The sequence below is a fragment of the Vidua macroura genome, chromosome 9, assembly GCF_024509145.1.
Source record: "Vidua macroura isolate BioBank_ID:100142 chromosome 9, ASM2450914v1, whole genome shotgun sequence".
NCBI classification, from domain to species: domain Eukaryota; kingdom Metazoa; phylum Chordata; class Aves; order Passeriformes; family Viduidae; genus Vidua; species Vidua macroura.
Genome location: NC_071579.1, coordinates 29,303,227 through 29,446,920, shown reverse-complemented (window position 1 = coordinate 29,446,920; position 143,694 = coordinate 29,303,227). Strand labels below are relative to the sequence as shown.

The following is a 143,694-nucleotide window of genomic DNA, read 5'->3' as shown; positions in this document are numbered from 1 at the left end:
TTCTGATGTGGCCCACACTAAAATCAGGTTGAGGACATGCTAAAACCCTCATGTCAAGCTGTAAGTCATTCCATTCCAAGAGCGATGGCTGATACTTCCAAAGGAAATTCAGTGCTGAAATAAAAATACACTTCTTTTCTTCTGACATTTCATTGTTCCTTTGTACAGCCTCTCCTGAGGTTTTTAAACAGGATTGTTCTTTGAAACAGGATTCCAGAAACAGCACAGAATTCAGACATCTGGAGCTGTAGAGCCATCCTCAGTCTCAAGGCCATCATAAGAGGAGTCAAGAGAGAACTACATAAGTCCAGACAGAACTAATCCAACAGCAGCCTGAGGTCTGGAAGTTGGCCTGACTTTTCTGTTCTTACCTTACTCTGATGGTAAGGCAGAAATTTCAGTTCCTGCCCTGAAACTTTACTGGGCTGTCAACAGTGAAAGTTACTGAATTCTTGGACGTAGCTTTGTATTAGCATCAATTCCTGGGGTGGTTATTTACTGTGGAGGTTCTTTGGTATCAAAGTGTCTTGGACTCACAGCCATGAGTTACTGGAGCTTAAGAAAGGCAAGTCACCCGTGGATGTAGTGCAAGGTAAATCACCCGTGGATGTAGTGAAGCTGAAGTCACCCATGGATGTAGTGCAGAGTCTCCAGGTTGTGATGGCACAGGAAAAGCAGTGTGGAGAAAAAAGGAGCACTTCTGCAAAGTGGGATACACAACTCGGGCCTGTAAACACCATTTATTATTGTTTCTTTATCTCTCACTAGGAGACAAAGCTTGTGTTCCTCAGCAGCAGTTTTACCACGACAAATAGCAATCTGATTCCATGGTGTGACAGCTTATTCCTAGCACTAGGAGTGGGTGCACCGAGGCAGGACAGATGGAGGCTGTGCCACAATCAACATTCAGTGGGGTGTCTGTCCTCACCCACTCATCTGCCTGCTCATTCCTCTCCGACTGCTCTGGGACTGCTCTGACCCCACCTGTGAGCTGTTTCTTTCCTGCTGCCTCCTTCCTTGTTTTCCAAGAGCTTTCTTGCTGCCCACATGTGTCCCCTCCTCCTCTTGGACGCTGTATTTTGTACAGAAGCAACAGATTGCTGTGGTGTTGTCCTTCTGATCTAATGAGAGAAACTCCTACAACAATGATGTGCATGTGCCTCTTTCCTCATTATTTAGCAGGGGACTTGGATATACACATCTCCCCCAGGATCCTGCTTTTTCTGTGGGTCCTATCCTTACTGCCCCTGCTCTCTCAGCTTAACAAGCTTTTCTCTCCAGCCCTACACCTCCATCATTTCTGCTGCTTCTCCCCGTGCAGCCCTGAGAGCCTCCACACTTCCCCTGCCCTCTCTGCCTCCTGTGGCTGCTGTTCTCCAAGGGGAAACCTTTTACACGCAGCGAGGGCAGCAACGATCTCAGTGTCACTCCACAGATGCTTACTAAGTTCTTAATCATCCTGTGTTTGTCCAGGCTGGAGTACAGCACAGGGTTTCTCATTTCAGACACAAAAGCCTGGCTTTCAGTCAGGCAGGATGGACTCCAGGGTCACTGCTGAAGCACCACTAGCACTGGTCTATTTTCTGTTATCCCAGCTCTGATGAGCTCTCTGTGGTTGAGCTTTATTTTACAGGGATATCAGGTTTCTTTCTCATTTTTGCTCATTATCATTTTATTTCTGAATCATGGATTCCAGGATGGATTTTAAAATTGGCAATGATCATTCTACTGATTATGTTCTAAGATCTCAAAAACCTATAATCACACACAAATACATGTAGCCTTTAAAATCATCTGGGGAAGAGAAGGAATGGTTATACTCATGTTACTACAGGCAGTGAGGCTCTTACAAACCTGTGTGTTGGTAGTAAGAGAACCTAGATCCAAAATGTACTCCCCAAATAGTTTTCTAAATCCCCTGGAGCAGCAGCTAGCAAATCCACGTTTCTGTGCTCTGGTTAATCTCAGAAGAAAACAGCACTGCTTAGCACAAAGCCAAACTCTCACTGACTGAGGGAAGTATAAAAGTGCATTTTGTTAGTGATTAGAGTTGTACCTGTCGAAGGGAACTTACTGCAAAGGACAATTCTTTGCCTCTCATTCCCTTCAAAAACATAACAAACCTCAGGATTGTGAGGTTATTTAATTAATTCCTCTTAGAAAATTTTCTTTTACGTGCCTCACCTTCTTTCTAAGCACTTTATTGGATTGCTTGTATTTCTCTGCAGATTCCACTTGCCTCCCCAAGCCTCCTGGCTGCCCCTGCCCTGGTGGGCTCCTCCTGCCACTGGTACTGACTGGCACAAAGTGCTCCAGCTCCCAGGGCTGCAGTTTGAACCCCATAAAGCAGCTCCTTCCCTTCTGGAGCCTTGAAGGACTGTGGAGGTCATTTAGAGACCAACCAGCAGCTGCTGCTGATATGGGGGAGGAGGTTGTCCAGGCTGAGGATCGTGGCTTTAAGGGAGCACCACACATGGGATTCTTATCTGAGGATAAAGTGTCTTTCCATCACTGCCAAATCTCTCCGAGGCTGTGGACACAGATTCTGACACAGAATTCCGTGAATTCTGTGACATGCTACACAAGCCTGTGCATGTACACACCTGTATTCTGTTCAAACTCCAAAATTCCTTTTGTTTTTTTTTTTCTGGTGTTAAAGTGTCTCTTTGGTCAGAGCAAAGCCAGGACTGTGAACACCCCTTCTGAACATCCTCCCTGGGAGCCCAACCATGCCCTGAAACTGCTCCTGTGCTCTCCATTAACGTGGGAAGAAAAAAGAGCAAAGCTCCTGCAGCTCAGTTAGGTCAAATACAAGGTTTCATTTGCCCGTTTGCCTCATTTTGCTGTCATCCTGAAGGGAAAAATAGGGGGTGGGAAGGCACCAGGAGAGAAAAGCATCATAAATCATTCACTGGATTAGCAGGAGGCTGGGTCGGCAAGCCTTGCTCATTTAGCTACCTTAAATTTCATCCAACCTGCTTATCCCCCAGCTGCAGGAATAACAGACCACTTGAAAGGTAATATTTTTGCTATTAGTGAAGAAAAGAAAAAATGTGATCTTTGCTGTAGCATGGGAATAATTTTTCCAGAGCTACACAGAATGAGCCTGAGTGAATACTGCTATTTTTGGCAATAGCCCTCCTGTTTAGCTCACATCAATAATTTTAATGCTTTATTTGTGGTTTGGGCTATAAGAAATGGTGAAAGCCTGCAGAGAAAAAAAAGAAAAGTGTCAAAATTAACTAAATAATATTGAGTTCATGACATTCATAAAAATACATTAATGTTTTCAGAATTCTTAGAGTCTATACATGCTCATAAAGCTGAGCTATGAAAGCATTTTATTTTACGTATGCAAACATCACCAAATTACTCTTTATGAGGTTTTAATTGGACCTCTAAGGTTTCAGTGGTTACAATGACAGACTGTCAAACATTCTTAGATCCCTGTGTCTTGCAACATCAGGAACACAGAGAATCTCACGTTTTGTCCCAGTAGCATTTTTCACAGTATTTTTCACTTGTCATATCGCAGCAGCACTGAGTCAGAGGCTCTGGTGTTTGAGGTGCTGCCTAAACAAAAAACGAAACCAGACTTTCAAGGTCTCAAAGCTCTTTACATTTGATGGGGAGATATTTCACTCCAACAATTACAGCTGATGTTGCATCATCTTCCTTGCACTCCCACAGCAGTTCTGACCCCTCTGTAGGTGGCCAGAGACCCCAGTGCTCCCTCTGAACATCACTTTTCCTCCTACGTGCCCCTGTTTGCTTCTTTTGTTCCAGAATCTGCTTTGGGAGAGAGAGCAGCACTACTGGACTGTGTGTGGGGAAAGATGGGCCATAGGTGGGAACATGTTCAGCCAAGAAATCTGCTGTCTCCCAGAGCTTGTTGCAGACTGGTCACAGGGTTCAAAACACTTTATTTCAGAAGAAAAAGCTTGATTCCTAGCTGGCCCCTGAAAAGTGTTCCCTTCCTCTTTTACAGAACTTACCCAAGTCCTGATAATTTGTAAAAAATAGACACAAAAATTATGTAGTTAATTTACCCTTACAAAAACCACTTTAAAACATGAACCCACCCAAATATTCACAGTATCTTAAATGCAAGAGGAATCACACCCTAGTTAGTCATATTGCTCAGGCTGCTGTAGTTGGGCATGTGCTTCCTTACTTAAGTGGATTAATCAAGGAAAGGCATTAGCTGGGACAAATTTTGTCTCCAACAAACTCAAGAACTGAAGGTACTACTGGCATTCATGAAAAAATAAAGATTTTCTCATGTTTTTACAGGCAAACAGCTACACAGAAACATCCATTCAGGCTCAGCAGATCTAGTTTAGGACTGTTGCTAAGTGAGTAACTTGGGCTAGAGAAGGAATAATCGTTTTTACTACTGCATAGCAACTCTGTTTTTTTCTAAAAATTACATGTTTAAGTTCTGCAAATTCTGCAGCCAACATTAAATTCCAAATGATCACATTAACAGAAGAAAAAGTAAAAGTGCAATAAGGGAAACTGTAGTGCCTTTCCCCAGTCAACAAAAGCCCCTTAATGATCTCAGGCTGAGACTTACACACAGAGAATTAAGTGACCAGCAATTTTTTTTTTTTTTTTTTCCATTTGAAGCTAACAGGGTAGCAAGGCCATCTGCATGGTGTTTACACCATGTACTGGCTGCAATTAGAAGCTGTGAATTTGGTCATTAGTTGACTGGTTTAAACACAACTGTGTTGGCTGAAATGCCAGGTTCAAGAGCAGCTGTTGTGGTGTGTGTTATTGTAGTTAAGACCATTCCTGAAAGATGGAGATAGAGGTTCCAGGCCCTCTGGAGAAAAGGGACTAGAACTCAGCTTTCCTGTGGCCTGGGTAACAGTTCCCTTCATTAGACTTGAGATTTTAAATTCTATTTATTTTAAATCTAATTATGAATATATGATAAGATAGCAATGGATTCACAACAAAGAAAATATTATGGTTAGCAGATAAATTAAAGATAAAACTAACTGGGAACAGTGATAACGGCCTTTTCTAGCAAAATTACAAAAAATAAGCTATCACCATAAGATATGAATGCACTGCTACCTTGATTTGAGTGTACAGAAGACAGGACTTTTCACAATGTCCCTAAGCTGATGGGTTACCTTTCACTGTACTCCAACACACTCAAATTCTGTCGTCCATCCTCAGCCCAAGAACCTCCTCCCCTTTCATACATCTTTTAAAAACCAAAATTAGTGTTTCAAAGTAGCTTTGCTGCACAACCTCCTACCTCAAGCCACTGCCTGAGGCACAGCTGCTGTGAATCATTATGTAGAAAAATATCCCCCTGAATAAGGCAGAGAAAGTGCATTAGAAAGAATATCAGGATCTCCAGAGCTGGCACAGAGAATCCCTGCAGTACAAGTTGATGAGAATGAGCAGATTTCCAACAGCATAAAGCTTGAATAACAGTGGTTGAAAGGAACTAAATAGGAATCAGCCCCACACTGATTAGGGGCTGCAAGGGAACATGTGGCCTCAATCAGGACAATGCTGGGTTTGAGAACAAAAGCTGCTTCTCCCTTTCCTGGGGACACTTCTTGAATTACATATTCCTTTACACAGGAGACGTGCTGGGCCATGATACACAGATAACCACCAGCCCAGGCACAAGGCTTCCCTCTGCTCTGCACCACTGTAATTATCTTAAGCAGGGTTTACAAATAAAAGCACTGCTCCCCAGCCCCTCATTTCAGTATATTCCACCTGTCACGATATATACCAGGAGCCACAAACCAAACAGGGCCTCTGACTTCACCTCAAACAACACATGGCCCAGGGTTTCCAAGTTATTATTTGATAATACTGGAAGGTATTGCAGTGTGTGGTCCATCAAAGGCATCTGAGCTGCTCACTCACCCCACAGCGAAGGAAGGTTTCCCATGCTAGAATCTTTTAGCTAGCCTGTAATTTGAAAAGGATGATTTTTAGAGCTGGTTACAATTTAAACCTTCCAACGCTGAGCAGGTTTTGGACTATAATGCCAACATTCATGAGGGAGGGAAATATGAGAAAAAATCCATTAAAATTTAGAAAATTTTAGACAACTATTTGTTTTATTTCACATTCAGAGAGCTCTGGCATCCTTGTACACATGGCACTACACAAAGTAAATGCATCATAAGGAGCTCTAGTTCATGGAATCCCAGAATGGTTTGGGTTGGAAGGGACCTTAAAGATCATCTCATTCCACCCTCTGCCATGTGCAGGGACACCTTCCACTAGACCAGGTTGCTCAGAGCTCCATCCAACCTTCTGGCTCAGAAGAGGAGCTCAGCTCAGTTTTTATAGAGTTGAATTCATTGTGATGTCTCCTCACACGTCAGAAAAGTACATTTCAGCCTAATGTGCAAAAACTTAATGCAAATGTCCTTCCCCTCTTCCAGCTTTAATAGCTTTTGAACCAACTAGAAGATTTCAAAGACATTTAACGGCGCAGAAGAGATTTATAAGATATGAAACTTCTATGAACTGCGTGAAAATAGGTATGTGTGCAGGCAAGAAAAAGGTGATTAGTGCTTCCAGCAAGGGAAAGGTTGCAAAAGGGGCTTGTCCTTAATGAGACATCATCGGCTATTTTCCATGCTGGAAATGAGAAATGCGATGCTTTTCCCAGTGGTGAGATATTTAATTACAGTTTTGACCTTATATTCACTAAAAAACTCAACCCAGAATACCAGAGTCAATGTATTTTACTTCTCCTTCTTTGGGTTAAACTCCTTGTTTGTAAAACAGGGTAACAAGAGAATTTTCTGGTTAAAATAGTTAAAATGTGATGGTCCATCTGGAGGTGAAAGAAATGGGCAAAGAGAAAACAAGAGCAGCATTTTAATTAAAAGAAAAAAAAAATTAAAAGGAGCACCTGCTAACTTTGATCAGATTTCCTCCACTCCCCCTGGCCTGCAAATGTAAACAGATGGGGTGCCTCAGGTAAAACATATCTGGCAGCATGGAAAGAGCTCTTCCCACTGGTAATGAGGAGATGGATCATATTATCTCACTAAAGTAAATATTATTTTAAGCCAAAAATCTCAGTTATATTTCATGGGGTTTTTTTCCTTCCATTTCTGTACAGATCTCACTGGGTTCAAGGTGAAATCATCTGGCATGTTAATAGGCTTGATCTGTAGAAAATTACGGACTAAAAAAAGCCCACCCAAACCAACAGCGAGCCTCTGTCACACATCTCATCTGGGTCACTGCTGCAGGCTCAGACTCGTGGTTTGTGCTGGGTACAGAGCTCCTGGGGCAAGTAATTCCTTGCAGAGAGTCGTAAAGACAAGGCATGTCCAGGAGGCCGAGTGGGGAGTTCACCTTGCAGCCTGTGCAGGAGCCCAGGGCTGCACAAAGCCGTCATTCAGAGCACAGGAGGGCTGTCACTGACACAAACACTTTCCAAAACATTCTTCACTGCAGTTTTGGTGGAAGGTGTGACACAGCTTCAAATATTTGTTTCTTTGTTTCCAGGGGAACAACAGCACAGTGGTTTAATAATAAAACAACATTGATCCTCGGAGTTTGAGACAGTTCCTTGATTTTTGTTTTGAGTTAAAGATTTACCTTTCTATGGGTTTCCATTTTCCCCAACAACCAATGAGTTAAACTGGTTTATTTTTTATTTATTAAACTGTGGTTTAATGCCCTTTCAGTACTTTGGGGGGAAATCCAAAACATGAAAGACAAGTCTTGAGAAATTTGTATTGTCCTGCTGCATAAGCCAAGCTTTCCGCTAAACACATTCAAGGAAGTTCACATTTTGTAGACTTGGAATATTTCATATCAGATATTTAATATTCACAATCTTCAATTACCCCCTCTGAATTATGGAGTCTTGACAAAACATCATGGAAGGAGCAGAGTCCAGAAGTTGAGGTATAAAATGTCGCCAGCACTTGAACTTTAATCCCAGTTGTGAAAAGAAGAGAAGAAGTTCAAAGGTGGTTATTCACAGCTTTGTTTTAAATTTGTATTTTAATATAAAATAATTTTCATACTGTAAAATTACTTTTATAATATAAAATTTTTAGTATAAAATAGGACTATAGTAGTCCTTCTCTCCAGTCCACAGGAAGAGGAAGGCTCTTCCAGAAAGTGTCAGAGCAGCAGTTTACTTGAAAAGCTTCTGCAAAAGGCAACTCAAAGGCATCTGCTCATTAGGAACCCAGAGAACCCAAGACAGTGCTCATGTTGGGCACCAACATCCATGTTTAAAGTTGGGCTATGGATACATTCCCCATGGATTGTGTGTAAATTTACTGTACCTAAAAGTGGTAGGTTTGTTGTGTAAAAAACTAGGATTGTGACAAATAAATGGTTTTGAGACTGAAATAATTATTTCCTAAAGTGACAGCATAGTGTGCTCAGACATTATTCTCAAGCTTGATGAACACATATAATTATGTGCAATTCTCACTAAAATATTGGATGCTTTCGGAAAATCAGCTGCATCAAAATACACACAAGAGTTGTTCTTGCCCCTCAGAGGGATATGGATGTTTAGGTACATTTCCTTCTCCTAAGCATGAGTACCACTACTATTATTCAAAAACCATGGAAATGGTGCCCTAGGAAGCTGCTCTGCCCAAAGTGCCTCTTGGATGATAAACTATGGAAGAGTTTGAGGAGAATCTCAGCACCAGTAAATACTAGCCGTGCCGCTGGAAAATAAATAGAGGCTGACAAATTATTGCTGAGGTAATCCCCGTGAGAGTGTCTAGACTAAGGGAGTCAAACCTCCAGTCCGTAGGCTGGAGCTGGCTCCCTGGAGCCTTTCCACCAGCCTGCAGCTCCTTGTGCAACACCCACTGCAATTCAGCCCACAGGCACCTGCTTGGCGGCGCCCGAGAAGGCCACGGAGAGCAGACAGGGAGCCGGGGAATGAATCCTGCTCCCCACCACAGCTGTCTTGTCTTTCACTTCTGCTCCTCCAGCCCCAGCCCAGGAATGCCCCAAACATCTCTTCATCTCTTCAGCTCTGCACCGGGCACAGCATCTCCGGGTCTGCAGAGCAATGGATCCGCTCAGCCTCACTTTGTCACAGGTCTGAAAGGGGTTACTTTTCCACAAGCAGTGCCTCCCTTTTGTCTCCTGCTGAGGGAAAAGAGAGGCAAGATGCGAAGGAAAGATTTTTTTTTTCAAGTGGAGATGAAGCAAAGGGCACTGGAACAAACCCAAGCAGGAGCCAAAAATTACTAACATGGAGGAAAAAGCCCGAATCAGGAATTGAAGGAAAAGCTGGGATAGACATTCCTTGAGGAAGCAACCCCTGAGTAGTGAGAAGAGACACAGAAATGTTTCATTAAGGCATTTTCTCCTTTAGGTTTAAAAAAAAAACATCTTTTTTCAAACTTCAAATGAAATCTGTAACATTCAGAAATAAATAAATCTCTCAGCAGTGTGAGAGGAGTGCAAAATGTGTGTCTTCACTCATCACCCACAGAGCTGAACTGAAATAGTCATTTGGCCCTTGCCAAGGTGTGCAGCCGCTTCAGTAGTGCTGTAAATCAAAAGGTCCCCACAGTCTCCACACAAGCGAGTCTGAAGGTCACTAAGCATGATGCAACAAACAGGCATGAAATATCTCTCACTAGACCTGGTGCTTTATCATCAAGACTGGGGAAAAAAAGAAAAAATCTATGATGCACCTGTACTCCTTCACATCTGTCAGGATGGGGTGAGAAAAGGCAAGGAGAAAACAACAGATTGGTTTATTGTAGTCAGGTAGACAGTGCAGCACAGCCATTCTGCTTAACATAACAAAAACAGCTTCCCCAAGCAGGGTGGGAATGACAGCTTCCCTGAGATTTGGCAGATCAAACAGATGTGGGCAGTTTTGACATTTCACTAACATTTAGATCTCTCATCAGGCAGGTGACTTCATTCTCTCTGCCAAATAAACAATCCAAGCGCTTGCTCACCATAAGGAGACTCTCGTAGTTATCTCCAAGTCATCACATCACCAACATCAAAGAGTAAGAACAGCCCCTTTCCAGTAAGGAAAACACCCCAGTACCTGTAGGAATTCAAGGCCTGAGCCACCTCTGTTTTGTGAGAGGTGGCACAAGATGAAAATCACCACAAGATGAAAATCACGTGGCTTCATGGGGCCTCCATGGGCAGCTGTGCACACCCCACCGTGGCATGAACAGTCCTGCTGTTCTCCAGGCAGTTTGATTAAATTACAGCTACTTTGAGAGACTTAAATGAATTATCATGATGAGAAGAGCAACCAAAACTATCACACACAAGAAACCATTGGTTGTCCTTCAGAGGGAAGAGGCTCTGCAGCAACGTTGAGTCTTGGGAGAAAAGCACTCAATTACTTGAAGAGAGAATCCAAATTAATCCTCTTTCCTTGGGGAACTCCCGCCTTGCTCTCAGCCCGCCTGTTGGATCAGTTTCTATTTCATCTCTTTCACTGGACTTTTGGCTGAAGCCCACCTATGTGTTATTTTCCCAGCAGTGCAAAAGCAGCTGCTTTCCCAAGGCCTGAGAAGACACATCTGACACGTCATGCTCAGGGCAGAGCAGGCAGGGAAGCCTCCTGGCTCTGGGACACTGCAACCCATCCACACAAACAGACCCAATCTGCTGCATCCCTGCCAGCCAGCCAGAGCTTCCATTTTTTAACTTGCTTCCACCATCTCTATGTTAAACAATGACTAAGACCAAAGAGAAAAACAAAGCACAGAGAAAGAAAGCAAAAAAACAAAACAAAAAAAACCCTCCATCTAAAAAACATGCCAGAAGTATTAGTCAATGAGTCTGATTATTGGAAGGCAGTCTAAAGTCCTGATTAACTAGGGAAAAAAACCCATGAAAACAAAAACTCCTAACAATAATAACTACTCTCCATACTTTATTGAGGGCAGAAATCTGTGCAGAGGGAACCATCCTCCCAGGTGGTGTCTCCCCATTACATCCACCAAGAGCATCTCCCCTGGCCCCAGCAAGGGCCAACACAGCCCTGGGGCACAGCCAGAAGATCTGTGAGACAAGCCAAAGTAAATGTGCTTTTCCATTTTTTAAATAGATGCCGCTCAAAAAGGAAATTCAGACCTTTTGAGCCATTCTGAGATTTGTCTCCTGTTTACCTACATCAAAAGTAGCTCCAAAAATGTCTCAAATTCTCCCAATTCCAAGGAGACGGCATGAGGCTCCATGGTTTTGCTTTGAGATCTCTAGAGGAAAGGCAATGTTCAAGTGCCAAATACTACAGGTTTCCAGTGGTCTCCAATATCCTGAAAATATGTTATTTTTAGTATGTGGCTGGCAGAGAAAGGAAGTGTTAAATCTTGGACCAGTATCAAATCTGACTGAAAATTAGCAGCTAGGAACATCCTCTTTGATTATTTATTCCACTTTCCATATCCGAATAGCCCCAGAGGGACAGTAACAATGACAATCACTAGGAAAACACCTGCTGATGGCAGGTTAGTACAGAGCATTTGCCTGGCTCTCCCCATGAAAACATCCTGGAGTTTGTTTCCTCATTTTTGACGAGCAGATTCCTGCTCCAGGTTGGATGGTCTGTCAGGAAAGGGCTCTCATGCTTTGCTGCAATTCCTCCATTGCAGCACTTGTAAAAGAGCAGGAGACAAGAAGAAAACCACAGTCAATCCACTTCCAGGTACCTTTATCACTTTTTCAGAGGTCCTTATGGCACTGAGCCAAGCCACTTGTAACAATCACAGCCCAAGAAGTGCATTACAATTGGTTAGGGCTCGTAGAGGCTCCAAGGCCTTTCCTCTCACTATCTGCTAGCAGCTTTCTAAATTAAGAAACATGTCCTGCTGCAGCTTTAACAGCATTTTGATCTCGATTACATTTGGCATGGTGCTGGGCCAGCCTTCTTTAAATCACTGGGATTTCTAGGGGCACCAGTCAGTGTAAAATTGGAATTCATGGCACTCACCTGCAGGGTGGACAGCCTCAGAGAGGGATGGTGGAGCAGGACATGGCTCCAGCATCGTGTTTCTCATTTATTCAACACTTAAATCAAAACTGAGATGTCACCACTGTGCTTGCAGCGCTCCAGGTTTGCCCACGCTGTCAGAGAGGGGCTGAGTCAATGGCTGGGAGTCCTTGGGAATCATCCTCAACAGGCAGGGAATCTCCTGCACCACAGGTCAGTCTCACTCACCCATTTCATACTCACTGTATCCAAACCTCCGGTGCCCACAGTGCCACGTGGATCTGCCTCTGTCACACTCTCTGCAGCTAAAGGCAGTGGGTCTGTGAGACATCCACACAGGGAGCTGCAGATAGGAGGGATCCACGGTGGCATAGCACAGGCATTCCCAAGGTGCAGAACACACTTTGACATCCATTAAAAAAGCTGTTTTCTTAGCAGTAATCAGTGCAAGCCTGTTGGGAACCTTCTCCCTGAGCCAGCCAGGCTAATCACCACTGTCAACCCACTCCTAGCAGCAAAGGCTGGGGTCTTGACTCCAATTTTGGCTGCCTTGCTGCAGCAGAGATGAAGACTTAGCTCCAACACACATGGAATGGCCTCTACTGAAGTACTAAGCAGCTTTCAAACCCTGCTCCTCATCCCCCAGCTCCCATGACCCCAGAAACACCTAAAAGGTGCCAGGGCAGGGCATTTTGAAGTGCGGGACAGCACAGGCACCAGAGGCAGGGCACAAACAGCTCTGAAATGCAAGGGGAAGCCTGCAGTGCTGCCAGCTAATAAAGTCAATACAAATGACACCAGCCCCTTCAGGTCAGAAGGAATGACAAGAGGGACATGCCACAGAAGGATGCCTGGAGAATTCACAGATGGACAGGCAATCTCAATTAAACTGTCCTCCCCTCCCATTCTCCTCTGAATTACTGCTTAAAAACCCCTTAATTATCTAAACTCAATTAGTCTTAGAATATTTGAAGCTTCCTGTTCAGACTAATTTCTCTCTCTTTCCTCATTTGCAGTGCTTGACTTGCATTAAAGAACACTTAGTGCCTGTGGTAAGGAGAACTTTACAAAGGCGGGTCAGGACTTTGGGGTATTGACAATCTCCCCTCTATTCTTCCTGTGCCTGAGAAGATCATGCACTTAGTCCTCCAGATGAATTGTCAGCAGCTCTGACATGCTTTTTCATGCCTTTTTTTCTTATACCTTAAGCCAAACATTTCCATTGCTAGTAGCAACTGTCATTCACTGCAGCTATTTTCACTCCTAAAGATTTCCGTGTGTATCTTCCACAGTTATTTTCAAAGCAGTAATTTTCTATTATTTCTATTATTATTCCTGGGAAACAGAAAAACCACGGTGTTAATTCCAAGAGAAAAAGAACATGAGTGGCAAAGCAGGTAGTAAGAGAAGACAATAGAAGGAACCAGTTAAAAGATTCCCTTTTGTTTCAGTGATGCAGCTTCTGCACATAGCCTAAACCTGCACATTTTCATTCAAAGGGCAGCCATAAAATCACTGAATTTGGAGTTTCCTACTCTTTTAGCCTCTGCAATGGTGGGTACTAATGTAAAGATTTAATTTTTTATTAGACCCCTGTGAGAAACTTCAATCTTAAGGTTTTGTGCCCTTCCTGAAGTCTGAATATCCCATTCTCCCTCCAAAACCTATATGAATATAGGTTCATTCCCCATTTCAGGTGGGGAAGCCCATGGGACCCCAGCTAACACAGATGTTGGTAAACTCACACCTCCAGGATTGCCTAAAAATTTTTAAATGGACCTTTGAGTTTTACTGCCTTGATTAAATCAGATTTTTAGATGCACCTCCACAAAACATGTACCTTGAATTGAAAATTTGCTACTTCCACTTAGCTCAAATCTATGTAAAAAAAAAAGCTTAAATTAACCTTACAATGGTCACAGGTTACACTAAATGAAAATATCTGTACTTAAAGCAGGTCCCTGATGCCTCATGCAGGCAAACCCTCACAGATAGGAAGCACAGACATGAAGGGCATTGCTCAAGATTAAGTAAGAAATCTCAGGGCAAGCCAGAACTGAAGCCACTCTGAGTCCTGACTCAGCTCTTTAACCACAGAGCTGTGTCCATGAGGCACTTGCTGTCTGTGCTTGGGATGCTGTGTGGGATCAGATGGAAACTGCTCCACTGCAGCTTCACTGGGGAGCCAGACACCTCTGCCTAAGGGGCAGGAGCAGGATCACACCTTTCCTGCTTCAGAGGGAACTTCTCCCTCCAGAATTGTTCTGGCCCAGAACTGGCTGGAAAAACAAGAATTAAATTTTGCAACCGTTTCTGAGATTCTGCATTTAGTTTTATTCTTGCAATAGAAAAGTAGACCTTTTTTTAATCAAAGCACAGACACAAACCTTTTTCCCTCCTGTCCCTTAGAAGGGCTCTTAGTGAGAATATGATCCATCCCCTGTACTCTCAGATCTTCACATCCTGCAGTCTCTTCCCTCCACAAGTTTTACCTCTGAGTGAAGAAGGTTTCCAACAGACCAGTTCCTTTGAAACTATTACATTTCTACCTAAAGTTCTGGTATTAGCAAGTCATTTTTTTCCCAGAGATTAGCATTTTCTTAAAACATAAAATGCAGGAGGAAGAAGCCATAGACCATGTTAGTCCTGGGTCTCAAGATACAGATTATAATACAAAGAATCATTTTGTGCAGTCTATAGCTGAAAATGTCCTCCAGGCTTGGTATTGTGGAATGGTCCATTTGTGTTGCCAAGCCATGCTTTGGGTTTGGGTTTTTGTTGGGTTTGGTTTGGATTTTTGTTTCTCTTTATAGATGTTGATACACAGGAAAATGATTAAGCGTTAAATTTGTTTTTTGGCTTCAACCTCAACTATACTCTTCATGTGAACTCCAGTTTCAGGTGAGGATCAATTTGTTGTTGTGCCTCTTTTACCTTTTACAGGGAATCCATGTACAGAGTGTGGAAGGATGTTCCCACCTTCCAGCCACCCAGCTGGGCTGCAGCAGCTACTGCTGAAAATTCCAGGTTGTCATTTCAGCAGAGAAATTTCTGTAGTGTCAAATCCATATCAACTTCGAGTCTGGCCCTACAGGTATGAAAACCACTTCAGATAAAATGCTGTCATTTATGCAAATTATCTAAACCTGTGAATAGTGAATATTTCAGCACCCAGCAGGGATAAGAAAATTTTGACTTTGACATGAGTAAGAGCCTCCTTCTTTCACCAATAAAACATTGTGGGGAAAAACTAAAGTAAAGCTAAAACTACATAAACCAAGTTATTGTAACAGCTTCTAAAGACAGATGAGAGTCATTACATTATTTATGCACATGAGGGTACTGGGATAGACAGGATTAGATGATTTACCCAAGATCAAGCAGTGAGTCACTGACACAGTTTTCTGCTGTCCAGTGAAAACACAGATGTACAGTAAGCTGAAAAGAATTCATTTATTCCCCATATCAAAAGGATAAAGGATAGAGCTTTCCCTCTAGCCCAGCTCATGGTTCCAATAAGTGCTGATAGAACTGAATTTGGCAAGCAGGAAATTCACTGCACTAGTCACACATGCAAAGCATGTGCTGAAAACAAAAACCTTAAATTACTCAATTATCAACAGTTTTCACTTGCCCAAGCCACAGACCTATCAAAGTTGTTTCTTGCTGCTTTCTTGAGGAATTAGAAGGATACAACCCATCCAGTGTCCAAGGCATGGCATAATCCACTAGGACATTGTGCAATGCCAGAGTCTTGCCTCATGTCTGAGTTCAAGTTGCCTAAACTGCATTACTGGGTTTCAGTCAACACCAGCTTGGATGGTGGGGTTTTTGATTTGTCCATGGCTCAGATTTTAGCAGCCTGATAGGATCAAACCTGGAAGAAGGAACAATTCAGCTGAGGGCTTGTCAGCCCTCAGAATGCCCTGAAGTGGGCCGTATCCTGCCATAAATATTTGCATAAAAATCCTGCTGACCTCAGTGGTGGTTCTGGGTACAAAATGATGGCAGGATGTGGTCACATTGATCCTTCTAATAATAGGTTTTCCATTGAGATCAATGGACATTGGGCCCCATTTCATTGCCAAAGCTTGGTTCAGAGCTCTGAAGAGAGACATTGTTTTCCTGCAGCAGGGAGCACACACTTGCCAAACTTACTTCTGGCAAAGGCAGAGATTTATTTTTAATGCTAAACAACACCAAAACCATCTGACACTAATTAAGAGAGTCTTCCTTCTGAAAGATCTCAAAGAAAAATAATTTTCCAATGTGGCTGTTGGAAAGACACACAGAAAACATTAAAACATAAATATATCTCCATCTAAAGTCAGATATAAAGCAAGTGAAAAACACTTTACCTGAATGCAATTGTAAGATGATTTTATCATACATGGAAGTGGCAGGTGCTCAGCTCTTCAGGAAAGTCAATTTAATATAGGTGTTGAAGACCCAGACCCCCAAATAAGTTCCTCACAGGCACATTCCTGAGTCTGTGGGCAGCACCCCAAACTCCACTTTTCCTGAGCCCATCCCTCCCTTGGTGTTCATCACAGCTTTGATGCCTATATGTAGAAATCCTTATCTTCAGGATCCTAAAGGATGACTAAATGTTTTCCAGTGTTTTACTCATTATCTGAGTTCAACTTTAACTGATTTTAATCTTGTGGTTCTGCTATAAAGATAAGCTGTAGCCTGCCAAGGAAATAAACATTTCACAGGTTAACAGCACAACTCTTCTAAAGAGGAAGCAGGTTTGTTTTCTGCCTTATTTTCTGGAAAGTGTTAAAACAATAATATGTATAAGAAGCAGTGGAGAACAAGTTGTAAAGGAGCTAATTTCCTGCTTGCAGCAGCTCTGATAAATTTCAATCCTGGATGACAGGGGCTGTGGAGAGTGAGGGGAGGGCTGGCTCTTCCTGGAAAGCCAGACAGGATAGGATTGATTTGAGACATCTTCATTGCCAGAACAGCTGGTATTGGCTAATCATCAGAAAACAGACACTTCGACCTACAAAGAGCTGGGACCAAGGGAGATGTCTGGACCAAAACTTCGCGTTCCAAATGTGAAACTGAACAAAACAGCAACAGAAATAATAATAATTAAAAAAAAAATTAAAAAAAAAAAAAAAAAAAAAAAAAAAAAAAGAAAAAAAAAGCGCCCCTCCTCACACACAAGCCTTCCTGGAGCCAAATGCCAAAGGAAGTGCCAGTGCCCTGACTAACAAAAGAATCCTGAAGTGCTGCAGGCTGCGGTGCCAGCAGCACCCAGTTGCAGTGGGAGGCTGCCCGACACGGCTGCCGGATGCTCCGTGCCTGCCGGATGGAGCAGACAGCTCAGCATGAATCATGGGGCAAAGGATTCCTTCAGTCCGGGAGGAATCGGGACAATACACAGCCTGCCTGCTGTTTGCTGCCTTTTTTTTTTTTTTTTTTTTTTTACTACTCCTGACTTTGAGGGACCAGCCGTTTCCTTCCTGCTGTGGGCGTGCAGGCGGCACATGACAGCTCATCGATGGATCCGTGCGTGTGAGTGAGCGCAGGAACCGCAGGGACAGGAGCCAGCCCGGCCCCCCCGGGACTGAACTGTCCCAGTTAAGCCCCGGAACCCCCGCTCTGACCTGAGCACATCTCCCATCACCGTCCTCCCCGGGCAGCCCTTCATCCCGGTCATGTGCTTCGGACACACACACGGGATTACGAGTCAGCCCGACAGCAGAATTTAGACTGCTGGAAATCCTTCCTGGAAGGAGGAATGTCTCCATCTCCCTGGCCACAAGGCTGGAAGCAGGACAGAGGGAAACAAAGCTTTCTTACACCCCACCAAAAATCTCCCGGAGTTCCTTAGGGTTACAGGCAAAGCTGGTTTTGGTTTACTGACTCCTCTTGCTCCAGAACGGGGAGGGGAAATGCTGCTCCAGGGCCACCAGGTATCTTCACTCTCATCTCTGTGTGTCTGGGAACTATTTGAACCAAGCTCTCCTGAGTCTGATGGACCACTTGAAATTATCCTCACTGGCCATCAGATTTCTGATCTCTCTACATACCCAGGTCTGTTCTTAACCTTATGGATACATGGAATCAGGCTGTCTTCTCTGGATCCTTTTGAAGGTCATTCCACCAACATCATTCTTCTCTCAGTTTCCAATAGCACTTAGCAAAGTTTCAAATCAATACCAAATTTTTTCTCTCCACGGCTTGTCAGCCAACTTCAGCATTACTAATTAAGCTCTCCTCCCTTGGCTTAGATGATTCTTTCCCCTAATGATTCCTCTTCTCCCACTCCCACCACGCCTGCACATGTTCTGATGAGGATCATCCACCAGCTTTCTGTTCCCCATATTTTATGGGCTCCTCAGTTTCCTACTCTACACAGAAAGCACAAGAAGCAAAGAAGAAATCTCATCCACAGTCACAAAATCTACAGTGTCTCTATCCAGAGAGAAATCCTTCTTCACTCCAGCCCTTCCACCCAAATTTGGGTTCCACCAAACACTTGCAAATGGCACCAGGTTGGAGTTTGGCTTTAAAACAAGGGGAAGAAATGTGACGTTTAAAGAAGAGTGTATCAGCAGCTTGAAAACAACTGCCAACATGCCCAGTGGGTATTATTGGCCATGTTCTTAACTGATTCTTAACATTTTTATCAGCTGAGAAATTTTCAGAGGTACTGAGTATCTGAAGAGGGGCTGCAGAGGCAGCCACTGACCCTCTCTACCCTCACTCTCACCTCTCCCAGTAACAGAAGAGCTTCCAGCTCCCACTGCTCTTTGTACTTGTGTTTGCCATCTCAGCCAAGCCCAGCAACAGCAGCGAGCTCAGATATTTACTATGGGAAGGGGTGAAAGGAACAAGTTCTGGTTATGGTCTCCCACATGTGGTGAGGCTCCTGCTTGGCTAGCAAAGTGTGAACACTGATAAACCTCCTGGCTGTGCCTTTTAGCCATGCCCTGCCATGGCTCCTGAATCAGCAGCGTGGGTGAGCTGTGGGTAGGGGAAGGTTCATGATTAACTGCTCACTGCTAACAGAAGAATGGTTTGCAAATGAGTTGCTTTAATCCCCAAGGAGTGTCTCCAGTGCCTACAATTTGTATGGTCCCATTGTACTCTTGTAACAGGTGTTTCACTTCCATGAAGCAGTTCTGGGTTTGCTGGCAGTGCAATAAGCTGCATCTCAGTGGAGTGATAATCTGTAATCTTTCCTACACATATTATTTTCCCTTTTGCTCAAATCATACAAAGATACTGATTGATTAAGAATCCATCAATAATTTATCAATTAGAACTGGAAAGTTAAATGCAATAGACTAAACAAATTGAAGAAAAAAGTAAATTCTTCACATCTGCATTTCCACCATGTCTGAAAATTCAGATTTTGACCTGCCATGGGAGATAAGTCTGTATATAACAAAATCATGTAAACCATTCACATCCCCTTTCTGTGGTTTCAAGAGGATAATACTCATATCCTCACAAGAATCACTTAACTTTATCTCCACATCCTAAAGTGATTCAGTCTTTGAAAAAAAGAGTTGTGATCTGAGTTCTTCTTACATATCCAAATTTCATACAAGACCCTGGAATAAAATATTGGCATCTACAACAAAACCACGGCATGGTAATTCTATAAATGATTCCTTGAACTTCTAAGACCCAGTTGCCTTCAGTGGACCACCACTTCAAACCTGAACTTTGCTGACTGGCTTAGCAATTTGTTCCTGCTATCATGTGACAAGTTTTTGAAGCTCACATGTGTAATGGGGCATTTGCTGCCAGTATCAAAAGAAGGGAAAAAAAAATTAAGAAATGTAGTAGAACATGAGGTTCCAATTGTCTGATAAGCAGAAACATCTGTTGGAGTCATGAGCAGTTGATTAGTGGAGTTCATTCCCAGGGTAAGGCTCGAGTAGATCAGCTCTTCTATCTAAGTATAGGATTGTAGTCACTGGAAGCATTACAAAGAGGTACAAAGAACAGGCAAAAGACACAGAAATAATTTCTTAAGGTACCAGGATCTTTGAAAACCAACACAGCTTATAACACAGAGGTCTTGGGCACTGCTTCACATGATACCAGCATGTAAAATTAACAGCTGTATTTAAACTTCCCCACAACAGCTAAACATCTGCCAGTTTTTCAGCTATAAACCTACACTGGGTTTAAAGCTGATAACTAGAGTCTGTAAAAATTCTGCTGGAAGATAAAGCACAAGGTACAAGCCATCAGTCTGAACATGTTTTGTACTTGAAAAATAATCAGACCAGTACAGGTCAAAACAATGACAAAACCACGAGTTGTTTTTTAAGATGCTGCTTGGATTTCAACCTAAAGCTTTTCCACCTCATTACACTAAGGCAAGGATTAACACCTGGGAACATTTGCACAGAAAGCAGAGGCTGATCAGCATTGCTAATTCAGCCTGTAAAGCTGCAGTGATACTGGATGGATAGAGATGTATAAACTTCTCTCATTAAGGTCACTGTTGCCGATCTGTGCTCACAACACCACAAGCCTTGGCACCCAGGAATACAAGAAACCACCAGGAAGAGGATGTCCTTAAGGCTAAGCCTCTCCTTCATTAACTTGAATATCTAATTGTAGGTTTACTGGGAATCTCAGCCCTAGCTCTTGTTCAATTCCTGGTGTCAGTGGCCTGACCTGACCTCCCAGTTTCCTGGTGCTCCATCTGCATCCACCTGTCACCCCATGCCTATTCCCCATCCAGGAATGGGGTACTGTTACATTAAAAATAACAACTAAAACTTGGTAGACAGCAATTTCACTTCCCCTCCTGACTTTACTGACTATTTTGTCTTTACCAAACCTATAAAATAACAAATACAAAATACCTTGTGAGATTGGTGGGGACTGTGTTCAGTTTGATTCAACTTACTGTACAACCTTATCACAATTTTGGGAGATTTTTATTATTCAGAAATAAAAGGTGTCCCCCTTTTATCATGAAGGACAAACTTCCAAACTTCCAAGATGCTATAGTTACCTAAGGAAATGACATTTTCTGAGGGGTATCAGGGGGTTGATTTCAGGCTGTTTTCAGTCTATCTAAAGCAGAAGTACCTCTTCACACTTCTAAAGTAAAAATTGTATTTGACTGTAAAAATTGTTATCAGATGTTCCTAAAAGAACTTGTTTCCATCTGAATAGATGCAATATTTACAAGTATTTTTCTGCCTTTTAGAATGTATTGCACTCCCACCCCTGAAATCCCTTCCATGCTTTCCAGTTCCCTGTAAGAACCTTTCTCTCATTAAGACCTTGCTGTGTGCCTATTTTTTCTTACCTAAGCTTACAGGCAGGAGGGGAATTCACCTGCCAGCACCTTTCTTGAGGTGCCAGTGAAACCAGAGATGTTCACTGGCTCTGACAACAGATCCAACCATCCTTCCCTAGTTGAACATGTCATCAGCTTCTGAACCCACATGTTACAGTGTGTGAGTCCAAGCACAACCTCCTTTGGCTTTTCTAAGCACACATGTGGATCCTCTTTCCAGTGTTCCTTCCTGAGAATAAGAGTGAAATTGTTTCATCCAGGGGCCTTTTGTTGACCTTCATGACTGGCCCTTTGGCTAAACCTGACTTCTGTGGAAAAGATACATTCAGTTCTTCTCCCCTCCCACACAGCCTGAGACTTTCTATGTGTGGTTTCTCCCTTTGTTTCTTCCACAAATCTTTTTTGCCATTCCTCACTGTACACGCGGACTACCTTTTACAAATTACCTGAACTCACTGGATGTAAACCAGATGGAACATAAACTTCAGACACCTACACAGGCACAGCTATATGCCTAATAAGCTAATTATTGACTTAATAAATTCAGGCCCTTAGCAAGGGTTATTGTTTCAGGCCACAAGCTGCTTTACCGTGAACACTTAACTTCTCTAATATAAATAGTTTACACCCAGCTATCTTGGCATATGAGCAGATAAAGCTGAAGTCCATCCACAAAAGACCAACAGACCTGCCCGGGGTCACTCTTATCAGGCCTAGAGGCTTTCACTCCCTTGTTAACTTTACTAGATAAATGCCACCTTTTGTCCAAAACTGCAAGCACTTTCATGGATTGCCATCAAGATTTAATGACAGACTTTGTTGCTGTGAAGACATCTCATGACACAAAAATTCCATTGCATCAGCTTGCTAATATCATAAAATTAACTTCAATTTATATCAAAGACCTAAATTCCCAAAATTATTGGTTCTGCTGCACCTCTAGCTCTATGATGAGGATAAGTTCTTAGTAAGAAACAAGGGCTGAGGGGAAAGATCTTTGGTGAGCCACAATGTTTCTGGAAGACTTGGGGATGCTGCTTTCTCTCCATGTATTGTTTGATTTACAAACAATACAAACCTCGAAATGATCTGCTGATCGTGAGTGAGCTGGGGGGCAGCTCTGAGCACCTCAGCATCAGAGGTGCACTTAATCAGAGCAGAAAGACAGGGAAGATGAAGACACAGGTCTGTCCCTTCACACTGTACACACTCATGGCTTGTGCCATTAATTGTACTGCTCCAGGAAACACACACAGCCTTGGCTGAGCAGAGGTTTGGGGCTTTATCCCATTTTTTGGCTTAGGAAGGATAAATACCACCAACACTCGACAGCCAGGATCTGTCTTATCTCTGCCTTCTCTTCTTGAGAACAGATGAAACAGCCCCTGTGCAGGAGCTTTGGGCTAGACAGAGCAAAGGAGGGGCACTGGAAAAGGCTGTGGAGCCGAGGAGGGACTGCTTGGTTTCGTGTCTGTCTCCGTTATGAGTAAGAGGGCCTCAAGAGCCGGGGTGTGGCAGCCCTTTGGCACGGGCAGAGCGGGCACAGGAGCTGACAGGGGTTTCCACCAGGACAGGCTGCAGTGTGAGCCAGGGCAGGAGATTCCTGTGCCACTGGGAGCCGGGCTCCAGCCTCTGCCAGGGCCGGGTGACTCATGGCGGGGGGAAGGCAAGACTTGGCAACCTGGGCTGTCTCACACAGCAGCAGGTTTTGTTCTCCAAGGGATAACCCAGCGACTGTGTGGCACAAGGCCAAGCTCCTGAGCAAAGGGCTGCAGCTCTTGTCCCTCTCTGGCCATTCCTAACAGCAAAGGACCACATCAATTCATGCAGCACACAGGGCTTGACACATCCTCACCCTCCCTGCTCCACAGACGATGGGGGGAGGCTGCACAGGAGTGGTGCTGATGGGACCAGGACTGTCCTGCTCCTTTCCCCTGCAGCAGTCAGACCTGGCAGGCCCCAGGAGCTGGGAATATCCTCCTGGGACAGGACGCCACTCCCATGCAGCACAGCGAAACCAGGGCTGTGATTCACAGGGGGAACCACTTCCCTTGGGACAGAGGTAATGGCTCCCATTTCCTGCTCTTTACCTACACAATTTTTAAGGTTCCCATCCTCACCACAAGCATCACACAGCTTGCACAACAGCAGCTGGGCTGCTGTATTTTATAGCCCAGCACTTCAAGGTGTTTCTGGTCACTACCTTTAAAGCTGGGATGCACTCACGTGTGAGGAGAGCCCTGGGAAATACCACCTTCCTTTTGGTAAACTCCTTCAGGATCACCATACATTGCTCTTGGGGCTCATGAAAAAAAAAAAAAAAACTCAGGCCCTGTGAGTTTTATTAAGCCCCCATTTTACAAGTGGACAATACACCCATGGTCTGGCTCCTGTGATGTACTGAGCACTGGGACCTGTGGCTGGCACTGTGCTCTCTGCAAAGGGGTTGAGTGGTTACTCAACCCCTGTGTTCAAAGGATAACATGACATTTCACTCCAGTGGGACTGACTGTGAGATTAGAGTCAGGCAGGTGGAAGGGCTCAGTGCTGAAGTCTTTTCTGGAAAGAAATCATCTCAAAAAAGGTTTGAAGTATGACACCCCAAAAGGAGGTACAGTTAGGAGATACATTCACCATTTTTACAAAGCACCAGATCACAAGATAACTCATGTTTAAAGGAACCCCAGAAAGACATGTAGTTCAACCTCCTGCTCAAAGCAGAGTCAGCTATGAGGGCATACCTGGTCACTCTGGTCCATTTGCCATTAGGATGCCTGTTGCAAATATTGATGAGTTTGGGTTTTGCATTAAAACAGAAGAATTTGCACTTAGTGAAAAAGAAATTATAACAGCCTTTGAAATATCAATTAATATGGTCCACAGGAGTGAATTAAGAGCAAAAGACTCCCCAGTACTAATTCCTCTGATTTCCAATCTGCTCTGCTAAAGCAGTGAATAAACTGAGCCCTAGTGGTTGACTCTCTAAATTCTGTAAGTTTGCTCTCCACAAGTGGCAATGCCATTGCCAGCCCTGAGCACATGGGTTTGTACAGTTTACACAGAAACACCCTTACCAGCAAAGTGTATTTGCTTCCTGGCCAAACACACGAACAGTAAAATGTTGGCTCTTTATAAGCTGCCTCCAGAGTCGATCCCTGGAAGCAATAAGCTATTGATTAAAGATTCCTTAGATTCTTAGTGACGTTTCTGATAATGGTCCCATTTATAAACACAGATTACAGTTCCTACACAGGGGTTGAACAGCACTGGCTTGTTCAACAGTGTGCTTTACCCTGGGTTATCAGAACAGTAGCTGAATTCCTCCTATGCAAAAGGGCAAATTCAGATACCTCTAGTCACCTTTTTCCACCACCAGTTTCACTTAATTAACTGAAGATTGATGATCACACAATGAACAAAGGGTTGAGCCTGGACAGAGGGCCAACACGAGGGTAACCATTATACCATGGGACTTCAGACCACCTCTGCAGTGGAAAGGGCCCCAAGTTTTCTAAATTTCACCTTCAAATCACAACTTTTCCCTGTTTTATCAGTATGGTTGAAACAGTGAAACCTTCTGAGGTAGGTACTTTTATATTTTCTGAATTCTACAGTTTAACTTAATTCATGTACTGGAAGGTGACTGTCTTTGATTTCACTATAACTGCATTCAGACAAAGAACTGCAAATGGAATAATCTAGAAAAAATACCAACATCACTAAAGGTGCTCTGCCTTAACGACAGAGTATGAAGACAGGCAACATTTTTCACTTTAAAAGCTACATGAGGGCACTTTCTGAATTCAGAATACATAGTGTGCTTCTGGCAGTCCTCCCACTGTCATTTCATGTGTTTGTCTTCCCAAAACCACACATCTTCCAAAACTCTGGGTCACAAAACATGACACAACCAATAGCCAAACAGAAATGCCAAGGGGAAGAACTTCTTTATTGAGTGGTATTTCCTAAATTCCAACACAACCTTTTCTGGCTAACCACTACCTTGTTTGGCAGAAGCAGGAGCATCCCTTTGCCATGGTTTTCTTAAACTTTTCTTTGCAATGTTTAGTTGTCTTAAGTCTACAGCTGTAAATGGTTCTCCTAAATTATCAAATTCCATAGGTGTGTGTCACCTCCTGCCTCGTGGTACCAGAGTGTCTATCACCCTCTTCCTTATTGCCTGATCAACGATCCCCTCTAATCACCCTCTTCCTTATTGTCTAAATATTTCCTTTACTACCATCACATGGGAATAACTTGTTTTAACGTTTTACATGACAGAAATTTCAGAAACCAGCACTATAAAACAATGTCAGAATCCTAGACCAGATCTCAGCTAACAATGTGCATTAAATGAGTGTATGGCAATCTCCTTTTTCTTTTCTTTTTTAATCTATACCATCAGTATTCTTAACCCCACCTACTAAATCCACAGCACACACCTAGCAGTGATATAAAAGGAGCTAGAAAACTTGTTACAAACTCAGAAAAACAGATTGAGACGGTGCTTCAGATTCATAAAGAGCAGCATTTCATCCCTTCAACTGCAGAATCCAGTTTTATAATAATTGTTTGTGCTGCTGACTTCCTTCACCACCTGTGACCCTGCTTGTCGTGGCCTCATTGCCTGCTGGAAACTTGGCAAAAGACAAGAGAAGAGATATTAGGGAACCAGTGCTACATCCTGAGAGAGGCCATAAAGTCCAAAGGTTGAGCAGGATTGCCAGGAGCAGCCTGATAAAGGAAGGAAGCATGTGGCTCTGGGCAGACAAACTGCTGCACCTGAGCACAACATGCTCAGAGCTGGAGCTGCATCCCAGTGTCTCCCACACTCCACAGAGCACACACTATCCAGGGACTCTTCCCAAACAGCCCCTTTTTGAAATGAGCATGTAACTGTTCAGTGCCAGAATTTCACAGATCTTAAATTTCAAAAAACACTCCTCTTTGTTATTTCAAATTAAGATAGGATGATTTGTTGATTTAATAAAAAAGTCTCCTACAATACCCCTTCTGAATTAGCATATTCAAGCCTTTCCAAAATCCAGCTCCAGTAAAAAACTTGTCCTTAAAAATCTATCAGACTGTAACTAAGCTTGTCACTTGGCACGTGAAATAAATAAGCCAATAATCAGATCCTTCAGAAAATTTCAATTAAACCTCTAAAACTGTCTCATAAAATACCCAGCATTTGAAGAGTTTTTATTCAGAAGGAGAGCACAGCACCTAAAGGTTTCACATTAGGAAGAGCATGGGGCATTAATAACTGTTTTCCCCCTCTTTCCTACTCACCACCCGCTCAGTTACACGAGCACAGTGTTTAGTGATGCCACTCTGTGAATCTGAGCAGAAAACCCTTTCCTGGCTTTCAGCACGGATGGAACCAAGAGCCCAGCACGGCCCCACAAAGGACTGAGCGAGCACAAGCAAAGAGCGGGACTGGCAGCCAGGGCAGGGAGGAAAAAGGACACGGATTGCTTTGGGCTCATATTGCTGCTGAGCACTTTCTATTATAGAACCATAACCTAATCTGCTTTCAAGACTCTGACTCTGAGCTGCTTCCCACCATGAGTCTCCTTCCCTGCGCGGATCCTACAGGGATCTACCCCGCTCCCAAACCGCGCGGCGCGTCGGACGCCGCGCTCTGTTATATTTTCATTAATCACTCAACAAGAGGAAGAAGCCCAGCAGTGCCCCTGAACACAACATCTGCCTGTAAGGACGGCTCTCCCTGTGAGCACTGACTCGGCAGTGCTGTCCTCCCTGGGGAGCTCCGCTGTGGGAAGCAGGAGCAAGGAACTGCCTTTTTAGGAGTGTGGCTGAGCGGGCTGGGAAGAGCTGGGGCAGGATCAGGGCTCTGGCAGCAGTTCCCTGGCCTTATAAGGACAAAGCCAGGTATTTTCCCAGGCAGCACATCCAGGTGAGGCCCGGCAGAGCTTCCCGGGATCTCCAGCTGCCCAGAGAGACCCTTGGCCCCTGCCACACCTGCACGGTGCAGACACACAGCCCCGCTGTCCCCAGCCTCAGAGCATTTCAAATAGGCCTTATTAGGAAACAGGGAAGCTTAATTAACTAATTGAAAGATCGTTGTGAGATCTGCAAAGCCAGATGGTTTGTGGGTGAACCGTTCTTGATATTAATGTGACATTTTAAGGCATTCACAGCAACATTTAGGAGCGCAAGTCTCTAATGTCAGGCGTCTTTTTAGCTACCTACGTAAGAGGGAAGGTTTCCAGAGGTGAGGAGCAACTGGATTCTCCAAGGGCTTTGACACCCAAAGCCTCAGACACTCAGCAATTGGTTTAAGCAATCTTTAGGAACACACATAATTAAGACTCCTCCCCAGCTGCCTAAAAATTAAGGCCACTTGACAGAAAAGCCAAAAGGTTTTAGTTTCATTCAGTTTAAGTGAGATTCCTTGTTATTATCTGTTTTGTTTTTCCAGGGAGTGAAACAAACTAAAGCACTTCAGGACAAATCCATCTATACAGGAGATACATTTGAACAGCACTGAGCATGAACTCGCCCATATTGTTGCTCTTTTTGCTTTCCTGACTCTGATTTTTATAAGTAAAAAGAAGAGGCTGAGACTAAAACAGAAAAAAAGTAACCCCTTTCCCTCAGCAATATCCATTTTAAAATTTGATTTTTGAATCTTTATTAAAAAAATGGCCACAAAAATGGAGTATCATTGAGTATTTTTCTTTGGGGAAATAAAAAAAAAGTAATTTTCCTTTAGGTATAGTTAAAAAAATAATAAAATAATAATTTGCAGTGTAAAGCTAAAATGGGACACTACCCACCCAAGATTAATCCAGCTTCTCAGTTGTGATTAAGAAATGGCACATTGAAATTCAAAGAATTACCAACATATTTTGCCATCTTAAGTTTTTTGAGGCTAAACTTTGATAACTGCCTGCCTGGAGATGCTGAAAAGTGTGGGTTTAGCTGAAAGCAGCTACTTTAAACTTAAACATTTGAGAATGGTTTGACAGTTTTCATCTGTACAGTGTTTCAAATCCACAGAGAAGTGACTGCTCTGCATCCCAAACTACTGCGCCATTTGCACCTTCAGGCAACAACCACAGCAGGAAGACCAAAACTTGTATTCCTCTTGCCACATCCCACTTGCAACACACTGCCAAGAAAACATGGGGGAAGCACTAATTTCCCCTGGGTAATCACAGGGCCTCCATTTCTAGGATTCCTTGCGAGAGGCCCATCAGCACAAACGAGGTCACGGACAACAAGAAAAATTACACAAATTAAATACATTAAATATGTGACAAACTTAGTCTGAGCTCAGACTTGTGTGGGACTTTCTCCAGTTGTTGACTGGGCTGGGATTACATTTCCATAGCTCCAAAGAAGCACCAGGGCAAGGCCATTTTCATAAAAGGAATAAAGGTTTTGACACCAGGTTTCATATTGTAAATTTCTCCTTTAAAATAACCTGCTTGCCCAAGCAGTTCAGCTGCCAGAAGGGGAGAGAGGCTGGGGAACTTTATTCCCTTTTAAAAGCAATGAGTGGGCTGTGCTGCTCAGGTACACCAGGCATCGCTCCAGAACCAGGGAGCCTTGGCTCATTAGGAGCAATTAAAAAAAGAATTCTGAGGGGACTTTAAAAACAACAACTTCCCAAAACAAAACATGCATATGTACCGCATGCATTTGTTTATGCAGCTGTAATGAGTGATGAAATCCATTTATGAGCTGAAGTCACAAGATTCTAAGCAGGTCTTTGTTTAATCTCAGTAAGTCATGACATTTCCCTACTACTTATAATAATGTGATTTGGATCAACATTTTCAAACTTATGCACCTGTGTTTTAACACTGCTCACCATCACCAACTGCACTTCTCTGCTTCTCTGCAGACAGAACAGGCTGCTCTGGAGGCTCCACTCTGATGAAGGACCCCAAAAACAGATACAGAAACCTGGGTTTAGTTGAATACACGCCTGAAGTTCTTGAATTCAGCACATCTTCTGCAGTTCTTACTCTGGGCAACCTACAAAGAGCGTAAATAAAATCAATGAGACCATTAGTGGGATGAATACTTAGAGCATCAGCCCTTCTATAACCACAAAGTCTGCCCAGATGGATGCCCTTAAAAGACTTTCAGAAGGTTTGCTCCAGACAATGGCTCTAGTTCCAGCATGTTGCTGTGACTTGGGAGAATAAAATTAAGATAAATGCAGCTGCTTCTGCTTACATTAATGCAGCATTAGTGCCCTCAGTAACAAAGGTAGGACAGAGCATGCAGGAAAATAAAAGATTCAGCACAAATAACTATTTAGTTACATGTTTGGTGTATTTATAAACAGTGCTAGGCTTTAGATGTATTATTATATAGCTTTAACATCAGTAATCCTGAATATAAATCAAGACCATGTTTTTAGCTTTGATATTAAGGAGAAGAAAATGGGCAAGACCAAAGACATTCGGCGCTGCTGTTTTTGTCATTATGCTGCTATTAGCTTTGCAAACAGCTCTGATGTTTTGTGAGGATCAGATCAAAACTAAATGAATACAGCTCCACTGGTAACACAAACAGAGTGGTTTTGTATCAGTTCTTTCAAGAAGGGAAAAAAGGTTAGACTCCTGGGCTGAACAAAAAGTCAGTGTAGCCAATGGACCAGGACAGGCCATCCCAGACAGACGAAAGTTCTCTGGGCCTGTGGGGTGTGAGGGAAATTGTTGCCCCAGGACCTTTGTCCGTTCTGTCTCTCCTTTGGCCCGTTCACCTCCTGCTCTGCAGAGTCCCAGGGGAGCCAGGTGGATTTTCCAGTGTGTCAGCAAACCAAGATGGCAGGAGGATGTAAGGACAATGCAAGGATCTTTCACCTGGAATCTTTTGTTCCAAGCAGCCTCTTTTTTATGTGCAAAAGCATAAAGTACGAGACAATTTGTCCAGCAGCTTGGACCCAAATTCAGGAAGGCTCTAACAAGGCCAAAGTTAAATATGCATAAACCAGCAAAGTCTGTGCATCACCCAACTGGCCCCAACAAAGTGTGTTCCCATTCCTTGCATTTTTTACCATTATTTTTGTTGACATAGGAAAATATTATGCACTATTGCCTCAGAAATTTATTTATGCTAGCTATATTAATGGGAAAATAAACTATCTAGGCTATAGGCTATCTTCCTGCCTAATTCTAAGTCTATAAGGATTATATTTTATATTTCCCTTTTTCCAAAGCCCTCGGTTATTTTCCTTTTGCTTTTGGGATCTACTGTATCAGAATGTCCAAAAGAAAAAGACTGAAGTCAGTGTTAAAACTGAAAAACACATATCAATAAAACCCATTATTTAATATGTGAGTCCACATTAACTAAACCCAGCTGAAAAGTTCTGAGAAGTTAAATTAAGATAAATAACTGTGAGAGTTAAGTAAACAGTTCCCTTACTGGATTTGTAACAACTGACTAAAACTTTTCTTCCTCTTTCCACATTAAAGGAGAGCCCTAAAACCACATTTTGCATATTTTATTAGTTCAAACCTTTTCTAACCTGGTTCCCAGGTCAGACCAAGTCTAAAAAAACTTTAAAAAGTGAATCTTTGTTCTAAAATAACAGAATCCAGTGGAGTGTGAACAACAGGACTATCAATAAATGTCTACTCTTATTCCCAGATCCAGAGTGGAATTTAAACAATTTTTAGCCCCTAAGATTCACAATTTATTGAAGTGAACTGGCACAACAGTTTTAGCAATCAATGTTACCCATCTGATGCCTCTGAGTGCTTTCACCAGAGAGAGGAACTGCACGTTTGGAGAAAGAAAACATTTCTGTGATTGTTTAAAAAAATCACAGTTGAAAGTTTCTTGAAAGGTCAGAAAGTGAGTTCTCCTGGTAGACACAGATTAGCAGCAGAGGGTAGGCAAGGTGCTCAGGGTGTATGGGAAGGGTAATCCATCAGAGTGATAGCACCACTATGTATATGGCACAATTATATCTTATCTCCCCAGCCCTGCAACCAAAATAAACCCCATAGAAGCCTTGGAGTCTGCTTCTGTTGTCTTTAAGTACACACCCCTTAGGGTGGCGACCCAGGACACACCACACGCCTTTTTACCTCATGTAAGACAAAAGCAAAACAAATATAATCAGTATTTTTCCTCTTAGGACTCTCACTGAGCCTCTTTGATGTGTTTTCCCTAATCGTTTTCTCTTTTTAATCATCACACTCAGGGGTTTCTGTGAGCTTATTATGGTTTGGGTTTTATGTAACCTCTTCCCAAGCTCCCAACACAGCAACTGCTGTAACAGTACACAGCAACTCTACACCAAGGAATACCTTGGCCAAATGAAACCAAAAGGGAAATTTAGATGAGTACATTCTGCTTAGGTTGGAATTTTGGCTCAGACACAAGATTTCACACTCCTGGTCTCGCAAAAAGAAGCTCTAATGGAGATACTGAAAATGAAAGTATCTCTTCTACTTCAAAGCTGAAAATTCGGCTGCTTCTACAAAGTGTTTTTCTGCTCTGGGAAATTTTACTTCTCTACACCCATTCATGAAGGGGAAATCCTTGGTCCTGCGAGTTACCTGTGGGTTTACCATTCGCTTGACTAGACCTGAGACTTTGCCAGTATGATTTACTGGCATAAAACCAGTTAAATTTAAATTTCCAATTTCCACGTGGCTGCTTGCCAATATTTCTTTGTCATAGGAGCAATTATTTACATTTTATCTTGATTCTCTTTAGCAACATTCCTATTTACATAGAGAATCCTTCAGTGGATTACTACATTCTTTTCAGTTTTACCTAAGAAGTCCATTGGTGTCCTATAGTTCAAAAATTTTCCTGATCCACTATTAATAAAATTACTCAATTTATAACAGGCACCACATAAAACTTACATAAATGGAACACCTATGAAATGTCCAGCAAACAGCTGCCCCCCCCAATCCAAGCTGCCAGTAGATCAGTGAGGTTCTAGAGTTAATTTCCATTTATCAGCTAAGAATTACTGCTATCACTGATACTCATTTCTGTTGTTCCACGTCAGGACGCTGCCCGTGGAGGAAGCAGGAGCTGGGACAAGAACTGAAAACATTTCCTTCATGTGGGAAGGTGCCCTGCTAAGAAACTGCTTATTGAACCTGACAGCAGGCGTATAAGCAACATTAGAGGGAGTGCTCACACGTGTACTCCCAATAAAGGGGAGGACAAGGCGGTGAAAGTCAGAGCTATTACAAGACAAATACAAATTGTTTTTGATCTCCAGGATACTAAAATATTTTTTGAGAGCTCCCAGTGTTTGGGAGAGGAGGGAGGGAAAGAAAGGGAGCAGTAAGCTCTGCTGAGACCTTTCTTATGGTTTCTGTCACCTTTTGTGGGAAAATCATTCTAGAGAAAAGCAAGAGAGGATTTTGAAACTAACAGAAAAGGACCTGCTAAAAGGTACTTTGCTCTGTAAAACTTCCCATGGGGCCTGAAAAAGTACCCTGAGCACGCCCTTTATCACACAGCTTTGCATATGAAATGCTGTTTGTTTCAGAGGCAGTTGCATATTTTTACCTGGGGGGTTATTCCTGTCAGTTGTCCCCTGATTACCGATCTGTGAGAAGCAAGTGAAGGAGTCAGAGCTACCACAAAGCTAGAAATACAACTATTGAAGTTCATGGGATTTTCAACATTCCCCCTCCTTACCCCAAAACTTTTACCCTTTTGAGTGAACACTGTCATGTATATTTTTTGCTTGGCTGCCTGGTGGGCCACCCGAAAATCATCAGCACTCCGAGAAGAAAGCAGCTATGGTTTGTTCCCAATTTCCTTGTCAGAAGTCCTGCCGTGCATTACCATTTCCCAGAAAGGTGCATTGTTCTATCAGCACCCCTATCAAACTCAGGAGCAGAGCCGCGCTGCCGGGACGTGCAGCAGCTCAGACAGGCCGGGCTGTTGCAATCCTGTCGCAATCCTGCGCAGAAAGCAGAACATTAACACTGGCATGCTGCTCCCACGCCCTCCCCTCTCCAGGCTTCCCATCAACTCCGTGACACCCTGCAAGGCACAGGATTTATTTACACAACACCGCTCCTGAGACGGGCATGTGTTCGGCTGCGATGTTGACGAGGCTTAGGAAGCCGGAGTAAACGTGTACTAAGCACCAAGTGAGGATGAAAGAAACGCTTTGAGACTCGCTTGGTCGCGTTTCCAGCCGCAGCACAATTCCCTTTTAGCCAGGACAAACCAGGGAAGCTCCTGGCTTTCACCGGGAGCAGCGGCTGCCACGCACACGGCGGTTCCGCGAGGACTTTAATCCGCGGAACGCGGTGACACCCTGAAAAGAAGCAAACTCCTCTCCGGCCAGCCATTCCGGTTTTTGCCGGGCTGGACGGAGCGGGACGCGTTTCCCAAGGCCGTGCCAGCCCAGGGAGGGGACAGCGTGGGAGCCGGAAGGAGGCAGGACGGGCTCTGTGTCAGCCGGCGTCATCCCCGGCGCTGCTGGTTCCCACCTGCGCTCCAGCGCTCCTCGCTTTCCCTTAAAAAGCATTGCACCGTGGGGAACAGTGCACAACGTCACACAGGTGGAGAAACAGGCAGGGAAGCCCAGGGGCTGATTTAGGGGTGGAAGTGACCAAAGGTGGCCTCAGCTTCACCTCCCCGCTCCTGCGTCTGCAGCACCCATCCTCTTCCCTGAGTGGGGTACAGAGCAGAATTCTCGTGTTTCACGTGGCCATCTTCTTGCCAAAGGACTGAGAAACTGGGCTGATTCTTTAGGAAACCACCAGCGGGAAGGTGGAGAGGTGCTGGTGGCTGTGCCTCAGCATCCCCCCCTCTGGGAAGCTGCCGTGTGATAATTCCTCCTACACGAACAACTCCAAATCACTGTCAGAGTCCCTCGAAGCAGAGACTCTGAATGTAAAGAAAACAAAACAACCCCCACAAAAAGCAAGCCCTTAGCAACTGGGAGATATTTGGTCAAAAAGGTCAAAGAATGACCAGGGAGTTAAACTGGCATAAATCTAAGCGCCAGTGTATGCTCCACACAGTCCTGGGTCAGATTCAAAATGCATTACAAGGCTCATGAACCAATAAAAATGCCATTGATTGATATCCTAAAAGCAAATGGGGGCAGTAACGAATATTTTATACCAACAAGTTAATACTAGATCTTCTTCCAGATGAAAATCCATTGCTTCTCCTTACTTCATTTTAAAAAATAAAAATAGTACATACCACTTGTCCAGCATTTATTCCCTTCAGATCTGCCTGCTTTACTAGGACTTCAGTCTCATTATGCCTATTTTACAAGGAGGGAAATCAAGCAACAAAGATGCTAAAGGTGATTAAGGGTACAAAAGCAGGGAAGAATACAATTCCCATTTGAGTTTACTCTCTTTTCCTGTTTTTCCTTGTCAGGTATGCAGAAAATAAGATTACTTTTCATTAAACTCACAAGGTTATTAAAGAGGTGAACAGGTTTTCTTTGGCCAAACTTTTAAAGTTTTCTTAGTTGTCTTGAAGGGAAATATATTCCACACCAGTACTGCTTAAGGGTTAGGTGAAAACTCTGCTGACCAATAACATAAATGTGAAATATTCCCCTGTTCTTATTAATATTTATGTAATAATCCAGGGCTGAAATTGGCTATCATTGAACTGACCTCAGATCTCTGACATAAATGCCTATTTGAAGCACCTGGCAATAGGCTGGGAGCATCCACACCCAGAAGTGCCTTGTCTGGGCTTGCAGTTCTGCCAGCCACACACCTTTTCCTACACTGGCTTCAGGAACTGGGAAACATCAGCACAAAACGTGCTTATGTAGAGCAAGGCTACGTTGTACCATTAACTCTTACAACACACGTGCTTCACCTCCTTCACATGATTTACCTGAGCCCACAGCCCTCTCCTCACTCAACTGAAACCTCTGGAAATCTGTGCTGCAGCTGGTACCCAGCTCTCCAAACACCACACAGCACTTCTGGAATGGCTTTCTGGTTGTTTCCTATTAAAAAAAAAAAAAAAAAAAAAAAAGGAAAATTTTAACCAATCTGAATTTCAATTTGCCATCACAGCCTTTAGGCCTTTGCTTTAGCATTGTCCTTTTATTCTGAAAATTTTCCTTGATCTTATGAACTTGTTTTTAACATATTCAAATGTTATGGCTTTTCATATGTTTCATATGTTCTCAACACACTATAAACAGTCCTGTGAGCTGAGCAACCCATCTGCCAAAGGCACTGCCAGCTGCTCATGGACTTGTTCTAGCACACATGGGAACAGTGCTCCTGAGCCCATTGTAAAAGCACAAGAGCTCAGGTAGTGACCCTTATGATTCTGGGCTAAATTTCCCATCTCTTCTTCCTTCTGAAACAAGGGAACATAGAGAGTGCCAGCACTACTGCTGCAGTGTTGGCAGCTGCATATAACTTTTACCACAGAACAGCAATTTTGAGAGGTTGAGCATCCTGGTTCTTCTCCTGTGGAAGTGCTGAGGGTCTGCTGTGGGTGAGGCCGGGTCATTCCCAGCCGTGAGGGGACAGGGCTGCCCAGACAGGGAGGAGCAGCTGTGTCACTGTGTGACAGCTCAGCTGGGATCAGAGATCAGGTTGTTGTTTATTAATCAGGTGGGACGGAGGAAGAGAAGCAGTTCAGCAGCACCTTCTCCAAAACAGAAGCCTTGAACTCTGCTTGTGCTTCCAGGCACTGTCCTTCCCAGGCCATGCCCTTTCCTCCCTACATTGCCTTCCTTGGCTCTTTGGCAACCCTAACTGCTCCCACACCATGACTCCAACACAATGACTGTCATCCACAGTGAATGTTTCCATTTGAATTACGTGAGCAGGCCCTCTGTAAACTTCCCCACAGGCTCCACCACACTAATCCCTGGGAAGGAGCAACCTGCAGGACCTACTTTCACTGCTGAATGCTTTCTCTGTTTGTTGCTGCTCCTGTCAGAGCCATTACCCGAATTCAGACAGGTGTCCTTACATCTGTCACCCAGCAGCCACTGCTGACATTCAGGACAGGAACTCGCTGTCTGTGTCCAAGCCCGAGCCCACGGCACAGAGCAGGAAAGCTCTGACTGCTCCCTGGAAATCCCTGAGCTCTGGGCTGCTTTTCACTGGGCAGCTCTGGTCTCATGCAGACTCGCTTCCTCCCCTTCTCCTGTTGCAAGTACTGCTTTATCCCACGTTGCCAGGAGCCTACTGTGCCAACAGCTGCTAAAACAGAGCAAGGTGTCAACTTTGGCAGGATGCCAGATTGTTTATTAATTAAAAATTTAAGCAGTCTGTATCTGTCCTGAGCCCCTAATCAAAACTGAACTATTTTACCCAGGGATCTGAATGGTTAAATCCAGTTATTCTGAGGCTTTCAGTCACAACTGGCAACTACAAATAAATCCATTTTGTTGACACTACTGTCTGTTTATTGAAATACCCAAAGACCACAAAGCTAGCTTCAGTTCTCCACAGCGAAACCCCACCTCAGTAATATGGGAACATATGCACACTTCGAGCAGGATCTTTCCCCCTGAACACAGTAAATATCTTTTCAAAGGCGTTCACCTGCCTCCCCAGCACTCAGCATCAATATGCTTCTATTTGTATGGTAAGTTTTTCCTGCTGCCAGCTCCCAATGCCAAGCAGAGCCGTCTGCTTCCCATATGCCACCCATCCTCCAGTGCCTCCTGTCCTGCTTACCTTCCCCCTCTGGGCTCCCACTGTGGATCAACTGCTACTCTGCCAGCCTTCTTGGTGTGTAGAGGATTTTTCCAACTGCAAGCTCCCCAGGATGGGAACTCTGCCCAACTCTCTATTTCCCGAGCACCAGCTAAGCTGTGGTGTAGAAATAATGAGCACAGAGACATTATTGGTGTGACATTTAGATTTGTAACACCCCAAACATCCTTCTAGAGGAAGGTGTCCCTGCCCAGGGCAAGGGGGTTGGGACAAGATGATCTTTAAGTTCCCTTCCAACCCCAGCCATTGCAGGATTCTGAAAAGCATGGGAAGCAAGGCCCCAGGGTTCCTTTCAGACTCATCTCTAGACAATGTGGTTAACTTCTACTTGCTCAGGGTTTTGAGCAAAAATTAAAAAATACATACCAGTGTTTGGGTAAAAAACATAAAGTTAATTACTTATTTGAAAATATATTTCTGAGCACTTGCAGTGAGCACTGAAATCCTCTATAGCACAATAGTGAGAAATTTAGTATAACTAGAGTGAAGAGGTCACCCCATCCACTTTAGAGACAATCATATCACATCTTTCATTCAGATGTTGCTGCACATCAACATCCAGGGTTTGAATTGCTCAGGCAGCATTCCTAGGAAAATGGAAGATGTTTTTAGTGGTTCCTCCCTCACTTCTGCAGCCTTTCTGTGTGTTTACAGCACTGCTGTCCTGCCCCAGAGGTAACCCAACAGGTCTTGCAAAGCCTCCTAACTTCGCCCCACCTCCATCATTCACAATCTTGTCTCTGTAACCTACTCATTTTCCCCCATTCCACAAACTATTAGTTTCAAAGAAATTCAGAGATTAATTAAAATGATTGGTGGGATGAGTAGGTGAGGGGGACAGGCTAAAGGGCTTGACAAGAAGAAAGATGAAAAGGACTAAGTGCGTATGGCTTGGTTATGCGATGACTAATGGAGGGTGGAGGAGATGGACACGATATTCATTTACAAGTGCCTGTGGTTCTGAAGAGCATTTTTCATGTGCAAAATGAAGACTCACTCAAGACTGGCTGTTTTTTTTTTTTTTACAGTTTTGGTTCCAGAGTCCTCCACATCAAGCTGCGAGCCCCACTCTTCCCCCAGCCTATCCATTCCCACCTTTCCCCTGTGTCCCCAAGTGTATTGATTTGTTTTTATTTCAGCCACAGTTCCTGGATCTCCACCTGGCCACAGGAGTCCTGCTGGGAGCAAAGAGCAGGAGGAGAGGCCACGGAAGCCGGGGGTGGATGAGGTGGCAGCTCTGCCACGCCTGTGCTGTGCTGCAGACTTGGACCCACTTGAACCCAGGACGCAAACACGCCCTGAGGAACCGGCAAGGGACGGGGACCAGCAGAACCTGGGAATGATTTTACTTCCACTTGGCCTAAGGAAGCTCTGTTCCTTTTACCCTCTCACTCCCACCTTCTTTCAGTGTGCCTTGATGGAGTAAATAAGAGAAAAATACTTGTGCTTTCTGACTCTTCTGACTCTTGTCTCCCCCAGTAGGAGAAAACTGGTCTATAGTAATTCCTTAAGGAAGTGGAAAGCAGTGTGTGAAAATACAGGAATTCCCAGTTTTATTCACTTTAAGATGTGAAGAAGGATTAAGTCCTGTTTTTTTTTAAAAAAAAGACAAAAAATCTACATAATAATTTTTCTATACAATAAAGATGTTATGGAAACTTCTCTGAAGAGAAGAAAAAGCAAAATAGTCTGACATGTCTAAAGAAAATTATATATTGAAATATTTAATATACATGTAATAAAACTATATGGAAAAAAGTTTTTTTTTTTTCTCTGTGAGCACTCTTTCCAATGTAAAAAAAAAATCAGAAACTGACATTTATCCTTTTTTCTTTCCTTTTTTTTTTTTTCCCCAAATGATTTTGAAATAAGTCAAAAGCATTTGAGATGCAGGAGTGAAACAAAACAGCGAACCCATTTATTCCTGGACACCAAATATAATTTAGATGGATGTGGTGTGTGTAACAAATTTTAATTTGTCCCTGAAAAGCCATTTAATTATTCAGATTATCTGATTGCCTCACTCAAGCTTCTATTGATTGATTAGAGAAGTTTATAAATCAAAATGTGCATTACTGTTGCTCAACGCATCGGCCTCTCAGAAATACAGGGCAGGGATTGACAATTCCTAGCCACAAGTTTGTTTATTGAGCCATGTAAATGGCTCTGGTTTGTACCTGGGTCAGGAAGTGTTCCTTCATCCTACTAAAGGAATATTTTCTTAAGGATGTCAGGAAAGGAGGAATAAAAGCCCGGAATTAAAAGGTGTTTAATAAATCAGGGCATAGCCACCAGCTCCTTGGCTAATGGCCACGAAGGATCACTATCCATGGGTCCCACTTCTGGATCTGGGTCTGCTCCACTCTGAAGGTCTCAGTGCTGAACTTGGGACTGAAATCTCAGCCAAGCCCTCCCTAAGGTCCCCAGTTAGGCAGGAAATCCCCTGGGAGCAGCCAAGAGCTCTTTGATTTCAGCGCTCTCCTGCTCCCCACAACCTTCACAAGCACCTTGGCTCTCGGTTGCAGGCTGGGCCGAATAACCCTCAGTGAGCAGCAATTACCGTAATGGGTGTCCCCCAGAGCCACGGGGCACCAGCTCCTACACGTCCCCAGCGAACTGGAATGTCTGCTCCTGAAACCCCGCCTCTGCAAGAGGAAGGAAGTACAGAGCTGAAATGGGTGGAGGGAAAAAAAAAATTAAATTAAATTAATCCCTCCAGCCCGATCCAGCCCTCACTGAAGTGAATCAAAACCTTGCATTGATATCAGTGGGCTCCAAATGCAGTTTTTCAGGTTATACAAATCTGTAATAAATAGAGTGGTTTAAGCCACGCTGAGCATGTTCCTCATAGTCTGAATTTTGCTTTCTAGGACAGAAGAAACATGCAGAAGATAACCCCAAAAGATAAAACAGAACAACACAACCAATTAAATACATAAAGCTAATCAGAATAAATTTTATTATTGGTATTTGTCAATACAGCAAATTAATTGCATGGATTCCTATGTACCAGATACCCCACCCCCCTTTTTAGCTTCATTTGGAAATATTTAAAATCTTTTATTTCAAAATAAAAATCTCCACACAATAAACGACTTCGAATTCAAGTCTTACATTTCTTCAGATTTTCTTCCTTGCCCTTTATAAACATGAAATCTGCGGGGTGACACAGAGGAGATCATTTATGGGCTATCTCCGGGGGCTGTAACACTTCAAGGACGGCCACATCAGGTCCGACGAGATACCCATCTCTGACAGGGGCCAGGAGTGGGTCCCTAGGGAGGCACACGAAGCCAGGGATGCCCCCCAGGCACAAGTCATTTGCAGCTCTAGGATTTCCAGAGCCAGTGTAGATGCTCCGTGATTCACAGACCTTAAGTGATTTCTCTTCTGTGAATTCATCCAATCACGTTAAAATCCCTCCTCGCCAGGGAGTTCCAGCGCTGAACCACAGTTCTTTGGTTTATTCCGAACCTGCCAGTTTCACTTGATGCCCCTTGGCTCTGGGGCCAGAAGAGTCAGCCGCTGGTCTCTATTCATCTTGTATGTAAACATTAAATGAATTAATTTGAGTGCTCACTGCATTAATGGATTCCCGAGATTTTCTTATGCATGTGCAGTAACTTAGTGCTGTTTGGCTGAACAGTTTATGCAACTGAAGTTTGAGTTACCTATAGCCCAGAGAGATGCTGCCTCTGTGAAGGCTGTGCAGACACCAGCAGCACACAGTGAGCCCCCACATCCAGTCCAAAACTTTTTATTTTATGCCACAGACTGTTAACACACTGCGTGTATTATTTCCATCATTCCAGTTAACACCAGTGCTCACCATGTGGCCAAAGTCAGGTGGGAACACTAGGGAAAAACACAGAAGGAAAAATCCCCAACGGCTTCCAAGAGGGGATCTGGACCTTCACTTTTCTTTCATAGCTGCTGATGTTTCTGTTTGCTTCACTGCTCCTTCCTATACGGTAACTGGTAATTATGTTATTATATCCAGGAAAAAAATAGAACTGGGGAATTTGAAATTGTGTTTTCAAAACTGGACCTAAGTTTGTTAGCTTCACGTGTCGTGAGAAGGGGTTAAGGCTGACAGACCCAAGTTCTGCACTGACAAAAAGCTGAACAGCAGCAGGCAACAGCTTCGTGTTGGAAGCACGAGGAGCACTTGTTGCACTGCTGGCAATCAAACACACCAGAACAGCCCTGCGGTCCCTGTGCCACCCCGTATTGTCACCGTCTGTCCTCAAATACCTGCTGCACTTTACTCCAGAGGTAGCTGCCTGGCAGCAATCCCAAATCCCCGCCACCCCGAGAGAAGGGTGTGTGCGGGGCAAGGTAAGGAAAGCGAATCCCTGTTATCAGCGCTCTGCCCCGGAACGCCGCTCCACAGAGCAGCTCCAGCGAGGCAGACAGCTCCCATCTGTTGCTCCGAGGGGAACATGCCAGCAGGGACTTTTCTCCTCCACCGCGATCCTTCGGCTCCAGCCCTTATTCTCCCTCCCGACTAACCTGCAATTCCACAGCAACACTGGGACACTGTCTAAAATTAGGCCGTCGCTGTCCCCTCCCCTTGGCGGACGAGTTCAGAGAAACCCATCCGCAACCCGGCTTTTTCCTGTCGGCTTTTATTTCCCCTCCGTATTCTCCCGGTTATTCCCGAGGCCGGGAATTGACGTCCCGGCTCTCTGCAGAGGCAGAGCCGTGCCGGGGGGCGGAGGTGCGCGGGCGTACGCGAACGGCCGAGCCGAAACCCGCGGCTCCCGCGGGGCTGGGCGGGCGAGCGGGGACTCCACCGGCCCCGCGGGGGCTCAGCCCGGGGCGGGGAAGCGCGGGGAGCCCCCGGTGCCGCCCCCGGCGCAGCCTGGAAGCGGCGGGGGCGGCGGGACGGGGAAACCACGTGGGGCTCCCCGGGAGCGCCACCTGAAGGGCCGAACCACCGCCGGGGGAGGGAAACGCGGCCCGAAACCCGGCGGAGGCAGCGGCCGCCAAGCAAACAAACAAACACACAAACAAACAAACAAACAAGCGGGGGCACAGCGCACCCGGAGCGGGGCCGCGGCCGGGCGCGGTTGCCCGCGGTCGGGGGGCTCGGTGCCCGCTGAGGGGGCGGCCGGGCGGGCCAGCCCGCGCGCGGGCCGCGGTAACCGGATCGTTCAAAAACAAAGACGTCAGCCCACAGTGCCCCGCGCGCGCCCCCCCGGCATTACGTCATCCCACAGTGCCCCGCGCGCTCAAGAAGCTTCTGAACGGGGGGGGTGGCCATGGCGACCCGGGCCGGGCCCGCGCGCCGGGCCCTGGCCCCGCCCCCCCCGGGGACGGGGCGGCGGCAGCCAATGGGGAGCGCGCGGGGGTGACATCATGCGCTATTTTTAGCGGGCTCGCGGCCGCTGATAAGTGAAGGGCTGCACGGCGGGAGCGGGCGCAGAGCGCGGGGCGGGCGGGAGCGAGTGAGCGCGACCGAGCGCGGCCGCCGGGACGGTGGAGCGGGAGTAGCGCGGAGCCGGGCAGGGAAAGTACTTGTGGCGGCGGAGCGGCGTCCCGGCACGAGGAGGAGGAGGAGGGCGGCGAGGCGCCCCGCCAGGCCGGGCGGGTTCTCAGCGCGGCGGCGGCAGCGGCGATCCAGTAAGGCTCCGCGTTTCTCCTTCCTCGGCTCCGCGTTCCCCTTCCCCGGGAGGGTCGGGGTGCCCGCGGGGAGCTGAGCGGCGGCCGGGCAGCTTCCCTTCCCCGGACTGTGTTCTATGAGTGCAAAGATGGAGCCTACTTTCTACGAGGATGCGCTGAGCGCCGGCTTCGCGCCGCCGGAGAGCGGCGGGTACGGATACAATAACGCCAAGGTGCTGAAGCAGAACATGACGCTGAACCTGTCCGACCCCTCCAGCAACCTGAAGCCGCACCTGAGGAACAAGAACGCCGACATCCTCACCTCGCCCGACGTGGGGCTCCTCAAACTGGCCTCGCCCGAGCTGGAGCGGCTCATCATCCAGTCCAGCAACGGGCTGATCACCACCACGCCGACCCCGACGCAGTTCCTGTGCCCCAAGAATGTCACCGACGAGCAGGAGGGGTTCGCCGAGGGCTTCGTGAGAGCTTTGGCGGAGCTGCACAACCAGAACACGCTGCCCAGCGTCACCTCGGCCGCCCAGCCTGTCACCAGCGGGATGGCACCTGTGTCCTCCATGGCCGGCAGCACCAGCTTCAACACCAGTTTGCACAGCGAGCCCCCGGTGTACGCCAACCTCAGCAACTTCAACCCCAACGCGCTCAGCTCCGCGCCCAGCTACAACGCCAACAGCATGGGATACGCGCCCCAGCATCACATAAACCCCCAGATGCCCGTGCAGCATCCCCGGCTCCAGGCTCTGAAAGAGGAGCCGCAGACTGTACCTGAAATGCCGGGGGAAACTCCTCCCCTGTCCCCCATTGACATGGAGTCACAGGAGAGAATCAAAGCCGAGAGAAAGCGCATGAGGAACAGAATCGCGGCGTCCAAATGCCGGAAAAGGAAGTTGGAAAGGATTGCCCGGTTGGAAGAAAAAGTGAAAACTTTGAAAGCCCAGAACTCAGAGCTGGCATCCACTGCCAACATGCTCAGAGAACAGGTTGCACAGCTTAAGCAGAAGGTCATGAACCACGTCAACAGCGGGTGCCAGCTCATGCTCACACAGCAGTTGCAGACGTTTTGAAGAGACTCTTCAGCGAGAACTGTGTGTTGTGGTACAAGTAAAACAGGAAAAATCCAAAGTGGCAGAGGCGTAAAGCTAATGGCAAAAAGCTGAGAGGCTGAGTCCTGCCTGTGCTCCGCAAAGCGCATGTGTGGAAAGACTGGCAAAGCCTTGGGCTGGAGCCGGGAGTGCAGCGGCCAGCGCTGCTCCGGGAAGTGCTGTTCCTGCTCGGATGAGATGTCAGATCTTCGTTTAACATTGACCAAGACCTGCATGGACCTAACATTCGATGATCATTCAGTATTAAAGGTTAAACTGCAATAGAAACTGTAGATTGCTTTATGTAGTATTCCTTAAGAGAAAAAAAAAAAAAAGTGGGAGGGAGGTTTGTGGGAGGCTGATAAACAAACAAAAAAAAAGAACTGTTCTGCCTGCCTTCAAGTAAATTGTGTATGTACATATCTTTTTTTATTTTATTTTATGAAAGTTGATTAATGTCAATAAACTACTTCATGACTTTGTAAGTTATTTTTATGTTGTTTATTTGGGCACTGCCCAGTATTGTTTGTAAATAAGAGGCTTTTTTTTAGCACTCTGAGTTTACCATTTGTAATAAAGTATAATTTTTTAATGTTTCTGTTTCTGGAAAAAATTCTAGAAGTTCTATTATATTTAAGAAAAATAAAATAATTAAAATGTATTTTCCCCTCACACTTTTTTTTTTTTTTGGCTAGTACCTTAGCTGGGAAAATGCCCTTTGGGCTGTACTCTGTAGGGTAGGGATTATGCTGAACTTACTCTGTAACTCCAGACATGTCCTGGAGAAGGTGTGAGGAGGGGAGGGAGAAGCCAGATTGTCCTCACTAAACTCCTACCACTTTTGGGGTTCCCCTGAAGTTGGATTCCCCAGCTGCAGCCTGCCTGCCTCCTTCTTGGGGCCCAGTTTAGACATCTGACTTCAGGCAGGGTTGTGGAGGGGTGGAAAGGCAGGGAACGAAATTGTTCCATAACTGGAGCAACTGGCTACTTGATCTGACATGTTTTTTATTAAATTAATGCCCTCAAGAAGATAAGGCAGGTGGTTGTATTAAGAGAATTACGCTGTAGGCTTCAAAAATAAAAATATTCACCTTTATCCCTGTGTTTTCTCAGGTAGGAGGTGATTCTTGTCTGTTAATATTTATGACAATGCTGCTGTCAACAGTAAAATAAGTTTGTAACAATTCCCCTTTCTCTAAATCCTTTCCCTTTTGGGTATTACTCTGGGTTCTAACCTTGGCAATAGAAAAGCTGGGAAAACTGAATCTAGTGGGAAATGAAGATAGCAACTTGTTGAAAAACAGCAACTCCTGTTGCTTGTTTCTAGCAATTTGCTGAAAACAGCAACTTCTCAGGCACTTCTCAGGTATTTTTTACAAAACAATCCTGATTTTTAGTACAATGACAGTATACAGGTATCTCTCAGAAACGTGCTACTTTACTTGAGGGGGGTGGGAAACAGCTTTATTACCAGGATTTTAAACATTTATTACCAGGATTTTAAACACTGCACCCAATTAATTTTGTTTAATAACCCTATTTGAAGGAGACCAGATGTTTTCCTGTTTGCTGTTTGGAGCCAAACAGCTAAGAAAAAATAGATGATATCAAAAGACTGCCAGAAAATATTAGAAAATCATTATTCTCAAGTAGGCAGGTTTTTTTAAAAAAAGTCTTTTTTTCCTTAAATTGGAATATGCTTAATTTTAATTGAAGTGACAGCATTGGTTAAGGTCACTTCAGAAAATTACTAGATAGTTAGATATATATTTATATACACATTTTTACTGTTATCAAAATAATACTCTGAAACTTGCAACTACTGTGGGTCAGTTCCTTATAGGAAGCAGAGAAGTATCTTCCTCTAACTTCTTCCCCCATCCTGTCACACATTTTATCACACAAGGGGTTGTTTTAATGTTTTAAAGGTGCTCATTTGGTAGTGTCCTTCCACATCCCAAGCACATGTCAAGGTAGGCACCGTTTGGAGGGTGTTTGCTGCTGTCAGAGGAATAGAACTGTAACAACACCAACCAAACAAAGGGTTACTAGGAGGATTCCCAAGTTTGCCAAGAGTACATTTTGCTGATGTCAGCAACCCGGAAGGTAAGTTGATTTTGACCATATGTAGGAATAGACAGCAGAGGGATAATACACAGCACTGCTGGGTGTGGTTTTACAGGGATTTAGCAAGTGCCAACTAGCAAAATAAGCAGGGCAAGGAGATTAATTACCTGCAAAGGTGCATGTTTAACTCTCAGCAGCGCTGGGTTATGGAAGAGACGTTACTAGCAAGCATTTTGCTTAATCACCTAATTACGTAAAAAATAAATACATTACATAAAATACTATGTTAATTAAACCCAGCTGAGTGACAGTCTGCTCCACCCTAGCCTCATGTGCACACACAGACATTCAGAAGTGCAGTTGTGAACTCTCTCAGGGTGACATTCTGTGGCATGGGTGAGAGCTCCTGAGCGATGGCACTGCTGGCTCAGGGGGCACCACGGGTTGGGCTGTTCCTGCCACACCAATATTTCACTGGTGTCCACTCACAGAATCTGCCAGGCAAGGTGGGTGTAGTGCCAGGGAGCTTCACAGGGAGATGAGGAGCACTTCAAGATGAACCTTTTCATTGGTCCCTCATCACATTTGAGGATTAGGCCTAAAAGAGGGCAAAGTAAGTTTCTATTCTTTCCTCCTCCATCTGTTTTGTAAACAGTGCGGTGGGCCGGGAGCCTGTTGCTATCTGGTCCACCTCAGCCTAGATTAAAATTCAGCACTCTCAGTTTATTTCTTAATAGATCACTGTGTGATCAATACACACATGGGTAATGAAAAACCTGTGAGAACTGTGTGCTCTTATATGTGGTGAAATGCAAGGTTTTAACACTTACTTAACTGCCAAGACTAAAATTGCCTAATGCACTATGGGCCTTACTGCTACAAGGAATAGTCAGTCCTCTCTGAGATTCAGAGAGAAACTTTTTGTTGCCCCAGCTGTATTCACAAGGGAATATTTTGCAAATAACAGCATTGTGAACATGTATTTTGTTTGGCTGTGAGTGTTGTCAACGGATTCAGGAAGTGAAGTCAGAAAAAGGCAGGGTTTCAAACAGGGCAGGCTACACAGAAATGCCTGGGCAAAGAGCCTCTAATCAGAACAACATGTTTGGGACACAGGAATATTAATTAGAATGTAGGTCTCTATTGAAACCAATAGAAGTCTCACACTTCTATCCCATGAACAGAAGTGAGCTATATAGAGGGGTTTGACCATCATTACTCACTGAATAATTTTAAATCCAAAGTACTTTTCATGATAGGACAACCAGTAACAATTTGACTTATTCTCCAGTTGGACAGAGTTAGAGTTACCAGCCACTTTCAGCCTCAGAACACAGTGGAAGTTTGTACAGACCCCTGTGTATCTGTAGGTCTAAAAAATACCAGCCTCAAACAGAGGACTTTAAATACCAGCCTAAGGCAGCACATACCCATTTAACAATGAAGTCTAAGGACCAGAGATTCCTCAGCTATCTCTATTTTACAGGGAGCTGTCTGGAAATCCAGATAATATCCCTCCAATCTATATGAAAAATGGCTGACAGTTCTGTCCCATGCAGAAGTCTAAGAAATCCATTACAATAATTACTTTCTGAAAAGCAGCTCAGGCTGGAACAAGCTCAGGCACTGCTGGAGAGCACCATGGCATGGGCTGTGCCGTGTCCAGAAGAAGCACAAGGCAGAACTGAAAAAAGTCCACTTATCTTTAAAATCAAGCCTAGCACTTTCTCTGTTCTCTACCTCTTATTCCCAAGACTCCTGTATAACAACATGGACTTACCCACATCAAGAACTAAAACCAGTTCAGGCAAAGTTAGCTGTGTAGAAAATAAAAGTTGCAAACACCATGAGTGAACACAAAATATTGCTAACAGGCAGATGGACAGCAAGGAAATATTTGAAATTACCATATACACAAACCCATTATGAAACAGAAGATACCTTAGGAACATCTGGCACCAGCTGAGGGACAGCGAAAGGAAGGAGGTGTTAGTCTTACAAGTAAAGAAAGGGAAACTTCAAAATGCAGATGGTTTTGCTTTTTGGGAAGGTAATTCTTCCAGAGAAGTGCTTGTTCCTTGGAATTACATGCACTGCCAACACCAGAGCCTGCACCCAAGGGCTGGTGGCCATCCTAATTCTCCACAGATCCATTACTGTTGACATGAACAGGATAATGTATCCTCTGAGCAGAAAATGTGCTCCTTACAAAGGAAACTTGTAGAAAGTCATCATATAATTTACCGTGAAAGCCTCTGACTACTGAAACACTTTTAGAGGGGTTTTGCACAGCAGGGCCCTCTTTTCCAGTTCTGCACATCATTCTTTGCAGTACTTTTTTGTTAAGAAACAATGCAACTACAAAAATCAAATTAGATTTTCATCATGGTCCCTTCTGTCCTTAAATATCCGAAACACTAGAAGCACAGTTACAATGGGGAAGAATGGCTTTTAAAAAACTTAATTAAATATTGAAAACACTGCTAATTTTCTTAGTTATAGCGTAACAACATGCATCAGGGGAAAACAAAAAAAAACCTAATTCAGAAAAATGAGCAAGTAATCTGTTTTTGAAATCTCATACAGAATTTGATCGGTCATGACTGACCTGATGAATCCAAATCTCTATAAAATACCTAGAAACTGTGAACAGAAGCAGAGGAAAACTTAGTATTTGTTTCCCTCAGTCTCACAATTATTTTCTGGTTTTGAGTCTTATATTGTCCAAGCAATCTCTAAGTTGAACCCTTAAACAAAAGAATGAGCAACTTGCTGAAAATTCCTCTGAACTGTGAATTTCATTCCTTATTCTCTTTTTTATTAAAACCAATTCCTGTGAGACCTGGCAGCATAATAACACCAAAGATGTGGGAAACAGGATAGAATTCCAGCAGATGGAGCTCAAAAGCAAATAGTCCTGGAACCAGCTGCACAGATGCCTGGAATAGGAGCCTCTGCTTAGGTGGTGTAGTAGCCAAAAAAGACTTCAGATAAAACCTGTTACCATACAAGTGCGCTAAAAACAGAATAATTTTAACAGCTTTCCTGAATTCTTAAAATAACCACTGCAATGAAGAGGGAGATCCTGCATTATTTTAGTCATAGAATAACCACAGTTACATCAGAGGACAGTAAGAGTTCAAACTGAGTGTCCATGGCTGGTTTTGTGAATTCTCCCCAGTGATGGCTTAGCTGGCATGGCTTTTAGATGGCTGCTGTTAGCACACCTTTCTGCCTCAGATAACAAGTCATGAAAACACACACCACACAGGGACCATCCAATAACCTTGCTATCCAAACTCACAAAGCCTCTCTCTCACACAGCACTGTACTGAAAAGAGAAAACTGAACAAGTTTTGAATCTCCACTGAATGGATCACTGGTAAGTTTGAAAGCACAGCCAAGCACTACCAAAACTGGGGCCTACCTATTTCAAGTGATGTGATTCTCAAAGCTGATGGGCTTTGTGTGATGGCAAATCAAACCACCTTGGCCACTGTGAAAAGTTCATTTTAATTTGTGTCCAAAAGCAGTTTTAGAACTTTCAACAGCAGCAAAACTTGTAAGCTGCTGCACACACCTTGCAAGCTCTAGAGGTTGTTTTATTTCCACCTGGAGAAATCAGACTCAAAAATCCATAACACTTTAGAGATACCGCTCAGGATTTGTTCAGTTTCACTTCTGACACCTAACAAAGCTGGGGTAGGAGGCACCACTGGTTCTCCTTATAGTTGACAGAAAAGCACTGGCCCCTTCAGAGAGTGATCTGGATAAATTAAATTGCTGCTTGAATTGCCTGTGCCTCAGCAACAAGGTTTTTTTTAACTTAGGAGCCTCCAGTCAGATAGGATGAAACCAGGGAGCAACAATTACCTGATTAGAATCAGGAGACATTCACTACACAGAACATTTTGCAAACATCCACCACGTGTTAGTGATGAACAAATTTCCATATGCAAAGCTGTACTCTGCTGCAGCCTATACATAATGTACACCTTTTTTTTTCCCTATCCAAATATTATCCCCAAATATTAACTGTGCAAAACTCCTTGCAAGAAGTAATTAAAAACAAGACTTCCAATGAACCCTCCAGTGGTGTCTCAGGGCCCCAGTCAAGATATGATCTTTATCTTGTTAATAATCACCAAGTGTCTGACCTAAATACCTGAAGGGGGAAAAAAGAACCTGAATTCTTCAGGCAAAATCCATCCCCAATTTTCTTGTTTGGCTCTGCTCTCAATCATACAGATTGTCTGTTCTCCCTGCTTCCTGACTGAACAAGATAAAGTATTTATAAGTACATATATTTTAATTACTTAAGCAAGTGCTTTAATATGCAAAACTACAAAAAACTATGTAAAAATATACATTAAGTGCAGCTGACTCCAGAACTGATTTGCAGTTAGTCTCCAAAAAGGTTACTGACCAAAACCAACCCCTGGAAAGTCAACATCAAATTTCCTTCTTTAAATGATGAATTGTAAGCAGAATTTAATGTTTTTTAAGTGATGAATTGTAAGCAGAATTTAATGTTCTGTGTCCAGGTTGCTCCTCTTTGAAGCAGAGATTTCAAACCAGTATCTTTCTGGTACAGCACAATTTCCAGTTCTCAGGAGTGTGACCTATGGAAAAGCAGGCAGCTTTTCTCTAGGCAGCTGTATCTGTGCTTTTAATACATCAGCATGGTTAAAGACTTCTGGATTTTATTTCCCACTTTTGCACTCCAAAAACCACTTCAGCTCAGTATATTTAGGGAAGTGCCCCTCACTACACTTCAAACTACTGACAGTTTAGGCTCTGTGTAATTTTGAAGAAGTATGAATAAAATTGACCAGTTTGGCTGTTTCTCAAAATACTGTCAGTTATCAACAAAGTAGCACAGGTCCTGAAGATGCTAAATATCCCAGTTTTGAAAATCAGGGGCCAGTGATGGAGGGAAGGGAAGGAAGGGAAGGGAAGGGAAGGGAAGGGAAGGGAAGGGAAGGGAAGGGAAGGGAAGGGAAGGGAAGGGAAGGGAAGGGAAGGGAAGGGAAGGGAAGGGAAGGGAAGGGAAGGGAAGGGAAGGGAAGGGAAGGGAAGGGAAGGGAAGGGAAGGGAAGGGAAGGGAAGGGAAGGGAAGGGAAGGGAAGGGAAGGGAAGGGAAGGGAAGGGAAGGGAAGGGAAGGGAAGGGAAGGGAAGGGAAGGGAAGGGAAGGGAAGGGAAGGGAGGAAAAAACACTCTGTACCAGGAGCTGTTTTTTTTCTTATCTTAGACTAAATTTTCATTTCGTAAGAAAGTCACACTGATCTATCTCTTTCAAATGGATGTTTTCAAACTGGTCCAAGTGTGCACATCTGTCTTTTTGTGCAACTTGGGGCCTCACTGAAAGACTTCTGGTAGCTTTAGCTGGTGTTTGATGAAGGCACCAAGGAAGCTGTTCATGTTTCTGTGCCAGTTTGTGACTGGCAAACACCAACAGAGGCACCTCCTGCACGCAGGGAGCTCAGCTTTGATGTGTATAAGCATTTTTTCTACCTCGGTGTCAGCCTAAGCAACCACCTTTTTCCTTCTCCTTTTCTTTTCCACTCTCTCTTTTGTGCTGGTAGTGCTTTTGGGAATATTTTACCCTGCATTGCTCCTTTTATTCTGTTACCCACAGAGCTCTAAAAACACCTGAAATGACAGGGAGCAACTGGGGAGGTGGAGCACAAATGCAGGTACAGGCAGTGAGGATGTGGCATCTCCTGAAAGAAATGCTCACAGCAATATCCAGATTGCCACAGATGGAGCCAGAACTCCTAAATTCATTCTGCTCAATGGAACTTACAGTACAAAAATGGCCAGACAGATTTTGCACCAGTTTTGCTAACTTAATTTAAGTTCACACTTTTGGTTAAACAAGCTCAGCTTCCCATATGGACAAACCTATAAAATATGGTTTGACTTTCCCAGGGAACATTTTTCATGCAGCCATTAACTTGAACGAGAACTGTGAGACATTACTGTACCTGCTTATGAAACTGTTTTTGTTAGATGACTAACTTTATGCATATATGCTTAAAATTATTTAAGAGGGCAGTGAGGTTATTATTCCAAGTCTTATAAATGGAATTTCTTGCACATGTTCCTGATATTGGCTTCCATGCCTGTTTTGAATTTACTTACAAAGTACACTACCACACCCAAAATTAATTTCAAGCTATTTCCTTGGCCCCCTCCGTTTGCTGCATTATCATCCTCACATGCAGAAACTGCTCCTGTATTTTTCACTGCACAGGAAATGCCAGGCTGGCAGCATGAGAAAGGCTTGGATTTTAACTAAATGTTAATGGTTGTTGCTGTGGTTTGAATGTGGCAACAATGAAAAGCTCTCACATTTGGGATCTGCAACTCCTATTTGCTACTGGCAACGCCAGTTACGGTTCTAATCAAACTCTAAAGGTAACAATGACAAAATAGGGACAAAAGCAACAAAGTAACGAGCTCACGGAAGGAAAGATCTTCTGAAATTACTCTTTTTTTTCTGTTACCAACAGCCCAATTCTCAAACCAGTTGCAAATGAGGAACACCAGCACCTCGGTGCCACCTGATTTTCTGTAGCCTTTCTAATGGTGCTGGAATTTACTTCTAGGTGTTTTGACACTTGCACAACCCAATCTAAGAGAGAAAAGCTCCCATTATCCCCTTTTTAACACACTGCCCATCAATCCAGGACGGCCCTGCCAACCATCTCACCCCTTCCTGCCTCTCCAGGAGAGTCTCACTCCTCTGCTGGCAGTGGTGATCTACGGCAATTAAGAAGAAATAAAACTGCTTGTCTTTACAACTGTACAGAAACAGGAACAAGCAAGACCTCGCCATTAACACACAATAATAAACCCAGATTCCTCCGTGTTTCTGGGGTTCAGCTGATACCACACCAGCCAAGAGCACAATCAGTAATGAATTTGAGTTCTAATTCCAGCTACAGCTGTACATCAGGAGCTCCTTTATGGTTACACACAGAGTTTCAGAGTTTTCCATAACTGCTGATTGAGATCTGCAGTGTAGAAATACTGAGCTTAATTCTCCTTTTTCTAGGCAGGCCAGGTCTTGGCTTAAAAAACAAAGCTGAAAAACCCCAAACCAAACAAGTTGGTCTTGGTCTAAATCCTCCTTCTGCTTGGATCTTCAAAATGATACTGACTTCACAGAAATCTACTCTCTGAGTTAAATCACTCCACGAGCCTATGAGTTCAAAAAGAAAAGTTTTATAAGAACAGGTTCAAAACAAACAGACTCTCCATGTAGTAAAAATGACCACTTTTACCTTACAACTAAAAATTATCATTAAACGATGATGCTCCAAAAATTTATGAAAGGCTCTTCAAATTCATGAGAAGAGTCAGAATAAAAGCAGAGCTTTCCATTACTGAGAATTTTTAATGACTTTCTGTTTCTTTTGGGCATGTCCATCAGTATTTCATAGTCCAAAGCCTGTCCCATATGAACAACAATATATTAAAATGTGTTTTGATTTATTTATCAAACTAGGTTAAACTATGATTAAACATTGCTGGTTCTAGTTCTAAAACTGGAGTATTAAGATTCACCACATTACAAAAAAAACTAAGATTCTTCAAGTCCATTTGCCTAATATATGCTTGCCATGCCTGACATTACAAGCCTCATCCTAATCTGGAATTTAGCCATTATTTGATACTTTATGTTCTAAGATTCCTTCCCTAAGTCCGAAGCTTTAATTTAAGCCAGCTGTTCCACAATAACTCAGCATGTGTGGGATTTTCCCACTAGATGAAAATGATAAGCAGGAATTTTTTTTTTTTTTTATTTTTAAAGATATATTACACCCATTGAGAGATGGCTCCTTTAAATAAAGGCTAAGAAATTGTCACTGTTGGTTCAGCCATGTAATGTGTGCAACACAGCTGGGTTTGTTGCTGGTATTGCATTGGCCATGTCATGGGTTAATGTACAAAGTTATGTTGGCTTTTTTAGCTTTCTGTTTTTATTGACCTGTGCACTTTGTTTCATGCTGGTAATTAATATATGAATATTAACATAACAATATAATATTCTAAATAGACATTTTTATTCAAATTACAGCATTCACTGAAGATTATTTGTGCTCATAAGGGAGGGTGTTGAAGTGCACATGTGTACTACAGAATGCCACTGGTGTATTATTAAAATACAGACAGTTTTAGCATTGAAATATATTGTTTTTCAATACCACTTTTATCACAAGAAAATGGCAAATGACCTTTAGAAAAAAAAAAAGGCACTGTCATACCAGAGTAAATGGCAGGTAAAGGGTTAAAATCAACAGGATTTGAGAGCAACAGAACGTTTTCCTGCAAACTCCTTCTATGGTGTGATCCAGGGGAAGGTCCAACTCAAGTGCTGGATGTTCATACAGGATTTCCTATGACTAATGCTGTCAGCATTCAAGACTTTTGATTTAAAATGTGGGTGTTATACACAGATAGGAAATTTACCATTTACAATTTTGTATTCAAAAGTGAATGGAAATTACTGTGATTTTCAGATTCATTTTCTGTATGTGGAATGATAGCATAAAATAAGGAAGTCACTGAGTGGCATATGCTGGGATTGCCTGCCAAGCTTTTACACAAGTCTTTTATATTTGGATGGGATTCACAGGTAGTTTGTACAGGAAGGCCTTTTCCTTCCTTATTTTTCAAAAGCTTTTCTGGATGGAAATTATGCCAGTGAGTGAAAGAGGGGAAGGGGGAACAAACCACCACCTTGGTTTTGGTGTCAATTCACGCAAAACTGAAAGTCACATCTAGATGACACTGATGTATCCTGTTGTAAAATAAACTGACAAAACCAAGCCTAGGGAGCACAAAGGATGTTTTTGATTTGAAAGCTTCAGAAACAAAGTAATAGAAAGTAAACCAAAATGAAAAATGCAAACTTGAGATGTAATCTGTTACAATTAAATTAAATTTGCTAATATTTCTAGCAAATCTGCTATGGCCATGTACAGTCTCCAGCAGGTTTGCTCTGAATTCTATTGAAAGCTCTGCCTATTTCAGATAATGTTTAAATAGAGATATTTTATGGAATTAAACATGAAGTCACTAAAAGCACTTGAGCTGTCATTACAATATCCCTTCTATTCACTTCTTAATGTCACGTTTATCCCATTTTCATGATGCAATATTAACTTTTAATTGAAACTGAGATTTCCCTGTGTCTTGTGACACAAAGGAAAAAGAAGGTTGATTCCAGCTATTAAAAATCACTATTCTTTCCTTAATCTGAGTCTTCTAAAATCCCTAGTGAGCATATTACTGTTCTATTATTGAGCCAAGGATTTTGCTTCGCTGGGAACCATATGATATATAAATACATTTACAGGTAAATTACAGTGGGTCTAGATGCCTGTTCAGCATCTACCACATCACCTGACAGGAGTCCCACAAGTCTCAGAGAACTCAATTTAAACCTCAGAGTCTTGTAAACCCAGAATTGCTATTTAGGCAAGGACAGGGGAAAAAAAACCCACAAACCAGCCAAAAAAAAAAAAAAAAAAAAAAAAAAGCACAAACCAAAAAAGCTTTAAAAACTTTCTCAAACAGGGAATGCTTCAACTGCTCAGTAAAGGAAACTGAATTTACAAATGAGTGTGTTGAGGTTAGAGGAACAGTGTGGAAGGGACTCAAAAAGCCATAAGGTAGCAATTCAAAGGATGAAAAGGAAAGTAGTGCAGGAACTATGGAAGACATCAAAAGCTTTAGGAAGGATGCCTGAAGAGATGCAGCTCTTGCAAAGACTGCTGGTGGAGGTGTGCAGTTCTCTCCAGCTGGACATCAGAACCAAACATTCAAGTTATGGAAGCTATTATTTATTAAATCAAAAGGATGCTGAAATAATGAGTCAAACTTGTGCTTTGTCCACAGAGCAGCTGTGGCACAGGTACCAATCCTGTGAGAAAAGGCATTCTTAGGGAATAGAAAATCCATTCTGCTGTGTTTGCATTACTCCTGTGACCAAATCTATTTTTTTTTTTTTTTTTTCCCAAAAGCCTCCTTATGCAGCAAATAATTCTCTGCTCCCAGTGCAGACTAGAGGAGTAAGGAATAAAAGACTTAGTTCCAGGCATGGGAATAGAGAAGTCTGAAATGAAAGCTCCAGTTCAGATGGGACTGCACATGATCTGCACAGCGATGGAAACTGAGGGGGCAGCCAGGTCATGGCTTTCCCCTGCTGCATGAATCACTCTTTGAATGGAAATTTGAGTAGGAAGACATAATGGCTTGGGAACAAAGGGAGCTGCTGGAATATCACAGGTGCAGCCCAACACAGAAGGGTGTTTTGGGACATGCCAAGGAAAGCAAACACCATGAATCTGGAGGAGTTGTCAGGACTTTGTGATTTAGGGAGCTCTCCAAATCAACAAGGGTGTTTCTCACAGAGTCAAACAGACCAGAGGACAGCTGAGGTCCTGAGCCAGTGCTCCAATGAATGAGGTCCTCAGTGCTGGAGCTTTGTTCAGAACTCAGAAAAAAGACAGGAGCTGCTAACGTCCTACTGATGTTCCTGAGAGTCAAACTGGCACTGCTCTGAGGCACCTCTCTGGAGCTGGGTGTGTAACCATATCCTCTGCTGACCTGGAGCTGAGGTGAGGTGCAGGAATCCAGACCCTGACATACAAGAAGACACTTTCTGGGGGAACCAAAATAGTCAGTTAAAGGCAGAGGATTCAAACAGAGAATAGGGGAAGCTGCCAGAACTGGGAAGGGGAGATAATATGAAAGAATCAACTCTATATCCCTCTGAATGAGAAATACAGAGACTGAGCAAAAGATACCAAATTATAGAACTGAGAACAGACTAAAACATCAGTAACAAAGAAACAATTACATGCCTGTGATTTTCTGCTACAGCAGGAAAGTTAAACTTAATTTTGATGTATAACAAACATAAACCAAATGCAACTAAAAATCCAAGATGATTTCAAGCAGTTGATCAGGCTGGAGTACAACTAAATGATAATAAAGGCAAATGGAATAAATAAATGAACAAGCAATTGCTTCCATATATTTTTTTTCCAGAAGAAGAAAGGAAAATACCAAATTTTAAAAAGATGTGGTTACAAGCTAGCCCCTTGAGTCATTTCAATTGTCCGAAGACTAGGAAAGTGCTATAGATAGAGAGATTTAGAGAGAACAGTGAAGATGTACTGCTGACAGATTTTTATGATCACTAAGAACAAAATGCTGCTTGGTATTGGTGTAATTTCAGAATAGTTTTCACTAAGTACTCTACCTCTACAAAGCAAATTTGGCCAAGAGGCTTCTCTGGGAGATGCAGTGACAGCACCACACCCTTCTGGGTGCAATGCTGGGGCTGTGAGGAAGGTCCTCAGTGTCTTCACCAGTTACAGAACTTCTATAAAGTATTTTCTTCTGTAAGATTTCACTGACAAAGTGCATGTTCCTGACTCAAAATCACAAGGGCTTGTTTGGTTTACAATGCAAAAAAATCTGCCCATTATGGAGAAAAACCCTGTCCCTCTCTCTATTTGGTTTTCCTGATCCTGGAAGCTGCCTCAGCATTTAGTAACTCAATACTTTTACATCATTTACATTTTATCCTAATGATAGGACAATCATCAGACACAAAAATTAATTTTTTTAAAACTTTGCACTGTGAAAGTTGCAGTAGCTAAATATATCATTCATCAAATCAGAATACTTTTTCTGTTTCTTTCAAGCCATCTTTATTTATTATGTTCTGAAACAAGAATGTTTCTTTTCTTTACCTCTGTGAAGCTAAACTAGCAACTTTTTTTTCCTTCAACTTCCACTATGTAGCCTTTTAGAAAACAACCTGGCAAGTAATGCCATGAAGAACTTAGGAAAAATACTTTCATTATTAAAAACCTGAATGGCACAAAAAAATGCTTCCTAAGTAGTTTGGTCACTCTTCTTAAATTCACTTCTAAATGCATGATAAACTGGAAAACAGTCCTAATCCTCACTTAGGCTGAGCTATGTGTTTGTTAAGCCTCATTCCTGGAGCTGGATGCAGCCAGCCTGCTCTGCTGGCATTTACAGCCTTCAGTGGCACTTTGCAGATGTGCACTGTCCACTCACAGTTACCCTGGCTTGGGAACTTCATGGAAGAACTCATTAATCTTTGGGAAAAAGAACAGTTTGCATTGCATGGGTGCAGGGCTTAGTGTGACCTTCATTTGTTTATGCCTGAGGAAACAGCCCTACAGGGCTGAGATAAGACTGTGGCTTGTTTTGGAAACAGAATAAAATACCTGGGGTATTATACCAGCTGCTGCATTATTGGTATTTTGAAAGCATCCATGAGAGTGGACAAATGTGGGAAGCTGTGGCTTCTGCAAGTCTCTCTTTCAAGCACTGTGCCTGCCCCAGGCTCCACAGGGGTGGCTCTGTGCTACCAAGAGGTGTGTGGGGTGGGGTGGGATGGGATGGGTTGGGATGGGATGGGATGGGATGGGATGGGATGGGCTGGGAGCCTGAGTCAGGCACAGAACACTGTCAGACTGCCCAAATGGGCTTTCCCTGCCCTCCGCAGGCCCCGCTCAGGCCCCTGATCCCTGTTCTGTGTGTGCCACTGGGGGTGGCACTTCCCTAGGGAACAGTTCCCATCTCAACACCAGCCAGGAAGGCCCCGAGCCTGCTCCACAGAAATATGACACAAACTCATCACTCGGCACCAAAGCTCCCCTTTGGATTCCCCTCATTTACTGCAGCTCATCTTTAGGCAAAACCAAGCTCTGCACTTGGCCTCTTGCAGACATCCTGTCTGCTCAGCTCTCCCAACGCTCTAACAAGTGAAGCTCACTGTAATCATCACCATGAACTCTTCCAGCTCTGCTGTTTCTCATTCCAGCTCTGCCTAAATATAGTTCCACCTCAACCAGCTCGGCCACACTCAGATTGCTGGTTATCCAAAGCAGAGCTCTATTCATGAGCCCTGTTTATTAAGGAAAATGCCTTGATTACCCAGAGATATTTCTGCACCCCTCACGATGTTTAGATAATGATGTTGGCTGCATTATCTCTTACAGGCTGGTTATTCCACAGCGAGATCCATTCCAGAGCCAGCCCAGCAAGAGCCTCGGTGGAGGAATGGTGACCTCTGCAGGTGCCTCAGTCCCGCAGCCACATCCCCTCACAGGCTCCTTCCACCACACTCAAGGTGTACTTTGGGTTGCTTTCATCCTTGGGAAATTAAAATAGAGAAAATTAAATGTTTATTTGATGATGACATGGCAACATCAAATCAGCTCGAGAACACGGGCATGCGTTAATTTAAGAAATAAATGTTCATCGCTGAGAAGTCAGAAAACAATACTTCAAAGGACAAAACTTCAAAGCACTCTATAACTTCAAAGCACTGCACCAACAGTAATAAACACTTAGGACGTGTCTGTGAGGTAGAAAAAAATTTTCCTTTTTTAATGCTTGTGTAAACAGGGAACAGGGATTAAGGGATTTGCCCAAGGACACAAGTTAGGAGCAAAACTGAGATTGCATGTCAGAAATAACTGACTCAAGTGTCCCAGCTACAGCCAGATTTAAACAGTTCCCTGCACAGACACTTATGCAGCAGAGGCCAAAATTAATGTCTTTCCTATCAAGGGCATCACCTGCCCTTCAGATCTATAAATTTAGTAAAGCTTGCAATTTTCTTTTTAAAATAACTTAATAAATAGCCTTTTAAAATAACCTAATAATTCAGTCCTTGGATACATGGAGCTAAAGAAGACAGCAGAAATAAAAGTGGTCTGTGAAGTACCTTATGCCTCTCTGACAACAAATAAATATAAAAGATAACAAAGCAGCCCAAAGATTTGCCTCTTCCTTCTCTCCAACTTACTTGTTTTCTTAGATCTCTGGTAATATTGAATACTGCCAATTTTATTTTTAATGTGGAGTTTACTGCTGATCCAACATATTTGTGGTCTCATGCACTTAATTAAAAGAGAAGAGGTGTTGAGCCTTAATATTTTTCCCTTCTCTAAAACATTTACATGTCAAATAAAGCAAGTTAGTAAGTGAAAAAGATATAAACAAAAAAGCAAGCTTGAAATAGCCAATTCTGAATCTCTTTGTGAAGTCATTGTTGGAACAAAGGCTTAATTCTAAAAGTGGTTAAAATAATAATTAAAAAATAGGAGCTTTTAAAGCTTAATTTCTTAAAACAAATCTATTCAACAAGCTTCCAAAACTTTCTTGCCAAATATGATTAGTGTTTTAAGACAGAATTTCCACAGAAGTCACACATTTATAATGAGAATTTTTTTTTAAATGCATAATTATATTTTGAGGACTCTGATTTGCATCTCATAGCACGTCATTTGCTGCTTGTTACTTTTCAAAATAAAGTGAAGTGGCTCTGAAAGAGATGCTGCCTGCAAATATTGTTCAAATGTTCCTCCTCAAGGCCAGGGAGGAGAACTGCACCCTTCCATCTCTACTAGGACCTGCTTACCAAGGAAATTCCTGTATTCACAATGCTGGGAAATTACTGCCATACTAATGCAATCTTAAAGAATATCACCATTTCTTTTTCTATTTTTTCCAGGAGTTCAAAAAAATCCTGTGCCATCTATAATAACTCTGCTCAGCACCCACATAACAGTTTCCACTGCCAGAGCTACAAACATTCCTGTGAAGGTGATCAAGGATTGTTACCTCGGTTTAGCATGGGAAGAACAATAATGACAACATAAAGATCCCATTGCCCCAAACTGAGTAAGGACTGATTTACTCAAGACACAGAGAAATCTTCAGGACTTCATTCCGTCAAATCTGAAGACTGAATAATTTGCAGCTTACAGACTGAGTCAGTGGCAGATTTGGGAACACCATTCAGTCCACATTAAACCATGCTATGAGTTAACAATCATTAACTAAATGACAAAGGTTTTACTATTCTTGGTGTCGTGCCCGTCTTTGCATTTCAGAGGTTCTTAAATTGGCTGTCAAATTCGCTGACTTGGTAACTGGCTTGCTTTCAAAATATATATTAAAAGTCTTACCTTTCCCAGCTATTTCTTCAATAAAACTTTTTTTTAAAAGGAGAATAAATTTTGCGATCTTACTTATAAAGTTAAAGTCAACAGCAAAAAATTAAAATTCTTATCAGTCACCTTGTACATACTATTAAAGAAAATACATGCAAAGGGAGCAGGACCCAGCAGAAAGGGCACTGAACTAAGAAACTGATGGCAAAATTTCCCATTTGCTTAAATAAGGTCAAGCTTTTGGCTTTTCAGCTCATTTTACCTCCAGCTTTTCCCAAACTCTGTAATCTCAATTTCTCTCTCAATTGGTTTCAAAATGTGTGGATAATTACTATTTTATTTCCTTCTCTTCCATAGGGAATTTAAACACCAATAAGTTAAATTAATTACAACTAGATCCCAAGGTCCTACATCCATATGGAAGACTACACAGATTTGAAGCTCTAATTATACTTTAAATATTGCACACTGAATCACATGCCTTGATCCACCTCATGGAAAAGAATTAACTTCCAGACAGACTCTGGGTTAGAGCAGGAATGACAAGCTAAATGGCCTTAAATACACCCCTGACTGGAGTTGTAGCTCGTATTAGAAAGGCTGGATCATTTTTATAACCAGCTGCTTATACAGCTTATTTTTATCTAGGTCTTTATGCTTTTATTTCATTACATTATAGGGTTTTCACCTGCATAGCTGGCAGGGTGCACTCTTTCATTTCAGATCATACAAGGTGTGTGATCATGGCAACAGTAACTATGCTGTGAATTTTCTTTTGTCATGTTTAATTGACTGGTCATTTAGGAACCAGCTTGGCCAGAGGAACAGAGAAACTCGACTAACAGCTATCTTTTATTCAAACATCAGATTCACAAAAGCATTTTTTAAATTCCTAATTATGCATTAAAAATCTGGAAGAAGACTTCCAAGTGAAATATCTTTACATATCACAGACTTTTGTTTTGCTATTAAGCTGTACTCGTTGCTAAGGAAGAACAGAGAAGATCAAAGGACTTCTAACAACCAGAAACTCAAAGGTGAGGGAGTTTTGATTTCTTTAAAGATTTTTCACTGATCTACAGTGGTTGTTAGTTCATAGTTCTATGAAAAGACTGGAATTATGTGAGCCTGCTTTGCTATTTCCTATTTATTGCCGTCAAACAATACCTCAATTCACTTTTTGATTAGCAACATGATCATGAATTCAAGCAGCCTGTTTACAAATCCATATGCAATTGAAGTCCTAAGGACTAAAAAAGAAGAACTTGTACAAGGCATAAATGACCCAGACCAGCTCCTGCACTGGCTGATAGAAAATGGTATTTTTACCCCAGAAAAAAAGCTGGTCCTGAGTTTCTACAGGACACGAACAGCAAAGAACTCTCGGGTTTTAGACATACTCATTTCTCAAGGTGAACGAGCCTGCAGGCTCTTTTTTTATCCATGTTTAAAGCAAGTGGAGCCAAAACTTTACAGCAAGATAAGAAAATACGTCAGTGAAGTAAATGAAAGCATTGGAGATGCCAGAAGACAGCTGGTTGGGTATTTACTTGAAAAAGATAAAGTTTGGTTTGAAAATAGCAGCGAACAGCACCAGGGGAAAAAAGACAGACCTGGGGAAAAAAAGCACCAAGGGGCTATTAAGAAGAAAGGAAAAGTAACTCCACTTTCAAGGGCAACAAAGCCTAGAAAAGATCCTGCTGCTGTCGACATCTTTGCTGCAGTAGCTAAAGGCTCCCTTCCTGAGTTAGAGAAAACACTGAAGGATAATGATCTCAATGTGCTAAACCCCTCCAGTGGAACACTTCTGCATGTTGCAGCTGCTCATGGCCATCTATCCATCATGGCATATTTGCTCAGCAAAGGTGCAAGGACAAGTGTGAAGGACAGGAAAGGGAGAACAGCCCTGCACAGGGCTGCTGAGAAAGGCCATGGAGGTGCAGTCAAGCTGCTTCTCCGAGGTGGTGCTTCCTTGCACACTCTGGATATGGAAGGCAAGACACCACTGCACTGGGCTGCAGAGAAAAACCACAGCCACATACTGAAGATGCTCCTGAAAGAAGAGGCAAGGAGCTGCAGGAATCAGCACAACTTTTTACACATGGCAGCTCTTAGAGATGAGAGCAGCCTGGCCAAAATGCTTTTAGAGGCTGGTGCCTCCACTGAAGGAAAGGATGAGAGAGGACAGACTGCTCTCAGTTATGCTGTTTCTCAGGGATCTGAAAACACTGCAAAAGTACTTCTAGAAGCTGGAGCCACTGTTGATTCCAACACGGTTGAAAGAGCCTTCAATAGTGACCACCCATCCATCTTCAAAATACTCCTGGAATATTCTAAAGATTTGTCTGCCGACATCATGGAGTTAGCTCTCTTTAGAGCTGTACAGAAGAATCAGCACAGTGTTGTAGCAGCTTTAATTGACAGAGGCACAGATATCAATGCCCACAACAAAAAGCATTACACTCCTTTGCTGCTGGCCTGTGAGATGGGCAAAGTGGAGTCAGCTGAAGTTCTAATGGAAAAAGGAGCAAACTTGGGAATAAGGACTCCTGCTGCAGACACAGCTTTGCACTTGGCAGTGCAGGCTGGGGCTGCTTCCATCGCAGGTCTGCTCCTGAGCAAGGGGATGGACACAAACCTGAGGAACCAAGGTGAGGAAACCCCGCTCCACATTGCTGCCCGCCAGAATCACGGAGCTCTCGTTGGCCTTTTACTCGGTGCTGGGGCCAGAATGAACGCTGTCACTGAGGACTTTGCTACTCCCCTGCACATCGCAAGTCAGAGAGGTCACGCTGATGTTGCCCGACAGCTGCTGCACCACAAAGCTCCTGTTAACGCTCAGGACAAGCAGGCAAAGTCCCCTTTACATTTGGCTGCTGAGCAGGGACACCAAACACTCGCAGAGATGCTCCTGAAGGCCAGAGCTGATCCCAATGCACAGGACAAGGAGAAGAAGACTCCCCTGCACGCTGCAGCTCTGAGAGGACACCTCAGCATTGTGGAAGTGCTGTTGGCTAAGAAAGGCAGAGCTGGAGCTAAGGACATGGATGGATGCACCCCGCTGCACTATGCCACCATGAAAGGAAACGCAGACATCCTAAAAATCCTCCTGGCCTCGGGGAAAAATAAAAATATCAACGACAGAAACGTTTGGAGGAAGACAGCCCTGCATATTGCAGCAGAGTATGGACATGGAGAGCTGATAAATCTCCTCCTGAGCCACGGGGCTGCCATCAATGCCTCGGACAGCAGCAGGGACACTGCCCTGCACTGCGCCTGCAGGGCCGGGCACCTCAGCGCCGTCAGTGCCCTCCTCGGCTGGGCACGAGGGGAAAAAGCAAATTTACTGGCTGTCAACGGCCTCAGGAAAACTCCACTGCAAGTAGCGGAGTTTAATAAGACAAAAAACCAGGCTCAAATTTTAGCACTGTTGAGAAAGAAAATGTTTATAACAAAATGAAGATGTAAAGAAAAAAACTTTACATTTAAGCGCAGAATTCTCTTTAAGGTAATTTGGATAGTCCTAAAGTGGAATATGATTGAGAATTATGCTTGAGCTGGCAGAATTAAGTAAGCAAAGGTGATCTTTGGAAAAAAGTATCTTAAAGACACTGTTAAACTTTTAAGTATTGATTAGTCTTCTGCTTATCTCATGAATCACATATTTGGAATCTACTTAAAATGCTCTAACCTTAAATACATTGTGTTTGACCTCTTCTAGTATAAATCAAGACAGAGATAGAAAATATATTTTCATATATCTGTGAATATTAGCCTGTATAGATAGCTTAGTTAGGCATTGTTTGGCAAAATCACAAGTTAAAAAAACATCTATTATGAATAGGAATATGTCTGTATTTCCTCAAGGTATTCCTGAGACTACAATAATTATTAATAATTTTTTTTCTTTCTATCTTTTGTCATACCATTATCTAGATTTTGCATTTTTAAATAGAGAAAACAAAAACCACCACATTTGCCATTTATTAATTTCACTTTCATTCCAGCACAAAGATAAAATAGGTAGAATAAAAAGGTTGCAACAGAATTTCTTGGTTCAAAATATTTGTATTGAGACGACAACACAAATATAAACAGAAACACTTTCTGAATCAACAGAAAGCTCTCTGGGGTTATTTCCCTAATAATGATAATCAACCTTTACACTTCCCTTCAGATTACAAGCCACGTTACCACAAACACCCAAACATCCTTTGAGAAATGAAACACGGATTTAAGAATGCATGAGACTAAAACTGACTTTTTTATAGATAAAACAACACTTTAACCTGACCCTTGCAATGCCTGGTGAAGGAACAAACATGACCACGTACTTGAAGGACATAGGAGTACACAGCCCGTGTGGGCTCAGAGGATCACAGAACCATTTAGGATGGAAAAGACCTCCCAAGATCGAGTCCAACCTGTGACCAATCATCACCCTGTCAATCAGAGCGCTGAGTACCACGTCCAGTCTTTTCTTAAACACCTCCAGGGATGGGGACCCCACCCCCAACCTGGGCAGGGTATTCTAATGTTTAATCACCTCTTCTGTGAAGAATTTTTTCATAATATCCAATCTAAACCTCCCCTGGTGCAACCTGGGGCGGTTTCCTCTTGTTCTGTCCCTTGTTCCCTGGGAGCTGGGCCCGACCCCCGCCCCACCCGGCTCACCCTCCTGACAGGGAGCTGTGGAGAGAGAAAAGTCCCCTTTGAATCTCCTTTTCTCCATCCAGGCTGAGCCCCCGAGCCACTCCTCACACTTGTGCTGAGGCCCTTCCCCAGCTCTGGACACCTCCAGCCCCTCCACGTCCTTCTCGCAGTGAGGGGCCCAGAGCCGCACACATCTCTGAGGGTGCCCCTCACCAGTGCGTGCTCCAGCCTCCCATCGCCGCCTCCCGCACCCCCCTCACGCCCCGCCTGTCACCCCTTTCCCTTTCGCTCTCAGCCCAGCCATGTCCCCTCAGCGTCCCACCATGTCTCATCAGTCTGGCCGTGACCCCTCAGTCCGGCCGTGACCCCTCAGCTCTCAGCCATGTCCCCTCGGTCCGGCCATGTACCCCCAGTTCCCGGCCACGTCCCCTCAGTTCCCGGCCATGTCCCGCCAGTTCCCGGCCATGTCCCCTCAGTCCGGCCGTCACCCCTCAGCTCCCGGCCGTCACCCCTCAGTCCGGCCATGTCCCGCCAGTTCCTGGCCATGTCCCCTCACTGCCGGGCCCTGTCCCTCAGCTCTCCGCCCGCCCGAGCCGCTCCGCGCTCCGCCTACCCCAGCGCCATCTCCGCCTCCGCCTTGGCCGCTCCTCGGGGCGCTGCTCCCGCCCCTTCCCGCGATAGCGCCGGGCCCGCTGTCATGGCGGCGGCGGAGGAGCCCGAGGTGGACATCGAGGGGGACCCTGCGGCCGCGCCGGGGTGAGTGAGGGCCGCCAGGGCCCCGCTGCGGCTCGGCCAGCGCGCCCCGTCCCCCCGCGGCGGGCGGGGGTCGTGAGGGGAGAGCCCCTCCTGAGGGAGCGGCCCAGGCCGGGCGCTTCCCGCCGCTCCGGGAGAGACCTTGGAGTGTCACGGAGTGCCCGTGGAGAGGGGGCAGCGCCGGTGTGGGGCATGGTCGGGAAGGGCGCTGGGAACGGGGCTGTGATAGCGCTGGTGTGAGGAGAACGCGGAGCCGCCGTCATGGGAGCCCCCAGAGCCCGGAACAGCGCTGCGAGGCTGCTGGGAGAATCCTTAAAATACCCACGGAGAAGGTGCCGGGTTGTGTAACTGTGTTAGCGAGGGAGGCTCAGGAAGCTGAACGCTGGGAGGGAGGTGCAGAAAACGGGTTCATAGAATCATGGAATGTTAAGGATTGGAAGGGACCTTAAAGATCTTCTAATCCCAACCCCCCTGCCATGAACAGGGATGTCTCCCACTAGAGCAGGTTGCTCAAGGCATTATTCATTCTGGCTTTGAACGCTGCCAGGGCACAATCTCCCTGGGTAACCTGTGCCAGGGCATCACCATCCTCAAGAATTTCTTCCTAATATCTGATTTTTCCTTCTCTCAGTTTGTACCCATTAGTCCTTGTCCTATCACTACAGTTCCTGAAAAGAGTTCCTCTCCAGCTCCCCTGCAGCCCTTTCAGATAGTGGAAGTTTGCTATCAGGTCTCCACACAACCTTTTCTTCTCCAGGCTGAGCAGCCCCAGCTCTCCCAGCCTGTCTTTGCAGGGGAGGTGCTCCAGTGCTCTTATCAACATCGTGGCTTCTTCTGGACTTGCTCCATCACTTCCATGGCCACCTTATGTTGGGGACCCCAGAGCTGGACGCAGCACCTCACTCCAGGTGAGGTCTCACCAGAGCAAAGACCTGCTGGCTGTGCTGTTTTGATGCAGCCCAGCATTCCACTGGCTTTCTGGGCTTCAGCAAATTCACAGATAAGGGATGCTGAAGTGAGTAGGCAGTGACTGCAGTGCCTCAAATCGAGCACTTGCAGGTGCTGGGAGAGGTTTGTAGCAGAGACACCGCCCTCAAGTAGCCCCTGGCACTGCTGCAGACAGGCTGCTGGCAAAGGGGGCTCTTGATCCCACCTTCTCCTGGGTATGCTCAAAAAGAAGCTGAAGTTGTATTGATCTTTGGACATGGAGACTCATCCTGATCCTTTATCCTATAAAGAGATGTTTGAAGTGCTGCACAAAGCAGTTCAGAGCAGAAGGTGAGTTTAATTTAGTAGCACTGCAGGGAATATAGGGCTAATTAGTCTTTAGACAAGACTGAATGTTCTGGAAGTAAAGATTTTTGAAAACAAGTAATTACACAAATTCCTAAGGAGATCTTATGCTGTGTGAAAATAAAAGGAAATTGGTCAATGATGTTAATCAGTGACAGATCTCTAATGAGTAGTTATTTACAGAAAAGATTAAATATAAACTGGATGAAGTCTGTATGAGCATGAGATTAAACATTGGGAGGAAACTCTTCCCTGTAAGGGTGGTGAGCCCTAGCCAGGTTGGACCAACCTGGTCTGGTGGGAGATGTCCCTGTCCATGGCAGAGGGTTGGAATGAAATGATCTTCCAGCCAAACCATTCCTGGATTTTATTCTATGGTTCTAGCAACCCTGTATGACAGGATTCTATTAAACCTTGTGCAAGTAGGAGGTCTCCTCAGCAGGAAAAGCAGTTTGCCTTTACAAGAAAATGCTTTTACCTTGTCGGGGGTAAGCTGTAGAAATGTTAAGTGGAGATAATACAACTCAATGACATTCAATATTAAAAATACAATGGTTCTGAACACTGGAATCTCTTTCAGAGATCATGAAAACACAGCATCAAGCCTGCTGCAGGATCACTATCTTGATTCATCTTGGAGAACTGGCAACAGTCTTGTAAGTATTTTTTTAATCAAAGCTGCTTGTAGCAAGGTTATCAGAGCTTCTCTGTTCTCTCTTCCCTCCACATACACGCTCTTTTAGGTTTTTAACCAGTGCTTCTTCCTTACTTTTGCAAACTGTTTCTTCTCAGTACTCAAGTACAGTGTGACAGAATTCAGATATTAAAATGTGCTTTTGTTGTTTGCAGCCCTGGACGTTGGACAGCAGCATTAGTGAAGAAAACAGGGCTGTCATTGAGAAGATGTTGCTGGAGGAAGAGTATCCTTTTGCTGATTTGGTTTTATGTTTTCCTTTAGAATGCTAAAAGGCCTCCTATTTCCAAAAGAACTGGACAAATCTTTCCCTGTTAAGGTGACTGAAGCCCTGCAAACTTCTAGGTAGATTGCAGAAATCCTGCTGTAGAAACTGCAGTATTTGTTTCTATGGCTGGGTAATTCTGAAGCAGTGTAATTTATCTGATTGTTAAAACTCTCACATGTACAAATATCTCTGATGCTTTGGAAATTTACTTAATTACTATTTCAGATATTATTTGTCTAATAAATCACTTTCTGAAAAAATATGGCTCAACCAAAAGGAAGTGGAGAAAAAATCTATGAAAAGGTAAGATCTGTCTGGGAAAAATTCTTAGCTGAGTAGAAGTGAAAAGTCCTTCTAAAATCCTTCTTATTTGCTGGGTATGCACCAGCAGCACAATTACTAATTTTTATTTTCACTCTTGCATTTGCAGCCCACATAAGAAAGCTGGAAAAGTCATGTATGTACATTTTAACAATTGAATTGCATTTTTAAGTGTGGTGTCTAATTTTGTTAAGTTACCAGATACTATTTTTTAAAAATTAAAGTTTGTTTTGTTTGGCTGTAAAAATTTATTTAAGAGACCTTTCAACAGGAAGAAATATTACTGTGTGTAACAAGAGGCTAGAGTGAACCAGGCTTTGGGAATTGTTTTGGTAGCACAGTGGTCTTTATGTTGCCTTTTTACCTGAACTTTTCTGTTGCCTGCTTTGATGTATTTCTGTGCCATTGGTCACTGATGAATATTGAGTTGACTTGAATCTTCCATCATGATGGAGAAGCTGATGTGATTCTCAGTATTTTGTTTATGAGTCACATTCATGTTTAGAATGTTTACTTTGAGTTTTGCCAAAGATGGGGAGTAGTCCTCTTGTCAGAGGGTGCCTTGAGTGACTGGGATTGGAGAATATCTGGATTTGGGAAAGCACTGATTTCTGCTTCCTGCATTCCCAGGGTGCGTTCACCTACAAAATCTCCTGGCTGTTCCTTGAAGTGGACATCAGAGGAAAAAGAGCTGTTTGAACAAGGACTGGTGAGTTTGTTTATATCTATATAAAAGATTTTAAATTGAATTAATGAGTTGATCTTGAACAGTAAAGTAGTGGACATGAATAAGCATGTTGCATAATCACAATGCTGCATTAACTATGAGAAGTGTAGAGTGTTCTGAAGGCAAATCAGGTAATAAAGTAAAATCCTTTACTGTTGTAAGGTCTGCAGAGATTAATGGTTGTGCCAATTGTAAAAGGGTTTGCTTTGCCAGGCGCAAGGATTCCTTGGGATAGAAGGCAGCAGGGTGCCTGAAATGGGTAAAGAAGATCCTTCAGTTAAGAATAACAATAATTCTTACTACTGGAAGCAGTTCCCTTCTTGGTAGAGCATAAATAGTGAGGTTCTTTACCCTGGGTTTGCTTTAGTGTTTGTGCATTTAATGAATAATGAGGTTTTGAATCATTTGACACATGCAGTGCCATGTCTGGAATGTCAAGAGTTGGGGTCACTTCCATGTCCTTTGTTGTTTCAGGTGAAATTTGGCCGCAGGTGGACGAAAATTGCCAAACTGATCAGCACTCGAACGGTTCTGCAAGTCAAGAGCTATGCTCGGCACTACTTCAGGAACAAGGTAAGTGGGGCATCCCTGGAGCTGGCAAAGAGGTGTTGGCCCTTGGGTAGCTTGGTTTTAATCTGTCTTTTCAGGGCACTGCTGTCAAAGCAGGTACTTTAATCATTCCCATATTCAGAGAAGTGGAATATCGTTATTTCCAGATTTAAATGTGAAGTCAGACCTGATTTGAAATTCCTAGAGTGACCACTGTTTTTATTACTGGTAACAATAAATGCAATATAGTTGTGGTCCCTTACACTGTGAGTTGTTAGTCTGAAAATACTGGTTTTCTACTACACAGCTCTTTTTGCTGTGTGTTGTAGTTTTTGCTTCAGCCTCATTTGAGATTTCATGGGCTTTAAGAGGAAATAACTACTTTCTAGGGCTTTTTGACTGGAAATACATGTCAATTTGTACTTGGCCTAAAGTATAATTATAATGCTGTGTAAAAGTCAGTTGCAATGGATTGAAGTAAATTAAAATGATAAATTGAAGAAGAAACACTTCAGAATATCTGCTGTTCAAATAAAACAGTCCTGATTATTTGGGAGGCACATGGTTTTGGTTTGCTTTTTCCCTCCTAAATGTGTTTTATATTCTCCTAAGGCAAAAAATGGTGATTCAGAAAAAGAAGAGCAAAGTCAGTGTGGGAGCAGCCTTCCCACTGAAGATGGGACAAAGGTGGAAGCTGGAAACTTGAGAGGCCGTGCAGACCCCAACCTGAACGCAGTGAAAATCGAAAAGCTGTCAGATGATGAGGAAGTGGACATAACTGATGACATGGATGAACTACTCACTCCTGCCTTCCAGCAAGAAACAGGAAAATCTGAATTATCTGTTATCCCAAAAAGTCCAGTTGAAGAAACAAAAGCAGTGGAACAAGGTTTTTCATCTGCTGGCCACAGTTCTGCGACTGCTTTGCCTAAAGAAGATCCTCAGCACACCAGGTCAGAGACAGTGGATGCGTTGGTATTTCCTGCTGTGGCAGCAACATGTTCCCAGCACCTGAATGGGGATAAATCTGTGACTTTGGATTACCAGCAGTACAACAATTTTGTTGAGAAAGCTGGACAAGGTAGACCAGTCACATGTCATGGGACTGCACAAGGAACCGATCAGGAGCTCAGTGAGGAGCAAAGAGACCTGGCTGATAGTGGATTGCTTTTTCCTTCTCCCTGCCAAGTGGATGAAGATCATCAAGAGGAAGCAGAGGAGCTGAAGCCACCTGATCAAGAAGTGGAGGTTGACAGGAGCATCATTCTGGAAGAAGAGAAGCAGGCTATTCCCGAATTCTTTGAGGGGCGCCAGGCCAAAACACCAGAGCGTTATTTGAAAATCAGGAATTATATTTTGGATCAGTGGTGAGATGCATTAATTTCTTTTAGTGAAATAAGTGATTAAGATGTCCTGGTCTGATGTAGCTAGAACACTACTTAGCACTAATAGCTTACTTCTGAATAGAGTGAAATTAATTGTATGGTAGCTTGCCAGTGAAGAGCATTATTAATGCTTCTTTTGCATCTTCCTGATTTTTTTCTCTGGCATTCTGGAAGCTGAGCAATGAAAATACTTTAGCATTAAGAAAATAAATGTTCTGGACTAGAACAGGCTGCATTTATTTTGGCTGTGCTATTTACTTGCCATTTTTGCCATCCTATGCATAAGAATGGTTTTAACAAATGGTTCCTTAAAATTACCAGTGGCATTAATTTTGTAGCTCTGCCTTTACAGACGGGCAGCAAGAAGTGCTAGAGCAAATAATGTTGACCAAAGGAATGGCTCAAATTAAGAATCAATTTGGAGTGGTGCTTGTACACTTAAATATTTTATATTCCATCTGCAAAGGATTGGTGTAAGGAAACAGGTGTGGTAGGAGGCTCAAGATAATTTGGTTGCCAGTTTTGGTTTGTGCTTGCTTTGAAGTATAAAGAATTACTGAGTTTAACTCTGTCCTCATTCAGTTATCTTGTGCTCTGACAGCTTCTAATTGCAAAGAGAGACTAAAATTCCATTTGACACCAGAGAAGTGTTGAACTGAGAAGATTCAGTATCAGTTTAAAGGAAGGGATAAATGCACAGAGAGCGAAAACAGAACCTCAGTTAAAGTCCCCCAATTCCTTTGTCCCCCCGTGGTTTGTTCTGCTCTTTGACCAGTGCTGTGCTTTGTTTTAGGGAGAGATGTAAACCCAAATACCTGAACAAGACCTCGGTGCGGCCAGGCCTGAAGAACTGCGGGGACGTCAACTGCATCGGGCGGATCCACACGTACCTGGAGCTGATAGGAGCAATCAACTTTGGCTGTGGTAAAGATATTTCTGTTAGAATGGTCAGTAAAGAGCCTCTTCTGGTGCAGTGCTGAAGGACTGCCCAGCATTAGGGTGTGCTGCTCACACAGGATGCACATTCATCCTTGCTAGGAAGGACCTTCCAAGAAGATTCTCTCATAACCTTGGAAATCTAGAGGAATTTGTAACCTATTAACAGGATTAGGAATTTTGGGCTTACACAAAACCTTCTATTTTTACTTTTTATTTTTCCTTTTCCTCATGTTTAATCACACACCAGTTGGTGGGATGTCTGTTTCGTTTCATGCTTTTCTGTGTGTCCTGATACCAGCTGTGTCTGAAATTCTGCCTTCCTTCTTATTAGGCAGAATTCAAGTAATTGTTTCTTTTCCCACACTAAATTATAACTGTTTTCTAAATAAACACTGATGCCTTCTTCCTCAGGGCTAGTTTTTAAATAATTTAAGTGTTAAAATTAGGTGACCTGTTAAAAGTGAATGTGCACCTGTAACTTGATGTTGGTTTAGAGGCTCAGAATGAATTTTGGTCCAAAGCTGAACGACAGTCACCTAGGAGAGGAGCAATGTCCCGCAATTACATTTTGTCCAAAGTAAAGTTATTAAGAATTAATTAACAAGAAGGAGGTTTTGTTGTTTTAAAAGCGTAATGGGAGAGGGCTACATCACCACTCAGAATTATGTCTATCAAGAGATGTCTTTGCTGTGAGGGTTTTGTTTGCTTTCTCCCCGTGCCATTTGCTGTTGTCACCCATGTCATTCCCGTGTGTGTGGCAGTGCTGAGCAGCGCTGAGCTCTGCTGACACGGGAATTGTCCCCTGTGTGTCCTGCAGAACAGGCCGTGTACAACCGGCCCCAGCCCGCCGACAGGAGCCGCTGCAGGGAGGGCAAGGACACGGTGGAAGCCTATCAGCTGGCCCAGCGCCTGCAGTCCATGGTACAGCCTGGGGGCAGCAGAACAGGGGGACAATCCTCCCAGCTTGCATTTATTTGCAAGCCAGGGCACCTCAGGGAATGTCTCCTCTCACTCAGGTTGCAGTTTCCCTAGGGTGCCCTGTGATTCGGGTGGCAGTCTTGGTACAGGTGTCTCACACCCACTCACGTGTTCAGGTACTTCACTCCAGCTGTCTTGCAGGCTTTCCCCTGCAAGGCTGAACCCCACCTTCCCATAATTTATTAGCCACAAAATAGTGAAGTGCATTGCAGTGTGTGATTGAGTTGCTTGCATTTCAACTGTTAAATACAGTAGGTATATGTTATGGCTTCCTGAGAGCCCTATGCACACAATTAAATGCAGCAGTAACTCATTTATAACTGCATGAATTACCAAGGCTTGCCAGAGTTAATTTTTATATTCACACTTAATGTAGCATTTTTTAGTACTTCACAGCAAACCAGTTGATGAGAACAAAACGAAATCAATCCCACTTTAAAAATAATAAATTGAAATGTAAAGAACTGTAGCATACACTAAATGCAAACACACTGAATTTATGGCTTTGTGTGTTTTCTGAGCATTAATTCAGAGCTGGATATCAGTGCCCTGTTGTTGTCAGGGGTGCTGATATTCCATGGAACACTAACAGGCGTTACAGCCTTAAACACCAAAAACTTTACAGATGATAATTCAGGACAGATTGTGAACTACTTAATTCTACAGAAATCCGGGGTGTCCTTTATTTTCTGGGAACATGTTGGAGTGTCAGTACCTTTCCTGGGGCAGTGACCTTTTGGCTGCCTGGATGAAGGAAATGCAGTTTTTTCAGGGTAACAGCTTTGACTCATGGTGGTTTCTCACCTCAGCGCACGAGAAGACGGCGAGTGCGGGACCCTTGGGGAAACTGGTGTGATGCAAAGGATTTGGAAGGACAGACATTTGAGGTAACTCTCCTGTGTTTTAACCTTAAATCATCAATTCTTGCTAATTGCTGGCAGGTGCTGTTGCATCAAACAGACAAGGGAACAGTTGTGTCACAGGGATTTAACCTCCCTTGTGGAAGTGTAATTTGAAAGTACTGCAGCAGCTGGTACATCATCATGCTGATAAATACAGCTGCATTTGGGGTTTGCACAGGGGTTTTATGCCCATAAAACTCCTAGCCTTGTCTTGTAGGAGATTTTCATGACCCGTTGCTTTCAGTTAACTGCCTTTAGGGTAAGGGTAGGAGATGGGAGAATAACATTTAAATGTTATTTTTTCAGTCCCGTATGGTTTCCTTGTGCTCATTATGCAGGTGATAATGAGTTCCTAATATTAATTCTGCTACTAGCAATATCCCCAGTAATACTGTGGTTTATTAAGTGCTTTAAAAATTCATGCAAGATTAAATATTTTATGGGAGAATTGGAAAGAAAATACGTGTCTGTTCCTACAATTATAAATTACATGAAAAGTGAAGAACTGTAGACATCCAATTTTCCTGTATACAAAGCCTTCTTAATTTTCAACCTTTCAGTAATTGCCTGTAGCAAGTACTTCCATAATGGTATCATGCCATCCCTATTTTTGTGTAACTGTGGGTTAATAATTCTAACACTTCCTGTAAAATACATATTTGGATGGAAATAAACGTTGAAAACATTCATCCCTAAGGAGGGGGCATGATAAATTCTGGCCGTGGTTTGTAATAGCAGATTGTCACACCTGGATTTACACCTGGTTTGTAATGTGGGCTGTGATTTTACTGGATTTGAAGGATTTGGAGACTGAGAGAATTCTCTTATCAGGCACCTTGTGGACTTGATCTCAGATTGTCATTCCTTCCTTGGAATGACACTGCTTGGTTCTGCCATGACTCTTGCCTCTATCCTGAGTAGTCTTGTAATACACAAATTATATTAAGAGGGCAGGGATATCAAGAATTTTTTCTGGGCTGGTTTTGCAATCAGGGCTGAAAAGCACTTCAGACATTGAAACATTCAATTTTTTAAAAAATCTTTTCAGCATCTCTCAGCTGAAGAATTAGCAAGAAGGAGAGAGGAAGAAAAACTGAAACCTGCAAAATCTTCTAAAAGTTCAAGACAAATCAAAAGGTATTTGATCACATTGTGTTCAGACATAGATCTACTAGAAATGGAACAAATGTCCTGTGTAGTGTCAGGCTGGAGCCCTGCACAGCATTAATATGTATCCTGGTCTGAAATAGCAGGGATGCTTTTCAGATGTTCCATGTTGGAAATTCAGGAGTGTGGGAAGTGACATTTCTGTATTTGATGGAAGCCATGCTAATGTGGGATGAGAAAATCCAGTGAAGAAAACAAGGTTATTCCTCCTCTGCCATGGAGACAGTGGGAAACTTGAAAAGTTTCCTGACTGTCCTACATCTTTAGAGAAATTTTCTTTCATTTTATAGTTCCTTTGATCCCTTTCAGCTGATACCATGCTGTTTGTTCACGGAAGAAAAGCAGGTATGTACCTCTGAGTGGATTACTGAGAAGGCTCCATTGCTGGGGTTACTTTTCTTACTATTGTGTTTATCATTTCAGGAACCCTTTCAGGTGAAAGTGTCTTCCGAAGCACTTTTAATAATGGATTTGGTGAGCATGAAGTTTTATCTTTCAAAAAGCTGTGATGTGTATGCTGTGGGTTTGGTTGTTTTTTTTTTAATGAGCAACATAACAAGACCAAGAAAATAAAACAGAGAAGCTGTGGCTGCCCCATCCCTGGAAGTGTTCGAGGCCAGGATGGGTGGAGCTCTGAACAACCTGTTCTAATGAAAGGTGTCCCTGCCCATGACAGGGGGGATAATGAGATAATCATTAAGGTTCCTTTCAACCCAAACCATTCTGTGATTTTTTTTTTCCAGTCAGACCGAGAAGTGTGAGAATCTAGTATTAAATAAAGCCCCTAAAATGAATGGGTTTTGTATTGTGCTTAATATACAACTATTGACTTTCTAGAAAAACTAATAAGAGCGTTGCTACTTTACTGAGAGCTCTACTACTTACTACTCTCTGTCATACTTTAAATCTAATTTGCTTAAAGCTACTTTCTGAAACAGACTGCCCTTCTGAAATTTATGGCTTCATTTTCTCCCAGTCTGGGAATTGATTTTATGTTTGCAAAGCAATGTGTAGGTTTTTTCAAGAATAACAGGCTGTACCAAAATGAGTGCAGTTGTTCAGCACTGCCCAGGCTGCAGTTTTTGAAGCCAACGTTGCCTTGTGTATGGAAGTCTTGCACCCTTGCACTACATCTGTGCTGTGTGTATATAATAAGCAAATTTAATCTTTTCTGTTTGCTTTAAATGGAAGTACTGGCTATTTGAGAGTCTTGAGTTGTCTTCAATTTTCCTTCTACGTATCCTTGAGAAGTCACTGCCTTGTGAGAAATCCCACAATTTGGACTTTACTACTTGTTTGATCTCATTCCAGCACTCTCACGTGTCTCTGGCAGAAGTGATTGGGCTGCTTGGTGGAAAGTACTCTGAAGCTGATAAAGTTGTGGAAGTAAGTGTTTGTCTTTTCACATTTTCTCTATAATATTAAAACTGAAATGATCATAGGTACAATATGAATAGATGTATCTTATTTCTAAAAGGCAACTAATTTAATATATTAAAGTTGAAGTTCATTACTGTAGTCTTGAAATATGAGGGTTGAGCTTACATTCAAATGTCAGCTGCATCATGAGGAAGATCTGGTAAATGCCTCTTAAAATTCTGTAAGTTTTCTGTAACTTATTCACAGAATCACCAGGTTGGAAGAGACTTTCAAGATCATCAAGTCCAAGCCGTGCCCTAACACAACTGAACCCTGGCACCCAGTGCCCCATCCAGTCTTTTTTTAAACACATCCAGGGATGGTGACTCCACCACCTCCCCGGCCAGGCCATTCCAGAACTTTATGACTGTTTCTGTGAAAAACTTTTTCCTAATATCCAGCCTATATTTCCCTTGGTGCACCTTGAGACTGTGTCCTCTGGTTCTGTCAGACTACAGCCACCTTTCAGTGAGTTGTAGAGAGTGATGAGATCAGCCCTGAGTCTCCTTTTCTTCAGGCTAAACAACCCCAGCTCCCTCAGTGGTTCCTCACAGGGTTTGTGTTCCCAGCCCCTCTCCAGCCTCGTTGCCTCCTCTGGATGCACTTGAGTGTCTCAACGTCCTTCCCAAACTGAGGGGCCAGAACTGGACACAGCACTTGAGGTGTGCCCTCACCAGTGTCAACAACAGGGGCAGAATGACCTCCCTGCTCCTGCTGGCCACACTATTCCTGGTCCAGGCCAGGAGCCATTGGCCTTCTTGGCCACCAGGGCACACTGCTGGCTCATGTTCAGTCTGCTGTTGACCAGTACCCGCAGGTCCCTTTCTGCCTGGGCACTGTCCAGCCACACTGACCCCAGCCTATAACACTGCAGGAGGTTATTGTGGCCAAGATGCAGGACTCGGGCACAACAACCCCCTGCAACCTGAGGGAGGTTCTTGCACTGGTGCAGCTGGAGGTTCTTTCCCCAGGTGCGTGCAGCAGAGCCGTGCAACAGCCTGAGCACAGGCCTGCAGTGCGAGATGGACCCGGTGTCCCAGACTCAGGCCTCGGAGTCGCTGGCGGCCAGGGGCTTCCAGGTCATCGGCTGGTACCACTCCCACCCCGCCTTCGAGCCCAGCCCCTCCATCCGCGACATCGACACGCAGGCCAAGTACCAGGTACAGCAAAGGCACTCCAAAACACCCAGCAGCCCCAAAGCCTCCCTGGGCTTCACCCTGCTGCACCAATGTATCTTACATCAGCTCAGCGTGAATTGACATAAAAGCTGTTCTTTAGGTTTTGGCTTTGCTGTTCTGAATAAGACTGGATTTTTGTACGTGGTGTTTTTGGTGTTTTTTAGAGCTATTTCTCCAGGGGTGGTGCCATGTTCATCGGGATGATCATAAGCCCTTACAACAGGAATAATCCTCTTCCCTATTCCCAGATCACCTGTCTGGTCATTAGTGATGAGATCAGTTCTGATGGTTCCTATCGTAAGTACCCCTGTTTAATCCAGTGTCTTAATTCTCCTTTTCCTTTTGAGTGTTAAGGGGAAGATGTCTGGTTTTGAACCTGAGAAATCAGTATTTATGTATTTATATTGGTAATACGAAGGCATTATATAAATGGTGTCATTTATAATGGTAACATGGGCTGGATAAACCCAGGAATTTCACTGAGACACTGTGGGTTGTCTGTGCTGTCAGGATAGGAATACACAAGTATAAATATGCACGAGATTGATCTTCTGTGTTAGTAGTTCCCACAATTCCTGAAAGAAGTGAAAGGGTTGGGACACAGGTCCCTGTTATTTACATACAGAATCCATGTGAACAGCTTAGAAACTGTTTCCCATGTCTTACTTGGCCTGCGTTACAATATTCTGAACAGATTCTCTACTCGAGGAGACAGAAGTAAATAGTAAAGAATTGGCTGCTACAGTGCCCAAAAATCCTTAATTTTTGAATGATGTGGCATTCAGCAGGTCAGAGGATCAAAGACATGTGCCAGCTGTCCAGAGGAATACAAGACACGAAAGCTGTAATGGTGCTGGCATGAGCCCCCACCTAAGGGAACAAATTCCTGATTAAAAATCCCATTGGCATTTCATGAAAGCATGATCTTTTCTTTTCTTGAACAGTTAAGGACATAGCACATAAAATTTGCTGTATTGCAAGTGATGATCAGATCTTCTGCTCTTTTCCTGACATGGATTTGAGGAAACTCCCCTGATAACAGTAGATGGTTCTGGTAGTTGCCCTTTCTCTCTTCTCCTCCCTCCATTTATGAAGTCCTGGTATTTGCATGCACATTCCAAGGTTTCCAGTTCTCTTGGCACAGCTGTAGCTGAGGCCTTGTGAGCCCACAGTTGCCTCTGTTTTTTCCAGTGGAAGCAGACAAGGGAGCCCATCTGCCTGGAGCCTCACTGCATGGTCCTGGGCCAGAGGCAGCAGTGGCCACATCTGTGCCCCAGTTCCTGTTTATCACCCTGAGACTCCTGCACTTTTATCCTCTTCTCCCACACATCCCACCCTTGTGGGGGGCAGTTAAAATACTGACAAACCCTATTGCCCTGAGAAGTAGACATTTTTGTAGTCATGTGCATTTTCTGTCAGATGATTTCAGATTTCTGTTTAGCTCCTGAAATCAAGGTTTTACAAAATGCCATCTCCTCTGGCTCTTTGGAAATGATTTACTGAAATGTACAGTCTCTTTCTTTCTCCCTGATTTTTGGTAAACTAATCGTGTCCTGCAAATAACTTTCTGATGGTTCTTTTAAAATATTTTCTAGAATTCTCTTCCCCCACCTGCAGTGAACTAGAAGAATTTCTTCATTTCTGAGCAAAGTTCCTTTGAAATTGAAAACAATAGTCAGCACTTCACCATCAGCCCATTCATACTGAAAAACCAAACCTTTTATATTAATTTAATAACCTTATCACTCTTAGACTACAAAAGTGCAACTAAGTTAGAAATACTCAGTTCATTTTTTCATTTCTGGGTTTGTTGTAGATTTCTGTCCTTCCTTATGGAATGGGAATTGGCAAGAGCAGGGAGCAGAACAGATTTGTTCCTACTTCCACCAGAATTAAATTTGGAATCCAAAACACGTCATCCTTTAACCTCCTTAATGTTGTCAAGTAACAGAATTACAGGCTTCTGCAGTCAGTAATAAATGAGGAACAGTATGGGGAAGGAAGGGATTGCACCTAAACTAAACAGGAAAAAAAACAGTGGAGTGTAGCAGAAACACTGAATAATGATCTTCAATTGATTGCAGGCCTGCCCTACAAATTTGAAATGGAACAGATGTTGGAGGAGCCTCAGTGGGAATTAATATTTGAAAAAACAAGGTGGATAATTGAGAAATACAGATTTTGCCACAGGTTTGTGTCCACTTCTGTTATGAACAGCCAGGTTGGAATTTTTATACATTTATTGTTACTTTTCAGTCAAGACCCATGGCTGCTTTCTCCAGCACTCCTGTTTGTTTTTCTTCCAACAGCAGTGTCCCCATGGATAAAATTTTTCATAGAGATTCTGACCTGACTTGCTTGCAGAAAGTAAGTTTTCTTATCTTAATTTTTTATGTTAGATTATTTTTTTAAATGCAAATCTGTTTCATGTCAGAAGTCACCTGGAGTTACACTTTTACAAATAAGAGATGTAAATGAATGATAATAAATTATTTTTGTGGCACAGCTTATTTACTTACAACACAGTGAGAATAAAGATCCTCCTCTCAGAGAAGTTGGGGGTGTGCAGACACCAAGTTTGACCCTCAGTTTGGAGAGGAATTAATGGCAATTAATTACTCAGGTTTCTCCTCAGCATTTTGTATGCTTTCAGTGTCAAGACCTGCACACGTCTCAAGAGCAGATTTGGCTTCATTCCTAGTCCTTTGTTCCATCAGTAAAATAATGCTGTGCCATGTTTCTCATGGATAAGTAGGAACTTTAATTTTCCAGTCAGTGTAGTCACTGCTCTGGAGCTCTGACTAATGGCAGCTGTACCATTATTGCACAAACAAGACAGAAACTCTGCCCAAAGCAAAAGACATAAACAGAAAACTTGCACACAGTAATTGCACACATTGATTTTTTTTTTTTTGTTCCCTCTCAATACATCTTTGCTTATAAAGTGTAAATCTAAACTTGAGTTGGTAGAATGCTCTGAAATTTAGTTGTTGGGTAATTGGTTTTAAAGAGTTGGGTTTACATCACCCTGTTCTTTTAAATTTATAATGTACAAACACTTTTTGTAGTGCTCATCCTAAATAAATAAATAAAAATCTCTTTGCAGTACTTGTCACATAGAATAGGGAGGAAATGACAATTTAAAACAGATTTCCTTTTCTTTTGCCTAGCTTTTGGAGTGCATGAGGAAGACTTTGGGCAAGGTAACAAACTGCCTCATTGCTGAAGAGTTCTTGACTCAGATAGAAAACTTATTCCTTTCCACATACAAGAGTGAAAAAAATGCTGAAGGAAGTGAGAATGAACATTCACTCAAGTTGCCAGTGTGATGGCTTTGGAATTTTGATTTCATTTTTTCATTTCTTCCCCTCCTCTCCATTATGTCAACTCTTTCAGAATTGTTATCCCTTTTAATAGTGACTGTTAAGAATCCATTGTCATCTCATTGTTGTGGTTTGAAAACACTTTGAAATCTCCTGATGTGTGTGACCTGTGTGCCCAAGGAATGCTTAATGCTAATGAGTGCCATGGAGTTAATGATTGAGCAGCCTGATGTTTGGGAAGGAGGACACCCTGTCAAGAATGCTGTGCATCAGTCTGCAAGGAGAGCTTGTCCTCTCTCAAGTCTTTCAGTTTGGGAATTTCTCTAATGTTTTTATCTACAAGTGCACCTCTAACTCAGGATGGATTTGTTCCTTTGCCTTAGGGAGTGTAACTTTGAATGAGTTCACAAAAGGGAAACTTAACTGAAATGAGAGTTTTGTAGCTCAAACTTTCCTGGTGTCCAGTAAGAAGTTTCATCCAGTTGTAGCAAAATACATCACCCAATTTCATTTTTTACTATTATTTTTCATATTACTTTTCCCCATTGATTCTGATGGTCAAGTAGCTTTTTGGCACATTCTTTGCCATCTTGCTTCTAATATTGGGGAGAAAAAAATGCCGAGTTTCATGACTTCTCAGTAGTGGCTGTGCTTGTTTCCAGTGGAAATGATAACTCCTGTCCTACCACAGGTTACCTCTTTCTGACCTTCCATTCTGCAGGGAGGTTTTATGTTGTTCTCCAGATCATTGTGGTTTGTCCACTTCTAATTGCCACTGTTTCCTGTGGAAACCAGAGCTCCTGATTGATGGCAAACGGAGTGCAACGAGCAGAAAAGGATTTGTGAAGAAAAAAAAAATCCCCACTTTTATATTCAGAGTCTTCTCTATAATGTACAGTTCAATAGAAAAACACTTGTTTATATCAGTTCCTCAATTATGATTTCATACAGTTATATATTTAGATAAATCAGTCACAGATTGATCTTGATTGAGAAGTTTCCTGATTGCAACTTGGAAATGTTTCATGAGCTGTATCACTGTGAATATTTTTAGAAAAAAATGTGCTTTAAATGTTGCTTTCTAAATACTAAGGGAATTTGACTTGTCTACAAGTATTACTATTTACACATGTTTATCTTGGGCAGAGTTTCTCAGAGAGGTCTAAAATATATTTGAAAGTTTCAAGCAAGACTTGGAGTTTATATCTAGAGGGGAGACAATGGACCCAATTTTTATTTTAAGAAAATGTGTGTATATATATAGTTCTACGTAACATAAATGGAATTTTGAGATTTTGTATGTTTTAACTTTTTGTTTGTATAAAGAGTTTGAAAAGCTTTAAAATCATAGAGTTGCATCCCAAGGAGGGAACTCCTTCGCAGAAGTTGATGTTCTATTTTTATCAGGCCTCATGAGTCTCTCTGTCACTAAGGGGAAGGAGCAGAACCCAATCAGGTGAAAATGTGAGGCCTTTAAACTCAGTGATTTTCCTACATTTAAGAGCTGTGGACTCAAAAGTTCTGGTGGGTGTTGTGTGCTCTCTCTATGTTCAGATGTGCTGGTGCACAGCTGTAGGTCCCACTGCTGTGTGTAATTTACCACTTGGTGTATCCATCTCCCTCTGGTCTCTTGGCTCAGTCTGCATTTACTCTAAACTCTCATCTCTGGGGTTTCCTGACCACCACTCTTGCATGGATTCCTGGCTGAACTACACTGCAGGTGGGAGGGCATTCCTGCTTATCAGTGATGGGGTGTTGGGTTGCAGTTTTGCAGTTTTCTGGAAAATCCCCCAGTGCCAATGTGCTGACAGTTCTAGTTAGAGCTGCTAGGAGGAGGATTTTGAATCTCTATTGTCACAGCACCATGAAGTAGATACTGTTCCTTATCCACACCCTATTCCCAGCCCTTTAGGGATGAGTCAGGATTACCCAGGTAGTGGTAACAATGTCCTGGCTGCTTCCCTCTTTAATGACCACTGAGGTAAACCCACACAGTTGTATTGTTGTATTTAACAGTGGTGTTATGTAAGGAAATTTTTGAGTAACCCAGACACTTGAAGCGATTTTTCTGAGGACATGGGGCAGGATTGAGCCTTTGACATGCACATAAAGGCTCCGGAATTCCAAGTGTTTGTTGCAGGGTGGTGTGGAGAAAATACAATGCTTGTACCATCAGGATCCAGTCTAGCACACAGAATCCTACAGGAATTGGAAAGAGCACAGCTGTGATGCTGAGCAATGATTTTGTTGACAGGAGGCAGGGGAAGAAAAGAAACTAACCTACTTTTCATCATTTAGTTTCACTGAGTTGTTAATGATACAAGTTTGGAAGTTGCATGCTTCCCAGGAAATAAAAATCTGTTTAATTGACCAGTTCTACCAAACACATTTTAGGCATGCCATTTTTTTTTATGAAAAAGCTTTTTTTTCCCCCCATCCAGGCTTTGTTTCAGTGGACCTGTGCAGACTAACCTGCTGTTCCTTTCCATAGGACCAGTGTTACACCTTACCACGTTGTTGCTCAGGACATGAGAAATTGTTGAGGAGTGAGTAATATGATGCAATTAAAACTGGAATTCAGCAGGTTAGAAGAGAAAAGATAAATTAATAAAAAACCACAAAATAAACCCAAACAACCCCTCCCAAGGTATCACTTCTGGTAAATATCCCTATGGGCATTTGTTGGCTGAATCATGTTTTGCTCTTCCAGGTACCAGCAGTGCTGCTTCACAGGGATGCAGATCTTGTGTTCAAGGAGAGGGAACATCCCTAATTTTACTTTTTTTGAACTAACCAACTTGCCAAAAACAATTCAGTTGAAATAAATAAAACCAAGTAAAAAGTCAACGCTGTTGATACTCATTCAGTACTTTTTTCTTTGCTTGCTTCTCTGCTATTTTTGCCTGGTGATAGACAAGAGTCTACTAATAAAGGCTGTACATGCAATACCCAGAAAGCTGTGTCTGTATTTGTAACAGCTTGTCTCCCAGCCGAGTCTGAATGTCTTTGTTCCGTGTCGGTGGCACGGACGGAGTGACAGAGTGAAGCTCGGTTCCAGCAGAGGGAGCTTTGTCACAGCGCTGCGGGAGAGGTTCGGGACTCGGAGCAAAACTCTTCTTACGAGTGTGTGTAAACCTGCGGCCAGGGAGCGCGTCCAGGGCAGGAGTGCCTCGCCAGGGAGGTGTTTCCATCATTGTTTTACACGCGCTCTGCTTTAGTCTCCCTCAGACGATGATCCGGTGGTGCTGGGGGCAGGGATGCTGGGATGGTACCCCGTGTTTGGCACACCCGTCACAGTCCTGAATCTGCAGTGTGAGGGGTTTGCAGAGGCTCATCCTGGAGGTGCCCAGCAGATCCCTCTCCATCAGCCACATTCCCTCCCCCCGAGCCGATCCGATCCAAGTGTGCTGGTTCCAGCCCTGCTACCAGAGCCCTTCCTGCTGTGCTGGAGAGGATTCACTCTGCTGGGCAGGGCTGAGCCGTGAGGGCTGCAGGGGGAAGAGAGGCTGTGGAGAGGACAGTGCCCCCCAAAAGGAGGGTGTGGCCCAGCAGTGCCCCCCAAAAGGACGGTGTGGCCCAGCAGTGCCCCCCAAAAGGAGGCTGTGGCACAGCTGAGCACCCCAAGTGTCTGCACGGGGAGGGAGAGGCGCTGTGCTGGTGCTGGTGCTGTGCACCCCCGAGGAAGTGAGGGATAAAGACTTCATCCATCCCCACGGGAAGCAGCCAGTGGTTTAACATCCCAGTGAACACTGTAATCACATGTGATGCTGGACAAAGTATTTAATGGCCTAGATAAAAGTATTCGGGTTGTTTAATTGCTGCTTTACATAGACCTACTGCCCTACTTTTACAAGGTTTAGAATTGTGCTGAGAAATTGTTTCCATGGAAGCAGAGATCACTAAAGAAATAATGCACTCCACATTTCCTACAGGATTATTCCTTTTACAGCCTGCTGTTCTAAATAATTAACTCTTGTAGTACTGTTGCAGCTTAGCATGGATTAAAAGAAATAATACGTTTTTTGGTGTCATAGAGGCATTACATTTTTTAATATATATAAATAGTTGGATCTATATATAGTTGGAAAAACTTGTCTTTAAAGTAAGTCCATTCCTTCCTTATTTAGAAAGGGGAAAATCCACCAGATAAAGTCAGTGAAGAAGTGCACTTTTATTTTGAACTATATTTCACATTTGGCATTTAAATAATGTAAAATAAAATATAGACAAGATATGAGGAGCTAGGTGATAGCTAAATGGATTTTGACTTTGAAGGAGGGATGTGAAAATTAAAAGAAAAAAGGACATTATTGTAGTGTGGGTAAATGAATGACTTAGAAATGGGAAAAGAGTTGCTAAACTATTATAGAATCATCAACATGACAAATTGACTTACCTGGCAGTTTTAATAATCGTTTTAGCTGTAGTTCTCAATTATTTTCCAAGAAAGCTAACTGGAGCTATTATTACCTGGAGGAATATCCAGATTGTGTCCTGCTTTGGCAGAGGGTATTTACATCCCATTTCCATGTGGAGCTCTGATTTTACACCTATTCCCTGGCAGGCAGGGTCCTTCCCAGTGTGCACAGAGCCACAAGTGCAGGAGCTGGCAGGCACTGGAAGTGGGGCAGTGCTCAGGTGAGCAGCACACAGGTAGGAGCTGACTGCAAGGCACGTGGCTGGGAGTGCAGTGCACACACTGCTCTGTGGTCATTACTGGTCTCAAAATAATGATTTATAAAGAGTCAGGGTTTGACAAATCAGATGAATGGGACTGACTTAATGCAAACTGGAAAATCTTTGTCAGCTGCTGCCAAAGCACATGGAAATGGTGATACAGGTTTGTAGATCACTGGGAGGCTTGGGAGCCACTGGAGTGTTCTGTGAAAGGCATTATTACAGTTCAGATTGAAAAATTTCTTAAGAAATAACAAACAATTTTTCAGGGTAACATAAGCATGAAAATCAGTATTACTAGCGCTGCCTTAGGATGAGCATGTGCCAAAGGGAAGGTAGAAGAGAAGCTTTCCATGCTGGAAAATGAGGCTGCTCTCTGCAGGACTGCAGCCATCAACCTGGTCAGCTGTGGTTCCTCTGAAACAGCAGCTGCTCCAGGCAGCAACCATCAAACTCCCAAAGGCTTTATTTAATAAAGCTATGAAAGTAGAAAGTCCATAACTGATAAGAATCTAGATAGTGGAATGATAGATATGCTGTGCAGTGAAAGACACAGGAACAACCATGATGGAAGTGGAGGAGTAGGATTTCCTGCAGAAGTGGAAGAAACTCCTTAAACAGCCATTTGCATACAGTCCATGCAAAGTCTAAAGAAGGAAAAAGGCCAGCTGCTTGTCTTTAATCCATAACGGAAGCCCATGGCAGGAGCTTGGCTGCTGTCTCTTTCTTCCTTGTTGTTTCCTCATCAAGCAGGAGCGAGGGAGGCAGCTGGAGGCAGGTGCCACTCCCTGAGAAGTAACAGGGAGCTGGGAAGCTGTTGACTGGGATTTGGGAAGGAGATGCCAGTTGTTTTGGAAGAAGAACCTGTTTGGTGGGTCTGATTTGAATCAATAAAGGGAGCAGCACGCCAGTGTGTAGGAATGAGCAGCCTCCATCAGTAGATTAAAGCTTTGGATGCTACCTGCTGTTGCTCAGGACTTTATCTGTGCTTTTCTCCTGCACTATGGAGCCTCTGTTTGGGGTTGTGCTGGGTTTGATTCTGGCAGTCGCTTCACCAGCCCACGACACCTGTACCTGTGCGACCAACAAGTGGGCAGTGTGTGCCCAGGACGGCCCAGGGAACTGCACCTGCAGGCTGGCAGGTTCAGATCACCCTGTAGACTGCTCAACCCTGACTTCTAAGTGCTTCCTGATGAAGGCAGAAATGATCCCCCTGAAGGAGAAGCGCCTCTGGAGACCTCCCCACGGGGTGTCAGACAGCGACGGCATTTACAACCCTGACTGTGAGGACAGCGGTGACTTTAAAGCCAGGCAGTGCAATCAGTCCAGCACCTGCTGGTGCGTGAACACCGCGGGCGTGCGGAGGACGGAGAAGGGAGGCAGGAGCCTGAGCTGCAGCGAGCTGGTGCGGACAAGGTGGATCTACATTGAGCTGACACACAAGAGGAGCTCCAGGGCCTTCGGCGTTCCCGACGTGGCAAAGGCCCTGACCCAGCTGTTTGAGAGCAGGTACAAGCTGCACCCCAAGTACATCGCAGCCATCAAGTACGACCCCCCCCTTATCCAAATCCGCCTGGACCAGAACAAGAAACCCAGGTGGGATGTAGATATAGCTGACGTGGCCTATTACTTCGAAAAAGACGTGTACAACGACTCCGTGTTTCCTTCCAACAGTAAATTAACTGTGTCAGTCAATGGAGATGCTCTGGCTATTGAAAAGCTCTGGATTTACTATGTGGATGAAAAGCCCCCAGAGTTCTGCATGAGGCAGCTGGCAGCTGGCGTTAGTGCTGTGGTCACCGTGGTGGTCCTCACTGCTGGCATTGGCATCGCCGCGCTGCTCCTCCTCAGGTGGCTGCGCACAAGGACATACAAAAAATTTGAGTGCAAAGAAATGAGGGAAATTAAAGCCCCAAGCTTAGAACTGCCCTGAGCTGAAAGAAGAACGGCAACTACAGGAAGAAAAGGAAAAAAACAAGGTGTAAAATACAAAGAACAGACTCTGTATATGTGATGGATTTGTAGTTTTTTCCTTCCTACAGGAATTTGTACAGTGAATGTTCTAAATTATTCTTGTTTAGTAAGAATAAATTTTTGGCATATAAATGAATTTGGGAGTCAGTTACCTAAATATTTTAAATGACTCTGCTTTGGAGGGTAAGAAAACTGTTACAGCTGTCTATTTAACATAACACAGAAGGCTTTCACTCCTGCTGCAGGCCTGGCTCAGATTGCTTAAATACTTAAATACTCTGTGGGGTTCTTGGTGTATCTATTTACTGAAATTAAAACACTTGCCTCAGCATATTTGGGCTATATTGCTGCTTTTCTCATGGTAGACTGTTTTAAAATGCAGTGTGTTTTTAGTTCATGGGGGCTTTGAAAATAAAAGTTTCTGGAACTTTTTATCAGCAAATAATTTCATGAATATTACTAAATAACCATATAAGAAAATGATAAGATGCTTTGCAACATCAGAGGCTTTTATAGAGTGATTTGTTAGGAAACATCCCAGGTGTTGGGTCTCTTCCAGGTGCAGAGATCCCCAGTTCCCAGGTTTGTATCCAGGCAGCACAGTGAGCTATTCCCACTTGTGCTCTTTAGTAAGGGTCTGACACTCCTTGTCAGCAAAGATCCCTTGATCCCCATGCAAGTGTAAGTTAACCTTGGTGCTTTGCCCACATTCCAACTCTGGTAACAGCTTTCTGTCTACCAAAATTCCCTGGGCAATTTTAATGGGACAAGATATTTTTCAGTGTTGTACAGCTTCACAGAAACACTGCACAATGGTCCGGGACAGGCAGAAAAAGAGCTTTATTCCAATTGAGCTGTGTGTGTGGGGGGGGATTTAAGAGCAGAGTGTAATTACTGAACTTGGAATTTGGCCAACACACAACTGGACTGCTTTGCTACCTACTCATCTGCTGCATTCCAGGTTTGGAGAGTCATACTCACCGTGAAGGACATTTTAAAGAAAATGATGCTGGTTGTTGAATGTTGGGATATTGTCGGTTCCATTCTCTGTGCTGCATGTGGATGTCTAAGTCCATCACTCTCCTCTGTTTCCTGCAGCAGCACCTGCTCCACCAGGGCACTGCTACAGGGCCAGCAGCTCTTTTCTTCTCTGAATTAGTTTCAGTGTTGCTCATTTGTAATTCTAACAACAGTCAGGAATGTGCTGCTTCCACAGCAAACCACCAAAATGCAGCTCAGTTCTACTGAATGGAAAGGATATGAGGGGAAAAAGGGAAGAGGCTTTGATTCTGATTATGCCTTTGTTTATAGACGCTGTTGGGTAATAACATTTGGTTCAACATACACCATTTCCATTTCACCTCACTTGTTCACTTACCTGCTGGAAAATTCTGGGTACATACTTTGGGGCAGATGCATCATACTTTCCCAAAATAAGATTTTTATGCAATTGCAGCAGCAGCATTAATACACTCACAGTTTTGGAGCAGGGTCTATAATTCATCGTGTGCCTTACAGCGACACATCAAAGCTGGTTGTTTGTCAGTCAGGAATACACACTTGTCTGAGAGAAGATGAAGTGAGAATTTGAGATCTAGGCTGGATCTTTCCATGTCATAGGAAAACTCAGGACTTAGCCTAACTCCACACAATTTTGCAAGCAGCCATTTATAAAACAGACTAAATTAAAAATCTAGAGCTGAGCAGCCCCCAGCTGAAGAAATCTAGGATGAGAATAAAAATTTTCCAAGTACATTGCTTAACCAATTTCTTAACTTATGCAGAGCAGATCAAAGCCATGTGTTTGAGAGGCTGGTGCTGTCCTTCGATCAGGGATCATGAGATGTACAGTCTTTTCTGGAAATCTACAGTGGCTTTCACCAGTCTTTTAAAATCCCTGCATTTTTCTCTTTTCCATCATAGGAAAAAATATTATTTTCAAGGTGAATTATGAGATTTTATATTATAATATAAACATTTAGACATAACATTCAGTAGGAAAGGCAAAAGTGACTAACTGTTGAAAAAAATCTTAACAGGTAACAGTGTCAGCATCTTTCCTTGGCTCCTGCTTTTCTTTTTAGTAGCTGAGATTGAGAAGAGAGGCTGTTGTGGTGCCACTCAAATTTTTATTATTCATTACAGCAGAGCCCCATGAAAGCCCTAAGTTGTGGTTGGTTATTTCTTTGCTAGTCCTTCAGCACAGTGCACTGCACACTGGTCAGGGACTGGAAATGCACTAGGGTTGGTTAATAGGAGGGATGAGGTATCTGCAGTTAATCAAGAAAATGAGATTAATTGAAGCGCAGAGAGCCTTTCCTTGGACTAGATCATTCTACTTGAATAAAACTGTGTAGAGCAACTGTAGGATGTGGACTTGAATAAACCAAACAGACCCACTGCCCCTGCTGAGTACTCATTTCTCTCCTGCCACCTCTCACACCAAATCTTTTTTGCACGTGGAAGATCTTGTATTTTACTGTAACAGTCCATCACATTCTGCCTGTTTGACCTTCTTACCACCCCTGATGTTCTCACTGAAAAAGAGACAATGAGCCCTTTTCAGCTTTAAACTTTGCAAAATGAAAATGCTTTTTATTATTCAGATTTTGAGGCTGTTGACTCTAAAATTTCTAGCTATCCTTTTCCTGATTACATCATCCTGTTTTAATGGAATGTTTGCTCATTTTATTTAAGTAATTAGGCCCTGTGCTCTCTGCAGTTCTGGGTTCTGTGGGTGATAGCAGAGAGTGCCTTTGTGCTGCTGCCTACTTGGCTTATAAAGGGAGGTGTGCTTGCTTTAACAATGCCAGAACTGGCTGTTGCCTAAATTATGTTCTGCAGTTCCAACTGGCTGCCTTGGAAAGCTCAAATTAAACACGTGCAGAGAAAAAAAAATCCCCTCTCTGCACTGCAACTCTGAAGAGGCCAGTGCTGCCCTTTGCACACAGCGCCACTACCCCTGGGCAACTGCACAAAGTGAGCTCTGGCCTTCGCTTTCAACTACAACTTTTGTACCACTCACGATCTGAAGACAGTGCCAGAAGCAATGGCAGCACTACAGCAAGGAAATGAAAGATTAGGATTAAAACCCTCTTAAACTCTGTTCTCTCTACTCCCCCTGGTAAAATCCGTGTCCACCTGCATCTCTGAGTATGTGCCCTGGAATTCTCTGACACAAAATGCCCGTGTTGGTCTGTAGGTGTTGGTGTGTGCACACACCTGTGTGTTCCACACCTGCATTAAAAACACACACATCACTGTTTGTCAGAGCAGGGAAGCCCTCGGGCAAAGTCGGGGCAGCAGATCCTCCTCCGTACTCACCACTCTGCTTTTAGCCACTCACCACTTAGTTCTTAGCAGTGGCAAAACAGTCAAATCTGCTGCTGTTGTGGAACAGCAAAGAATCCTCTTTTTGTCCCATCTTCTCCCACTTAAGAATAACCTTTTAGGGATGTTTAGACTGGGATTATGCCAGATGAGGTTACTGATGAGAATCTTAACAACTGCCGTGTAAATACACCGAGGTCCCTCTTGAAACACTGCACCTCTGGGATGTTATTGACAACTGGAGACAAGATCTCTTCAATACTTCTTAAAATGTTTAAACCTTGGGGAATCACCCTGGAAAAAGCCAAACCAATATTTACAGCTCAAATATTGAAACCACTTTTTCAGTGAACATTTAAAGAAGTAACAGATTGGCCCTTCCTCCACTTCTCCTTAATTGGGCCAGTTAATGGTATTAAACAGATCTTCCTTGTGCAGGTGTAATTATCCTTTCCAAAGCATTTCCACTGATTTGCCTCAGGGTTTTAAATACTGCAATTAATTTTTTTTTTTTTTGTCAATGCTAAAATTAATCTTTAGTCATTACCATTGCTATCAAAGCAGGAAAAATGAGCTTCCAGAACTTTTACTATTATTTTTCAGCACTTCTAACCAAATCTCTTGTACCAGGCTGCACCTAGTTAAAATTTCATCCATGCCAGGCAGCCTGACAAGATCCACATCTCATTTGCAAGATGATCTCTGGTCCCTGAGGGATAACACTCCTACAGCCCCACTCCAGCTCCAATCAAGCGCCACAGAAACAATTAGGGAGACTTTGCATTATCTAAATGAAAGACTGAATTATGGAAATGTGCACTGCTAATTTTCCACTGAGGTTTCTACATGTGGGCCCAGCAGTACTGGTGGTATATGCACCCAACCTTTTTCAGGTGGTTCTTTTGAGACTAATTTTTGACAAATTTATCTTTTGAGATCAATGCCTGTCCTTGTAAGGCTTGAAGTGAGAAATCTTAGCACTTTTGCAGCTCTGGTTGCCAGAAAAGCTGCTTGGAACAATTAGAAGGCAATGAAAAGAGCACTCCTTATTTCCAGCCTCTTCACATGTGTTTTGGAATTCAATTTGGCATTGAATTTTATAACAACTTTTAGAGGAACAGTTTCACAGTAAATTTCTGCTTGGTTCAGTAACTTCATTTTCTGGATTTTAAATCTACTTTTTTAAAAATATCAACAACAGAGATAATATGCAACAATAGTCAATAACTATTAAATTCTTAAAGAGTATGCTCTAACTTGTATCCCTGAGGGGAAGGGGAGGGAAAAGGACAGTTAGTACATAACACAACACACTCAGTGGATCAAGGCAGGATATTCTAGTGCACAACATTTGGAAAAAACCTCAACATTAATGAAAAGCATTGTCTGATCTTTTAAATCAATGTGAACTCCTGATATTTCAACTGGCCAAACAGACTAAATGGAATTTATTCCAATTGCTGACTTGCTGAAGGTGATGGAGTGCATTTTTTCAGCCAGGATTTTAGCCCAGCATTCATGAACAGAAGTGAATTACACTGAAAGTTGAATTACAATACTATCAATTAATAATTAGTTTTTCCTTGGATTAATATAAAACCCAAATATTTTAATATTTTATAGTGAGTTTTTTCATTTGAAGCTGAAGACTGTATATTGTAACTGACAACTTTTTAATTGTGATGATCAAAATTGGTAGCAGAGAGACTTTAGTACCAAATACTGAAGTATCTGTATACCAAACACAGAAAAATACTTTTTATATTCAGAGTTAAACTACTTTTCATTACTTTTATTGGATTTGGCATTTGCTTGTGTGAGTAATTTCATACATATACAAAACCTCATTTAGTTCAGAACAACTACTTATATAAAGAGAAACACAAATACTAATGGACACACCCACACAGGAAAATTGTACCTGTTAAGGTGTTAATTGTTTAATTGGACTTAGGAAATCACTTATGACCTCTAAATAGGTCTTCTACAGTCTTAAAATTTTAAATTTGCTTTCTGGTCTTCTTCTGCAATGAGAATTATAGGTTTTTTTGGTAGAAAAGATGAGGCTTGTCAGCAAAAACTCAGCTACAAAACTGCCTTAACATACCTCTCTTTACCATAGAATATTTTATTTCCACAAAGAAAAAAAAAGTTGCATGCACACATCTTCATTAAAATTCAAGGGAAGCAATAATATAAATTACAAGTTACAATGTTTTTTCCACTACTCATCTATTTAGAGGAAAAAAAACCCACTCTACGACTTTCCAATTGCTCAACTGTTTACCAGATTTTCATCTAGAGATATATTTAGTGCTGGTATTTGATAGATCCTATAATTACCTGTGCTGTATTTGCTGCTTGTCTGCTTTGGAGTTTTAATTGCAAGCAGTGATGCTAAGGGAAACTTTAGAAGTGCAGAATGTAGAGCACAACTTTTAGCCCCATTCTTGCACACTCAAAGCACCCATTGATTTTAAGAAGAATTTAGCAAAGTAGGAATGCAGGAAAAGCTCCTATATCCTGTATGCAGACAGAGTTAAACAATGCATTGGAGAAACAAATAATTGCAAAAAGAAACACACAAAGAAAAAACCCCAAACCAGTGTGTTTTCAGCAGACTCAATAAAAAGTGGAGACACTAAGGTGGAAAAATTGTAGAAAAAAATGGTAGAAGGTCTGAATGGCTTAGGAATGGAGAATTCTAGATGGAGAAAACAAGAAAAGTATGCAAATATCAAGTCTAGTTAGGATATTAATGAGAGCTTTCATCTCAGTTCTTCATTTCCTGACAGCTGGGACACACACAAGCCTTGGGTCAGACAAAGTGCTTTTCTGCTGCTACAGCTCAGCTGGTTTTGTGACTGGAGCAGACAGTCACAAAAATTAATGCTGTGTGACTGACTGACTGTGTCAGAGGAAATTTTAGGATTATCACTAAATAAAGTTTTTTCTTGGCCTGGGCTGCAACAAGTGGTCACTATGAATTTCCCTTGGCAATGACCATCAGTGCTTAAGAACTGTCACGAGGGCTCTGGTAATAAAAAAAAAGGTGGAATAAGGAGTACCTCAACAAACACTGAACAACACTCAGCTGTGCTCATACACAGAGGATGTGGCTCTGGAAGGCAAAGATTTGTGTTTCTTTACCTCCCACAACAACAGGGCTTCTGTTTACATTCAAGGCACCAGGGCTTATGTGCAGCCTGGGCTGCCTTGTCATTACCACACATCCCAGCCTCACCCTCCCTCAGAAAATAACTTGTTTTTTGCATCACATTGATCAAGATGTATTTGTCAGCCAGAGGAGCAGGACAAGAGCTACACATTAAGTTAGCAGCTTGCTATTTTCTTGGGAAAAACATCACCTCTGCTCCTACCACAGCAGCAGATCTGACTGCTCCCTGCCATGGAGCACCACCAGCCCTTTGGCAGCAGGAGCCACTTCTCATTTCAGGCCCCAAAACAGAATTGCAGAATCAATCAGGTTGGAAAAAGATCTCAGAAACTGAGTTCAACCTGTGACAGATGCCACCTTGTCAGCCAGTTGAACCCCTCCTTGGGCAGCCCACTCCGATGTTTAGTCACCTTTTCTGTGAAGAAATTAATCTTCATGTCCAACCTGAACTTCCTCTGGCACAACCTGAGGCCATTCTGTCTTGTCCTGACACTTGTGACTTGGGAGAAAGACTGACCTCCACCTGGCTGCCAAGTGAGAAGGTCCCGACTCAGGGCTGCTCTCAGCCATCAGGTTGTTGCCCGCAAAGTGGGATTGTAACCTGGTGTGCAACAAGGCAATAACTGCACACCTGAGGTACTTTTTATTTCAGAGCTGCACTCTGGTTCTGGGAGTCCACAAATCAAGCAGGACCACCAGACTTTTCCCACCATTACTTATAGGCAGGAATTCAGAGTTAGTAATTTTCCAAGCACAGCCCTTCTATTATGATTGATTACTAATTTACATACACATTACTCTGACGAGTTAGCAATGTATACACAGATATACATCAACACCTCGATTTGCTACATCCTTAAACCTTCTCAGTTCCTGGATGTCCTTGACTGGGGGAAGCTGACTTAGGCTTGAAAGCATACAAAGATCTTACATCAAAGAACACCCTGATTTAAAATAACCCTGACGTATTCCACATTTTGCAGGCAGGTGACACGGAAACAGCGCGGGCAAAGCCAGAGTTACGGCACTCAGGAGAATGGGCCCTGCGCCTGAAGAGGGACGCCCCTGCTCACCGCGCCGCCACAAAATGGCGGGCGCCGCCTGAGGGGAGCGGCGGGAGCGGCGGCGGCGGCCCCGCCAGAGGGAAGGGACGCGGGACCCCGGCGGCCGCTGCGCCTGTCCCTCCTCCCGCTCTCCACCCCGGCTCCGTATCGACACCGGCTCCGCGGTCCGGCCCCTCCGCCGCCGCCTCCTGCGGTGGTGAGTAGGGGAGCCCGGTGGAGGAGGTCGTTCCCGGCCCCTGGGACGCGCAGCTGGGAGGCGGCCGGAGCTGTCCCCCGCCTCCCCGCCCGCCATTACCCGGGCGGGCCCCTCAGAGTGACTCGTCTGCCTCATTCCCGGCTCCTCGCAGCAGCCCATGTCAGGATAATCGCGGTTACACCCGAGGGTGGCGGGGCTGGGGGAGAAGCAGAGGCCGCGATTGGAGCCAGAGAGTGAAAGGGGCCCCTCGGGCAGTAAGGCCTGGGTCTGTTCCGTGCCAAGGCATTTCCACGTCCGTGAGCTAGAGGCTCCCGGCTGGGGGAGACTTGTTTTGGCGGTGTTTTGTTTCTAGGCCAGTAAAGTACGAGCAATGTGCTCACAGATCCTGGTTTTCCTCATGTATCGGAATGACACTGGGGGCAGGAGCCCCGCGCGGAAAGGTGATGACCCACAAGGGACATCTGCGGTCACTCTGATCTGGTGGTAATAAAAGTGAAAGGAGAAAAATAAATCACGCCTTGTTTTATTTTCAGTGATGCAAGGTACGGATATCTTTCACAGTCGGAAGCAGATGGATGTCTTACAACTGTAACCGGATGCAGTTGTGACTGTGACCTTTTTTTGTGCAATGCACATGTTGTCAAACTAATACATAGTATCCGTTCAGAGGAAAATGAAATAACGGAGCAGAGTTTCTTTTTTTGGGTGGGCTTCTTAATACCAGTCTGCTATTTTTTTTTTTCTTTTTCAGGGTAACCAACCAAAGAAGTTATGAATATCATCTGTGGTCTAAAGCTGTCGGGCAGAAACTGTATTTTGTCTCATTTGGTTTCTTTGTGCAAGCAGGGGAAGCGCAGTAATCTCTCTCGGTCTTACACAGGATGGTGCCAAAGTCAGGGTGACAGAAGTAGATGCCAAAGGTTGGATTTGAGTGGAAATACTATAAACTGTTTTTTGACTGGAAACCCTGACTCCTATAGAAGCTTGGTTGGTAAAGGACTGAGATGTCTTTTGGATGTCCCACATACAAGTGGACAAGAAGTGTACAGGAATGCAAACCATAGTTTGGGAAGGTTTTTCTCTCAGTCTTCGCAGTCACTGGGGGAGAAGATCCCATCCCTCCTGATCAGTTCTGTAGGGCAACCCCCACGTCACTTTCCTGCTTGGAACATTCAGATCAACAGGTCTTTTCACGCATCACCAGCACTTCAGGCTGCACCAGTTCCTCTTTTCTGGATTATTGTGAAGCCAGCTCAGAAATTATTTGCCATCATTCTTGGCAGGTAAAATACTGTGTTACTTTCTTCCCAGCACAAGACCCATCATGCAAAGTGTGAGTGTGGGGAGGGATGGCAGGTATGTTTGTAGTGTTGTTTGACTGACAGTTTGCTCAACAAGAGGTGGTTTTTTTTCCATTATCAGAGGTGTTAGATGTATTTTTTTGCTCTTTTCCTTCTCATTTACATGTGGTAGAGGGAGATGAGCCAAGACACTCAGGGACATTCCTTCTTCTGTGGGAGGGAAGAAAGGCAGTGGAGTGGAAGCCAGTTAAAGTATAACCCCCCCCCCCCATAAGCTCCTACATGACATGAGGCTGTAATAGAGAATACAGTAACAAATTCCTTTTCAAATATGCCCTAAGTTAACACTGTTTGTATCTTACAGGAGCATAAGAAAGTGGTGGAAGGCACTTCCTCCTAATAAACGGGAACTCTTCAAAGAAAGTGCAAGAAAAAACAAATGGAAGATCCTGCTGGGTGTCAGCAGCTTGGGAGTTGTATTTGTCATGTTTTATTTTACCCACTTGGAGGAGACACCCATCACTGGGCGTGCTCGACTGTTGGTGTTTGGCAAAGAGCATTTTAGGGAGCTGTCACAGATGGAGTATGATATGGTAAGATTCTAGACAAGAAATTGAAAGTACTCAAAAATTGTTGCTGTTTTAGTGATGAGATAGTCCTGTTAATGAAATGGGCAAACAAACCTTGTAGTGTCCTTGATGAGTTTTGAACTTCATGCTCAGAACCCTGCAGGGTCCCCTGTTACCTCCTGATCTTGTCCCCATCGTTTTTTAGAATTCCCTTTCCAGGAGAAGCACATAATGGCTACAAAGCATATAACATGCACGTAGCAAACATTCTTAACTATTTCTTGTCCATTGAACTAGTCCCTGTAATTTTGAGTTCTGTGATTTCCTGTTGTAAAGTGAAACTTGATAAGCCATATCCAAATGTATCCATATTCCCCTCTGTCAGAGACACGAGATAAGAACAGAACAAGTACAGGATATTTTCAAATTACATGTTTTGTATGCATTTTGTCCACCTTAAAAATTAGGACCAATGAATTTTTTTTTCAGTGGATGGAGCAGTTCAAAAATCAGATGTTACCTGAGACAGATGCACGCTACCAGGTTGTGGAGAGAGTTGTTGGGCATTTGTCTGAAAGCAACAAGGACGTCCCCCAAGTCTCAGCTCTCAAGTGGGTTATCCACGTGGTGGATGAACCAGGTGTAAATGCTTTTGTGCTTCCAGTAAGTTGTACACCACACACACACAAAAAATATCAAAATAGCACTTGATATGTCTCCCACTTAATTTTTGTTCTCTTTGTTTACAGAATGGTCAAGTGTTTGTTTTTACTGGGTTACTGGATGCAGTTTCTGATATTCATCAGCTGTCATTTATTTTAGGACATGAAATAGCTCATGCTGTGCTGGAACATGCAGTAAGTCTTTAAAGAAAGCTGTCTAATATTCTTAAATTATTAATTCTAATTACTCTAGTTATGATTTTCCCTATCATTACCAACCAAGTTTTCAGTGTGACTCTATCTAATTAATGCAAAATTGAGTTTGAAATGAGTAGCCTGCTACAGTAGATCCTCATTATTTGTCTGGCACTTAATAACTGTCAGAAGACCTGTTAACACAAAGGCTGCCAGGGCTTTATTCACAGTTGTACAGGTAAATTATGACTCACTTTCAAGAGTCATTTAGAGCTTGGTCTGCAGATCCCTCTCTTATAACACAGACATAAAGAACTGGAGGTACTCAGCAGCTCTGTTACTCCTATAATTGTTCATACCTGCAGAAGTGTATCTCAAAATACTTGATGCTGTTATTATTGGAGCACACAGTTTTAGAATGTCAAATTCTAGAATACCCAGAGCTTGGTTCTTGTATGATTTTGGGTGAGCAACAGTTCACATCATTGTTTCTTGGGCTCGGTTCAGCCAAACAACCCTTTAAACTCCTAAAAAAATATTTCTGACAATAAAGAAGAACTTATCTTGTTTGTATGGAATCACCCAGCTGGCACAGAGAGAAGTATTGCATGATCCTGTTTGTAAATGCTCTGATCAATGTCAAATAGAGCTCTGGAAAACAGAATAATCTCTTGGATTCTAAATTTAAAGGAAAGCAGCAGAAAATAAAAGATAAATACATTCTGTGTACTGTCCCCTTATGCCATTAGTGATCCTGTTTCAGTGATGTGTTATCTCTTTTCAAATTAATGTAAAGAACAGTCTTTGAGTTATTTTTATAGACTTTTTATTCACACTGAGGTGTTTCCTGGCCTTTTTACTGAAGAACTTTTTCTGCTTGTTGCCTCCATCCTACCTCAACCTTTGAATCTCTCAGAGTCTGACAGACAGAATGTATTTGTTCCAGCTGTATGCAGCTTACGTGAATTCTGGCCTGAAAGTACCTTGTATCCAACTGGATTTTTTGTTTGTTTGTTTTGATACAAGCAGGGAATGTTGTGCTTGCCCTCTTCCTGTGGCTCCACAGGAAAAAAAAAAAAAATCAGTGACTTTTAAAGTGTTTCCAAATTCTGTTTTATGTTCTAAAGAAATGTCAGACAGTAAGGAATGAAAATTTCTGTTTGCAGGCAGAGAAAGCCAGCCTGGTTCATTTCTTGGATTTTCTCTCACTCATCTTTCTCACTATGATTTGGGCCATCTGTCCTCGTGATAGTTTGGCAGTTGTTGGCCAGTGGATTCAGAGCAAGTTGCAGGAGGTAAGACTGATGTTTTCTACTGTCCTTCCTGATTTCCTTGGAAAGATAATGTTAATCTTTTGCTACACTAAATAGTAAGTTTGGGGAGAAAGGCAAGAGGAGAAATGTAACAAAAATTAATATTTGAGTGTTATGGAATATGTTTTTATAAATTGGATTCTGCTTTAGTTGATGCTGATTTTCATTTGTCATGTTGAAGAACTTTAGGTTTCCCTAAATGACTGGATTTAGTTGCACAGGCTGCAGGAACCTGCTTGCCAGTTAAGACAGATGATTGTCTTTTAGAAAGGTAACTTGCCCTTTAAAGTTGTATGTAGTAAAATGGCATGTTTTTATCTTAAGTAGTTGTTAAATTCTTCCTAAATCAAATAAAATATATGGAATTCTTTAAATATATTGTTGGTGGTAAGAATGGTTTCCAAGATTAAAAAATTGAGAATCTAAACACCCTTTATATAAACCGTGCTATAGTACAAGTTACTAAAATAATCTTTTCAGCCAGCAAATATTTCAGCAAAGTAAAATTCAGAGGCTTTCTGGTGCCAGTTTTCTTCAGCAGTTTAATTTACTCCTTGGACAATTACTGATCCATTTATTTTTTTTAAAAAGTATATTTTTAAATAGAAATTTGCTTAGATCATAAAACTGGAATCTGAATTGAAGTGAAAGATCTCTGGTTTCTTTGACTTGATGCTTTTCCTGAGATTTCCCCCAGTTCCTCAAAAACATGAAGTTAAACATAACCAATCTGTTTTGGTAGTTCTTATGCTAATGGGTAGATGTGTGGATTCTGAACATAAATTATCTCTTAAGAGCTTGGATATTTGCACAAGTAGCTAAGAAACCAATACATTGATGAATTCTAGCCAGCATTTTGAAGAGCTGAATTTGGCAAAAACAAAGTGTGAATGAATCTTGAGACTACTCATAATTTAGACAGCAAAATTCAACTCCCTGTCAGCATCTCTTCTCCTCTCCACAGAGAATGGGTACTTTGGCATCATGGGTTGGAGTTGTACTTTAGGTTGGAAAGGAAATCTGGGTTTAAACTCCAAGTCCTGTGCAAAGGAAACATCATCTATGGGATACTGTCCTGGTTTAAAAGGCTGATCAAGCTCCAATAATGTTGAAGTGATAAATACTTGCAAAGCTTTCATCCCATAGACAAAAGAAGCTGAATAGGAAACTTAGTTTTTATAGTCACCCAAGAGTGCAGTGTGTGTTTCTCTCATTCAGTATTTGCCTGTTGTGCCTACATGAAAGTGAATTTTTCTGCACATTTTCTCAGGATGTTTCTCTTCCTCTTCTTCCATAATGGTATTTTGCTTTTCAAAGCTTTAGCATCCCATTCTGTGAAAGGGTTATTTAAGTCATGCTGTGGTACTTGCTTCTGTTTCAATATTTGTTTTTCTCTTAGGTCCTTAGAGGCTTGACTTTTTGACCTGGTGACTACTGTGTATTTTTTATTATTGACTCTAAGTGTTTTCCAGTGATTCTTTGTAGGGCTTTGGGCATGTGAGCTCCAGTTCTGCCTTTCCCCCAAAGAAACTGGATTTTTTTTCCTTAATAAATTGTTAACTTTTCTTATTACATTTATTTGGGGCTTTTCCTTAAGCATGTATTTCTGGACTGCAGCATATTGGCTTTGTTATAGAGCAGTAGTTATTTTATATGGGAACTAAAGCCTAGGAATTATTCTTGGAATAACACCAAGCATGGCTCTGAGTTTTACTCGTGCCCCACACACCAGTAGGTACAGATACAGTACTTCATATTTCTTTCTTGTCCACCTCACGCCATAGGATTTGTATTTCATGTGAAAACTGGTGATTTTGGGCATTCAACATCCCTGGAACTCCCTTTTCTTCAACATACACAGGTAGCTCTGATAATCAAACTGAAAAATCAAATTAATCTTTTTTTGTGTCCAATTTCTGACAAGGATTTTAGATCAGAGTTTGAAGTTCTAATTTTTCACTGTAGCACATTCACAAAAGATTTTTTAAACAATTCCATTTTTCAATAGCTGATGAATACCACTGTATGCTATATAACTCAGGACTCTTTTGTAGGTTACAAATTTCATCTCTGTCTAAAAGATGTGTAATAATTAATCAAATAGTTTATATGGCTAACTAGGAAATGGTGCTTCAGACTAGCCAGGGGTTTCTTTGCTGTTTAGTGAATATATGTGCACCAACAGACCTGGAGGACTTTTCAAGGCAATAGAAATATGAATTCCACTTCAAGGAATTACTTTATCATCAGAGGATTTAAAAAATATTTTTATAATTGCAATGTTTATGGTCTGTGTGGAAACTAAGAATTTAGAAAGTGCCCTCATCTCTGCTGACTTCTAAACCAACATGTTTGTCTTTTAAAGCTGGCTTTGGTTGGCTTCTGTTTTTGACTTGGGAAAGTAGCAAAAAGTTACAGTTACCTTTATGTATTCAAGGGACTGGAGCACTTCCTTGGTGCTCTTCATTTCAAACTGCTTTGTGGTTTGTTGGTTGGTTTTTGGTGTTTTTTTCCCCTGAAACTTCTAAGGAGGACAAATTTCTATAGCCAGATAAAGAGCTGATAGAACCTTTTTGAGCTGATAGACCTTTCCCTCTTCTCTAACCTTGCACATTTGCCATTGCTCAGTTCACATTTCCTAATGGATGACTAAACCAGGATGTTGTGACAGGTTCCTTATCTCTGCAGGAGCAGGCTGTTTAAACAAGTCCTGATTTGCATTTACTATAACATGAGAGACTGCCCAAATCTACATGAATTACATTTGAGAAAACCACCACTGCCTCTTAGGGTGTGGTAATGCTCTAGAAAAATGGGAGGGAAGTTTGGTCAGCTTTATGTCTTCTAGTTTGATTTCTCAAGGGCAATTTGCAGATTGTGTTAGGGATAGTCATGGCAAAGGAGTGATTTCTGCATGCAAATATTTATAGCTACATTCCTTATTGTGGGCAGTTTGCCATATGAAATAGATGATACCATGCTTAAAAGCATCATAAAAGTTTAGGGAACCACTGGAATTTTTTATATACAGTTGCTGCAAGAAAATCTTGATGTCAATGGAAGAGTGAAATGAAAATATTCTGGTGAAAAGTTGGTATTTAGCTTTCAGTTTCTGCAAAATGAGATTGGCTGCTGATAGTGCCCATAAAAATATAACTAATTTGAATTAATTTCAACTGAATACAGGATCAATGAGTTACACATAATGGAATTAGAGATTACATTAAGAAAATGAATACTGATCACATGCAATGTGAGCATGATAGATAAACCCCACTTCTTATGAGAAGGTTAAAAGACAGCTATGAGGCTTCATCTTTGTACACATTCCAGACCCAGGAACAGAGGTTTGATGTGTTTCATTGCAGTTCATGTTTGATAGACCCTACAGCAGAACCCTGGAGGCTGAAGCTGATAAAGTGGGACTTCAGTTTGCTGCAAAGGTAACTACAACTGATTGGTTTTATTAGCAATAAAAATGAAATTAGCAAAAAAAAAAGTACCAGACATCTTTTAGTTTCTGTTACAATCAGAGGGAGTTTCCTTCTTCACATGGAGGTAAACTGTAAGTTTTTGAAGATACGTAGTTTTATGAAGTGGTGGGAAATAAAATACTTTTTAGGGAAAGACAAAGTCATTGTGGCTAATTGTGTGTAATACACTGAAGTGTGTAAAGCTGTGCATTACCTGCACAGTCTCCTTTCTGTGTAGTTTGTTGCTATTGGAAGAAAACTCCATGTATTTGTAAAGAGGAGAACTCTAAATAGGGATCTTCCATAAGTAGGATTTAATTATATGTGAAGATTTAAAGATTTAAGTAAAATACAGCCATAACAACAAAACAGCTTTGCTAAAGTAATGCAAAAATTTGGTCAGAAGCTACTTAGCATTTTTTCATAGTTTATTTTTCAATTACTTTTTTTTTCTGCTGGGGAATTTAAGTCTATATTAAAGGAACTGAACCAACTCTTTGATTTCTGGCCAAGTGCCATAGACTTATGTGTGAGATGCTAGTGAGAGCAGCACCATCTAGTGTTAATATTTCATTAGCCAAATTTCCTTTTAATACTAATGTTTCTTTAAGGAAGGGTTTTTAAAATTAACTTTGATTGTGAGATTAAAACTGCATTTGTAATTTGTAGTTGTCAAGAATAATACAATCCATTAAAGAATGTAATTGCTGTGTTTGTGCTCACTGCTTTCTAATACTGAAAAAGTATGGCCATATCAAAAAAGAAATAAGTGACATATGAGCATTTCTCTGCTTGTGCAGATAACCTTTTTATAATAATAATTTAAATAAATAAATTCAAAGGATAAAGCACCACATCTATTCCTGGGTGAGGGAATGGAAAGAAGTAATTTTATCTTCTGACTACTTGTCCCTCTTTTTTTCTTAGCAAATAAAGGTCAGTGTAAGAAATCTTTATTTTTCTTCTATACTTAAATGTAAAAACAGAGAAGTCTGTGGTGATACACAAAAGCAATTCTAAAAGTTACTGTTCTATGACTTTCTATAGTTAAACATATGCTTCTTGAAGAGAGTCAGGAATTCTACAGAATTACTGTTCTATTGTGTCATGGACTCCACAGATCACCCATGAAAGGCCGTGTAACCAATTACAGAAAGCATTTCCAGTTACTGTTTAGGTATATTTATGTATGAACTATTATCACCTTGTATTTTTGACTCTCAGCTTCTTCCTGTAACTTTGCCTAAAACTGTGGAGATGATTAATTTATCCTAGTAAATATAACTTGAATTTGCAGCTGAGCTTTTTTTTAAAGAACAAGTATATGCCAGAAATTGTAAACCTTTCCTTCCTCAATTTTCTTAATTCAGGTGTAATTTTTTTAAGGCATAGGTGTTAAAAGGAATGCATGAGTTTTTTCTCACTTTTAGATATTTTGGAACAGCTTTTTACTGTCAGATATAAGGACCATCTAAACAGTCTTTAGAAACTTTAAATTTGAGATGTCTTTTGTAATTCAGTATCAGACTGTGCATTTATTACTTTAAGCATCCAGTGGTGTTTCCATTTCCCTTCTGCTCTCAGGCTTGTGTGGATGTCAGAGCCAGCAGCGTCTTTTGGCAGCAGATGGAATTGGCAGAAACCATCCAGGGGCAGCCCAAGCTGCCAGAGTGGCTCTCCACACACCCTTCCCATGAAAACAGAGCTGAGCACTTGGACCGCCTCATCCCAGAGGTGAGCAGGGCTCAGGGAATTGGCTTTTCCTCTTAGGAAACTTGCCAGAAGTAGTTTGGTATTAATTGATTAATTAGCTGCTTTGGTATTGATTCACAATTTACTCTCATAGCACCATGCTTACCTTTCTCTTTATCCTTACAGAAATTCTCCATTGCAAAGCTTTCAACCTTAAAGGTTTTATTAAATGAGGAAAAAGTAAGATAGCACAGATAAACTGTAATCATATTCCAAGTGGTTTGGGGTTTTTTTTCTGATCAAAGTGTAATTTTTTTTCTTTGAATGGCCTTTTGATATAGATGTGACAGTGCCACAGGTCTCATCCACTCTTTCTATTTTTTTGCCATTTTGGAAAGGCAGTTTTTAAGTTGGAGCCCTAAATTTTCTTGACTTCTCTTGCTTTTGTAGCAAATGAAAAAATAAAATAGAGTGTTAAAGCACTCCACTGCGACACTGTTTTTCAGCAAGCTGAACTGTGTTTGGAAATGTTCTTTTTTATCACCAACTATTTTTTTTTTTTTAACTCTCTGTCACTTTAAGTCTTTTGTCAGTTCCAAACTGTAAAGACACTTGAAGATTTATTGGCAGAGGGAGCACTAAAATATTGAGGTGTTTGCTGACTTCAAAGGAGAAAAAAAAGAGTTTCATGAATCCTTTGATGAGAATGAATACAGTAAATATTCCAAATGGTGGCATAAGTCAAAGTCAGCATTAGGGATAGGAGACTGGAGAGTGGCTAGACTGGATATTTCAAATTAATATACACAAAGTTTGTACTTTGCAAAAGCAGGCTGGGAAAATGTTTTTGATGGATTTTCGAACACATTTGAGCAGCTGAATAGAAAATGATTTTTGTTGTGGAGCCTCAGTTTTAGCTAGATTGAACATAAAGGGTTCAGAATCGTTTATTTTCATAGAGTTGTTGACTGGCTTATAAAGAGGTAATGAAATAAATTACTTCTTATGTTCTACCCCAGGCCTGAGCAAATAAATAACTGAGCAACTGTGTAGAACTGTTATTTCTGTCTCATCTCTCATAGTTTAGCAGGTGGAGCAGCCCTCATCTTTTTACAGCTCCTCTCAACTTCCAAGAGCAGTGAAGGCTGGGAAGATCTTCCAGAAGATAATTGAGGGGAGATGTTTTTGTTTGCCTTTTACATTAAATGTTCTTTGGAGTAGGATGAGAAAACAGGGGCTGAAGGCTTCCTGTTTTTAGCAAGTTCACAAGATAAGTGAGGTTGGCACTACAAAACTGGAATAAAGATGAAAGAAAATGGGTAGAGGAGGCTTCTTGTCTGAAACATTGACTCCCCTTCTTGTGGGAGCTGCTGCCTTCAGGCTGGATTTCAGGCATGGAAAGGGAATCTCATGATATTGTTGCTCAATATCAGCCCCTTTTTGTTTCATTGTTCACATTCTTTGAGCTTTTTAGAACAGAATGTTGACTATGTTTTTATTAATACCATTAATTTTTTTATTAATACCATTATTTTATTAATACCATTTTTATTAATACCATTATTTTTTATTAATTGCCATTAGATACTCAGAGCCCAGGAGAGAAGCCAGGTTATCAGAAAAGACCTTTTTATCTTTAGTACCTCTCTGTGAAGAAACTGGTACTTCTTAAGACTCAGTGGCAGATCCATCATGACTATTATTGGGTGTCATGTGCTGCTGGTTTTGGAGCTGAAATGGTTTTCAGGACAATACATCTCTTATTAGACCAGCTGCTATAGCTGGAACAAATAGGGACAAGATTTTGGACTTCTCTAATCTTTCTCTACCGACTTCTAAGCAGGTTCACAAGAAGATGCAATCATATAAAGTGAGAATTTTTCTTCAGGTAATGAAATGTCACATCTCAATGAGGTGACTGAACAGTCTCAGGAAGTGTAAATTAAAGGGGAACTATCACAGGGATCCCTTTCAAGTCATTAAAAGACTGAGAGCAAATCAAATGAATGTTAAAGATGTTACATCTGGTTTTCTGAGCAAGTTGGAAGCTACAGCCATGCTGAGGAATCAGTAAACAAGAGAGCTATAAGCAGTTAAAAAGTAGTGCTGTCCTGGAAATGAAATAAAACAAATAAAAAAGTTTTGCTGTGTTTTAAAAGTAATTCCCCTCAGAAAGGGAGGTGTTAGGATAGTAAACCAAGAAAATAGAGTATACTCCTAAATAGGAAACAGAAATCTCTTGGAATTCCTGCTTGGAGGCTGGAGAGATGTGTTTTATTTTCAGAAAATGAAATCTTAAAATGATTCTGTATAAGGGTGAGGATGATGATTGTTCTGGAGACAGAGAGACTGTGGGAGTGTAGTGCTAGAGAGAAGCTACAGGATGTTCTAGTTCATCTCAGTAGTTTATTTTCGTGTTCTCTGACTTGGGGCAGTGTCTGTTTCCAAGTGTGCTGTTGAAATGCAGCACTGTACATCAGTGGCAGCCTCAGCTAAACTGAATAAAGCAGAAGGTTATCTCCTGAGCCTTGCCTGTGGTACAAAAGTTCATCTTGATGTGACATTTGCTTTTTTAGCATCATGTTGTTGGCTCAGATTCCGTTTTTGATTCACTGTAAGTCCAGTTTCCACTTTCTTGTGGAAATGCCACGGTGACATCATTTGGAGATAAATTATAAGTTGGGATATATCAATTGCACTGCTTGTCTTGTTTGCTAGATAGTCAACTTGTCAAAAAAAGTTAATTCATTTACTTTTGGAAGCACATGTTTTTGTCAAATCCACATTGGCTACTTATTATTTTTTATTAATTTTTGTGCAGTTAATACTTTTTCCTCTGCTGCCTTTTGATACAGGAGATACATTTATTTTCCTTCCTTTTCAAAAGTGGGTTGGTATATTTGCCCTTTGCTTACGATGTGAACATTACTTCAGATAATTCTAGTACTAGAATATGTTAATTAATCCCTATCAAGGTGGAAACAAGAATAAAAACCACATTTCTATCTGCATTTCTATCCTTCTTATAAAGTTATTAAATATTTTGTCACAATTTTTCTTTCCTATGCCAACATCAGTGGAAGGTTGGAAGTATTAACATTATATATAAGCTGCTTTTCTTTTCTATCCAGTAAAGTCTATCAATTCCTTTAATCATCTTTTTACTGCTACTTCATTAAGACTGTAAGGGCTTGAGACCAGCAGGTAGTCTGGTGTCTGTGACAGTGTGAAGGATTAATATTGGGAACTAAAAATTACATATTTCTCTATTTCTCTCTGCTGGTAGTTTTACATGAAGGTGATAGGATGAGGGAGACCTTTCTTCTGCCTTCCCTGCTCCCAAACATTGCAGGAGGTGACTGTGATTGTATTAATAAGAAAAACAGCTTCACCTTTGTAACTTACAAGCAAGAGTCTGGATGGTTTATTTGGGATCTCGTGAACCAGTAAGCAGGCAGGTGGCTGCCCTCACTGGAATGTGTAGTTCCAGCTGTCCTGAGCAGAGAGGTGACAAGTTAACTTGGCTTTCCTTTCCATATCTGGAGTTTTTCAGTGGCATGTGAGGTGATGATGTTGAATCGCTGCCTTCTACCCCCTTGCACAGCTTTATGTCTAGCAAGAACTCAGATATCCACAGGGTAAAAATGTTCACCTGAAGTACTGGTTTTTATCTTTGCTGTTGGGACTTCAATGAAACCATGGAAATAGGTCAGGCACTGTATAGCCAGGAAAATGCAGAGATACAAATTTGCTAAATTAGTTTAAAAGAGGATTATGTTGCCTTTTCCAGGATACAACCTAAATCTCTGTATTCCCATTTGCCTTGAATAACACTGCTTGACATTAATGCAGTCTTGTAGCAGCTTATGTTCTAGAAGACAACAACAGAAAACACTTGGTTTATCATAAATGCCAGTTTAGAAATGGATTGGTCACTGAAGCAGAAGAGTGTTCAGCAGTACAGTTACATTTGGTGACTACATGGACAATCATGCTGTAGAAAAACAAGCTGTGAAAGCTTTAGTTATATTTTTAAAAACTTAGACAGGAACAATATTTGCATGCCTAATCCAGATTTATGTCTCCAGTAATTTCAATTTTACATTTCAGCAAGAAACAACTGGAGTAACTCTTGCTACATTTTTCAAATGTGTCTTTTTCCAAAACCATTTGTTAATTTTAAATTCTGTTTGTTTCTAGCCATTTACAGCAAACTCTATCAGTTCACTGTAGTAAAGTTAGAGGAGAAATATGTTTTGGAACCTCCTTACACAAAAAAATGAGTTAAGCTCTGCTCTTCTATTTCAAAATTTGCTGCAGTAAGATGTTTCCAGTGCCTCCTGTGGAAGAATATCAAAGTGTTTCAAAATGATGGGTAAATGCTTATGCAGAGCTGTACTGGAATATTTGATTTGATATTTCAGACAAAGCTAGTGGATATAAAGCAGATTTAAAATTTCTGTTCTGTCTACAATGCAATACTAGGACTGCTGTGAAAACTGTTATTTTCTTCCTCCTCATGAATCCATGTATAACAAATTAATCAGCATGTGTTTTCTGCTGACAGCCCCAAATACTGGCCAGGAGGCACCTGGCTACAACTCAGGACAGCTCTGGCCATTGCTTTTCAGGAATCCATGATTGTGAAGTGGAATAAAATGCACTTTTTAACTGGTTTTTCTATGAAAGGATTAAAACCAGAACTGGATGTAAATCTGCCCATGGTTTATGCTGTTAATTGAGGCCAGGACAATACTGAACAAATGTGACAATCCCACAGTGCCCGTTGATTAATGGTAACCATCAGACTTGTTTTGGTCTTGATGTTTCATTTTGCAGATCTCAAAAAAGTAGTTCTCAGTGGAGATGTAGAACCCTCTAGAGTTCTACATGTAATATTTTGCTATATGATACATAGGGTCTACTTTTCTTAATTGGTTGAAATGAGTTATAGGAGGTTCCATGGATCCCAGTAGTTCTGTGTACAGCTGCTTAAAAAGCACTGCATCAGTTATGTGCCAAACACAGGAGCTGCCAGTTTGTGTGGTCTGATTAAGGTAAGTTCAGCTTTGTGGCAATGAATACAACTTAAGCATCCTTTAAAACACTTAACTTTGAACAGGTTGGTATCAGTATCTCCACAGAGCCTTTGAGATGTGAGATTCACCCACTGCCATTCCTTTCTCAGATTGCCAGGCAGACAGGATGGTCTGGGGGAATGTGCTTGTGCTAATGAATTTTGGTTCTCTGGGAGATTCTCTGGCTCCTTTGTGCCCCTACTTTCTTACTTGTAAAATGCAAGCAATGACACTTACTCAGTGAGCAGGACTAACTTAAAGTTTGGTCTCTTACTGCTGATCTTTTTACCCAGAGAAATTGTTACATTCTAGAGAAAATTATTTTCTTGTGACATTATTTTCTCATAATACTTGGAAACTTGGAATACTCCAAGTGCTTCTTGGAGATGAGATCACTTGTGTAACAGGAGTTTAACTATACTGATGAATCTGGATCTCTGTGCCAAACAGTTAAAAGTCCATTATGTTATTGGAGATTTTCTCTCCTTTCTTAAGTCAGATGTCTGTGTATTGTTACTTCAATAATAGAATATGTCTGAGGTAGTAAATTATTCAGAGCCCTTTTTTTTTTTCTTGATGCAGTAATTTTCATTTACATTTGAATGTAAATATAAATATATGAGTGCAGTGTGGGCTGTGGGCTGGATACACCCCCACTTAATTAAGTGGATTCCCTGCTGGGATTTTTCTTCTTTCTGAGGCATTTTAGAATATGGATTGATTCAACATTTTTCTTCAAAGTACCCTGAAAGGGCTACAAAAAGTTTAGTTTATATGTGAATGTAAATTGAAGGTACTGATCTGCACAAGTATCACAGAAAACACTGGAGAACTGCCTGTCTAATTATGTTGTACCTTTTAGAGTATCCATCCTTGGAGATCATGGTGTCAGAATATAATTTCACTCTTCATTTTTCTCATTGTTTTACCATATTGCTCCATTTTGTCACAGGAATTCTTGGTTTCTGTTGAGAAGTTGTTCAGTAAGAATTTAGGCTCATTACTCTAACCAATGTGCAAATGCAAACCTGACTGGAAAGCCCAAGTCACTGACTGAAACCTTTCTTGTTTTTCCTATTTGGTTTGTTTTCCTATGTGTTCACAGGCTCTTAAAATAAGAGAGAGCTGCAATTGCCCATCTCTTTCTGGACCAGATCCTCGCCTTATTTTCAAACTTAACATGCAACATCTCCTGGAATCATCTAAAGGTCGCGGACCCCCAAATTCTACCAAGCAAGATCCCTCAAAACCAAAGCTAGACTTTCCTCACACTCAAAAAGTGGAAGATATGCCAGTGACTTTTGCAGTTAAACCCACGAACTGATGACTTTAATTTTCACTTTTTATGGAACTGGTGGTCCCTGAAGGTCTATCTTACAACACAAAATTGTCTTTGAACCATGAAGAAGATGTAGCCACTCAGATTCTCCATTTCTTTTATGTGATCTCTCACTCAAAGCAATAAGGAACCATGCCCACACAAGAAGAGCAGCGTGCTGGAGCAGAAAGTTCCTTATTCATTAAGAGTTACTAAAATAAATCACTTCTCAGGGGAAAGATAATCTCATACAATCCAGTCACACAGTGTAATTTTCAGCTTTATCAGGCTCACCTTGATCAGAGGACAGATGAGCCAGAAGCGTCCCTAAAGCAGAGGGAAAAGTACAATTTTCATCACTTAAGTTGTCTGGTTTATCTTGCCATAATTTGGGTTAGATCTACTCAGCTTCATTTGAGAAATAATGAGAAGAGCTTACTGCCTGCTCCACATACAGGGTGTTTAAAAATATTAAGCTGGGAAGGGATAATAGCTATGGGCTAGATACACCCTCACTTAATTAGGTGGATTTACTGCTGGGATTTTGCTTCTTTCTGAGGCATTTTAGAATGTGGATTGATTCAACATTTTTCTTCAAAGTAACCTGAAAGGGTTGCACCAAGTTCAGTTTAAAATATAGAGAGAAATAATTTTCAGGGGAGTCTTCCTTCTGGAAGAAGCCCTGAAAGAATCGTGGTAGCACCAAATGCTTTACAAAGATGCCTCTTGTCTTTTTTAAATGATCAGGGTGCCTCATCAGGGGGCAGGTTTGCTGCCCCAACATTTGATTTGGATATATCCATTTGGATAGAAATGATTGCTGATGTGTAGCATATTACATAGGAGACAAATACAAGGTTTTTTGACTGCACAGCTTTTGCAGATGACTTTATCATGAAAGTGACTTCTCGTCAGGAAACTGGCATCTAAAGCTGAGCATCCCTCCCTCCCTCCCCTTGAAAGCCACACTTTTTATACCCTGGAGACAAATATGGGCAATGTAGGTAAAGCTCTGCCTTTCAGGATGGGTGACCCACTGTACCCAGCATGTTAATCTCTGTTTGCACATGTTTGAATTGTCCTTACTTCGCAGTTGATGGAAATACTGAAATGTTGATCTTGCAGGAAGATGTAGAAAGAGCTGGCAGTGAATGAAAATAAAAAAGGGAAATCCTGTTCCTTCATCTGTTAAGATGTATTTGCTGTTATGCTTTTTGTTACTCATTTGATCAAAACAAACATCTCTTTCATAAATGGTAATGTCTTACTTGAAGAAAACATCCAAAATATTTACAGGTTATCCTATTTTGAAACATTCTTTTTCTATATGAAGAAGGGTAGGCTTAATCATATTTCTTCAGTTGCATCAAAATGCAAACTTCTAAGAAGGAAAAAATAACCTATTCAGTGCTGTCAGTGACTTTAGTTGGAAAAACAGATTGTGAAACAAGTAATGCTTTCAATGACTTCAGTCAATGAAGCTGGGTCCTTTGAGAAACACTAGCAAGTCCCTTGTCTCTGTTCAGAGGTAAGTTGATGTGTGTGTAATGCTGATGATTCTAGGTCTGATTATATAGGTCTAGATTGGCTGCATATTGCTTACAAGTTGTTTTTAAATCTCTGCTCAATCCTGCTGGCAGGAGGCAGAAGGTCCAGCCTGACCATTATTCATCCATCCATTTTTATTCTTGGTGACAGGAGTTTTTGTAACAGATGCTCAGTGATGTGTTGCAGCATTTGGACATTGTCACCTGAAGGGAAACAGAAAAATACACCATTTAGATTTCCCTGTGGACCTCAAGAGTTTATCCTGCAGCACCAAAACCCCAACGCTGCTGCCTCTCTCTCCTCCCGTGTCACAGCTTGTTTTGTTATCCAGGGCTGCTGCTTGACATGCAACTGGATGCTTGTGTCTGGTAGGACTAAGGAGAACAAACGAGAGTTTTTATAGCATTCAGGATGAAGTATGAAACCACACAAATTTCATATTTCTGCTGTCTGTTTTAAGTGACTGAAGTACTGCAGTTGAAGGCAGGAGATAAAATTTTCAAGTTCACCAAGGGAGCTTTTTTAAAATTTGTAAGTAAATAGTCTTGTAACCATGATCATGGTGATGTGAGAGAAAAGGTTTCAAGGGAGGGGTAATAGCTTATATTAGACTGACAAGGGGATTATGTATTTTTTCCAACTATACTCATCTAATAAAACACACCCCTCTTTTTCCAAACATATACACACAAATATAAAGTGCACACACAAGACACACAAGAGTTAGGCCTCAACACTAGAACACTGTGTATTTAAATACTGTTTCAATTGTTTCAAATGTATAGTTTTACATACAAGATGGGATGCTGAAAAATTCAGGTTTTAATTTACATTTTAATTCATCCTTAATACTTTTCTCAAGTGCTTTGGAAAGGGTTTCTCCTTTCTGCTTTGCTTGTGTCCAACACAGAAAATGCCTTATGTTCATCTGCCTCTTGGAGGGCACTTTTTTCTTAAATTCTTGCTGAATACTCTATTGTGGATCTGCCTATATTGCTAAAGCATTTTCTTTTTTCTTTCTTGAACTGAAAAAATCGTTGCCTTCCATAGTAAACATTTCACTTTTAAAGTCAAAGAACATACAATGATTTTGTGTGGGCATATATAATAATATACATAATATATCAATAGATAAATTGTAATATATTATTACGTTATTAATCATTAAAATAGAATTTCAAACTATATCCCTTAGAAAAATGCTGTGATTGCAAGCTTCTGATTATCTGTAGAAACTTCCCATTGCAATTGTAACTCACTATGGCACAGAAGGAGCAGATCTAGAAGTTCTGTTGAAGGAATTCAGTGCTTGGAAACACAGTATGTAAGAGGAGAATAGTGGCTAAAGTGAAAAAAGCTAAGATAGCCCAGTAAAAATTCATCTGGATTTCCACCTCCTGTACTTTGTGCTGCGCTTCACAGCCTCCTGCTGGAAGAGTAAATACATGGTACAAATTTCACTCTTAATGCATCTACTGTAGTGAAAATATTGAGAGATTTTGTGAGCAGGGGAGGTGCATTGAAGGCAGTCCTGCAATAAAAATGGCTCCTTTTACCTTTTGGTTTATCAAGTTTACTCTTTTGTTTTGGTTAGGTATGTTTTTTTTCAGGTTTTTTTCTTTAAACTTGAAATACAGAAGTGCCAGGAAAGCAAAGCAAACAGCTGTTAGAATGCTCTTTGTTCTTCAGTTCTGTTTGTAGTCTCTAAAAGAGAACAATCCTGCAAGCTTGATGCTTTTTCCTCATATTATGTAGGCTGCCAGAGCTTTTTTTTTCCTGGTGTGATGTTTGTATCTCAATACCCTTGGTTGAAAACCTGCTTTCTCTGTAATAGTCATGTAAGCTATTTTACATCCATCCAGATACTCTCTGGTGAAGATCCTTGTTTCTCCAGATCTTGGGAGCATTTGAAAGGGAAGCAAGATGATCCCAAAGTGTGGTGATGGTAGAGGTGACAGGATAACTTTTCTGTCAGCAGTACAGGGTTTTTTCATGAGGTTTCCTGTCCATATTGCAGAGTGTGGGCTAAACACTCACAGGAAGAACTGATGTTAAGAACTGGCATTTCTAAATCACCTGAAGTATCTCCTAAATACAGTTTTTCCATAATACCTGCATAGATGATCCTTCTAGCAGTTCTGTTGGAGATATTGGAGTCAGTAAGATGAAGATTTTAGCCAAGCTCCACAGAAACTCCAGAAAAAAATCTGGAGCAGGACCTTAGTTTAAAATGTTTGTGTCCTCATAGCAAATTGAAGTGATGGGCTTTGGATGATCTCTGCATTTTTAAGTTTGTCTCCTTTCAATATTTGTCTGCAGAGTTTCGAGGTGCCTCTTTGTTCATACTCTGCTAGGTTACAGTTATTTGTTCTTAATGTGGTTATTTCTGAGCTACTTTCTCTTATGCATAAACTGGTTGTTGTTTGCTCACTGCCCATCATCACTAAGGAGCTGATGCCTACATATCTTGACATGCTGGTTATTTTATCTCAAATAAGTTTGGTCTCAAATTTGTGTTTCCACAACAAAACCAGGGATTGTTTTGTATATTTATTGTAAATAAAAATAAGATAAAGCCTTGTAGAAGTTTATGCCCCATGCCCCATCTCCACCTTTTCCTAGAGCTGCAGGTGTCTCTGCTGGAAAGAGCAAGGGCTGCTGAGAGAGAAATCAGGATAAGCAGAAGAGGCTCCTCACTGAGTCAAAGAAGAGATGGGGCTGGATGTTGTTCCTGTGATAACTTTATTGCTGGGGCTGACAATTGTTGGCAGGTCTGTAAAGAGAACTGACTGAGTGTCTCTGGTGTCGCTCGCTGCTGCCTACACACATTGCAGCCATGCAGGAAATGTGCTCTTTGATCTCCTGAAGCCCCAGGCTGTGTGCCAAACCCAGGCCTAGCAGAATATTCCTGGCTCCCTTGTTCTGCCTGTGCTGGTTCAAGCCTGCTGCTCTTGGTATGAGCTAGGGGCTCTAACCCTGATTTATGGACATATGCAGAGAATTGTTATCTCCAGCACATAAATTCATTATAACTATTAAACTAAGCTGAAATTGAACCTGTTGACCTGGAAGTGAATGGCTCCATAACATTTCATTAATCCTCTGAGATGTTTAATTCCTGCTAATTTGATATTTCAGATACTATCTTCTCTACAGATATAATGGCTTAATTAGTATACATTACATGATGTCTCTTCACAGTACAGCGTGTACAGTATTTATCCACTAGAAAAGTAATTCAGTAGAGCTCAATTATAATACATTGACTAGAGCATAAAAGTTGAAAAGAATATGTGCAGTAGTCATTATATTTTAAGCATAAACATTTTTCAAGCAGTCTTCTGTTTGTTAATATCTATTGCCTTCTAAAAATGATGGTCCTAAACATTTTGTTACAGCTTATTAAAATGTTGACTGAAAGCACTTTTTGGTCATACCACCATAGTCCATGTTATAGAAATCTATTTTCCTGCTTTTCCTGCTTTCAGCTTGCAAATCTTTTTACTGAAGTCTTGTTTCAGAGCAAGTCTGTGTGACAGTTCAGGACAGTGGTGCCAGCTGGGGCTGCAGGGGACAAGCAAAGAGAAAGGTAATGGATCTTTGGAATGTGGTCATTTTGCTGCTTCCTTCCTGTGGAAAGTCAGTAGAGGCACAGATGTGAGGAAGCTCTTGAGTAGTACCTGAATTTAGATTCAACCCAGCCACTCCTCCTCCGACCACTCTCTGCAATCTAAGGCTTGAGTTTATTAAATTTATCCTTTTTTTTTCCCTTCTAAAATGGATCTATATTGTATATTTGAGCTCTAGAGAATCGGAGCTCCTTACTCCTTGGGATACATTGTCAGATTTATTCCATGCATATCTGGGATAAGTAACGGAGGAGTAAGTGCTGAGGGAATAACGCAGTGTGAGTTTTCAGTCACCAGGTGGCGGCTGGGCTGCCCGAGCCGGGCTCCGGCCGATGGATGCAACACCTGCGGCTTCAGCCCGGATTCAGTAAATTATCCTGCCGGTCTTCCCTCAGTGTTAACGGCAGTGACTCCTCCCTGGAGAGAACTCGAAACATCAGGAGGAGAAAACGAACGTATTAGGCTGGGTTGTTCTTGTTTTCTTCTCTAGATTTCTCTTCTTAGAGGATGAAGGATAATGGAGAGAATAAGAGGTCAGCCAGACTTACATGTTCAGGAGGGATGAAATGGGAGGACTCTGATTTTGTTCTCTGATTTCAAAGCTCCGTGTTCTCGCTCTCCACCCTCTCCCCTCCCCATTGCATGGGAGGTATTTCTTGAACTAAGAAGCTGAAGGGCAGTAACTGATCTTGGTGTTTCAAGGAGTTGAACATGTATCTCTTAGATTTCAGAGACTGCCAGATATATGAAGAGCATCTTCAAATTCTGAGCCTGGAGAAGGTTTTTATGTTTTTTTTAAGCACTTGAACAAAATGGCAGACGATCCTCAAAGTGCTCAAGACCTCAGACCCTGTCTGGTGGGGTTTTACCCTCTCCATTGCTGTATCCTTTAGCTTTATCACCTTCCCTTTGCTTTGATCATGCTGATGAGGCTACACTGCTCTGTTTCATCGTCTTTTCATCCAAAAAGCTAGAAGGAAACAAAACCCTTGAGAAGCAACAGGGTCTAATTTCCACTGTCTCAATGAGGCCTCTATTCTGTTCACATTGAGATTGCTGGCAAAAGTCCCAGTAGTTAGATCTGGATTTCTCCCTCCTTAAAACAATATTCTTCCTTTTGTGCTTTATCCTCTGCTTGTCAGAATCAGCTGATTATGAGCTCCTGCACAGATGACATTTTATCTGCAGTCAGCAGGAAGGAGGCATGAATTAGGGCTTAGAAGAAAATCTTCAATAATTAGCCACTGAGGAAGGAAAACATCCAAAAAAAAGTACACAGATGGAATTGACTTATTTCAATTTGACTGGGCTGGAAAGTTCAGCTATAATGATAGTGGTTAAATTAATTATGTTGATTTGGTGACAAGGAAACTAGCACGTCCCCAAATGATGTGTATTATTTTTGAACCTAGATGAGGTAGCTGCACACTGTTGGTGATGTGTGTCAGAGTCATGGATATCAGGCATTCCTCATGTGGGCTTTTCACCCCATGCTCCTTCAGGATGTGATTCATGATGGCACAATTTGGTCACACATAACCCTTAAGGCAGAGTTTGGATAAGTGCAAGGCTTTAAGTGCTTTCTCTGAAATCTTTATTATTGTGAATAACTGTGATGGACACAGTTTTGGATGCTGTAGTGAGTTGTGATCTCTGTCATGAAAAGACACATTGTGCTGTAGCTGAAGTGTGTCTTGGAGCTATGCTGAGTGCTGCCCATCTTCAGCAGTGAATGGCAGGAATGGTTCTGCATCATCACTCCCACACCTGTTACAGCTCTGTTCTGCCTCAGCTGCAGCTTCAGGGACCAGAGGTGTTTGTAGGCATAGCAAACATCACGCACATCACATATGTCCCTGTATTCAATTAGAGAACTTCTCATGGTTGTCTTGGGGTGTAGAACTTAAATGTGCTTCAGCTTCAACTCCTCGTGGCTGTTTGGTCTCTCTTGCTGTTCTGGCAAACTGATTTGTTAGTAACTTCTGACATGCTGACCTCTCTTTCTTTGTTGTCAGTATTATGCGAGTGAGGATCCCCTGAAATAACTTTTCCATGTGGCTGTGGAAGCCACTGACACCTGCAGAGCTCTGGATTTTCTCTGTGAGTAGGTCCCAGTCTGTCAGGCTATCCCTGAAGAAATCTCCATCTTAACTTTGTACTTGCAGTTTTGTCACTTTAATGTTTCATGGTGCCTGTGGGACATGTATGTCAAGAGGCATCACATCTTGGAGGATGTTTCTGAATGGCCTTCATGACCTGATCCATCTAGGACTTTAGAAGGAGGACCTTGAATTTGATAGGGATAAAAAAAGACAGCCTGTAAAATGAGCACAGCATTAGCAGAGAGAAATATTCAGAAGGTTTTCATGCATTGATAACTGATAACACTTATCATTTTCCTGAACAATAACAGATTTGTGTGTCTTTAAACTTTCCCTTTTATTCCCACTGAGGTGGAGTCAGGCTGTAACTGGTTGCCAGCATCAGTCAGGCATGGGTGTGGAGGGATGTGGGTGCTGATAAGCAGAAGGGTCAGACCAAGATGCCATAATAAAAGCATAGTTATTTTTAGAGGAAAAGCACCCCAACACAATATTTATACCAGTTTTGCTTATTTTATTCCACTAATAATACATTTTGCCATATATAACTTTGCGTAGAAACACTCTGCTCTAATAGTATACAAATTTTCATATGTCAAAAAAATGTTCCTTATAGTAATTTGGACTTGGTGTCATTTTTATAGAGTGTGTACACAATTCTGTCTCCTGGAATAAAACACAAATGTTTACTCCTCTACTGCAGGAGCTGCAGGCACAGCTCTTCCTCTCTACCACTAGGCAGAGCTGCTTTGTGATCTCTGCCTTCCTCTGAAGCTTCTTCCTCCTAACCTTTTTTCTTATACCCTGCTTTTAAAACTTAAAACTTGGCTGCTTGTGAAAACTGTAAAGATAAATCCAGATTATTAGTCCGTCTGATACTCTGTTCTGCCTCTGTTTCCAAATAACAAGAAAAGCTTTGACAGCTGAGAGCCCAGGTGAGCTGAGGTGACTTAACCTATGGCATGTGGCAGTGGCTGCAAGTAATGTGTGGCATCTTGGACTGTGCCTGCAGAGACTTTCACCCCAGGTGCTGAGGCATCAGTGACTCTGAATGTGCAATCTATTAGCATCTTTCACTGTAACTGTCTAATGAGTTGCAGGAATCCAGCCTGGAGGTCAGGGATGAAAGGCTTGTGTTGGAGCTGCTTAGTGAACCTGATTCCCCCATCTTTAGGAGGTCAGAAATTTCCTCCACCAAGAGAACGACCTTTGCTAGGTCACACGGACTGATGAGCAACTTGGCCTGTGCAAATCCCAATTCTGAAGCCAGTCTTGGAAGCAGAGAGGAGTGATTTCATGTTTTCAATGGTATTCTGTATCTTTGTTAGTTTCCTAACCTAGGAAGTCCTGCATCTCTTTAAATTGTATTGAATAATATGGAGCAGAGCATTTTCAGGTTAGTGCTGATAGGTTTGGATTGCTGGAATTCATGTTTTTAATCTGCTCCAGTCCATCAGGGTGACCTAGTGAAAAGGGAATAGGAAAAATGCAACAAAGAAACTGTCAATACTAAGACAATTTAATTACAGTATTTTGCTTCTACAAGAATTGCCTACATTGAGAATACAAAATAAAAATCAACTCCCAAATCCTTGGCAAAATACAGCTTGTGGAAGCTTTAGACATTTTGGTGCAAAGGTCCATCATGAAGCTGTTGTGATTTATAGAAAGGAAAGACTAAAATATAAAAAAGGAAAAAAAGAGTCTATATCTGTAACTGTCATCCTCACAGGTGGGCTTCAAAGACCCAAAACTAGTCACCTAGGAAACTTAAAATATTTCAGAATTCTCTCCTTTAGTATAAACATTTTTTAAAAACCTCAGTATTGTGATTATTTCAGTAAAATATGTGGTTTTGTACACTGTGTGTGAAACACAAAGGTGAAGGGTCTGAGGTCTCTCCAAGCAGGAGGTTTGAGCTTTTTCCTCTTTCAAAGCCAATTAGATTTTGGCCAAATCTTTGTGGTAGAAGCCGAACCAAGTTCTCCACCCCTCCTCTTCTCATTTCATAGGTGCCATGTGGTTGGGGCTTTGTTCCCTCTACTTCCTTTGATTTACACTGTCATGTAGACAAATCAAAGCCTACCCTTTATTTATTGCTGCTAGCAAGAGTGTGCTATAGACTTAATTCAGGATATGGACTCAAATCCTTCCCCGGAGCAGAGTAGAGTACTTTGTCATTTGCAAACACTTGGAAGCACAGTGCTTCAGAGTTCCTGTAAACAAGAATAAATTCAAGGAAAATTTTGAATTACATGTGTACTTTGAATGAATACATTGGAATCAGAATAGCACACAGCAAGACGAATCTATCCATCATGGGCATTTAGAGCAGAGCCTGTATTTGCTTTTCTTTGCTATTCACATAGATTCGATCAACATCGCACTTCTGTCATTCGCTAAATACATGGGCTCTGCTCGGCGGGACACCAGCTCATCAGTTACCCAGTGAGCAGCCTGTCACAGGGCCTGCACAGGCCATTTGTAACTGTCACATCCCCCCAGATCAGAATCTTCCCAGAGCCTGATCCATCCAGGCCTTGGAAGCAGGCTTGCTGCACCTGAGAGCAGCCTTGCTGCTTTGAGCGGGGGTGCTGGGCCTGGTGCAAGGTGTGCAGTTGGAAAGTCTGGCTCTCTCCAAGTTGGAGGGTAGGCACCAGCCTGCAGCTCTGGCTTTTGCCTTATTTTTCCATCAATATCCAAGAATTGTGGCACTCACTTCAACTAACTGATTTTGGAATTCTTTCTCTAAAGTAGCAGTCTGCTGTGTTTTTTAGGAGAGCTGCAGGAAAGGCATAGAACTCATGTTACAAACTCGGGCTGATGTGTAGGCAAACCAGGCAGAAGTGCTAAGAAAGCTGCACTACCTGGAGTGAATCCCTGCCCCAATGCCAGAGCTTTTGCCAAGCTCTCTCAGATGCCAAAAAAACTGCATGAGTTACAAGGTGCAGTTTTTTGTGGCCCATAATTTTCTTCCATATTTCTGCCTACTAGAAAGCTAAGACTTTTACATCCTTTCCTGACACTGTTCTATGCCTTCAGCTGCATTTTTTGTAGACATTAGTAAGTTCCTGCTACAGAGCAGGAATTGTGTAGTTGCTACATGTAGTTCTAAGCCAAAATTTATCAGGGATTTTGTAGTAAGGCCAGTTGCTATAGACTAAGTGCTCTTTAGGACCAGCTAAAATAAGCCTGGTTATTTGGATTACAGATTCCCTGAAGATTATTGACATTATAGGCTTGGTAGAATATAATACTTCTTTGGGAGCATTTGTATTCTGTCACTGCAGTAATGAGTGTCAATAAAAGAATTAGGGTGACCTAGGACATTTCAATCATGCATCTCTCCATTCCTCCATTTTGTCACTATAGGAAACAAAGGGGAAATTTTAGTGCCCCTTCTTATTCCTGTGAGTCTGCTGATAAATCTCAGGTTCTTCTTCAAAAAATTATGATGAAACATTTGTGTGTCTTGTACACATGTTGCTGATTAATTCATTTAAGGTTTGTGATCATCTGGGGAATTGCATTTTTGTTGCTATCACATCTAGAAAAGCAGTGGGCGATGAGTGCACTGCAGTGGGAGGATGTCCATGCCTCTGCATCTACCTGCTTATGTCCCTTTTTCCAGCTGGAGATTTTGCTTGGGCAGGCCTTAACACCTCCAGATGTCTGGAGGAGAGTCCAGAGCATCTCCTGAAACATGGCTGCCAAAAAGCCAAGCTTTTCTTATATTTCTTAGCCCTTGCTTAGGGCAGCTGCAGGATGTGCTTCACGAGTGCGTCAGCGCTGTTACTCTCAGCAGCACAGGAGCAGGCAGGCCTGTGTTAGGAATCCCAGCACTCCTTGCAGACATCCAGATGAAATCTGCTGTTTCCAAGGGAGATCCTGTCACAGCCCAGCAGATCCCACTAATGCAGGACTCTTCTGGTAATCAGACTGATAGTTCTTATCCTCAGTTTTGTGCCATTACCCCTCAATAGCTCCCCTAAGGACTAAAACTTGCTTTTTGCTCTTGCATACCCTTCAGATACTTGATGATGACACTGCATTTTCCCTTCCCCCTGCCTGCCCTGAATCCAGCCTTGATTCACACTGAATCCCAACACACTCATATCATTTATGCTTTCACATTTTAATTTCCAGTGAGTTTGTAAACATCTTTCTTTGACAGTGCCAGGATACTCATAATTGTGTAGATTCTGTATCATTGAGTTGTTTCAGTGACATTTCCCACTTAGGAGGGAAATGCCAGACTTCCATGGTGTCTTTGCTTTTCACAGTTTAGGTCAAACCCTGCCTGCACACTAATATACTTGGCTGCATGTTAATTTTAGTTAATAGCTATTCAGTAAAACAATGCATCCAGCTCAAGATATATGGCACAAATTAAGCTGAATGCCCAAACAAATTCAGCAACAGACCCTGGCCTCAGCGGGCTCTTTAAGTCCAGTGTAACATCCATTTACATTGTTTTATTTCTCTCTCAAACTGTAACTTGCTCCCTGTGGGGTTACATTGACTCAGTTTCATTTTCACATTGTACTGGCACCATGATAGTCTTGCATTTAAATAGTCTCATTTCATTTTGATATCATGATGTCACCTCCACAGAGGTGTTTTGAGGCTGCCTGGAGAATTCAGAGCTAATGCCCAGGCAGGGCCATCAGCTGACACATGGCTGTGCTGCACAGCAAGCTCAGCTTCCATTTCCCAACCCAGCCTTTTCTCTGGACTGATCACAAAATGGATTTTTATATCCTTTGAGCCAGTTCCCCCTGCCACTGGCAGACACTGAATGTGTATGGGAAATACAGCCTCTGGGAAAGGTGATTGCTTTGGTCATGTGCAGGTCAGCAGTAGCTGGGACAGGACACAGGCAGGGCAGGTTCTCATGCCACTCTTATGGCAATAAATCACACAGGACTCCATTTTCTTCGTGCTGGGAAAAGGCCGTTCTTTATTTGTATAACTCCTTTTTATACAGTTTTACAGACCTCGTGTGGGACTCCAGTTGGTCAGTCGTTTTCTTGCCAATTACTTTATTGGTTAGTAACAAGTTGTTATTCTGTATTGCTTGGTCACTCAAACTCTAGGTTTGTATGTGCAAGAAAAGGTGTTTGTGAGAGAGAGTTTTCATTTTTCTATCTAAAGGTGTAAAGCTGTTTTTTTTTTTTCACCCAGAAATAAATTGTTATGTTAACAAACTGCTCACAACAGGATTGCTTTCACATGGGAGCTTGCAACGTGCTAGCTTGACTTAGAAGAAATGGTAGGCCAGCCAGAGCAGGCCTGATTTTATAAGGCTTTTCTTTATAATTTTTCTACCTTACTGCAACAGCTCTTGCTCCATGGCTGGAGCCAGTGGAGAATTTGCTGTTGTGTCTTGTCATGGTCAAAGCTACCTGCAAAAATCCCATTTGGCAGGGAGGTGTGAATCCATCCCCTAGATGCCATGGAATCTGGGTGTCTCTGTCCTCTTACCTGGCTGTTCTGGAGCCAAGAACAAGCAGACATGAGTGAGCAGATGCCCTGAGCCCTGTGAGAAACACACACAGAGTTCCTGCAGTGCCCTGTGTGCCCTGAACAGCTCAGTAACACAAAGCACTGCCAGCTGGAAATGTCAGCATCCCAGTGGCAATCCCTGTACGTCTGTGTGCACTCAGCATTTCACAAACAACTCCCAAATGCTGTCCTGCCACGTGGAAAACTGTGCTAGAGCACCCTCTCCCAGCTCAGCCTGAGCCACTGGGGAAGGAGGGATCCAAGTTCCCACTGTCCACAGCCTGTCTCCAAGGCCAGGACACAGCTCTGGGACTTTATCCCACACCCTCAGCTCCAGCAAGCCTCTTCATGGCAGCAGCACAGCCTGTACTTTAGGTCAAGGGGTTTTTTATTTATAGAGCTGCCATTAAATCAGTCTAACACAGTCATGCAGTATTTATGGTTAGATTAGACACATGACTGCATCGAAAGCTAAGAGAGATTTTCACTTCTTGATGGAACATTCACTCTGAAAGGAAGCCCTGGCTTTAATGTGTTTATTTCCCTACTGCTATAAAATTTCCAGGGAAAAAGTCAATCAAGCTCTTTGACTCTAAAGGTGAAGTCTTTGTGGTTAGTGTTTTTCTTTTAATTATTTTGTTTAAAAATGAATGAGCTCTGCAGCTTTTGAGCTTGAGGGTTGGTGGCTTGATTTTAATTCTCTCCAACAGCAGTGAGACTACTTGGTGTGAACCTACAAAAGCAATTCTGAGAAGCTGCTGGGTTTAGGCATTTCTAGAATGATGCAAGAATAAGACCATTTGTTAGAGCTACCTCTGGGATCCAGTGCCTATGTGCATTTGTCAAAGGACACAATATTGAATGCTTCATTTTCCAAACACTGGGCTAAGATAAATTATATCTGGGTGTTGAGCCTTCCTGATATAAATCAGTGGCATATCAATAATAGGATTCAGCTTTTAAAGTAAATGTGCTAAGATCCTCGTGGGAAATAGGCTGCATTTCATGGACTTGTGCAAGGAGTATGTTCAGTGGAGGCTGCTTTTTATTCTGGCCCATGGACTAATGGGAAAGTAAGTGTAGAGAGACACAAACTAAAAGGGCTTGGGATGATGCTTTGGAACAAGCCTGGCTGACTGATGAAGTGCTGAGGGCATTCAGAAGCCCATGCAAGTGCTTTAAGATTAGAGATGAAGAAATGATGCTTTTGAAAGGTCACATGAGACTTGGAAGTTAAAGTGAATGGGGAAGGAATACACACAATATAAGGGACAGATTGCTGCACTAGTCTTTGACTTGAGAGGCCCAGGGTCAAATCTTCTTCTAAGTTTTAAATTAAAGTTAGTTTGGTGGTTTGATTCCAGACTTCACTTTTCACATCAGGCCCAAGTGCAGTTCTGAAATCTGAATTTTGTTATGACTGATATTTTATATTGATTTTAAAGTACTTTTGCTCACTTACAAGGTCCTTACTTTCATGAGCTGTCTTTCAAGGCTAACTTTTCCCTCATGCTTTCCAAAGAGTATCTGCTAATTCTCTGTGACATTCTTATTCATCACAATGTGGAAATAGTAAAGGCTTGAGCTTCATGCCCTGTGGCTTTAAAAACATCATTTTCCTCAATGAGAAAATACTGAATCTGCTTTTTCCTCATTGAATTAGAATGTAAATTCTCCCAGGACTCTAAAACACAATATACAAGTTATTTAGCTATGGGAGCCAGGAATTGCTCAATTCCTAATTTATCCCTGACTCAGATATCCAGGACACAGAGAAGAGTGGGATTATTTTACCTTCCATGTACACCACACATCAGCAGCAGGTGCACAGTTCCTCCACTGGCTTGATGTGATAAACACGCTAAAAGGGAGAACAGTGAATAAAGGGAAGAAAAAAGGCTGCACCCCAGATGGCAAAGGGAGTAAGGATAAAAAAAAAAGAGAAACGAGCAAGTAGAAACTAAAGAAAGGTGAATTTCGGCCAAGACTGAAAACGTGTGACAGATGAATACGTGTTCTGCAGTGGGCAAACCCTCCAGTAACACAAATGACCAAAACCCTAAACCTCATGAGCTCATGTGCTGGGTTCCCTTTTGCTTCCTTAGAGACTATCAAAGAAATAGATTTGCTTTCCCACCCTTTCACCCCAGAGAGTGGAAACAGGCCCAGGATTATACCCAGGAGTTCTGGATTAATTTCATTGCTTTGTCACAGGTTTCCTACTGACAAATCCAGGCAATTGAGTTCCTGTAGTTGTGCTCCAGTCCAGCACAGCAAGTCATGTCACTGTTTCCTTACTCTAAAGGACAGGAAAACACATGTTGTAGAGCTGATTGCTGTGGACAAGGACCACAGGGTGCTTGGTGCTATCATGGTATTAGTCCCTATTGGCTTGCAACTTTATGTTCTTGTCAATCAAAACAAGAGAAGGTTAAAAATATTTTGGGAGGAATATGCTGGGACATTTCATCTGGAAATACTGCCATTGTCACAAGGACCTCCACTCTTAACTCGTACTTGAAAAGGCTTTTTTTCCCCATCTGCTCCATGCAGATATTCAGACTGGACTCATTGATTCCTAAACCCTGTGTTTCATTGTAAATTAATATTTTACCATGCCATGTAATGTGAATTAATGCTGGCCCTCTGTGACTCTACTTTTATTTATGCTTTCCAGTGCTTAGTGGCTTATGGGATTATACAGTTAAACTCAACTAAGTGAAAAAAAGGAGAGTGAGAAATCCTACTTTTACTACTACTGAGAAGTGTTTATACAGCTGCATGTTTCTACTTCTTTCACAGTAAACATTGTTTTATTCATGCTTATTATAATGTATTCCTGGGTGATAATTCATACAATGCAAGGCATCTCCCTTCCTTTTTGTATTTAATTATATTTATATTATTTGTTTACTGATGGCAAATGCTTCCATAGATGAAAGTAGATAAAAGGAATAGATGAATCAATAGATGAATAGAAGAATCAATCACAGAAGGAAAAACATGTATTAGCAACAATCTGCTGGCTTTTAAAAAGTGGGGCAAGCAAGAATGTGATGCTTTCTGGTTACTTCTGTCACTGTACAAGAATTCAGGACAGCAAAGAGACTTTATCTTTGCCTCCAAAACTTTCTGTACAGAACAGACCTGTTAGGTTTGCTGCCACGAGGTCAGACTGAGAGACCAAAGGCTGCTTAGCCCTCTGCAAAGAGCAAAAATGCAACCTGGAATGCTTGGGTGGCCAGATATCCTTGGCTTAAGTCTTCTCTAGAGCCAACAGACTTCCCAAAAATATTGTAAATACAGTGTTCACACCATCAGAAAGTTGAACTTTTTATGGATTCTTAAAATCTTTGCCACTGCAGCTTCTCTTTAATACTTTGACCCATTAAATCTAATGGTGGGGGGAAGAAGTTCCTTTGATTACTGTTATTGATTGGTCCTTACTGGTGAATAATAACTTTCTTAAATAGAAACATTTAAAACATTCAGGGCAAATTCTTCTTTCACTGGCACCAATATAAATCCAGAGACATATGAATGGATTACAGATTTATGCTGGTGTAACCAAAAATGGAATTTTGCCCTCAGTCTTTAACAACCCATTAGGAATAAATAGCTTTTTAGCTAATGAAAATGTAGCATTTTTGTTAACAGCTTCATGATGATATGCACAAGTGCTACATTACCTCGATAATTGGAAAATTTACTTGCCTTTATTCCTTTGGTAAAACATGGACCTATTGTAGTGTTTCCATAGGAAAATAGCAGCCATAAAATCCAGACACCCAAAACATGCTCCTAGCATTTAAGAATAAGCAAAATGCAACTATAAGCAACTAAGCTCTATTTGAAACTAGCTGAAAGCAGAACCATGAAAAATATGATAGTGTTGAGTTCCCAGGGCCAAATGGGGACATTGCAGTGAGGAAGAAAATTTTCAGAGTGATCTAACTGCAGCCTTCCAGTAGCTGAAGGAGCCTACAGGACAGCCTGGCAGATCCACTGCCAGGTGCTGGTAAATTCCCTCAGGAAATGGTAAAGCTCTCCCTCGTGGTAAACTGTGCTTCAATAAATCTGTAAAGGTTTGAAACTATCAAATGTGATTCAACTTTGATTCCCCAAGTTGTCAGAAAGAGCACACAGAACTGGTGTGTGGGTCTGTTCCTGGCTGGAGCACACCACGTTGCCTTTCTGTTGCTTTGATTTCCCCACTGTAACTGTCTTTTTTTGCTTTGAAGTTCTTTGCTTTGGGGATTAATTCCTGCTCTGTATTTTGAATGCTCAGTCAAAAATGCCTGAAAATGCTGGTGCTTCTGTTCTATGAATCACAATTGGATAGTGTTTTTGGAGAAAACACAACTAATATGTTTCTGCAGGGGAAAAGAGTTTCTGTTTGCTTTCATTTGTTAGCAATTCCAATTAACTTCTTTATGTTTGTGTTGGTTTGAGAAACTGAGCTCCAATATCCACAGCAGAGTCAAACTCCATGTTTGGCCTTCAGACCAAGTGCAATCATAGACCAGGACAGTGTGGAACACTTCCTACAAGTACTTAAGGAATGTGGTGTTTAAAGGAAATGCATACACTTGTCTGAATGTCCATAGACTAGGTGAGAGTGTTGTATTAACTACATTAAAAGCAGTTTTTAACCAACTATTAATGCTCACCTCTGGCAGCAGACCTGATGTTCAAACACTGAAGATGCCTTGCAGATGTTTCCATGAGGCTTCAGTCTTTGTGACTTTTGCTTTCCCTTTGCTGCTGCTTTATTAGGAATGGAGACAGGTAACTCAAAACGCAATGTTGTCCATTTCTCAAAATCTGCTTATTAGGTTTAAGTCAAACACTTCTGCTTTCTATCGTATTTACAAAAGCAATATTAATAAATATTGACAGAGCTAAATAGTCTCTGGGAAGAAGAAGCCTTAAATTGCTCTGCAAACATGCTTTAAAAATTACCTACAGACAATACTGCTGTATTAAAATAATAATCTGAGTGAGAGTACTTGTTTGAATACTAGTTGTTTTGCTTCCCTTTACATCCAGGAATAATGACGGATCTTGTGCTGGTTTTGAATGAAAATATCAATTGGGGAGTGGATTTACATAATAAAATTAATAGAGCATAGAAAGCGTTCAGCATCGCTTTCTGATTTTCCTCTGTGTGTCACAGAAGTTATATTTAAAAAGACAGATGATTGCAAGTTTGTTTAGGAGAACAAATCCTCTGGGCTGCATGTATGAGATCATACGACAGCTGGCCCAGCTCACAGAACACTCAGGTTCCTTTTCTGTTCCTATAAAGAAAATATGTAATTGTGCAGAGTGCCACATGTGGGGCAAAATGTCATCACTTACACATTTTTTCATATTTACTCGCCTGCTGCTCTCCATGTAGAGATGCCCTTCTTAGTTATTCTCTCTGAAGTGCACTCACCACACAGGAGATGGAATCAGACATCTGTTATGCAGTCCAATCCCAGATTTTATTCCTTTGCACTTACAAAGGGAAGGTTTTGCAGGAAAATGCTTTCCCATCTTTACACCCTGAATAACCAGTGGTTAAACATTTTATGGTTGTCTGTGCCTGATCTTTCTGTGACAGGAGAGAAACACCAGGGGGAAAGAGTGGTTTCAACATCTGAGCTGCTGGTTCATCACACCCAGACCCCTTCATTTATTCACCCCTGAATCTTAGTCCTCCTTCTGGAGAAAGCTCTGAAAGTGCTGTCTGGTCCTGTAGCCAAAATCTGTCTTACACCCACGCCTGTGATGCTGCCAGTTTTGGATTGGTGCTGAGCTGCTGCCCTTGACCTGCTCCAGGCTCTCCAGATGGGGATAGGAGGGGACCTTGCTGCACCTCTTAGAGACTGAGCCTCTCCCACTGGCTGCTTTATGAACCTGTTTTAAGGCTTCTAAAAATACAGTTGGAGCTAAGACCAAAGAGGAATTTACTAATTTTGAGGTAGGGACAAGTTTGCAATTAGCTACTAATGGAAACTTCATGGTGCCCTAAGGGTGATATATAAATGAAGGTTCAAGATAAAAAAATAAATGTTTCAGAGTCTGTATAGGAGTGCAAAGTGGTTTCCCTGATCTCACTCTCCTTTTTGATAAATCACAGGCTATTTTTGGTTGGCTTCATTGTTTTCAGTCATGTCAACAAGGACCTACCTAATACTTGAATCTGTTTTGTTATTTTTACATATAAATTCCACTTCATAACAGCAATAATACTTTCCAGGCAGCTCATTTGAGGATGATTGCTCTACTTCAGAGGTAGTAAAACTCACTGTGTCTCATTATACAACTCAAGGTGTGTGAAGCAGACAATTGCCTATAAACATGCTGCCTGATGGGTGTTAATGCTGCATTATATTTACTGTTTTCTTTTCATGGCTTCAGGTAACATGATAAACCTTCTCCCCAGGAATAAAATTTGGAAAATCTTCCCCTTTTTCTTGCCAGAGTGTTCTTCCTAGCCTGGCAGTAAATGTGCCTCAGATATTCTCTAAAAATTGAAAAGAATATTCTCATCTTCACACTTTGGCAAGAGGTTTTACAGCATTAAAAAAAAATGCCTGATTTGTTGTTTATTGAGCAAGAGTGCCTTTGCAGAAATGTACAATTTATGCCAAAGTGTTTCAACTTGTGTGTTTAAAATTAGGCACCAAACTCTGGTTAATTTCCCAAATAATGTCCCAATTTACATCAGCACTTAAGCATGTGCTGAAGTGTTTCCCTCAAAAGACAAGTGATTAAGCAGTTATTCAGCAATAGGATGATCATTGGGATTCTTTTGATCAGCCCCATAAAAACCAGAGATGCTCAGCTAAAAAAGGAGTCCCCTGCTCCTATGGCTGGATTTGGAATTAGATGTCTGCATGAAGTCATTAATGGCTGAACATTTTGGCCATCATGTGCTTACCAGTGACAGTCTTAATTATTATAATTAGTACTACAGAACCCCCAAATACTTCCCTACTTCTTCCCACCCTGCAGCTGTCATCAAGAGGTTCAGCATGTCTATGCCTATTTGGGAATAGAAAGGTTCTTTAGTAGATGAAAATCAGAAACCTCGTGCATTTTATTCCTGTTCAGAGGGACAATCTGATTCTGTCTGGCTTACGTGTAATTAGTAAGAAGAATACAAATATTGTTTTGATCTTTTACAACACAGGACATTTATTATTATTATTATTATTATTATTATTATTATTATTATTATTATTACTATTATTATTATTAATTAATATTATTTGCTATTAGAAGGATTTAAGGAAACTGAGGCAGATTGTTACATGTAATGACAGATTTTCAGTGGTTCTGACATTTTGTGCTTGGGGTTTTCCAGCCAGAATGCAGGTGCTGTCACACAGAACATTGTCTAACCCTGAGATATTCCCTGTTCATTTTTATCAGCAGGAATCTCAGGCCTTTACATCACTTGCACTTTTACATCTCACACTTTCCTAACAGTAATATGATGATTAGTTTTAATGGAATGCTTAGGAAAATGGGGTTAGAAAAGATTTCCTGAGTTCCTGAGCCCTACCTGTTGCTGCCTTTGGCAAGCATGAGCTGCAATCCATTCACAAATAGTTAGGTTGTCTTGCCTCCACTGGAGTTATTCCAGAATCTTGCTCTTCTCATGAAGAACAGAACCAAACGTCCTCATTTTGCTGGTGGCTGATTTATACCAATAATTTTGGGGCCAATAATGCCCTTTCATTGCATTCTTGCTGCTAGTGCCCTTTTGCTTCGCACTTCTTCTTTGAGGTATTTTGTCTTGCTGAGGTAATTAGGAAAACCATTTCTATCCCTTTGACTATTTCATAAAGCACTTTTGGATCCATCCCCTTAGTGAATCTCCAACTTGTCTCCCTCTTCTCCTCAGCCATGATCTATAGGTACCTCAGCTACCTCTTGCCCATTTTTTTTATCTGCTCCTTTCCAGCAGAACTGTTCTGAGAGACAAATCATAGAATCTAAACCTCATCTGGTCACTTTCTTCTGAAACTCAAATAATTGAAATGTCAATAACATACTATTTAAAATCTATTCTACTTAATCTCCCAGAGTGGTGTGTTGGCAGATTGTGAATGTCACACTACTGATGAGCAAAGGACTTGGATAACTATGAGCTTCTAATCAAGAAATTAATCTAAAATTGTATATCTGCGTAAGAAATGCTGGCACAGGAGGCTGAAGTGCTCACTAAAAGCAGTTGGGTCTAAAGTGATTACTAAAGCAATTCAGGGTTTCAGGGACTCTACAGGCTGGAGATCTCTGCAGTGATTCAGCCCTTGTGCATCTGTTTGATCCTTCCCTGCTGCTGTGCTCCCTAACAGAGGCAGGGTTGTAGCATCCTCCTCTGCTTTGGGCTCACTGAGCCTCAGGGAGACCCAGGAATTGTCCCTTTGGACTGGGCTGGCAGCCCTGATGTCACTGTGCTCTGTGTGTGTGCCAGTCCTCCTGATGAACCTGCCAAGGAACAAGTCTTGAAGCTGTGGATGCTCACATCTCTCAGAACTGGTGTCTCAGGGTATCTGCAGATTGAGATGGACACCACCATAGCAGCTGCATTTAGAACAGATTATCAGGACTTCAAGTTGTAAAACACATTAGATTCCAGCCAGCCACTCAGTAATGCTATTCCAGGGTTTTACAGTTTATCCTAGTGATTTGAATAATAAGCAGAGTAACAGTTTATTCTAACCATTTGAACTGCACATCAGCGAGGTAACTGGGAATTTTTTAATAAATCTAAGAGCTTACACTTTGCATTTCAAAGAGACTCACAGACAGGAGGTAATTAATAACCTGGTGCCCCTGATCTGTCTATAAACTTCAGTTCCTGCCACACACCTTAGTTCCTGTGAAGTGCAGTTATGATGGCTGAGATTAAAACACAACTTTGCAGATTTCAGATGTTTCTGTGTGTAAATAGAGGATTTTGATCTTACAAGAGGTGAAGCAGAGCACTCAAGCTGCAAGAGATTATCCTCTCTCTGGCCAGCAAGCAAAGGGAATGCCCCTTAGTAGTTTAGTGATTGAGTGATGCCTGCCAAAAGCAGTTTATTTCCCACTGACTGGAGAGGGACAGGCTCCTACCACAGGGGCCTACAAAACCCACCATGGGATGCTGAAGTTCCTAATTGGCACTGAGTCTTCAAAGGCCCAAACACAAATGATGAATCTTCCTTCTATGCAAGTTCTTTTCAGCACCTTCCACCATCCCAGGTTGCTCCAATCCCCATCCAACTTGGCTTTGGACACTTCCAGGGATCCAGGGGCAGCCACAGCTTCTCTGGGCACCCTGTGCCAGGGCCTGCCCACCTGCACAGCCAGGAATTTCTTCCTAATGTCCATCCTAACCCTGCCCTGTGTCAGTTTAAATATTTGCAGTTTAAATATTTAAATATTTGCATTTAAATATTGAATAAATATTTGTCAGTTTAAATATTGTCTCTCCTGACACTGGCATCAATAGTCTGTAGTCAAAGGGTCAGAGATTCAGGTCTACCATTTCAATAGTTTATTATTTTCCCAATTGTGTCAGGATTTCCATATCAGAGGTTAAATCCTATCAGTAGAACTAACAGGCTTCCTGATGACCATCTGAACGTGGGTTGTCCTTTCTGTGACTAAAGGTTCTGAATACTCTGCACAGTTACTTGGTGGAAATGCTCATGTCTAAAGATGAGGGGAGTAATCTACCAAAGATCACACAGGACAACTGTGGAACAAGTGAGAAATGGGAATATGAGTCTTTGCTTGGCTCAAGATTCAGCTTTACCAGTTCCATAAAATAAGTAAACCAAGGTTAAAGAAAAAGCATTCTAAACCACAGGTTAAATATGTAGTTTGAGGGTACCTTTGACTATCATAGATGGGATTAAAACCGTCTTTTAAAAATGTTAGGAAATAGCTTTGCACACTTGATTTCTTAAGTGCAGAAGGAAATGTCATTCTTGCAGCCTCTGCTTTTTTCATCTGATTATTGCTAATGCAAATTACCAGTAGGAAATGCATAAATCTGCACTGCAGTGCTTGAAGTTTGTGCAAACAGCAATTTTTTTTTTTTTGCAAATACATCTATCAATTTCAGCTCTGTAATGCAGAATGCTGCTTTCTTACTGAAAGACCTCCCGAATCTTGTTGTTACAGATGGAATATCAAAATTTTATTTCTTAAAAACTGTGCAACCATTTTGGGTTTTGTTAGGTTCTTTCTGAGTGTGTAGAACAACAGAATTTAATCTCAGTGGGTGGTTTGAGAACATAGAAGTTGTACTTGGAGGGAAAGCTTCACTCCTGATCAGAAAGGGTAAAGATAAAACACTCAGCAAAACATTTAATAATGGATCACTTTCCTCCTCTCTTGTAACAGGAGACAATTAGAAAAGAACATAATGTGGAAAGAGGAAAAAGGAAACAAAGCTACAGAATTACTGAGCAAATCCTCTCTTGCATTTCAGAGGCAGGATTGGAGAGATGTTGACATTTTAATACTTTGTAAATTGCTCTGCAACATGTTTTCTGATGAATCTAATCTGGCGCCTCTTCCAAACTGATATTTCATCCAAGAATGTTTGGGCAAATATATTATTAAGCCAGTAATTTAGTTTTAGCGAGTTTCATGTTTCAGTACATTTCAAAATAAGGCAGCCTAATTTCCAGAGTTAAAGGAATTGGGCTCACTATTCCCCATGAACAGAGGTAAATTGTTTAACTAGCAAAACCCTGGACTGATGTTCATCCTGTATCTCAGTATTGAATGTTGTTTACACTGAAGGATGCAAGAGGCAGAGTGGGTGCTCACGAGGCAGGAGAAAGATGAAAATAAGGTTCTGATTGTTGGACTAACATTTCTGCACTCCTGATATCTCCAGTAGTGACTCTTGGTTGTTTTCTGGGCCATTTTGAGAAAATTCCTGATTGAATAAAAGTGAATTGCCTAAATCCTTCTCATCTCTACACTTCAGATGACTTTAGTGAAGGGCAGAACCGTCTCCTCAAGAGTAACCAGCAGGTGACCTTCAACCCCACCCATCTGTTTGCCTCTTGGCCAGCAGAATTTACAACAATTCTGAGAGTGGCAGCACTCAGAGTTTACAATCCTGAGGAGCCTGTTCAAGCCTGTAAGCTGTACAGCTCCTGGGAAGGGTAAGAAAGTGGGGGAATCCTGTTCATCCTGGTCACTTCAAAGTGTTGATGAACATCAATTCAAGCCATAATGAGTGCTGGAGTCTGCTGCTTTTGATTGAAATCTAAAATTAGCTGTGTCTGTCAGAATATCTACTGCCATACTTTTGTATAAATCAAAGTTTAATATTCATTTATAAACACCCATCTACACGTGCTGAGAAAATTTACTTATAAACCACAGAGAAAATTCATCATCATTACTACCTCACCAGCTTTATCTGAAATTAAGTTCTGAATCTCAGCTTAAACTCAAGCAGACAATTTCTCTGCAGAAACAAACTTTGCTACCTAGAGTTAGCAACATTGCCTTTCAAGTGTTGATGTTGATGCAGGAAATAGAAATATTCCCTTTCTTGTTCTTTGGTTATCAAGTTACTTGGCACTTGACAAACTGCTGTGAGTTGGCTCTTGGGGACAGCTGCTGAAATGGTTGGGTGAGGAGGGAAGTGGGAATTGTACTTTGAATATGCAGGGGATTTTTGGTAGGTGTGTTTACCCCATATTATCTGATTTAGGGTTATCAGCATGCTGCCTGTGTAGAGACTTTTAGGGCTCATCAAGGGGAATTTGAAACCCATCATCTAACAATGGGGAAAACGTATTAAAAATTGCTGAAAGACTTTAAATCAGTCTCTTTTGCACTGACTTAACTTGTGGCTAGAAAAGCTGTCCTCCTTTAATTACTGAGCAAGCTCAATTACTCTAAGGCCTGGCCATGCAGTGTTTACTTGATTTCACCATTTTGATGGCAAAAAGTTAGGAATTAGGCACTGGAGAATTTTCTCCAGCATTGGACTGAGCTCAGTACATGACATCAGGTTTTGTGTACCCAGTCAAGCACATTCACTATTACAAAGCAATCAGTCATTTAATTACTGATGAAAGCAAGCAGAAAGCTCCTGGACATATCCAGGGCACATTAGTCTTTTCTTCTGTCTGTTACCTCTTTTGTCTTTCAGCCAGACACCCTGGACTGTCTTCTCTGCCTGGCACACACCCTTTATTTATATTGTAGTCCTAACACTGTTAATGTGCTCAATAATTTATAAGACAGCTGACCTCAACATTAGGTGAGCTATTGAACAAACATCAGGGAGTGTTACATTCAGTTTAGGCACTGGGGGTTGAAAACCCCTCTGAGTCCACACACTCCAGAAAGTCCACAAAATGCACAGAGGGAAGAGGCATCCCTGGGCTTCTGCACAGCCTTGGATTCTGTCCTTAAACATTGGAATCACACACTCAGGTGGGCGGACCAATTTTTGTCCTATTGTCTCCTCTTTCACTTCTGTGGCTAAAGGTATAATCTTTGCACACAAACCCTGTTTAAGTACTCTGTTACTAAGGAAACAAACTTGTCAAGTATGGACCATGTGGGAATAATGATGATTTATTTAGAAAAGGAAAGGTTTGTCATTTTAAGCTCACTACTACAAAATTGCTTTTTGATTACCTTCAAGCTTATTGCATTGTCTTGTCACAATAAACTATGGGAACAAGTGGAAAGGTTAATAATTGTGGGCTTTGTTCTTGTCAGTTATTCTGAAAAGCTCTTACAGGACCTGCACCTTTAGCTCAAACAGAACAAATTTCAGCAGGACTGGAGCAGGATCCTGGAGTCCCTTTTTTCTCTTGTTGTTTTTATGATCCTTTTATTTCCTGTCTGCTTCCAAAGGCTGCCCAGCTGAGATGTGCAGATTTGTGGGCTGTGACAAGGGTGGACTCTGTGACACTGCTGAGGGGAGGCTCTGCACACAGTTTTTCCAGAGGAGGGGGATCTGAGCAGGAGAGGGGAAAGAGCAGGAGATTTGAGAGTGCTTTGTAAGGTCTCAACTTTGGTACATCTTCTGAGCCCCGTCACTGAAGGTTCCTTGTTTGTTAGGAAACATCAGGGGTTTATTTTATTTTACTTTATTTTCAGGAAATCCATTTAGGTCCTGATAATCAGATAAAAACCAATCTAAACAGCTTTGGTGCTCTTTGAGCTATGTCTAATGTGCTTCTTGTCAGGAAAAAAGAATATTAAATCAAGAATTTCCTCCTGGAAAAGCAGATCACTTTCCTGCCCAGGGCTGTGTTCACCACTCAATTCTGTTCCACTGTGAGCAGCCTAAAATTCTTTAGATTATTAGGGTTAAATTAATTGAGGAAGAATAGAGCAAGAGGTCCAAATTGTTGAGTTTAGGAGTTCTTAAAGGAATGATTTGCATCAACAAAACAAAATATTTCCACAACAATTGACAACAATTTAGTATTATGGAAAATTTTTGTTCATTAGAGCATAGTTGGGTTTAGGGTAAAGTTCTGAGGAGAAACACAAAACTGTTACATACTTTTGAAAATGAATAGTTTTAGGGTTTTTTTAGTGTGAAATGATGACTCCTTTTGGAGTTTTTATTGAAGCAAGAATATTTGAAATCTAAATTAAATGTTTCCCAGGGCTGAGGGAATTTATTCTCTTATATAATTCACATCTTAACTTTCTGTTGTTATCTGGATTAGCAAAAGTTAAAAAATCTTGAAATATTTCCCAATTTTTTTGGGATGTTGCCACTTCTCTCAGTAGCAGCAGTCCTTCCTGCTTTCCAGAAAACCCTGAAGGCTGACTGGAAAAGTTAAAAAATCCCAGCTAATATCTGTCTGCTGTCTTTTCCCATGTGCAATTATTCGCCTCACATTTTGCTAGAAAATTAATAATACAGTAGTAAAGGATGCAGCATGAAGTATTTATGGCAAATTAAAACTCACCTCCAGGCCAATTTAGGGGACATGGGCTACACCTGTTCTTCTCACTGCAGTGAACCTGGGAGGAGTTATTTATCAGTGGAAGTTATTTTTATTAGCTACAAGCATGAATGCAGAATAAATGAACACACCATAACAGGAGTTTCACGTGTCAATTATGGCCAATTTGGTATTGTTTGCTGCATTAGATTGAGGCTGGGTAGTGCTTGTGCTTAATGAGTGGGTTCATGCCCCTGGCTTGTGGAATCTACAGGGAGGCATCAAGCTGAAAGTGTGGGATTGGGTGCACCAAGTTTTGGGCAGTTTTTTATGCAATAGCAGTGTCAGACACAGATATATCTTTATTTGTAATTTGGGAAGGACTGGAAATATTCAAAGATGTTCTGTAGTCAATAAGCTGTCCTGTTCTGCAGCCCTTTTTGACCTACTCTTCAGGACTTAGATTTCTAAAAAAGAGCTTAAAAATATGATCATTTGACTCCATCTTTTTACATTTTGTATGTCTCCCTTCTGACACTTGACTCCAGGCCTGGGTGTTTGAGTGTGTGGCCACTCAATTCCAAAGAAAGATGTGGTTGCCCCATATTCTATCTAGAGGTGGCTGCATCTTCCAGAGAGGAATCTGTTCAGCCTTCGTGTTCCCACAGCCTGGGAAGAACAGCTCAGCTGCAGAGCTTCCTCTTAAGGAGAATTTCCAAGCAAAAGGCCCTGTAGGTTTATTAGAGGATACCAGTGAATTGTTGAATAATTACCTATTTGTTTGTTTATTCTAAATGCTTTAGAATGTGTTTTTATTTCAGTGTTTGGATGTTAAACACACTTTGGTGATCAAATGCTAAATCTTGTAACTTTGCTTTAAAATGCACTGACAGAAGTGATGATCAAGGATAAAGAAGATTTCACTGTCATGCTTGTGAGCCACACTGTAAAAGCAGCTTGCTGCCATCAGTCTGCCTGCCCTGCAGCCTGCTCAATCAATACCTGTATAACACACACTGCCGAAAGGGGCAGTTGTCCAAAGCTGAGAATCCTGGAGTTTTCTGCACTACATTTTCATTTCTGCATTGAATTCATCCTGCAGGAAAGAGCACAAGGAAAAGGCAACGTTTTCTGCTGAAATTTCCTGTTCCCAAGAGATGAACACAAGGCACTGCCCTGCTCACTGCTTGCAGGCAGTGCCAGTGAGCCATGACAGCAGGACAAGGACAGTGGCCTTCAGAAAAAGCCACCAAGGCACAGAGTCTTCAACCATTTATAGATTTTCACCAAAGAAATGGCCCTTGGCACTTCCCCATGGCCCTTCTTACAAGCACAGCAGCCACTCTCACTGAAAGCCAGAGCACATTTCAATAAAAGAGCACACTAAAAAGGATTCATGTTACACACTTTGATGAAGAATCTCCTATTTGTAATCTTCATTTAGTGCCACAGCGATTGATTTCCTCCCCATGCAGTGTGGGGCTGGCAGTGCTCTGGAATCTGTCTGTGTTTCCTGCAGCTCCCACTGCTCTGATCTCCTCAGGTTTCCTTGCAGCTTGATTAGGTCCTGCTGGGTGTGTGTTAGACCTCCTCAGCAGAGCTGCACCTGGACATTTGATCACAGCTGTAAGAAACACCCAACAAAGCCACATCACGCAGGGAACAGACTTGTTTGGGTTCCTGTTGCTGTAGTTACCATGTCTAAAAGAAAAAAAAAAAAAAAAAAAAAAAAAAAAAAAAAAAAAAAAAAAAAGCCATGGGAAAGCCTGGCTGGAGTCTAGCAGGATGTGCCATTGCTTAAAAGAGACTTCATTGTAAGGATGAAAGTAGATCTGTGAGCCCCCAGTGATTGCACCAGTCTGAGAGGCACTGCTGAAAGGGGCAGGTGTCCAAAGCTGGGGATCCTGGAGTTTCCTGCACTGCATTTTCATTTCTGCATTGAGTTCACTCTGCAGGAAAGAACACAAGGAAAAGGCAACACTTTCTAGGGAAAATTTCCTGCCTTATATTGGAATCACAGCATGGTTTGGGTCGGCAGGGAATTAAAGATAACCTAAAGATAACCAAACCCCCCTGCCATGAGCAGGGACACCTTCCACTAAACCAGGTTGCTCCAACCTGGCCAAGCTTCTCTTTAGCACATCTTTAGGATGTGCTGTCGTCAGACTTGTCCTTAAGGTCCTCTTCCACCTTTTTGGATTCCCTTGGGAGTTAGTGGATGGAAACAGGCAGCTACACAGAACAATTCACCCCACTCATTTTAGCAGGGAAGAGCTTTGGGGAGGCCCCTATTCTCTCTCCACTAAAGAGCCTTGGCAGCTCATTTAGACTAAAATATGAGGTGAGACACATCCCCTGAGGTGCCCTTGCCAGCTGGCCAGCCCACAGCTCATCAGCAGGGGCCACATCCTGCCCCAGGCTGTTGGTTCATGCCTTGCTCGGAGGGGCACTGTGGCTCCAGCCAGCTGCTTTTCACTTTCTCTGACAGCAGTAATGTTGTTTGCACTCCACCCATGCAGCTTAGATAGTCAAGGATTAATTCTTCTTCTCTAATTTGACACATCAAGTTCCTTGCTCATGCAGTAAAGTTTTGTGCTTGAACCTTGTGCCTTTTCAGAAGCTGATACAACGCTACATTGTGTACAAAATCACAGGAAATATAGCTGGGAGCAATGTTTTTCCTGCACCAAGACCAACTATACCTGGAATTATAGAGATGCTATCAGCATTACGACATGATCACTGCTCAGAGTCCTGAATAACACCGCCATACAAAGGCTTTGGGACTGAATCCCCACAGCAGGCTGGGGGGAGCTCAGCTGGGATGTGTAGGATTATAGCTTACCTGCTTTAAAAATATATGTTCTTTTCAAATTTCTCTGGTTTTCAGAGTCATAAATTACTTTCTGGCCTTTGTAACATTACAGGTGTTACCTGAAGACCAGGAATGATTTACTGAAGAATAAAAAGAAGCCCATCTCCATGACATGAGCCTCTGTAAATATCTTAGATGTAATTCCATAAAGGTAGATGGCATCATTTCAATTTTTCTCTGCACAAGTGGCAGTAGCCCAGCAGAGTGAACAAAAGGCAGGAGGCAGGATGTCTTAGAAATAAATCCAATTAAATTTCTGTGTGTGGATTGATTGTATTTTATTTACCCAGACATAAACCAGATTCTAGATAATCCAAACTTTGGCTTGCTGGAGTATATTTGATTATTCCCAACAAGTTGTTTTGTGGGAGGCACAGTGTACAAGAGCTGGCTTTATAACCTATTTTGCTTTCCTCCCAAGCCAAGCTGGAGTAAACAGGGAAGGTTTGGTGTTGCTGAAAGGTGTTTTGGTAAGATTATCTGTCCTGCAGCACTCTGTGCCTGCTGCTCAGGGACACCAGGGTACCACAAACAGTGAGGTTCATGTTAGAAAGCCTCTATTTGGTTTCATCAATCAAACCTTTGATAGCTTTAATATCTAATATTTTAAAAAAGATTTAGCAAATGTTCTCAGGGGGAACACCAAGATGAAGTTCTGGGCTTTGCTGTTGCTTTTTCTCTCTTTCTAGTTTAATACTTTGCAGTAATAGACTTGCTTTAGGTAAGAGAGTCACATTGGAGCTGAAATCAGAACATTTTTTGTGATGGGAGGAGGGGTGGAGGGCAGGGGTGAGGAGGGTTGGCAAAGCCGGACATGCAGTTCTGGTATTCAGTTCTAAATCATGTGTGATAGTCAGAATGGACAGATCATAAAGATCTTAATTTCCAGATGGGTTTCTAGGATGTCTTTGGTGATGACAGCTGATTAGCAGGATCACACAGATTGGCACCAATCTAACTGCTGTTTCATGAATAAATTTCCTGAGGTTTTTAACCCTATTTCTGCTGAAGGTCAGTCTTGGTTTTAATGCAACTTTGCAAGAAATCTTGGAACAGCTGTTACCTACTTCCCAAACCTCACTTGTTTTTTCCCTTATCTCTCTGTCTCTCCTTGCCAAAAATATTCACCTTTTCTAAGTGGCACCATTTTTCTTGGAAAACACACAGAGCATTCTCATTTTGGAAATCATCCCTTTTAACGTTATTTTAATGTCTTCCCTATATTTCTCCTCTTCAAGCATGGAGCAAAAGTCCTTCACTGTTTTGTGACAAAGCAGTGAGCTTTCCCTGGGTGCCGAGTGGAGTCAGCACATAAATAAACACACCAGGCTCATTAGTGGGGGCTGTCAGCTGTCAGCAATGCCTGAGAGTCGCAGCTTTGTATATAATAACCTACTTTATTAAGCAAGGGTGAGTTAGGATGCGAGGGCTATTCCCTGGGCTGCTTAAAAAGTGCCAGGACATCTTTAGCTTCCAGCTGGAAGAACCACCAGAGAGTAGCAGGAGGAATCTCAGTTTAAACACCTCATTTGAAGGTCAGAACCTCCAACAGTGTAGCAGAAGAACATTGCAGTGTCAGCATTGGTTATGAGCCCGGGGCCTAATGTAGGGCTCAAAACCATGACCTTCTACACCAGAGGCAAGAATGTTACCAACTGAGCCCATCTGACATTAATTAAACCCTCATTAAAAAGGAGGGCTCTTTTCCTGGGCTGAAATGTGATTTCCTCTGCAAGGTTTTGTCATGCATATTTTATTACGAATTTTAGCATGTGGACTAAAGACCCTGTTCTGATCTTTTGGAATCACTGCACATGGCATATGTTTCATGCAGATGGGAAACAAAAAAGGGAGAGCAATATCCATATTCATTTGTTCTGGTGTGTAGGATAGGTGGCTGTGGAATGATATTCAGGAGCAGTGAAAGGGAGAAGTTTAGGATCTATTACCACAGGGGAAATATTCCACAGGGCATGAACACACAAACTCTGCAAGATTTAAGTCACATGTGAGGCCTCAGGATTATCCAGAGGTTGAAAATCACCTGGCAAGAGAGCCTGGGAAAAGTCCCAAGCCCGTTTTGTTTATTCTCATGAGCTCCTCAGGGAAGCACAGTTACTCACAGGCCTGTTTTACCTGCAGTGTAACATTTCCTCCTTTAAACCAGCCAAGGCTTACAGCAAGTACAGGAAAGCAGCAAGGCAGAGTTCAGTGTTAATAGTGTCTTCATTTGTAGCATCATCTGAGTGATTTATCAGAATTACTGGGGCTCTTCCCAGTCTGGTGCTGTTTGGGTACTTTATAGGAGCTGGATGCCTGGGCCAGTCTTAGTTTTGCCATCAATTCTGTATTTAATCCAATTTCTCCATCAGTAAGAAAGGGGGAAGGTCTTGAAACAACTCCACAGCCATGTAGTGCTTTAGAGTTAGTGCCCAATATTCCCGAAGTGCAATGCAGCCCAGTGGAGCACCCTTCCCTCCTGCTTTGGCAGCAGGCAGAGGATTTCAAGCATTGACTCGGGGGCTCCGACCCAGCTGAGCCGCGGGAATTCCTTCCAGCAGAGGCCAGCACTTCTTCCAGCTCTGCTCGGGGTTTGCTGCTTGGCTGGGAGCAGGCTGGGAAGGAAGCTCTTATGCCTGTGATATTTTGGTGTCTGAAGCGCCTGTCTGAAGTACAGCAGCCCTGAATAAATACAAAATCAAATTTCACTGTCTCAGATAATAATCCCTTTGACAGCACTGACCTCATCAATCTTTCACTCAAATTTTTTTTTTACACATTGCCCCTCCTA

General features: G+C 42.2%; 5 protein-coding genes across 16 annotated transcripts; all 5 read left to right on the top strand.

Annotated features, from left to right (window-relative positions):
• The first annotated feature begins 42,505 nt into the window (after window positions 1-42,505).
• JUN (Jun proto-oncogene, AP-1 transcription factor subunit) lies at window positions 42,506-44,311 on the top strand. Its single transcript, XM_053984692.1, has one exon. The coding sequence runs from the start codon at window positions 42,688-42,690 to the stop codon at window positions 43,630-43,632; it is 945 nt and encodes a 314-aa protein (XP_053840667.1). The 5' UTR covers window positions 42,506-42,687; the 3' UTR covers window positions 43,633-44,311.
• Window positions 44,312-61,936: 17,625 nt separating this feature from the next.
• On the top strand, window positions 61,937-64,198 carry LOC128811246 (CARD- and ANK-domain containing inflammasome adapter protein-like). Its single transcript, XM_053984691.1, has one exon. It carries the CDS (start codon window positions 61,937-61,939, stop codon window positions 64,196-64,198), a length of 2,262 nt encoding a protein of 753 aa, XP_053840666.1.
• A 1,886-nt stretch (window positions 64,199-66,084) lies between these two features.
• Window positions 66,085-84,243, top strand: MYSM1 (Myb like, SWIRM and MPN domains 1). 4 transcript variants are annotated; one of them, XM_053984690.1, is made up of 20 exons: window positions 66,085-66,147; window positions 68,018-68,093; window positions 68,287-68,357; window positions 68,625-68,702; window positions 68,830-68,856; window positions 69,351-69,429; window positions 69,922-70,020; window positions 70,609-71,363; window positions 72,175-72,305; window positions 73,138-73,241; window positions 74,108-74,185; window positions 75,249-75,337; window positions 75,658-75,712; window positions 75,791-75,841; window positions 76,679-76,753; window positions 77,758-77,946; window positions 78,213-78,261; window positions 80,049-80,154; window positions 80,274-80,331; window positions 81,135-84,243. In XM_053984690.1, exons 1-20 carry the CDS (start codon window positions 66,089-66,091, stop codon window positions 81,291-81,293), a joined length of 2,388 nt encoding a protein of 795 aa, XP_053840665.1. In that variant the 5' UTR covers window positions 66,085-66,088; the 3' UTR covers window positions 81,294-84,243. The 4 variants fall into 4 exon arrangements, with proteins under 4 accessions (XP_053840665.1, XP_053840663.1, XP_053840662.1 ...); XM_053984688.1 differs by having other exon boundaries at window positions 78,129-78,261; window positions 80,277-80,331; XM_053984687.1 differs by having other exon boundaries at window positions 78,129-78,261.
• Window positions 84,244-86,967: 2,724 nt separating this feature from the next.
• Window positions 86,968-88,335, top strand: TACSTD2 (tumor associated calcium signal transducer 2). The gene has a single exon (XM_053985410.1). The coding sequence runs from the start codon at window positions 86,968-86,970 to the stop codon at window positions 87,895-87,897; it is 930 nt and encodes a 309-aa protein (XP_053841385.1). The 3' UTR covers window positions 87,898-88,335.
• A 7,201-nt stretch (window positions 88,336-95,536) lies between these two features.
• Window positions 95,537-141,014, top strand: OMA1 (OMA1 zinc metallopeptidase). Of its 9 annotated transcripts, none has more exons than XM_053985550.1 (10): window positions 95,537-95,706; window positions 96,458-96,989; window positions 97,372-97,600; window positions 98,066-98,239; window positions 98,326-98,433; window positions 99,600-99,728; window positions 103,115-103,189; window positions 104,804-104,953; window positions 116,366-116,444; window positions 140,956-141,014. In XM_053985550.1, the coding sequence occupies exons 2-10, from the start codon at window positions 96,478-96,480 to the stop codon at window positions 140,964-140,966; spliced, it is 1,467 nt and encodes a 488-aa protein (XP_053841525.1). In that variant the 5' UTR covers window positions 95,537-95,706; window positions 96,458-96,477; the 3' UTR covers window positions 140,967-141,014. The 9 variants fall into 9 exon arrangements, 8 of the variants coding, with proteins under 8 accessions (XP_053841525.1, XP_053841528.1, XP_053841527.1 ...); XR_008438440.1 differs by having other exon boundaries at window positions 95,538-95,706; window positions 116,377-116,444; XM_053985553.1 differs by lacking the exons at window positions 116,366-116,444; window positions 140,956-141,014 and adding an exon at window positions 115,478-115,960.
• Window positions 141,015-143,694: the final 2,680 nt, after the last annotated feature.

Bases quoted from the DNA above. Each gene is read 5' to 3' on its own strand.
- OMA1 (XM_053985548.1), top strand. From the start codon at position 96,478: ATGAATATCATCTGTGGTCTAAAGCTGTCGGGCAGAAACTGTATTTTG. The intron at 98,240-98,325 runs GTAAGTTGTACA...CTTTGTTTACAG, and splicing joins TAAATGCTTTTGTGCTTCCA to AATGGTCAAGTGTTTGTTTT. The intron at 104,954-111,094 runs GTGAGCAGGGCT...ATGTGTTCACAG, and splicing joins TGGACCGCCTCATCCCAGAG to GCTCTTAAAATAAGAGAGAG.
- JUN (XM_053984692.1), top strand. From the start codon at position 42,688: ATGAGTGCAAAGATGGAGCCTACTTTCTACGAGGATGCGCTGAGCGCC.
- MYSM1 (XM_053984687.1), top strand. From the start codon at position 66,089: ATGGCGGCGGCGGAGGAGCCCGAGGTGGACATCGAGGGGGACCCTGCG. The intron at 68,358-68,624 runs GTATCCTTTTGC...TTACTATTTCAG, and splicing joins AAGATGTTGCTGGAGGAAGA to ATATTATTTGTCTAATAAAT. The intron at 78,262-80,048 runs GTAAGTACCCCT...AATTGATTGCAG, and splicing joins CAGTTCTGATGGTTCCTATC to GCCTGCCCTACAAATTTGAA.
- LOC128811246 (XM_053984691.1), top strand. From the start codon at position 61,937: ATGAATTCAAGCAGCCTGTTTACAAATCCATATGCAATTGAAGTCCTA.
- TACSTD2 (XM_053985410.1), top strand. From the start codon at position 86,968: ATGGAGCCTCTGTTTGGGGTTGTGCTGGGTTTGATTCTGGCAGTCGCT.